Source organism: Canis lupus, chromosome 15, assembly GCF_003254725.2.
Source record: "Canis lupus dingo isolate Sandy chromosome 15, ASM325472v2, whole genome shotgun sequence".
NCBI classification, from domain to species: Eukaryota; Metazoa; Chordata; class Mammalia; order Carnivora; family Canidae; genus Canis; species Canis lupus.
The window spans coordinates 4,676,180-4,785,765 of NC_064257.1; the positions used below are offsets into that span (position 1 = coordinate 4,676,180).

A 109,586-nucleotide genomic window follows, 5' to 3' on the forward strand; every position below is an offset into this window, starting at 1 on the left:
GTGTATTCATGAAGTCAATTCATTACTTCGCTAATTCAGTAAACACATCCTGAGGGTCGCCTGTGCCAGACGCTGTGCTGGGCCATGTGGAAGAGACACAGCGCTGTCCTCAGGGAGCTTACAGCTCACAGCGACGTAGCCCGTAGGGCAAGAGATGGGTCCTGGACTCCCAGATCCCAGTGGGCCCCTCTTGTCCATCTGGACCCAACTCCTTATCTTAGATGCAGAAATGGAGGCCCCAAAGGAGAAAGTGCACATGCCTGGGTAAATCAGAGGAGGGGGCTTGAAAGCCAAGGGCCCCGCCCCCCCGCCCTCCCAGAGGAGCGAGCAGGACAGGTGCCCCCATCAGGTGCATGTCCTGTGCACACACACGTCACACACACCCGGGGAAGGCAGGAAGGGCGGCGGGTGTGTGGCAAGGGGTCAGTGCTCGGAAGCTGGAGCAGCTGAGTCCCGTTTTGCCACCCGCTAGCTGCAGGGCCTCGGCCTGGTTTTAACCTCTCCGATCCTCAGTTTCTCCACCTGGGAAACCCAGGCGGTGGTTCTTCAAGGTGCTGTTCTCCCTTAAGGTAGTCCTGTGGGGGAGGAAGGGCTCCAGGGGAGGCCAGAGTGGGCCAGCGGGGACCGGAGGAGTTGAGGATGGGATGGAGGAGAAAACGAAAATGCATTCTTTTTCCCCTTAAGGCAGACGTGGCCGTCCACCTTGGGGCGCCGGGCGGGGCGTCCTGGCCCCAGGACTGGGGAGCCGGGGTGGAGGATGGAGCAGTCCTGAAACCCTTCCCGGAACTGAGAGCCCAGGGTCGCCCAGGACCTAAGGAGTTAATGGGGGTGGGGAAGGGCCCCCCCACCCTCCACCAGCGCCCCCTGATTGGTGTGATCGGTGCGGGCATGCTGGGACTTGCAGGCTAGCTGGCCAGCCTGTGGTGCAGGGGCTGCTGGGAAATGTAGTCCCCAGCCGGCCAGGGCGAGGGTGTCCCGTACCCTACCCAGCGGTGACAGCTCAGGAGGTCGGCGGCGGCGGCAGGGGCTGCAGCAGGTGCGCAGCCGGGAAGCCAGGGTGGGGCTGGGGGGAGGGGAGAGGGCGGGCGGAGGGCTGGGAGCCTTGTCCTGCTGCTGTCAAGAGCGGGCACCCCCGGCCCGTGGCTGATGCAACGAGGCCTGCTGGGCGGCGGGGGCCAAGGAGCAATGGGGTGTTGTCTCCTGTCTCCTAGGAAAGAGGAACAGAACTGGGGTCCTTGTGTGGGATGAGACACTTCCCTCCCTGAGAACAGGATGTCTCCCCCCAGACCTGTGCAGACAGAGCACTGACACCTCCCAGAGAGGAGCCAGCAGCACTGCTACTGCTCCCCACCAAGGGAGGCAGAGCCCTATCCCAGGGAAAGCGGGACCGTGTCTGCTTCTCCAGGAGGGGGGCCCCTACATGGACGGGACCCCACTCAGAAAGCGCCCGATGCTCTTCCAAAGGGTGGTACGGTACATCGTACATCCCTCAAGGGGCAAAGGGACGGCCCCCTCCCTCCCATCTAGGGAGGAGGAAGAGGGCCGGGAGGCCTCCGCAGCCTCTCGGGGTACTAGGGCCCTGCCCCCTGCCCTCCACCCTCTCAGGCAGCTCCTGGCTAACTCATTCACCGACGCGGCTCCTCCCTGCCGTCTCCCCAGGGCGCGTCAGCTTCACCCACATGGACCAGTCGGTGGCGATCCAGGAGACCCTCGCTGAGGGGGAGTACTGCGTCCTCATATCCTTCCAGCCCTGGTGGCTGCCCGGGCCCTGGGAAGGGGAATGGATGCGTCTATGCGTCTCTCTGCTCCCCTCCCTCTCTCGGGGCCCAGTGGCAGAGAAGGAAATCCGTGTTTACTGGCAGAGAAGGAAATCCGTGTTTACGGGCTCAGTATTGGCTTCTGCCCACTGCTCTAAACACTCCACCGTCCTCCGGATCCCCTGTGAAGCTGGACACTACCATCCCCACTTCGCAGACGAGAGGGAGTCAGAGGGGAGAAGTGACCCGCCCAAGGTCACACGGCGAATGCGGGCGAGCAGCCGACGGGCAGGGAGGTGGGCTGGGCTGGCCTGGCCCCAGGTTTTGTTTTGGTTTTCCTTGACCATACGCAGCAGGCGGTACAAGGTGTGCTGTGTGAGGGAGACAGCAGGCAGAGCCGCCTCCTGGGACTCGTGCGCCACCGCCCCCGACACGGTGGCCAGGAACACGCGTGAGTGAGGGCATTGGTCCTTGCCTGTCGGGCCATGGGGTTATTCTTCACTGCACCCTCCAGCTGGGCATCAGCCGCCCCTCTAGGGCAGAGTCTAAGTCTTCTAGATTCAGCATAATAATGATACTTAATATTTTTTGTAAAAGATTGTACTGAGCAGCCCCGGTGGCTCAGTGGTTTAGCACCGCCTTTGGCCCAAGGTGTGATCCTGGAGACCCGGGATCTAGTCCCATATCAGGCTCCCTGCATGGAGCCTGCTTCTCCCTCTGCCTGTGTCTCTCATGAATAAATAAATTTAGAAAAAGATTTTATTTATTCATGAGAGATGCACACAGAGAGAGGCAGAGACCCAAGCAGAGGGAGAAGCAGGCTCCATGCAGGGAGCCCGACGTGGGACTCGATCCCAGGACCCCGGGATCTCGCCCTGGGTCCAAGGCAGACACTCAACCACTGAGCCACCCAGGGATCCCAGATACTTAATATCTTTTGAACATTATATTCTAAGCCCTTCATGTGTATTAGCTCATATAATCCTCAAAATCTGACGAAGAAGCTCCTTACACACCAATGGTTTAATGTCTTTGTTTATTTATTTTTTTAAGATTTTATTTATTCATGAGAGACACACAGAGAGAGAGAGAGAGAGGCAGAGACACAGGCAGAGGGAGAAGCAGGCTCCACGCAGGGAGCCCAATGCAGGACTCGATCCCGGGACTCCAGGATCAGGCCCTGGGCTGAAGGTGGTGGTACACTGCTGAGCCACTCGGGCTGCCCAATGTCTTTGTCTAGATCTTGAATCAGGTGGCCTGTCTGCCTGGGTTCAAATCCAGGTTTTATTACTTCTGAGCCACATGTTTTTTTTTTTTGTTTTGTTTTGTTTTTAGGGAGAGAGCATGAGAGCGAGCAAGGGGAAGGGGCAGAGGGAGAGAGAGAATCTGAAGCAGGCTCCACGGCATGGAGATCATGACCTAAGACAAAATCAAGAGTCCAATGCTTCACTGACTGAGCCACCCAGGCACCCCCTTAACCACATGATCTTGAACGAGCTGTTTTACTCCTCTGTACTTCAATTTGTCCAGATTCAAGGTTAGAGGGTGTTATTACTTGTAAACGCTGTGAAGGACATAGAAAGTACCCAGTAGGGGTGCCTGCGTGGCCCAGTTGGTTAAGTGTCTCCCTTCGGCTCAGGTCATGATCCCGGGGGCCTGGGACTGAGCCCCACATCGGGCTCCCTCATCAGTGGGGAGTCTGCTTCCCCCTCTCCCTCTGCCGGCCTCTCCCCCTGCTTGTGCTCTCTCTCTATATATATATCAAATAAATGAATAAAATCTTAAAAAAAAAAGTACCCGATAAATGTTGTTAGTAATGCCTACGTATTACACCGAAGCAGAGTGAGGATGAAAACCACTTGTCCAAGTTCTCAGAGACAGAAATTGGGCCTCATGATCTCGGAGCTGGGAGGGAGGGTCATTAGACATTTTCTAATCTACCACCCTCACTTCACAGATAGCAAAACTGTGGTCAGAGAGGGAAGGGAGTGGCTGAGGTTGTGCTGCTGCTGTCACACACAAGGGATTGATCATGCACATGTTTCAGTAGCAAAGCAGGCGCACCCCAAAATGGGACAAGTTCAGCTTCCATGACCCATCTGTAGACTTGCAGTCTCTGATGGGCACCATGGACAGAGAGGGCATGACGATTGTGCATAGCCAGGTACCACCAGAAGGACCCTAGGGGCCAAGGATGGAACATGAGCACCCAAGGCCTCCACGACGGGCCAGGGGGCCCCGTCTTCACTGCTGCTTCCTGCCCTTAGTCTCTTCCTGTACACGCACCGGAGGATGGCCATTACGGGGGACGATGTCTCTTTGGACCAGATAGTGCCTGTCTCGCGGGATTTTACGCTGGAAGAAGGTGCCACGGGGCTGGGTGGTATGAGTCCCTCTCCTCTGGGTCCCCAGGGCATGTTGCCTTTGCAGGGGCTAGGGTGCTCAATGGCTAATGGCCTTTTCATTTCCCTCCCCACAGTGTCCCCAGACGGTGAACTGTACATTCTTGGTGAGTGGTCCTTTCAGCGCCAGTCCCAGTTGGGGCAGGGGGTTAGGGACCCGCAGACAGAAGAATGGTGTGAAGTAGGAGCGCTCTCCTACTTCACACCATTTGGTGTGGCAGGAACGATGATACTACGGGACCAGGCCCGCCAACCTCTCTGGCCCCGGTTCCATCATTCTCCTTGCTGTGCTTAGAATCCTCTGGATTGCTTCCCTCACCTCAAACATGACATGTTCCCACCACCAAACCCCTGCACGTGCTGTTCCCTCTTCCTGAAAGCCCCCACACCTCTTTTCCCTGAGCCAACCCATCCTTCAGAGCTTCGGTTCACACTTTACTTCTTCCAGGAAGCTTTTGTTCAACTCCCTGCAATTGTCTGAGCCTCTCACTGATCCACGTTCCTTTTTCTCATCCTCGCCAGGTCTCTGTCACTCACGTCGATTTAATGATTTGTGGTGATCTATTTAATGCTTGTCTTCTCTGCTAGACTGTAGTAGTAGTAGTAGTAGTAGTAGTAGTAGTAGTAGTAGTAACAACAGAAATGAATATTTAATCACTGTACGAAGAGCTTTACATACATCATTGGCTGCTTTGGGCCCAGCTCGGTGAGGTGATCACTGTTCTCATCCCTATTTTATGGTCGAGGCAACTGAGGCCCAGAGAAATTAAGTTAACTTAGGAAGCAGCAGAACCAGGCTTCGAACCCAGAATCCGGTCTCTGGAACTCAGGCTCTTGATCCCTGTGCCAGATTGCCCCTACTTCACCCACCAGCTCAGCACATCTGTGGGTGTTCACTGTGAGCCTGCAGGATGCTGAGGTTGTGCTACGTGAGCAGCACCATCCACCGTGTGGCTCCCCGGGGACAGGCTGTGCCCCTTGTCTTTGCCCCATGGTATTCCGGGGCCCCAGCTCGTGCCCGGCCCCATCGGGGAGATGGATGGACAGACATCTCCTCTTGTCTGCCTCCATGTGATTTCCTTCCACTCGGGGAGAGACACTGCAGGTCAGAGAACCCCTCTTCCAGCCCATCTGTCTAGCACTCCCGTGGCGAGCCTTCCTGACTAGTAGAGCCCTGGGCCGCCTCCTCCGTGGAGCCAGGACGATGGGAATTTGGAGCTCCCGGTGCAGAGATTTCCTTACAGCCCAGGAGCTGCCTTTGGTGAAACTGCGAAAAGGCCCAGGGAGCTTTGGGATCTTGGGCTGCTGACTGTCCATTCTGGGGTTCTGGAGGCCAGGGGCTCAATTCCCACCTCCTCTGTGCAGGCTCGGATGTGACCGTCCAACTGGACACAGCGGAGCTCAGCCTCGTATTGCAGCTTCCCTTCGGTTCACACACCAGGATGTTCCTCCATGAAGTTGCCAGGGCCTGTCCAGGTGGGTGAGACCCCAGGCTCTGTGGGGTGGGGTGGGGGCGTTGGCTGGGCACTGACCTACTGCTGACTTTCCACCCTTTGGCCTCACGCTCCCGGTTTCTGTGCCCTCTCTCAGCAGCTGGCTTGAGGCCACAGTGCCCTCAGGCCACGAGCCAATCATGTATTTGCATTTGTGGGTTCCCTTTTCCAGACTGGAGTTTTAAGTCCCCGCAGAGCCCTCTTTGTCCTCCTGGTTACTGGGCCGGGCTGCACAGGGCAGGACGCTGTGTTTCTGCTGCAGAATGTTTTACAAGTGAGCAGGGTCAGCAGCTTCTAGAGGCCCACCTTCCCTCTCTCTGGCAACCACAGCTGGAACCAGGAGAAGCCTGGCACATGGGCTCTCCTGCCCTTGAACCCTGCTCTGTCTCCCACTGCAGCCGAGGAAAGAGTCTAGCTTTGGCTTAGCCATGAGAGGTTCAGGGCTTCCAGGGCAGAATTTGTTTAGATCAGGATTTCAGCCAGGCAGGTAAGCGAGAGTTTGCATAGAACAGAGGATTAGCCACAGGACATGCAAATCCGAGCCACCAGGTGCGGGGCTTTTAGGTGTTTACCCAACACTATTAGTTAAATCTTTTCCAACCAATCTCTTGTCTCCATGGGAATGGGGTGGGATGTGAGGGCGCTCCCCTTCCATCATGGTCTCACCATAGAGACTGAACGTCCAGGGGCTCTAACTTAGTTTACCCAGTGTGCCAGGAAGGAGACTGGCTTTGGGTGCAACCTGGGGAAGGAAGTAGAAACAAGATTACAGAGACTTGAATGCCTGGTTAAGGTGCACAAAGTTTACTCTACATGCAGGGGGATATTTGTCTCCAAAGCTTCAATGAATAAGGATAACTCATTTTATGATTATTAGTAGTAGATGTAGGAAGGGTAGTAAGAGTAACCAGCAAAGAGCATGGACCTTGAAGCTACATAGCTCCTTGCCTTTGAACCCTATCTTGGCCCATCCCTAGCTCTGTGTGACTTGGGCCAAACCCCTTACCTCGCTGATTCTTGGTTTGTAGGCTTGTGTATGTAAAGAATATGTTCCTAGTGGAGTTGTGAGAATTAAATGGGATAACATGTGTGAGAACGCCCAGCACACAGTAGGAGCTCAGGAACGGTTTCCTCCTTCTGTACAAGAGGGTCCATAACTCAGCTAACATTCATCCGAGTGTTCGACCCCGTTCTAGGAACTTTTCACACCTTGTCTCATTTTCCTTACCACAGCCTTACAAGCTAAGGCATTTGTAACATCTCCATTTCCCAGAACATGAGGAACCTGAGGCTCAGAGAGGGTAAGGGTCTTGCCTGAGGTCCCAGCTGGTAAACCACGGAGCCAGGATTAGACAGGGCTGGAGAGTTTCCTCCAGAGCTTGAGCTCTTGTGGGTTTTGTTTGCTTCTCTGTTTTACATTATTTATTTATTTGAGAGAGAGAGAGATGCAGAGAGAATACAAGCCAGGGGTACAGGGAGGGGAGGGCCAGAGGGAGAGGGATGAGCCGACTCCCTGATGAGCACGGAGCCTGATGACGGGGCTCGAGCCCACGACCCTGAGGTTGGGACCTGAGCCCAAGTCAGAGGCTTAACCCGCTGAGCCGCCCAGGCCCCTGGAGCTCTTGTGTTTTAGAATATTCTACAAGGGCTTCCCAAGCTCATGCCACCCTATCCCATAGAGAGGGCTCAGCAAATTAAGACTTCATGGAGGAGGTGATATGTAAGCGGAGAGCTGAAAGATGAATGAGGTTTTTTCCGGGCAGGCAACAAGGGGGAAAAGGCTGTTGGAGGGAAGAGCAGGTTGTCGGGTGGGATTGAACATGGGGTAGGAGGGTATGGAGAGAGCTGAGCCAGAGAGGCCAGCAGACAGCTCAGGAAGGGTTTTAAACAACCAACCAAGACCTTGGACTTTGCCCTACAGCTTGTGGGGAGCTGTAGGAGTTTTAAACAGAGGAATGACAAGGTAGGATTTGCATGTAGGAAAAGTTCCTCTGGCAACTGGTGCCAAAGGGGAGAGGCTAGAGGGAGGAAGTCAACGGAAGTGTATTGCAAGGGTTCAGGCCTAAAAACAGGCTTGGATGGGCGCCTGTTGGCTCAGTCAGTTAAGCGTCTGACCCTAGGTTTTGGCTCAGGTCATGGTCTCAGGGTCATAGGATCGAGCCCCAGGTCAGGCTCCATGCTCAGTTCAGAGTCTGGGTGGCTCAGGAGGTTAATTGTCAGCCTTCAGCTCAGATCATGATCTTGGGCTCCTTGATCGAGCCTTGTGTCAGGCCCCCTGCTTGGTGGAGGGTTTGCTTCTCCCTCCTCTGCCCCTCCCCCTGTTCTTGCTCTCTCTCTCTCTGATAAATAAATAAAATCTTAAAAAGAAAAGATTCCCCCTCTTTCTCTGTCCCTCCTCTCCTCTCTAAAATAAATGAATCTTTTTTTAAAGATTTTTTTACTATTATTTATTTATTCATGAAAGACACAGAGAGAGGCAGAGTAAAATAAATGAATCTTTTTTTAAAGATTTTTTTTTACTATTATTTATTTATTCATGAAAGACACACACAGAGAAAGAGAGAGAGGCAGAGACACAGGCAGAGGGAGAAGCAGGCTCCATGCAGGGAGCCCGATGTGGGACTCGACCCCGGGACTCCAGGGTCACACCTTGAACTGAAGGCAGATTCTCAACCACTGAGCCACCCAGACATCCCTAAAATAAAATAAAATAAAATAAAATAAAATAAAAACCTGAGGCTCAGGCTAGGGCCTGGTGGTGGGGATGGGGAGGAGAGAGTATACTGGAGAGATCCAACTGAAGAGAATGAAGGTGCCACAGGGGCAGCGAGCCTGGGTTGTGTCGCAACTTAACCCCAGTGGTTAGAACAGTGCCTGGCACTTAGTAGGTACTTTATGGATATGTGTTGAACGGAAGAACAGAGCTTGGTGCCTGGCTATGAGGATGGAGACAGGGGAGTCAAGGTGAATTCCCTCTTTTAGGCTTAAGTATGTGTCTATTGGTCGTCTTCCCTGCTCTGCCTTCTGGGGCCCACACTTGGGATGACCTGCAGGGACCTGCAGTGAGCAGTTGTCATGATATGGACTTTCTCAGGGAGGGGCCCGGGTAAGAGGGGACTCTCACTGCTGAAGGCTCTTGGTGTCTGTCTACCAGCCCAACCCTTGCACTTTACAGATAAAGGGTCTGGAGTCCAGGATGAGGTGAAAGGTGAAAGGAAATAGGTTTTCTCCACCCAGTCCTTGGTGGATAATGTGCAGCACAAAAGTAATAGTAGAAGTACCTTGGTCAAGAGATCCCAGTTAGAGAAAAGAAGTAGCTAACCTGAAATGAGCACATACTATATCCCAGACATTTTTCTAGACATCTAGACAGTGCACACCAACCATGTTCTCCTGTTCTGTCTTTTGAGCAATACTAAAGAGTAGATACCCTGTTTTATAGATGAGCAAACTGACATAAGGTGAGTAACTTACCCAAGGTCATTCATCAATTGACGTAATATGGAGGTTTGGAACCCCAGGTTCTTTTTTTTTTTTTTTTTTTTTTTTTTAGGATTTATTTATTCATTCATGATAGACATAGAGAGAGAGAGAGAGAGACAGAGAGAGGCAGAGAGAGAAGCAGTCCCCATGCCGGGAGCCCAATGTGGGACTCGATCCCGGGTCTCCAGGATCAGGCCCTGGGCTGAAGGCAGGCTCCAAACCGCTGAGCCACCCAGGGATCCCCCTGAACCCCAGGTTCTAACTCCTGCCCATGGGGCCCAGAGGCTTCAGTTCAGATCCCAGCTCCGCCACTTCCTAGTTGTAAATGTGAACAATATATTTTATTTCTTTAGGCCTTGGCTTTATCATTTGTACCATGGGGATATGAACCTGCCTTCCTACTCCTTCAAGAGTTTTATGAGGATCAGATGAGGCCCAGAATGGGTTAACAGTATGTTAATGCTGGAAAGAACTTAAAAGCTGTGTTCAGTGAAGCCACACCAGGGCCTGGAACCCAAATTTCTTCATTTAGGATGCCCTTGTGAATCCAGTTCAGTTCGGTCAAGATGGCATAGGAGACCAAAATCATTTGGGGCTCAGACAGACCTGGATTTGAGGGAGAGGCACAACCAATCAAGAATTTCTAGGAAGGAGGGATGCTTGGGTGGCTTAGTGGTTGAGCGTCTGCGTTCAGCTCAGGGAGTGATCCTGGAGTTCCAGGATTGAGTCCCCACATCAGGCCCCTTGCAGGGACCCTGCTTCTCCCTCTGCCTGTGTTTCTGTCTCTCTCCTGAATAAGTCAATAAATCTTAAAAAAAGAAGAAAGAATTTCTAGGAAGGAGTGGCAATCTGGTTAAGAAGTAACCAGAGGACTTGTGTTGAAGGCATATCTCATAGCAAGCACAGTGCTTTTAGAGTGTGTGTTTATTCGGAGTGGTTTACAAGTTGCTGATGGAGATTATGGGCAATGAAAGCACCCAGCGCACTCCCTAGTACGGACAGCTATCTGAGCTTGCACCCTGCTTCTCACCCTGCTGCCATAGGATGATAGTTCCCTAGCTCTTAAAATTCGTTGTGGGGGATCCCTGGGTGGCTCAGCGGTTTGGTGCCTGCCTTTGGCCCAGGGTGCGATCCTGGAGACCCGGGATCGAGTCCCACATCGGGCTCCTGGCATGGAGCCTGCTTCTCTCTCTGTCTGTCTGTCTCTCTCTGTCTATCATAAATAAAAAAAAAAAAAAAAAGGATTTAAAAAAAAAAGTTCGTTGTGAGCATTCAGGAGTCAGGCAAATATGAAGTACAGACCTTGGCACATAGTTACCACGGAGGAGTGGCGCGGGTCTGGCTCTTGTTTGCATTTTATTTTATTATTTTATTTTATATTTTATTTATTTTATTTATTTTATTTTATTTTATTTTATTTTATTTTATTTTATTTTATTTTATTTTATTTTATTATTTTTAAATATTTTATTATTTGCACATTTATTTTTGCATTTGAATGTCAAGCGCGCCCAGGGCGCAGGGCCACAGGCTTTGAGGCTCTCCCGGGAGGCTGAGCGATGTGCTCACCCGCCTGCAGACAGGCAGGGGTGGAACCGGCTCCTTACGGCGCGGCTCAGCATTCCCTCTCTGCTCGCACCGCAGGTTTCGACCCCGCGACCCCGGATCCCGAGTTCCTGTGGCTCTCTCGGTACAGGTGCACCGGGCCGGAGCCCGAGCAGCCGCAGCCACTCGGTTGGGACGCGGCCCCGGAGACCGGGCCGCGGCGCTCCGGCATTGGCGGAGGCAGGTATCCGTCTCGAAAAGGGCGGTGGCGATTGGAGGAGGCGCGGCCGCGGGGGCGGGCTCATGTCTGTTTAGGGGCGGGGCCACGGAGAGGCTCGGCCTCCGATTGGCGGAGGTGGCGCGCGGGGGCGGGGCGCCCTGGGGGCGGGGCGGGGCGATGCGGGGCGGCGCGGGCGGCGGGATGAAGAGCTCCGAGGAGCAGGCAGGGAAATGTCCGCCGCCGCCGGCTCTCGGGAGCGCGACTGTGCAGGTCTGCGGCGGGCTGTGGGCGGCTGGGCCGGGGCTCTAGGGCGGGGGCAGCGGCGGACCCAGGCCGCGGAGCGGGGGAGCGGGCGGGGGGCGCGGCTGCGGTGTGGCCGGCGATGCCCGGGGCAAAGACCGAGGACCTGGCCCTCCGGAGGCGGGCACCTGGGGCTGAAGTTCCGTGGGGATGCTCTCGGTCGGAGGGGCCGCGCGGAGGGCCCGGCGGATCCGGCGCCCGGGCCTCGTGCGTCCCTGCCCGACCGCTGTGTGCCCCGGGGCCGGTCAGTGCGCCTCTCTGAGCCTCAGTTTCCCCATCCCGCCCCTCCGTGCTTGGCTTGTGTTGGGGGCGGTGCTCGCCACGACAGAGCCTTCCTTGGGCGGGGAGTGCTGCGTGTGTTGGCGCTGCCTCGCCCTCCTGTGGGTCCTCGGCCCGCGTGCTAGAGAGGCTGCGCACAGAGCTGGAGCCTGCAAGATCCCTGTCCGCTTTGGGGCCGGAGGCCGGGGTGAGGTCACAGGTGAAAAGGACATCCCTGTCCACTTTGTTACAGGTGAAAAGGACTACTCCCCGCCCCCCCCGCCCCCTACCCCCCCCCCCCCCCCACACACACACACCGCCGAGCCCTTAATGGGTAATGTGCAGCACAAAAGGCCAATTGTTGAGCCAGGAGGTTTGTCTTTTGGAAAGCGAGAGGCCCAGGGCTGAAGTTTGCGTCAGTCTGGTGCTCTGAGAGGACCTGCAGACCTGTATTTTCTGTCCAGCTCCTGGATTTTCTGCAAGGACTCTCTGGTATGCTTTCCCCTGGGTGTGCCCATGCGGCTCCAGTTACGTGCGAGCTTTGGCATGACCGCTGGTACCCACGCGCGCCCCCTTTTCTCAGCCATCTGCGAGAGATGAAGAGTCTCAAGTAGCTGCGTAAGTGTGTGGGCCAGCCCTCCACTTGCTCTTATAAGGCTTGGAAACTATGAGGGGCTGGGGCAAGGGAGGGGGATAGCGTGTTGCACGAAGTTTGTAAAATGAGAGGAAATTGGGTGAGCGAAGGACTTCCTCGGGGCTTATGCTTTTCCTTCGTTGCAGCTGCCACAAGATGCAATTGAAGCGCCTGGCGGTGCTGATAGTTTGCATCTTTCTTGGGCTTATCTCAGCTAACTTGAAGTACTGATCTTGAGACAGCTGTTGCTTCAGTCCCCATGACGTCCTGGGCTGTGGTGCTGGGACAGGTGAGAGCCCATGACTGAGAACAGGCCCAGTGGCAATGAAAGAGGTGGGTTGTGTTTCCTGGGCCAGCAGGCCAGAGCCGGCGTGCTGGAGTGCTTCATTCCTTAAGTGGAGCGAGGGCTTCCAGAGAAGTCAGGACAGCTCTGAAGCCACTTAGTTATCTGCCCCAGGGTGATACATGCGCAGGCATCTCCGAATCTTTCCTTTTCTTTCCAAAACCAAAACCTAGTCACATGTTAGTGAGGAATTGTTGTCAAGGTTTTGGTTTTATTTTTAGTTTAAACCCATTTGGCCCCATCATATTACCTACAGTAAGTGGGGTTACGGCATTAATTGCTAAGATGCTCTTGTTAAAATTGCCAAGAGATGGCACCGAGCCCCCAGTGCTGCCTCTCACCTCTGTTTCCAAAGTTACTGTGGCCTTCGAGGAGAATCACTCTTTGGGCCTCCTTTGGGTGTGTTGGATAGTCCAGGCCCCAAGGGAAACAGGTAGTGGATTTAGTTCTTCCTATATGCTTATGATCACAATACCCACTTCCTGATAGCCTGAGGAACCAACCCAGAGGCAGAAGGCTGCTTTAAAATGCCACTCAGGAGAAACAAGGCTCCTCCCTTAAGGAGCTGACAATCTAACAGAGGGGGGGTCTGACAGTCTGCAAGTAGAGGCCAGAGAGTGTAGGGTCAGCCCAGCAGGACGGTGGTCTCGGGGGTAAGAGCACCTCAAAGGCCTAGTATTTTGGGGGCAAGGCGAATCTGGCCTTCACTCCTTGCCTTTGTCTTGGTAGAGAAAGGAAAGATCTCACTTTGTTGAGATGTCCAACAAAGCATGCCCAAATGCTTTGATTTGCCTCTGCTGAATTCAGGGCTGTCAGGCCAAGTTTGGTAGGGACTGTAGATTGGAGTCCACATGTTTGGGTCCAGCTTGGTGTCTTGGAGTTACGTTGTGATGTTGAAAAGAGACAGGCTGCTGGCGGAGTGGCAGCCTGTTTGTCTGATTCTCTTGGGTTCTCCGGCTCAGACATTGCACTGGTCTCAGACAAGTAGCTATTGCAGGTGGGCGGCTTTTCTGCTTCTTATTTGTACTTCTCTATGAAGCTTTTTCTTTCTTTGAAAAGAAATAAGGACAAATGCCTCCTTATTCCTGTCCAGCAAGTGAAGGTGATCTTATCCAGAAAGCCCCTCGGGGGATCCTGCATAGGCCTCCTTACTCACCCCTGTCCTTGTGTATAACTCACCTGCATTTCATCCTGGGCGCAGGCAAAGGCCCAGAGCTGTGTTCTGGAAGATTCTGAGGTATGCACTAGAAAGGGAAAGAACTACTCAGAAGTCCCATTGGGGCTCTTCGGGGCTGATTTAACAAAGTGGTGATAACAAACAAATTTTTGGTCTTTTGAAGTGGCTTTCTTATTTCCACGGTTGATTCAAAGTGAGGCAGCTTTGTAGTAACTCAAATTTCAAATGAGATGTGCTGTGAGTATTTTTTTTCCCCCTGGACCCAGGAAACAAAGCATTAAAGTCTGTCAGGCCTGAGAAAGGAAATGAATGCTATTTATATCTCAGGGCAGCCTAAAGGGTAACCTAGATCACCAGGGTAGAAGCCAGAGAGAATGTAGGAAAAATAGCCCCTGGGATGGTCAGTCCTTCTCTCTCTCTTTCAAGAAGTAAGATATGTGTGACCAACATAGTCTTGTAGCATGGAGAAAAAGGAATTCTAGATGGTTATCCTGCAGGTAGGAATATGGCCCATCCTCTCCCTCTCTCTACCTTTATGGGAAGCTCTGGAGGCTCTTAAGCAAATGAGTTTGAATCACTTTGTTTCTTTAAACAAAAGAGAACTGTGCTCCCTTTTCTTCCTCCTTTTGTTGTTCCCTTCTCCATTTTCCCTCTTTGTCCCATTTAACTTGTGTTTGTTTCTAGAACAGGAGAGCACCCCCCCCCCCAAGACTAGTTTGTGTTGGAATTCTACAGTAGGAGTCCAGAGCAGGAGAGGTGACCTACAAACATTCATTTAGAAGTAGAGCTCTGCACAGAAAAATCCTTAGGGACGGAAGGTTCAGGAAGAGAGGCATCAATATTTATTAGAGGGAAGACAGTGTTGGAACATAGAAGCTCACGGACTTGCATGTTTGCTTTGCTGCTTAAAATATACTGTAAAAAAATTTTAAAAAATATACTGTAACAGATTTGTAGACTTTACCACTGATGATGCCTGGGCAAGTTGACACTGATGAGTGATGAGGGTTTGCATAGTGTGTAGCTAAGTGACCTCAATGTTTTTATTTTTATTTTCCTTATTGCAGCTTGGTACAATATGAGATGTGCCTTTTTCCTCTTCTCCATGTATACAACAGGAGTGAATGTTTGCCTCCTAACAGGTCACCTCTGAATTATTTATTTGTGTGTTTATTTAAAGTTTTTTTTTTTTTTAAAGATTATTTATTTATTTATTCACGAGAGACACACGCAGAGAGAGGCAGAGACACAGGCAGAGGGAGAAGCAGGCTCCATGCAGGGAGCCCGACGTGGGACTCGATCCAGGCTGAAGCCCCGGGGTGAAGCCTTGGGCTGAAGGCTGCGCTGAACCACTGAGCCACCCGGGCTGCCCTATTTAAAGATTTTTGAGGGAGAGGAAGAAGCAGACTTCCCACTGAGCTCCATCTCCAGGACCCCGAGATCGTGACTGAGCCAAAGTCAGATGCTTAACCAACTGAGCCGCTCAGGCGCCCCTTTATTTATTTGCTTTCAAAGATTCATTTCATTTGAGGGGAGGGGCAGGGGAGGAGGGGGAGAAAGAACCTCTGAATTATTTAGAGGTGCTTTCTTTTTTTTTTTTCTTTTTTGAAGATTTTATTTATTTACTCATGAGAGACACACAAAGAGAGGCAGAGACACAGGCAGAGGGAGAAGCAGGCTTCATGCCATTCAGGGAGCCCAACGTGGGATTCGATCCTGGGTCTCTAGGATCACGCCCTGGGCCGAAGGGCAGGCGCTAAACCCCTGAGCCACTTAGGGATCCCTAGAGGTGCTTTCTTGTGGGAAATGCATTCCGGAATTGTGTATGCCCCCTCCCCAGGGCTTAGAAACTGGTCCTCCTCTTCGGGGCCTATCCCTGACCAGTTTCTTCCAGGTAACTGTTCATCATCTTCCTTCCACCCTCCCTCCAGTTTCTGTTAATACAGTCACTGAAAACCTCGCTTATCCTGGACTCTTCCCTCTCCTCTCCTAATAACCACATTCTGTACATTTTCTGCAATTTAAAAAATTTTGGACAATGAAAAAAAATTTTTTAAAGTCCCAAAGTTCATATAAGTAGCCTCTTAGCTAAGAGTGAACCCAGTGGCTTCCTTATAAGCCTTCCTAACCTTAAAGCTCCCTCTCTCTAGGCATCTCCTTAGACTCTGACTTTTATCACACCCTGCTGTTTTGTATGTGAACTTGAATGTCTACCACTCCCCGGTGTCCACAGAATTAAGTTCCCGATTCTTTTGCATGGCAGTTCAAGTGCTGCACAGCCTGGCTTCAGCCCTCTTTTATCTTTTCTAGTCTTATCTGCCCCAACTCACCTTCATTTCCTCTTACTTCACACTTGACTGCTTGTAATTTTTGGATAAAGCCCTTTGCTTTTTCATCTTTGTCGACTGCTCATTCAGCTACATTTTTACAAGCTTGAACTTGCTGCTGTTAGCATTTTTGCATCCTCTCTCCCCCCAACCCCCAAATGCCAGCCTGAATGCCTTGCACATCAGTAGGTACTGAAAACATGTCTGTGGCTTTGAGCTGTAGAGGCTCATGCAGTTCATCCCCTGAAGACCTCAGCCATGTGAACAGCTCCTGCCCCCTTCCTCTTTGAGTATGCTGTGAATTCCTCTCCCCTCCCTTCCTGGTTTGCTCTTGCACACTTCTCTTTCAGCGTTATCACCAGACCACAGACAGTTCACAGAAGGTCTAGTGAAGGGAGAGCGCGGAGGGAAGAAACCAAGTCCTCAATCCAAGAGCCTGTCACCACTACAACCTGTTGCTGTGAAGTGGTTTTAAGAAAGGAACAGAGCTGTTTGGGTGGTGGCCAAGCTGAAATAGGAAAAATTGATTCTTTCCATTGTTCATAATGCTAGGTGCCCTGTGTTTTGGGCTTCTCTCCAGAGTTGCCTGCATTGTGCTCTATTTACTTAGCTCCCCCCGCCTTTTTTTTTTTTTTTTTTTAATAGACTCCATGCCCATCATGGGGTTCAAACTCATGACCCTAAGATCAAGAGTTGCCTGCTTTTCCAAGTGACCCAGCCAGGTGCCCCTAGCCCCCCTTTATCATAGTGTAAAATCCAAACTCTTTATGGCATTCAAAGTCTTACATTTTGGCCATATTATTATCACTCTTTATGTATTACTAACAAATCCTTTTTTAAAACAATTTTGTTTATTCATGAGAGACACAGAGAGAGCCAGAAGGAGAAGCAGGCTCCCTGTGGGGAGCCTGATGCAGGACTTGATCCCAGGACCCCTGGATCACGACCTGAGCAGAAGGTAGATGCTCAACCACTGAGCCACCCAGGTGTTCTATAACAAATCCTTTATTTTTTTTATTTTTTATTTTTTAAAGATTTTATTCATTTATTCATGAGAAACACAGAAAGAGAGAGGGAGAGAGAGAGGCAGAAACACAGGCAGAGGGAGAAGCAGGCTCCATGCAGGGAGCCTGACATGGGATTCGATCCCAGGTCTCCAGGATCAGGCCCTGGACTGAAGGCAGCGCTAAACTGCTGAGCCACCCGGGCTGGCCCATAACAAATCCTTTAAAATAAATTTTTTTTAAAGATTTTATTTATTCATTCATGAGAGAGAGAGAGAGAGAGAGAGGCAGAGACACAGGCAGAGGAAGGAGTGGGCTCCATGCAGGGAGCCTGACATGGGACTCGATCCCGGGTCTCCAGGATCATGCCCTGGACTGAAGGAGGCACTAAACCACTGAGCCACCGGGGCTGCCCCTAAAATAAATTTTTTTAAATAAAAAGTGTTACTGTAAACTATTACTATTATTAGCAGTTACCATTTATTAACTATGGGTTGTGGGGCTCACACTGTGCCATAAAAGTTCTGTAAGAGGATGTCCATTTCTCAGACGGAGAGATTGAGGCTCAGAATAGGTCACATGCCTGTGATCACTCACTGGTCAGTGACAGTTGAGAATAGAACCCAAGTTGTCTGAATCTAATGCTTGAGCCCTGATCCTTTCGCATCCCCTAATGCTTCGCAAACAAAACTTTTCCTTTCTACTTGTTTATGCTACTTACTATTCCTTTTTTCTGAGGATACCGTAGTGCCATGTCTTTGCACTGAAATTGTTTCTTCTGCCAGAAATGCTTTCTGAACTTCACATTTTCCTGATAGTTAATATAGTTTGCTGGTTAAGAGCACAAACTCTGGACATAGATTCCTTGGGTTTGAGTCTTGGCTGTGCCATTTATTATCTGCGTGTTCTTGGGCAAGTTACTTAACCTCTTTGTATTTATCTTCTGGTCTGTAAAGTGCAGATAATAGCACTTACCTGATGGAGTAGTTGTGGAGATTAAGTAAATGTGGAGTGTTATAAAACCATGCCTGGCATGTAGTAAGCCTTCAGTATTTGCTATTCATATGATTCATGGTGGTAGTAGTATCACTGCCGTCATTTACACAGCCTAGGACTTGGATTCTGGGTAGTTGGATCTGAGTCTGTTTATCTCCCCGTGAATTGAGTATATACCTTGCTGGTATGTGTGTTGCCCAGTCTTGGGCTGCAAGAGCCTCTGGCGTGGCCCCCTCTGTGTGCACAGCACAGTGTCACTGAGAAGCATTGAACCAACTCACTCGCTGCTGCCAGTTTGAACCATCAGGTATTTTGCTCGCTTCGTTTTGCTGGTTCTTCCAGTGTGCTGGAAATGGAATGCAAAGGCCAGTGGCTAAGAAGGTAGAGAAAGTCCTCCTAGACCTGTCTAGTAGATGCTCAGCCAGGGCAGGACGTGCTTTCCACCCAGCAATGACAGCCACACAGCCACACACCCTGCGGACACCATGGCAGTACTTTTGCTTTGTTACCCAAACCCAGACTTATAGAGAACTTACCCACGATGAGTTGATAGCTTCATTGAAGATGTTGTGCTCCAGCTTCAGAGGAGAGAGACTGTGGAGTGGAGTCAAGCAGATTTGGGTTTTAATGTCACTTGGGCCGTGTACTGGCTGTGGCTCCATGCAGGTCTGCTCTCTGCTGCGGGCCTCAGTGTCCTTATTTAGAAAATGAAGCCAATATTCAGAAATAACACAGGCAGCACCTAGGAGAATCCCTAGTGACTGGAGGGTACTTGATAAATGGCAGATCTTTATAATCCAAGCAGTGGGGGTTCGGAGTGTGAGAGCTGAGGGAAGACGCAGTGGAGGCCGAAGAACTAACAGGTCCTTCCACATGTCCTGTGTACCAGGCATTGTGTTGGGCTCTTGACCCATTTAGATTTCATTTGGTTATTCTTTTGGCTTCTCTGTAAGTTTGGTGGTGGTATCCGCATTTTACAAATGAGGAAACAAATGAAGTAATTTGCTTGAGGTTTCATACTAGGTAAAGAATGGAGCCAGTAAAAGAGCCAGGCCTATTTTATTCCAAAGCCCAAGGCTTCTTTCCCAAAACATTCTGATTTCTCTTAAAGTGCCGCACAAGTGATAAGGACAAGAAGGCCTTCAGAAGTCAGAGAAATGACGACCGAGGACTAGTGGGGCAGTGGTAGCGGGGCTTCATGAACCAGGGCATAGGAGAAGAGCCTGGGCTTTGCAGAGGAGGAGGCCGGCGAGTAGGAGGGGCTTCCCCTGGAGGCACTAGTGAGGGTGGCACACACACATGTGTCACTGTGAAGCTGTCTGTTTTGATTGGGCTGTTTTTAGGTGGTGAAGGCGTGAACTGGGTGAGGAGGGCCAGTTTGCAAAGGGCCTCATCTGCCAGTTTGACCAGTTTGCATCTTAACCTGCAGGCAGCAGTGCAATGCTGAGAGGTTTAGGGGAAGGAGGAAATCAGAGCTCGGTCTGACCATGTCCAGAGACAGAGTTGGGGACAGAGAAGTGGGAGGATCCCATAGCCCGAGATTCTTGTGGTGACAAGTGAGGAGATGATGGCCTGTGGCTCTGGGGGCCCAGCAAGAGGGGTGAGCAGATGGCATGTTTTGCCATCTAGTCTTATCTGCCGGTGGGTGCAGGTGACAAAGGGAGAGCTCAGGGAGAGGGCCCAGAAGTCAAACCACAGCTTTACCTGGAACGGATAAACACAGAATATCTGGTGGAAATGTAGGTAGTAGGCAGTGGCAGGACTGAGCCCAGGCAGGGATGGCCAGCTCCGTTTGGAGCGGACTGTGATGACCGATGATTCTCGTAGGAGAGAGGGGGCACGGCCTAGATCTGCACTGCTCACTGTGGTAACTGCACGTGGCTGTTTACATTGAATTCAGGTAAATAAAATTCTAAAAATCCAGGTTCTGGTTCGCTCAAGAAACACTTCAAGCATTTCAGTGTGGCCAGTGACTACAGAAAGTTGTTGGACAGCACTGGTCTAGATCTTGGGGAGTACCTACAGACAACTAGGGGACCTGCAGGGAAAATGGAGCAAGAGAGGACAGAGGGAGCAACTGAATTAAGAAATAATGTTGCTGGAAAAAGGGAAAGAAAGAATGTTGCTGCCTCTCGGACAATTCTTCAAAGAAGTAGGGGACTTGGATTTGGGTTTGAATTTACTTTTTTTTTTTTTTTCCTTGTGTGAGGTCATGTTTGAGAAAAAAGCCCCAACCCCAAGTCAGTGATAGGCCTGGTTACAAGATGAGAGCCAGCCTCCTGTCTTTGTTTTGTAGATCTGGGCCTTCAGCAAGTCTCACCTTTTGGCCTTGCAGTGAGGGAGAGGCTCCAGTTCACCATAGGAAAAGAAGATAGCAACCATATAAGGCAGATACACTGTTATCTCTGGAGGAGCCCAAGCTTAGAGAAGTTAGGAAACTTGCCCAAAGTCATAGAACTAGTGAGTAGCAGAGTCAAAAATGGAACCTGGGTCTTTGATTTCGAAGCCTGTGATAGATGTATCCAAATAAAATACACATCGTAGCTAACTTTGAAAGTGCCTATAAGCAAAAAGCAAAAGAAGCCCTTCCACGGAGCAGTGACCACTGTTGACCTTTTGGTTTCTCCCCTTCCAGACTTTGCAATGAGTCTACGAGTGTGTCTATAAAATTGACGTAAGTGGGGCGCCTGGGTGGCTAAGTGGTTGAGCATCTGCCTTCGGCTCAGGGCGTGATCCCGAGGTCCTGGGATCGAGCCCCCTGTCGAGCTCCCCATGGAGAAACTGCTTCTCCCTCTGCCTGTGTGTCTCTGCCTCTTTCTCTGTGTCTCTCATGAATAAATCAATAAATAAAAATATTTTTAAAAAACGTACGTAGGTGTATTTATAAATATGCTATATATGTACCCAGACACGTGCTGTAGTCCTTTCTGATATGTTGCCGTGTCAGGCCATGCCCTTAACTGTCATCATCTTTTTTTTTTTTTTTTAAATATTTTATTTATTATTCATGAGAGACACAGAGAGAAAGAGAGGCAGAGACATAGGCAGAGGGAGAAGTAGGCTCCTCACAGGGAACCCGATGTGGGACTCGATCCTGTGGGACTCGATCCTGGGTCTCTGGGGTCACGCTCTGGGCTGAAGGCGGTGCTAAACCGCTGAGCCTCCCGGGCTGCCCAACTGTCATCTTCAATTCCTCATCAGCAATTCTGAAGTCCTAAAAGCTCTCAAGACTGAAAAAAATTTTTTTTTGTAAGTTTGGCCCAAGCTCAGTTTGGCAGTAAGACTCGCTTGAACTGACATGAGGCTATTTATAGGCTTTATTTATCCCACCACATATTACTACTCCTGTGGAAATATTAAAGTATTTGATTCCTTGGTGTCACCTCAGACTCTGCTGGGGGTGTTGTATTACAGACAGCATAGGTAAGCTTTCTGAAATCCCTCCCACCCCCCAATTCTGAATTCCAAAGTACACTTGGCCTCAAGGTTTCAGATCAGGAATTGCTGGATCTGTCTTAGGCTCTCCTGCTGCTTAGGTTAAGGAAGGAGTCTCCCGGGGCAGTGTTGTCTATTTAGCCAGGCATGAGACAGGGGTTTTGCTTCTCTAAGCTGTACAGTGCAGTGCACAGAATTTGCAAGAAGCACAAAACACTTGTGCAGTTCTAGACATCCAGACCAAGCTGTTGTATGGTTGACCAGCTTACGAGGTAGGCTCTTACAGGGACGTAGTTTCACTTGCAGGTGTGAAAGGCCATCTAGAAAGCGCCCAGCAATGACACTGAGCCTGATCTCTGCCCTGTGGTTGTTTGTTCAGTGTGTGTCTACTGGCTGTCTGATGTGTTGTGTAAATTGCGGTAAGTGGAGGGCCACAGAGAAAAAAAAGCATCAGCCCCTGCTCCCAAGAAGCTTGCAGTCTAGCTAAAGAAGAAAGACAAAAAGAGAGTTAAACACAGTTACGGTTCCCATATGATAAATGCCTTGACAGAAGCAAGCTCTGGGTGTGTGAAAAGAGGGCCCCAGGAGACCTTTTAAAGGAGGTGAATCCTGAGCGGAGTCTGCTGGGATGACGGCAGTTCACCACATGAAGGTGGGATTGAGGGGTGCTTAGGGTCAGGGTGTGTGGGGCAGTGAGGAGGCCGCGTCTAAAGAGAGAAATCGTTTTTGCTGTGACTGGGTCAGAGGGGAGGCGAGAGATGGGGCTGGGAAGGGAGTCTGGGCTAATTATCCAGGTCCTTGTGTGTGATACTCAGGTTTGGAGCAGGTTCTTTCATGGGTTGATAGAAGCTATCGTGGGATTTGAAGCTCAGGAATGACGTGCTCAGATTTGTGTTTCCTTCTAGATGGTGGCAGAAGGGCCTGGAGGGGAAGATCAGGGAGGCAGGGAGATCACGAAATGTGCTTTCCAGAAATAGAGCCTAACCTCAGGCATGGCAGTGGGGACAGGGAAGAGGGTTAGGGTGAAAGCATGTGGGAGAGAGGATTTATAGGACTTGGTGGACGAACATGGGAAGAAAGGGAAAACCCAATGTTACCTGTTAGCTTGGGTGATGAAGGAAAGTGGGTCTGAGGCTGGCAAAGGGGAGAGCGGGATCAGGGAAGCAGGAGAGGAGGAAGGACAGGAAGCTGTGGTCAGGACGAAACCATGGGGTGATGGTAAATTTGGTAAAGAGCTGTTGGCAGCCAGCTTCCGTGCTACATTCAGGGGAGAAGAGATTCCGAGAAGACTGCCCTGTGGCTGGAAATCCCCTATGTCATACCTTAAAAGTTTCCATGCCCAGAGCAAGGAATGAAGATGTTCTAGTCCCAGCTGGACTGGGTCCTGAGGCAGAGACGTGGTGATGTGGGTCTGCAGGGTGGTTTTCCCATCCACTCGAGGACAGACAGGGACAGACACCTGTCCCCAGGAGACATCCTTTTGATCTGGCTGTTAGTAGGAACTGCCCCCACCACCCCGCTCCCCACCAAACAAAATCCTTAGCACTGATGCAGGGATGGAGCTCTGGTCCTTAGTCCTTAATTTGCCTTTGCTCGTCGTAAAGCCCATGAGATATTTATACTGAAGTCTCTACTTTGAAGATGAAGAAACTAAGACCCAAAGGGAAGAAGGAGCATGTCATATAGGAGGATAATGGTGCCACTAGGCTTCAGTATAAGTGTCCTGATACTTGCACGCATTTAGCACGTCGAGTACTTGCTGTAAGCCAGGTACTGCTCCGGGTCCCTGGGAAAGAGCATGAAGACAGAGGCCCTGCCGTCCAGGGCTTACGTTTCAGTGGACATAGCCCCCGGGAGCTGAAGAATGCTTGTAAGCTATGATATCAAATGATATTAGTACTAAGATGAAAAATATAACAAGATTATGGTTCGCAGATTGTGTGCTGTGGCTCCCCGGGGCCGTGCAAGGAATTCACTCTGGGACATTTCAAAGCTTGAAATATGGAAACACTTTGCCACCTGCCGAACCCAACTTCTCGGTCGAGGTAGTTCACTGTTTCCACATTAGATGGTGCTGCATTCCTTTTGAGGACATGGTATCTTTGCGAAGATAAGTTCTGGGTTTTGGGTGGTGGTTGTGATAAAAAAACAAGTACCATGCAAAAATTAATGTGGCACCTTTTTTTTTTTAAGGTTTTATGTATTTATTTGACAGAGAGAGAGCCCATAAATAGGCAGAGCTGCAGGCAGAGGGAGAGGGAGAAGCAGGCTCCCTGCTGATGAGGGAACCCGATGCTGGGCTCAATCCCAGGACCCTCAGATGATGACCCAAACCCGAGGCAGATGTTTAACCGACTGAGCCACCCAGGTATCTGAGTGTGGCACATTTTATGTGGTGTCCTGTAGGATTCCAAGGTTTGAGGGGGTGTGCAGTACCCAACAGGCACACACATCTCATTTAGTCGGTAATGATAGTTATTTAAAATGAAATAGAAATAGTATTTTCCCCTTCTGTGTATGTGTATTCCTTTTCAAACTGCTACTTAAGTCGGTAGGACTTATTTACTTCATGATTTATTTTGGTCCTAACTAGGTGGACAGCACTGGTGGGTATTTCCATGGGCCTAGAGGCTCTTTGACAACTGTCACTGAGACAGGAAGGATGCTGTGAACAGAGGAATTTAGAAAGCTCTTTTTTTTTTTTTTAATTTATTTATTCATAGACACAGAGAGAGAGAGGCAGAGACACAGGCAGAGGGAGAAGCAGGCTCCATGCAGGGAGCCCAATATGGGACTCGATCCCGGGTCTCCAGGATCACACCCCAGGCTGCAGGCGGTGCCAAACCTGCTGCGCCACCGGGGCTGCCCTAGAAAGCTCTTGATGGAGTGAGGGGATAGACTGATGTGGGGTGATGGGGGGCTGTTTAGATAGGGTGTCAGAGCCTCTGATGTCTGAGCCGAGGCCTGAATGACGTGGAGTTGAGTAATATGGAGACCTGAAGGAAGAGCGTTCCAGGCAGAGGAGCCAGCAAGAGTGAAGTCCTTGAGTTGGGAATGAGCTTGACATGCTCCAGGAAGAGCAGAAAAGGAAGTGTGGCCAGAGCAGACCGAGGTAGAGGATTGACAGGAGCGTGTAAGTGTGGAAGTCCAGAACAGCTGGAAAGCTGGTGTTGTGATCCGGTGAGAAATTCCAGGTGTATTTCTGAAGGTAGGCCTTGGCTGAATTGCTGATGAATTAGGTGTGGGTGTAAGCGGGAGAAAGAGAAGTCACAAGTGAGTCTCAGGTTTCTATCCTGAGTGGCTGATCCAGTGGCGGTGCTATTTACTGAGTTGAAGAAGCCTAAGCGGGGGGGGGGGGGGGGGGGGGGGGGAAGCAGCATATAGGAATCTGGAGCTCAGGTGAAAGATTGGAGCATGGGGATTGGGATTAGTCAGCATGGGGTAGGTGGTTTTTAAAACTGTGAGAGCAAGTGAGATCACCTAGCTGGGAAAGAGTGTAGTGGAGAAGCGGCCTAGTGCCAGGCCTTGGCCCAGACTCATTCCTGGGGGTGGGGCATGGGGTGCATGGAGATAAAAAGGAGCCTTCAAGAACTAAGGGAAGCGTTTACAGGGGAAGAGCGTGGTGTCTATAGATCAAGTGTTGCCGAAGAGGTTGGAGTGGACTTAGCTGAAAACCGGGAACTAACTGCTGCATTTGGCAACATGAAGGTGGTCGGTATCCTTAACACACAGCAGTTGCAGTAGAATAATGGGGAGTTAGGCTCCTCATCTTTGGAAATTTGAAATTTGGAAATTGGAAATTTGTCTATTCCATTTTTTTATTCAGTTATTTATAGCAGTATGGATGGATATTTTATCTATCTATCTATCTATCTATCTATTTATTTTAAAGATTTTATTTATTTATTCATGAGAGACACAGAGAGAGCAAGAGGCAGAGACACAGGCAGAGGGAGAAGCAGGCTCCATGCAGGGAGCCCGATGCGGGACTCGATCCCAGGACCTGAGCCCAAGGCAGGCGCTAAACCACTGAGCCACCCAGGGATCCCCAAGGATATTTCTTTTATATTTTGAATTCTAATCCACTATTGCTTTATTTCTTTACTGAAATTGTTACCGCTGTGACCATTGGAGCCTTTTTGGTTGGCTCCTGTGTCCATATGATGTACCCCATCATTGTATTTTTATTTTGGGAGATTTTTTTTTTTTTTTTAGTACTTGTTTTCTGGCGCTAGAAAATACTCCATCTTCTATATTTCCCACCCCAGTCCTAAAATAACCATATCTCAAGGAGCCCTGGTTCTTTTTATTGGAGAATGGTATTGGAAACCAAGATTGGGCATTAATGAGTGGTCCTTGCTACTGGTGTGTCCTTGCTTCTAGGCCCTGTTAGCCTATGGAGCAAGGAGATGTAAGTGTGTCTACTTAAATGTGTGTATCTCTATATTTCTCTATGTAACCGTATGTATCCATATTAAGTAAACATGAACTCATGCTGATATCTCCAACTCTAATCCATTACCACATGGATCATCCTAGCCTCTTCCCCTTGTTTATCTGGAATCTCCCATTCCAACAATGAGAAACCTGGTGCCCACAATCCACTATCCATTTTCTTTAAGTGTTAAATTCCAGGATCCCTATATAGCAGCTTCAGAATTGTTAATCCACATCCCTGTGGTAAGCAGTATTATCAGCTAGAGTATAGTGCTTGCGTACAGTTCATTTTGCCTTTAATCTTGCAGATTCCATGCATTTTCAAATTTCCTTAGGTCAGCACCTTTTTCTTCTATTCCCCCTCAGTGAGGCTGTTTCATACATTTGTAATATAGTTAGATTCTTTTGTCATTTTCTGGATTTCACTGCAGGATCCCCTGACCTCCAAAATGATTTTTTTTTAATTTTTATTTATTTATTTATTTTTTAAAATTTTTATTTATTTATGATAGTTACAGAGAGAGAGGGAGGCAGAGACACAGGCAGAGGGAGAAGCAGGCTCCATGCACCGGGAGCCCGACGTGGGATTCGATCCCGGGTCTCCAGGATCGCGCCCTGGGCCAAAGGCAGGCGCCAAACCGCTGCGCCACCCAGGGATCCCTGATTTTTTTTTTAAATTTATTTGCATGCCTTGCTCTGGGCTATAAAGTTCTATGGGTTTTGAAGACTATAGATAGTGTCATGTATCCACCACTACAGCTTCTCACAGAATAGTTTCACTGCCCTAGTAAGTCCCCTGTGCTTCACTTACTTAATCCTTACCCACCCACTGGACACCTGGCAACCACTGGTCTGTTTACCACCTCTAGAGTTTTGCTTCAACCATAATGTTATATATTCAGAATCCTACAGCATGGAGCCTTTTCATAATGACTTCTTTTACTTAGCAATATGTATTGTTGCTTTCAGTTTTTAATGAGTATTAATAAAGCTGCTGTAGGGGCGCCTGGGTTAGCTGAGTCTGTTAAGCATCTGACTTTAGCTCAGGTCATGATCTCAAGTCCTGGGATCAAGCCCCACATCAGGCTCCGTGCTCAGTTGGGAACCTGCTTGTCCCTCTACCTCTCCTCCTGCTTGTGCTCTCTCTGTCTTTCTGTCTTTTTCTTTTTCTTGCAAATGAATAAATCTTTTTATAAAGAGTTATGTGCAGGTTTTTATATGGATATAAAATTTCAAATCAATAAATATCTAGGAATGTGATTGCTGGATCATATATGCTGGATCATATATGGAAGCTACTATGTTTAGCTTCGTAGGAAACTGCCAAACTGTTTGCAAAGGATCTGTACCATTTTCCATTCTTATAATCAATGAATGAGAGTTAACTTTTGCTCCACATCCTTGCCAGCAGTTGGTATTGTCGGCTTTTTGGATTTTAGCATTCTAACAGGTGTCCCAGTATGCCATTCACTAACTCAGGTATGTTGGTTCTCTAAAGCTTTAGAGTTCAGTGAGAGTAAAACAAGCAATTGGGGATTTGGTTCTTAGAAAGAATTTAGCTAACCACGGGGTTGTAGAATTCTAGAAACAACCTATTCTAGTTCTGCCTTTCTTTCTTTTTCTTTTTTCTTTTTTAAAGATTTTATTTATTTATTCACAAGAGACACAGAGAGAGGCAGAGACACAGGCAGAAGGAGAAACAGGCTCCACGCAGGGAGCCCGACGCAGGACTCGATCCTGGGACTCCAGGATCATGCCCTGGGCCAAAGGCAGGCTCTAAACCACTGAGCCACCCAGGGATCGATCGATCCCTTCCTCCCTTCCTTCCTTCCTTCCTTCCTTCCTTCCTTCCTTCCTTCCTTCTCTTTCTTTTTTAAAGATTTTATTTATTTATTCACAAGAGACACAGAGAGAGGCAGAAACACAGGCAGAAGGAGAAACAGGCTCCACGCAGGGAGCCAGACACAGGACTTGATCCTGGGACTCCAGGATCATGCCCTGGGCCAAAGGCAGGCTCTAAATCACTGAGCCACCCAGGGATCCCTCTTTCTCTTTTTCTTTCTTTCTTTCTTTCTTTCTTTCTTTCTTTCTTTCTTCTTTCTTTCTTTCTTTCTTTCTTTCTTTCTTTCTTTCTTTCTTCTTTCTTTTCTTTCTTTCTTTCTTTCTTTCTTTCTTTCTTTCTTTCTTTCTTTCTTTCTTTCTTTCTTTTCTTTCCTTCCTTTTCTCTTTCTCTTTCTCTTTCTTTTTCAAGATTTTATTTATTCATGAGAGACACACAGAGAGAGGCAGAGACACAGGCAGAGAGAGAAGCAGGCTCCATGCAGGGAGCCCGATGTGGGACTCAATCCCAAGACCTCAGGATCACGCTCTGGACTGAAGGCAGACGCTCAACCATTGAGCCACCCAGGCATTCTTAGTTCTGCCTGTCTTATTTCTGTTGTATGCTGAAGATAATGGAAAGATGACCTGCAACATTCCAAAAGAATGTTAACAGGCTTGAGCTTAGATGTTACATATTTATATATGACACATAAGGAATCAGTGTTCATTCAGTATTTTCTGTTGAATTGTTGAGTGATTGAACTGCTTATCATGTGCTGGCTGGTGTGCTGGATGTTGGGGGTGCAATGATGAATAAATCAGACATAGCCTTGCCCTCAGAAAGCTTAGAGTCTAACTGGGGGACAAGCATTACAATACACAGCAATTGAGACTATAATGAGAGACATACAGGGAGCTGTGGGAACACCAGTGGTAGGGCGTCTAACCTGCTCTGGGGGGAGTTAGAGAAGGCATTTTGGAAGAAGTGACCTCTGAGATGGTCTACAGCAGGGCTTGGCTAAGTACAGTCAGTTCATGGGCCAAATCCAGCTCACTGCCTGCTTTTTTATAGCCTGTGAGCTAAGAATAGTTTTTATGGTTTTAAATGTTTGAAAAGAATTAAAAGAGATTCATATTTTGTGACATGTAAAAATGTTGTAATCTTCAGATTTCAATGTCCATAAATAAAGTTTTACTGGAACACAGCCACACTCATGGCTCCTTTGACACTATGACAGTGGAGTCAAATCGCTGTGACGGAGACTGTATGGCCTGCACAGCCTCCGACATTATTGCTTTGGCCCTTTGCAGAAAAGTTTGCTGACCCCTGGCCTTGGGATGGGGAGGAGTTAGCCCTGTAAAGCAAAATGAAAAAGGAGGAAGTGAGTTTCTGATGGGATCACAGTATAGCTTCAGTAACTTTAATATACTTACTATGGCATTTAAGGGAGTGGGGAGACAGAGGCCTGTGGTGAGAGTTGCAGGTGGACACGTGGGGTGGACTGGAGGGAGACTTGACAGCTATACCAGGAGGTTTGGGTTTATTCAATGGGAAGCTTTCGAAAGGTTTTAAGTGATGGGATTAGCCTTCCTTTTTCAAAAAATCCTCCAGCCATAGTGTAGAAATTGGGTCAGAGATGGTGGGGTCAGAAGATTAATTCTGAAAGGAGGCCAGGTGATTAGTTCAGGTTTTCCAAGTCATTCCAAGGAGACGTTGGTAACGTAGGCTAGTAGGGTCACACTGGATGGGATATACTGACTTAAGAGGCATTCAGGGAACAAAATTGAAAGGCCTTGGGTGATTGGTTGGAGGTATCGAAATGAAATTATTTTCATGTATCAGATTAGCGTGTGTGTGTTTTCTGGTTTCTGTGAATGCATGGTTGAAAAATCCATGTTTAGTAATAATCTTCAGGGCAGAATTCTTTCGTGATGGCTCATGCCTCCAGTGCTCCCCGTAACGCGTGCGTTGAAGCAGCCCCTTTCCGTGGCCTCTCCATGCTGTTTTCCGTGGACAAGAGATTTGGCTTTTAAGCAGCAGAGACACTATTGGCAGATTAATTTTCCTTTTCAGGTTTATCTTGGTTTTACAACTGTCCCGAAGTATGTATTTATTTGAAAGTCCTTGGTCTGCTGTTTGGTTTTTGAGGCGATTTGTTGACCATGACAAGCGCTTCCCATTCTCTAGAGCACTTAGACCCTTTCCAGCGTCAGATCTCTGACCCCTGCCTCTTTCTTTCCTCCTTGAACATGAAGTGCCACTTGGAGTAAATGGGAATGAGATCCCTATCTTATATTTCATAATATGCTGTGTGGCTTCCAAAGTGCTTTACTCACATATCAACCTATTTGATCCCTGCAATAAACCTGTGAGAAGGGCAAGACAGGTCAAGTCACCAAGATGGAGAAAGGTTGGATGACTCGTCTGGCGTCAGAAGGTCAATAAATAGTAGAGCTGGTGATGGAACTTAGGTCTGCAGAATGCATAGTTTCATTCTTTTTTGCAGTGCACTCTGTCTCTAAGGAAAGGGAGTCAGATCAGCTGGGATGGTTGGGTTTTCAGAAGTAAAGACCTCTGGATGATCGCTTCTCGGCCTTTTGGCTAAGATCAAGTGTAGACCTCTGGATGAAATGCTTGTTTTTTTCTGCCCTCTCTCAGTGCTCTGGGAGCTTCACCCACACACCACCATCAGCCTTTCCTATGCTTTCAAGCACGATGTGCACAACCAGTGATTCCCAGATAACTGGAGAAGCTGTGGTCTGTATGTTAAAGTCTTTGTAAGCATGTTTTCATTCCTTTCCCCTCCCCTTAGGTGTTTCTGACTTTGATGATTCCAGATCGGATAAGAAAGGCCTGCTTGGGGACCCTGCCAGCTCTTGGGGTCAGGATACACCAGACAGTTTGCTCCCAAGGTAATGCAGCCCTCCCTTCATTTGTACTTCTTAGGGCTGAAGTTTTCTTCAGTATAGAGCTGAGACCATTACTGTGCATGATGTAAGTTGCCCCAGGGTAGGTGGTCCAAGAAATGTTGGACACTTACTGAGCATTTGCTGTGTGTTCCAGGTACCATGCTCTTACCTGGATTATCCTTTTTTTTTTTTTTTTTTTTAAGATTTTATTTTTTTATTCATGATAGACACACACAGAGAGAGGCAGAGACACAGGCAGAGAGAAACAGGCTCCACGCAGTGAGCCTGATGTGGGACTCGAGCTCGATGCGGGACTTGATCCCGGGACCCCAGGACCACACCCTGGGCTGAAGGCAGGCACTAAACCACTGAGCCATCCAGGGATCCCCCAGAATTATCTTATTTTAACCTAAGAGATGGGTACCATTATCTTCTCTGGTTTATAGCTACAGAAACAGATAAAGAAGAGACTTTATATGATTTACCCAAGATCCAGAACTAACAGGTAGCCCATTTAGGATTTGAAACTGGCAGTCTAACTCTACCTTAGAAATGTAGAAGATTAGAAACATTTTTATTTCTCCCTTCCATTCTTTTAGGAGCGTCCTAATTCTGAAGATACTTCTTTTTTCTGTTTTTATTTACTCCCACCCCCCCACGTGCTATTATATTTAGTCTGTACACCAGTGCCCCCTACTGCTCATAGCTAGAATCATCTGGTCAAGACAAAAACTTGCTTGTTTGTGTCAATATTTTAATTATGCACTTAAGCAGCAAGGAACAAGCCCTGAACTTTATAGAATTTTTTTTATTTTTATTTTTTTTTATTTATGATAGTCATCACAGAGAGAGAGAGAGAGAGGCAGAGACATAGGCAGAGGGAGAAGCAGGCTCCATGCACCGGGAGCCCAACGTGGGATTCGAGCCCGGGTCTCCAGGACCATGCCCTGGGCCAAAGGCAGGCGCTAAACCGCTGCGCCACCCAGGGATCCCAGCCCTGAACTTTAAATGTAACTAGATCTATGGCTCTCAGTTCACTTCAGCCTTCTTGGTAGACTTAGATACATGTTTACATAGTTGTAATTAGTATGTGCTTGATGATATACTATCAGATACTTATGTGGTCTTTATTCAGTGCCAGAAGTTGTTGCAAGTGCTTTATATATCTTAATTCATTAAGTAACCTTCAACAAAAGTTTCTTGCACTATTATTAAGATTCTGTTAGATAACTGTTGAAATTTTAAATTTTGTTTAAATTTAAATGTTGGCATTTAAATAATTTTTAATTTGACTATTAAAACTACACAAATAATAATGAAATACAAATTTTCATTGCTCTTCTTTTATTTCAGGTTACTCCTGTGGAATAGAGATATAGTAGAGTTGTCAATTCAAAGGATCTGGGTAGTTTATAGTCTCAATACATGAGGCAGTAGAGTCTGAAAAGAGTATTGTCAAATCTATTCTAATCCATACTCTGCCACCATCCAACTGGGTGGATCATTGATGATGTTTGGTCTCATTTTTCTTATTTGGAAAAGGAAGGGATTAGGTCAGAATGTGAGGGTCCCCTCTGATCTGAGATCTCTATCAGAAAAATCTCTGGACCAATGTGCTATACAATCAACAACACAGAAGTTTACTTAATTGCACAAAGAAATAGTGTTTTTTTAGTAAACACATTTGACTTTGGCCTCCGTTAGTCTTCCGTGACTCAGACACTTCTGTTTGGAAACTTCCAGCTTCATGCTCATGTATTTTGTCATGGGGGACTCATCAGAATATGATAAATTTGTATCTGTTTGTTTTTCTAGACAGAATAAATCCAAGTCTGAAATCACCGACATGGTTCGCTCCTCCACTATCACAGTAACAGACAAGGCACATATTTTATCCATGCAGAAGTTCGGGCTACGAGATACAATCGTGAAATCACGTCTAGTGCAGGAAGAAGAGGATTATACGTATATCCAGAACTTCAGGTAGCTAACTGGGCAGACTGTTTTCAAAGCAAAATGATTGTTCAGCTCTCTGAAATATAAGCACTCCCCCTGCATACCCTGGATTTGGAAGCAAATCCTTCTATAGAATCTCTCCTGTCATTCTCTAAATGATCCTTTCATTTCATTTCTTCATGAGCAGCCATTTATTCTGTGCGTTTGCAGGCCAGGCACAGGGGTAGGCATGATATAGTGGGAGTCATACAACTTGCAAATAGTTACAGCAACATCTGAAGAGATATATGGGACAGGAGAAGGAATGATATCCTGGAATTTGTGTATCTCTTAGTCATTCTGGGCCTCTGAAGAAAGTCATTTAAACTGAAGCTAGTGCAATGAAGTTAGTGTTTGGTAATCTTTCCAGACAAGATTACTGGAAGTTAAATGAATAGATGTTACAGGATTCTTCTAGAATCCTTTAATTTTTAAATTATTTTTAAATTATTTAATTAATTTTTTAATTAAAAAATATTTTTTAAAAATTTTTATTTATTTATGATAGTCACAGAGAGAGAGAGAGATAGAGAGGCAGAGACATAGGCAGAGGGAGAAGCAGGCTCCATGCACCGGGAGCCTGATGTGGGATTTGATCCCGGGTCTCCAGGATCGCGCCCTGGGCCAAAGGCAGGCGCCAAACCGCTGCGCCACCCAGGGATCCCTAAAAAATATTTTTTTAAGAGTTTATTTGACACAGAGAGAGTGAGAACAAGCAGGGAGAGCTGCAGGCAGAGGGAGAGAGAGAGAGAGAGAGAGAAGCAGGATCCCCGCTCCCTGGGATCCTGACCTGAGCCAAAGACAGACGCTTAACTGACTGAGCCACCCTGGGACCCCCAGCTAGGTCTTTTTAAATCAGTGACAAAAAATGACATTGCTTTCAGGTATATAAATAGTCAGTTATGGTGAACACTGCTTTTGCTTTGCTTCCAAAGATAATTACTAAGGTACTTCCTATATTTTTCTTTCATTTCCCTAGCACACACAGGGTAAGGAATCATTTTTGGGTGATGGCTCTGTAATGGCTGTCAAAGCTAAGTGGGAATGTTCACAGTAGGCATATGGTGTCTGAAGTTATCACAAAAGCAACAGATATCATGGCAGACTGCAAGTCACCCTTTGGTGCCACAGTCCTCAGTTGAGGCCAGGTGTGACATTTCTTACGTCTTAAAATTCTGCTGCAGGGAGACCGAAACTGGGCAAAGTCGGCACAGGATGCTTTCTTTCCCCTGTCATCCCTGTAGTCCTCCCAAGTGACTGATCAATTCTCTTTGTTGACAGGTTTTTTGTGGGAACATACAATGTGAACGGCCAGTCCCCCAAAGAAGGCCTCCAGCCCTGGCTAAGCCATGGCATCCAGGCCCCAGATGTGTACTGCGTGGGGTGAGTGCTTCTCTCTTCGGTTGCCTCTGCATCTCAGGAAAGTATAGCTGGCGTGGGAAGGATAGGGACATGAATGTATCACTGAGTCTTCACAGCAGGTGAAGGAAGCGAAAACTGAGCATGTGCTTAATAACAGCTGCTTCTCTGTTTGATGCTCTTCCTCATAGTAAACAAATTTCTGGCATGATTAAAGTGATGTGCCTGGCATTTAAATGCTATTATTTCATTTTTAGTGCAACCTTCTGTTAAAATCACTACACCTTGAACTGACTTTTATCACTTAGACATTCAACACTTTGTTGTGTCACAAAGCAAAAATATTTTTGCCAGGGAAGGAAGGCTAGCTTTATTTTATTTTTTTAAATTTATGTAATTGATCTTAAAAGTTATTTATTTATTTAATTTAAAACTATTTATTTTATTTTTTTTAGAGAGAGAGGGAGAGAACATGCACATGCATGAGCAAGGAGGGGCAGAGGGAGAGGGACAGAGAGGACACAAGCAGGCTCCGTGCCCAACATGGGCTTGATCTCAGGATCGCGACCTGAGCCGAAAACAAAGAGTCGTACACTTAATCGACTGAGCCACCTAGGTGCCCCAGGAAGGCTAGATTTAAAAAATAAGTGGTAGGGGCAGCCTGGGTGGCTCAGCGGTTTAGCGCCACCTTCAGCCTGGGGCCTGATCCTGGAGACCCGGGGTTGAGGTCGGGCTCCCTGCTTGGAGCCTGCTTCTCCCTCTGCCTGTGTCTCTGCCTCTCTCTCTGTCTCTCTGTGCCTCTCATGAATAAGTAAATAAAATCTTTTTAAAAAAATTAAAAATAAAGAAAAAAATAAAAAATAAGTGGCGCCTGGGTGGCTCAGTGGTTGAGCGTCTGCCTTTGGCTCAGGGGGTGATCCTGGAGTCCCAGGATCAAGTCCTGCATCAGGCTCCCTGCATGGAGCCGGCTTCTCCCTCTACCTGTGTCTCTGCCTTTCTCTCTCTCTCTGTCTCTCAGGAATAAATAAATAACATCTTTAAAAAAAACAAAACTGACCAGTGGGGCTTTTCTTATTTTTTATTTTATTTATTTTTTAAAAAGATGTTATTTATTCCTCAACCACTGAGACACCCAGGCGTTCCTGTTTTTTTTCTTCCATGCATGTTATCTTCCTACCACTGTGCTGGGCACTATGGGGAGGAGGCAGCCAAGAAGCCTGTGTGGCAAAGTGGGAAGGGCCTAGAATCTGGAATTTATATAGACCTAGGCTTGGTGCCCGGTTTGCCATTTGGTCCTTGTGTGAAGTAGCGGTCCTGGGTGTAAAATGGAGACACTTGTAACTGGTTCGCAGGCTGGTTATGGAGAGGAAGTGGGGGTGGCTCAGGAGAGCGCTGGTAGTTCCTTAGCATTTAGTCGCTCGGTTCCACGTTTTTATTTTTCTGAGTGCCCTGCAGTTTCGCTGGGAAGCTAGACTTGTACACGCACCCAACCCAACCCGAGGACATGGTCTGCACATTACTCTTCTCTACTTTCTGACTGCTTGCTGCTTATTACAGGTTCCAGGAGCTCGATCTGAGCAAAGAAGCCTTTTTCTTCCATGATACCCCCAAGGAGGAAGAGTGGTTTAAAGCTGTATCAGAAGGTCTTCATCCAGACGCCAAGTATGCAAAGGTAAGAGCGCGTTCAGTGACCCTTAATTTTATGCTGCCACACAGGGAAATTCTAAGACCCATGACCTTTATCAGAAGCCAGTTCTAATTATTTCAATTTCAAGTCCTCCAGAAGAGGTGCCTCTGGATCAGAAAGATGCAGGTCTGGGCCCTGGTGGGCTGTTGGGATTATCACGTTGCACGTGTGCGTGGTGAGCTGCACAGGTGACTACCCTGTGTCCTACTGTGGAGAAGGAAACACACTGGCATCCTCAGCCAGCTTCAAGACCACTTTTCCTCTGGGGTGTTTATTCCTGTTTTGGATTTCTATTTAATGCCGTGACCGGAACGTTATGGCTCTGTTGTCTAGGTGAAGCTTATCCGACTGGTGGGGATTATGCTGCTGTTGTATGTCAAACAGGAGCATGCAGCGCACATCTCCGAGGTGGAAGCTGAGACCGTGGGGACAGGAATCATGGGGAGGATGGTGAGTTTCTGGTCGGTATGCTTGATCCCTACAGTTTTGACCCTGCCTCTCAGGATACCGTTATTGCGTGGGTCCCAGAGTGAGGGTGCTGGTGTGACATGGTGAATGGTGCCCTCAAGCAAGGCCAGATTGAGCGGACCACTTAGAAGTCGTGTTTTAGTGAGCTGTTGGCTGACATAGCACATATCCCTGTGTCCACTCCACACCAGAGCCTCTAGTTGATCTGCCCATTTCACCCGTGAAATCAGTTGCAGAAACTGTTGGGAAACCAAGATAAAGAAAGAACGCTGACAATAATAGGTTTGTAATTTCCTCTTCTTGAGGCTCCTAAAGTCCTGCTTTTGGGTCTGACTGCAAGAGCTTAGCTTCCTGTGCAAAAGGGCAAGCATGTGGTTTGCCTGTGATTTAGGGAAAAGTGGACTCGGCTTCGCCACTGACTGGCTAGTCACTCTGCTTTGGATTTGTTTTCTTACCTGTTAAAATACAGACAGTAGGGGCGCCTGGCTGGCTCAGTCCGGTAAGCAGTTGAGTGTCCCACTCTTGATTTCGGCTCAGGTCACTGATCTCAGGGAGGTGAGATCCAGCCCTGCGTCGGGCTCCACGCTCAGTGGGGAATCTGCTAGAACTTGTCTCTCTCCCTCTCCCTCTAAAAAAAAAAAAAAATTAAAAAATAAAATAAAATACAGACAATAACACTGCCTCACTTAGCAGTCAGGATTATTTTGAAGAGAAAACATGTTGAAAGTGTGCGGATTTAAATGACTGATGCATTGAAGCGGTGAATTGGATGCTCTTGGGCTCTTTTCTGTAGGGTAACAAAGGAGGAGTGGCCATCAGGTTCCAGTTCCACAACACCAGCATCTGCGTTGTGAACTCTCACTTGGCAGCCCACACGGAGGAGTATGAGAGGAGGAACCAGGACTATAAAGACATTTGTTCTCGAATGCAGTTTTGTCAGGTTGACCCAAGCCTTCCCCCTCTCACCATCAGCAAGCACGAGTGAGTCTGGGCCTGGAGCCCGAGCAGTTGGCTGTTCTTGCCATGCAGATTGGGGCCTCTCTGCTTTGTCAGGGAGGCGACTGGAGGAGGCCTCCCGCTGCCGGAGTGGGAACTCTAGCCCACCCTCGCTTACATGCCGATAGGACGTCCTGTGGAAATGTTCCATTTCCTAACTTAACCATCGGGCAGCCCTCTAGAGTCTCTCTCACACATCATTTGCCTTCAGAAAACGTATAAGATTTATTTTTAATGTGGGCCCACCTTGATAAAACATCACAAGGAAAGCAACCAAAGAGCGAGCTTCTCAAGTCCATGCTTTAGAACTATGTTTTAGGATATTACATGTCTGTTCTTTCCAGAAACATATATCACTGAGGTCCGGACAGAGTAGTCTCCCCTCACTTAGTCTTTTGTACCCCTTTTTTTAAAATTTATTTATGATAGTCATACAGAGAGAGAGAGGCAGAGACACAGGCAGAGGGAGAAGCAGGCTCCATGCACCGGGAGCCTGACGTGGGATTCGATCCCGGGTCTCCAGGATCACGCCCTGGGCCAAAGGCAGGCGCCAAACCGCTGCGCCACCCAGGGATCCCAGTCTTTTGTACCTCTTGATTCAGCATCACAAAGCCGGAATTACAGCTTCTTGGAGCATCTTGTGCTAATCTCTGTTTTCTTTGTTTCGTTTATCTCTAAAACGTTCAGTATGTCTCAATTCAAGGCATATTAGAATTTCAAACTTCACGGTAACACTTGAAGCTTGTGCCACCTCTTTTAGAAAAAGGAAGAAGCCCCTGAGGCCATGGTGTCTGCCAGGGAGTACACAGATGCAAGCCCTCATCCCGCCTGCTGCGGTGGTGGAACTGTCTTGAGCTCGCTGGTGCTCTGGAAGCTGACAGGATGGCTTTCCTTCTCCAGGGAACTTAGCAGGGAGTGTGTCCTCCGTTCTGCTGAACCTCCAGCATCCTAGTTGGGGAGGTTGCCGCTTGCACGTCAGCTTGTCCGCTTTTAGCTTGTGGATGCATTTATGTTGGTGCGTGTGTACTGCTGTGCGGGTTCTCTAAAGACCTGGCTGCTGGCTTCAGACAGAACAGTACTGGAGTCTGTGGGCTGTGCGCTGTCATCTGGGAATGCTCAGTAGCCCTTCTCTGAAAGCAGCAGGTGTGATAAAACACCCGTCACTCTCTGCAAAAAAGAGCCAACCGATGATACAGTGGGGGTGAGGCCCAGTCCACTGTACAGGTTGAGCTTTGTTTCGGAGGAACTCAGCTCGGAAACAAAGGCTGAGAGTGTGTTCTGTGGACTGTCATGTGCATGGAGGCGACATCATGGCATCATCTGGTTTGGGGCCCCCAAGCGATTGACATTATTCCCGATACTTAATCTTTTGTGCCTCTTCCCATGAACGAGGTAAATGGTTGTCTTGCTTTTAGATCTTATTAGACTATCTTTCCAACCACACAAGAGTAAAACAGTCCAGGACAACTCAAAGCTGTTTCTGATGAACCTGGAGCAGAAGGTCACTGAGTAAGCAGCATGTTGGCCGTGACGTGCAATGGGGCGGCCTGAGAAAAGATGTCCCGAACAGCAGAGTCACTTCCCTCTCAGCTCCCGAGAAGCTGAGCCTTGGGGGGCTTCTGTCAGATGAGCGCTGGCGAGGGTGGGTGGAGTGCCTCCTGAACCTGTGACCTCTGTGCTCTCTCCTCACAGTGTGATCTTGTGGCTGGGGGACCTCAACTACAGGATAGAAGAACTGGATGTGGAGACAGTGAAAAAGCTCATCGAGGAGAAGGCCTTTCAGACCCTGTATGCATACGACCAGGTACAGATGGCCGCCTGTGCGTTTGAAGGCAGCTGTCCCCGCACTGTGAGGGCACAGGAAGGCCTGGGGTCCCAGCCTCTTCCTCCTCGGCTGGGTGGGTTTCCCCGAGGAGCGGATGGCCGCCGTTCCTCCTCTCAGCTGCCTTCCCTCGTCCACGGCTGTCCCCCCGCCACCACTGGCTCTTCCCTCGAGGTGCCTCATACCCCTGGGGGACAAGAGCGTGCGTGTTCTCTGTCTCAGTCTCTCTCTCTCTCTCTCACTCCTTATCCCAGTGCTCATTCATTCATTCATTTCATCCAAGTTGGAGCTGAAAGGGTATGAAGCTTCTCATAAAGGCACTTGGTGTGTTTAAGATGCCTTGCTCCTTGTTTTCTGAGTGAGCCTGCCTCGCCCCCTCCTGCTCTCACCTTAAAGTCCCTTTTCTTTTTACCCTGTAGCCCCCTTCTTATTGTCATCAGTCTGAATGATCCTGCTAACCTTTTTATCCCACAGTGCACATCAATCAAAGGGGGAAAAAAAATCTCCACTTTCTTATGTCTTTCCTTATGGAATAATCTCTTTTTGTGGCTCATTTTTCTCCCTAGTTCCTTCCCTTGGTAAATTACCTTTTTTTTTTTCTCTTTGATCCCCATTTCAGGATTAAGCCAGGCTGCTCTCTATCCATCTGTTTATTGCATCTGTATTCCAGAGTAAGGCGACCTAACTCCCCTTCCCTGTCATACCCACCTCCTCTTGCCTTCTTTTCTGCTCTGTCTTCAAGTAACAGTAGAGGTTTCGTGTGTTCTCTACTTCTCAGATGCTTTTAAGGTCTACGTATACCAATTTAAGAATCATCCTACAGTAACATCTACATTTTTATTATTTCTGTGGCTTTTTCCTTAATAGTCTTTTTTTTCTTTAGGAATTCATATTTTGGGGAATTTGGCAACTATTGTGCCCTGAGTGGCTGCTCCCTGTCTCCAGGGTTAGCTGACAGTTCTTCATCAGTCCACGCAGGGCAAAGCTTGGTCCCCAGGGAGGAGGCAGGAACACCTGTGGTTGTTCATCTCGCCGCAAGTGTGATCTTAAAGGAACTCCTCAAATGAATGCAGTGGGAAGAATCCTGGCTATTCTCAGAATGTGCCAGGCACCGTTCTAAGTTGACAGTTCTTCCCAGCAGTCTTGAGAGACAGATTCTGTTACAAATACAGTATTTGCCAGTGGGGGAAATCAAGGCACAGAACTTCCCATGGTTCAAATAACTTATTTGACAAACTCCTTATCTATCTATCTATCTATCTATCTATCTATCTATCTATCTATCTATCATCTATTTATTTTTGACAAACTCCTTTAGAAAAGTTGTTGAGGGATGACCGGGTGGCTCAGTGGGCAAGCATCTATCTGCCTTCGGCTCAGGTCGTGATCCCGGGGTCCTGGGATCGAGTCTCGCATCCAGCTCCTCGCAGGCAGCCTGCTTCTCCTTCTGCCTGTGTCTCTGCCTCTCATGAATGAATAAATAAAATCTTGTAAAAAAATTGTTTAATTCATACTCATTTGGGTATACTTCTAGTATTTACTTTTATATACACGGAAATTCCCCTTGGCTTTTTGGACTGTATCTTTCCAGACCTTCTTCTGTGTAGTTCTCTCTCTGTACATTGAGAACGACTGTGTTATACAGATGAAATATCTGATACTTGGAAGGGAAAAGTCTATGCCTTTCGGTTCGTGACCCTCTGAGGGACATCTCAGTAGGTTGGTACTCAGGCCCCCTGGATGTAGGTAGGCCCTCATAAAAGCCCCGAAAACTGTACAACAGGCCAAGGGATGGTCAACTTGCTCCCCTTCCTAGGATTTAGTTCTCAAGATCTTGCAGGATAGCTTTCTCATGGGCCTTTCTTTTTGGGTTAGGGTTCAGATTCCAGATTGATTTCCTTTCCTCTGCTAATTCCAGGATTGACTTTTTTATTCTGAAGTGAGTTTTTCCCCCTCTTCCATCCTTTTGTATAGCTGAAAACTCAGGTGGCTGCCAAGGCGGTGTTCGAAGGCTTCACCGAAGGCGAGCTCACGTTCCAGCCAACCTATAAGTATGATACTGGCTCCGATGACTGGGATACCAGGTAGGTAGGCGATTGCTTCAGGGAGCTGAGCAAATGGAAACCCTGACATTTAGGGAAGCACTCGTCCCCATGGGCCTAAAGAAGGAGATACGATTCCTGTGACTTCCCGTGTTTTGCACTCTGGTCAAACATTTCCCGTCAGTATCTGCTCATTGATCAGCTCTGCCTTCCTACGTGGTCTCTTTTTTTTATTGCCTTAGCCTTTGTTCTATAATAATTTACTTTTCAGCTATGCTTAGGGTGATAGGATGATTCCAACCCACTTAGCTTGTACTCGGTCATCGCGTAGGAGTTTATCACTTTCATTAATGCTTGTGGTAGGCCTCACGTTATTTCATACACTTTACTTCTGTTACCTCACTAAATCTTCTCAGCAGCCAGCTGAAGGAGGTATGATTTATTTATTTTTTTAAAATTTATTTTTGGAGGTATGATTTATTATCCTCAGTTTTTAGATCGGGGAACTAAGGCACACAAAAATTAAAGAGCCTTCCAAGGGGTACCTGGCTGGCTCAGTAGGTGGACCATGCAACTCTTGACCTTGGGGGTCGTGAGTTCCAAGCACCACATTGAGGGTATAGATTATTTAAAAATAAAAAATCTTAAAAAAAAAAATCAAATTAAAAAAATAAGATAAAGAGCCTCCCAAACAGGCTAGTATAAAACCAAGCTTATAACTGAAGCAGTAGGAATTCAGAGCCTGTTCAAGCACCATCTTTTAAGGACTGCAGAGTACTTACTCCCAGATTGCCTTTTTCGTCTCATCCCCATAGGAGGGTAAAGAGCAGAGAGTCATTCTGAATGGTGTTTGGCTTGGGGCCCATGCAGCTGTTTTGGGTGATACCCACAGAGCACATGCTATCCCCTGGTGGGCCCAAATTGCTGTGCTTTCTCAGATCCCTGGGGCTGCATAGACTTGAAGGCCCTGCCCTGTCATTCTCCAGCTGAGCCAGGGTGCTGGCCAGGCAGGGGGCTCTGCTATGCCTGTGCAGGCCCCCAGTGTGGACTTTGCATTTCAGCGAGAAGTGTCGTGCTCCTGCCTGGTGTGACCGGGTCCTCTGGAAAGGGAAGAACATCACTCAGCTGAGTTACCAGAGCCACATGGCCCTGAAGACCAGTGACCACAAGCCTGTCAGCTCAGTGTTTGACATCGGGGTAGGTGTGCAGCTGATACCCATCAGGAGCACTCTATGGAGAAAGGGTTCTCATAACCAAGACCACTCTTGTCATTCTTAGCTCCTCCTTCTGACCTGAATATGAGAAAGCTTTTAAAAATTGTTTTTTTTTTAAAGATTTTATTATTTATTCATGAAACACAGAGAGAGAGAAAGAGAGGCAGAGACACAGGCAGAGGGAGAAGCAGGCTCCATGCAGGGAGCCCGACGTGGGACTCAATCCTGGGTCTCCAGGATCAGGCCCTGGGCCCAAGGCAGCGCTAAACCGCTGAGCCATCCGGGCTGCCCTAAAAATTGTTTTTAGGGACACCTGGGTGGCTCAGCGGTTGAGTGTCTGCCTTCCACTCAGGGTGTGATCTCGGGGTCCTAGGGTCAAGTCCCACATCAGGCTCCCTGCAGGGAGCCTGCTTCTCCCTCTGCCTCTGTCTCTGCCTCTATGTCTGTCATGAATAAATAAATAAAATCTTAAAAAAAATTGTTTTTAGGTGGGGCGCCTGAGTGGCTCAGTTGGTTAAATGTCTGCTTTGGCTCAGGTCATGGTCCCAGGGTCCTGGATTGGGCCCTGCATTTGCTGTCCGCTTAGTGGGGAGCCTGCCTCTTCCACTCCTGTCTGCTGCTCCGGCTGCCTGTGCTCTCTCTCTCTTTCTGTCAAATCAGTCTTTAAAAAAAATTGTTTTTAGGGGCACTCAGCTGGCTCAGTCCGTAGAGCATGTGACCCGATCTTAAGGTTGTGAGTTCGAGCCCCACATTGGGCATGGAGGTTTCTTGATAACAAAACAAAAAAGTCGTTTTAACTTAAATTTAATTCATAATTATTTTGGTGTACTTCTATGATATATTTCTGTGTCCTTGGAAGTTCCCCTTTGCTTTTTGGACTGTAACTTTCCAAAACTTTTCCACAACTTTTTCTTTGCATTTACAAACATGTCCGTATTCTGTATACAACGTAGAAGATGTTTTCCCTTTTTGTAAAAGATCATGTTATGCATAGTGTTCTGAGAGAACATCTTTTGTTTCCCCCTACTGACTATGTCTTAGGAGATCTTTCCATGTCAGTAAAGATAGAGCTCCCTCCTCTTCCTCCTTCTACCAAATCCATATGAGCTTATTTCCCACACCCTGGCTGATGTTGGATTTTATTAGTCTTAAATTTCTGCCAACCCAATGAGCCAAAAGAAAGAGATCTTGCATTATTTTGGATAACATTTCTCTGCTTGCTAGCGAAGTTAAACATCTTTTTATTATCTCTTCCCCTGTGACTTCTGCTTCTTTATATTATCTATTCTCAAGGGTTCAGGTAGAGAGGCATATCAGAATCCGTGAAGCTGTGGGTAGCTTGACAAAAGCCTGATGTATGTTACAGAGTTTTATTACTTGAAAGTGACAAAAATTGTGTTTATAATTCACAACACATAAGGGAAAGCCTGACAAAAATCTTGGCCAGTGGAGCACAGGTTACAAAACCTCGAGAAATGCCACTTTCAATCAAACCCTAGAGAAGTTTCTCGCTGCAGGCCCGTTGACAGCAGCAAACAAAGTAGATCTCGTCACTGAGCATCATTCTGCCCTAGGTCTGCGATCTGCCACACCTGCCAGCCAGGCTTCCACTCCTGCGTCTTCTCTCTGCAGTTAACCTCATCACAAACTCTGCTTCTGGAGACCCTTCTGGGTCTGTTGTGAACTGGGTTCTTTGTTGACCAATTAAATCCATCTAGTCTTCATTTTCCGTGTTGCCATCAGCTGCTCTTGCCCCGTGCTGTGCATGTCCTCTTTCCTGAAAAGGAGGAAATGGGCAGAAGGCACTCAGGCTCTGCTATTTCCCTGCCAGGTGAAGGTGGTCAACGAAGAACGTTACCGGAAGACTCTGGAAGAGATTGTTCGCTCCCTGGACAAGATGGAAAATGCCAACATTCCTTCTGTGTCCCTTTCTAAGCGAGAGGTAGGAAGGACATGTTAAGGATATCAGCAACAGGCTCTTCTATTTGTAGAACTCAGATCTCATCTGCGAGGCCTCAGAAACCCAGGAGCCACCTGTCTGACCCCTGGACTCCAGGCTTCTTGACAGGCAGCCGCCTCTAGTTACAATGAGGCTGCTGTGTTAGCTGACAGGAGGGGGCTGGTTTGGATTCTGTTCTTCTGATCGTCTGAATCAGAAGCCTTTAACCTGTATGACTCATAGGTTTTACCCACACGTGGGCCATTCATGATTTAAATGATGGCACAGATGAGCCAAAAAGTGCTTTGTTTGATTTTAGTGTAGCTGGTATGTATTTGTCGCAGGGGTTTGTCTTCCTACGGATGTTTTGCTTTGACCAAGATTAAGTTGAGTTAGAATTTTGTGGGTACACAGGTGTTGGTGGGAGGGAAGGTGGTGTAGAAAAGGGATGGGTCACAGGTCGGGGAAGTCTAGTTAAGGCTGACTAGATTTTTTATGGAAGAGCTACAGCGTGGAGCACTTAGAACGGACAGTTCCAAGAAGTCAGAATGGAGATTTCTGGTGAGGGTATTGTTTAATGCCCTAATGTGCTCCATCTTCATGTTTGGGGCTGGAATTTGTAAAGGGTATTTTGGAAGTGGTCTTTGTGTATAGAAGACAGAAAGTTCGAACTTTGAATCCTTCAGGAAATTTATTTATATAACAATGTAAGCTTTTGGATTTCTGGGTTAAACACAGACCACTGGTCTTTAGTGGAGCTGTGGCCTCCCAGGTAAATACGTAAAGCAGAATCATGATTTGAAAGAGATGGTCCTTGATTTTCTTTCTGGAAAGGGCAAAGATTGCCCAGTTGGGGTGGCTGAGCGGGTTGCCGAGTAAGAGGGCACTGGTCTGACTGGTCCCGGGCTTGTTCCCAGTTCTGTTTTCAGAATGTGAAGTACATGCAGTTGCAAGTACAGTCCTTTACTATCCATAATGGACAAGTACCCTGTCAGTTTGAATTCATCAACAAGCCTGATGAAGCGTCTTACTGTAAGAAGTGGCTGAATGCCAACCCCAGCAGAGGTTTCCTCCTGCCAGGTGAGGCCTCTGTTTCCAGGTCCCTGGTTGCTGGTTTGGGGAACGCTCTACCCTGACTGCTTGTTTTCCTAAAAGTAAGCTTTTTTGTTTGACTGTTTGTTGTCTGATTGAAACTTCTAAAAGTCCTCTGGACCAACCGTCCGCAACTAAGATATAACAGGAAAGGGTACGAGTTCAGCTTGAAAAGCTTTCTCAGCCATGTATATGTTCCATAATTTCACAGAAAGAGAAGACGGAAGACCACTGGGAAGCAGGTGCTGCTCTTGAAGGACCCATTTTCACTGTCTGCCTCACTATAATCAGGTCCCCGCATCTGCTCTTATAGGGAAAGATAACGGGGTGGTAATCCAGAGATTATATCTGGCCCTGGAATGTACCATTGGTGTCTTTCCCCTAACTTCTCCTTTGCACTCTGCGTTGTGCTGTGTGGCAGAGGGATGAAGCCTGTTTTGTGGACAATTTATAGGCTGACACTTGCATTATATTTTCTCCTGTATCAGGTGTCTTTATCTGACCTGGCCCAGGGCAAGCTCTTTGATCCCTGCCTTCTGATTGTATTAATAATTGTAACTTGAACTGTGCTCCTTTGTACCTGATTTTCATAGCAGTTGCCTCATCACATGTTTTTGTTTGTTGTTTTCATATCTCCACGTGGACTAGAAACTTGTTCGTGTGTCCTCTGAGTGCTGAGCACATACATATGTGTTGGTTGGCTGACACCTCTGATGCCCTTCCCCAGTCCTTCGTGGCTGCTCCGCGTCCCTGCTGTCCTCTTTCCCTCTTTCCTCTTGGCCTTACAACCAGCCAATGTTAACTTTTAATGTTTTTCTTCAGACTCTGCCATTGAGATAGAATTGGAGCTATTTGTAAATAAGACCACAGCTACAAAGCTCAACTCAGGTGAAGACAAAATTGAAGACATTCTGGTTTTGCACCTGGACAGGGGAAAGGATTACTTTCTGTCTGTGTCTGGGAATTACCTGCCCAGCTGTTTCGGATCTCCCATACATACGTTGTGCTACATGAGGGAGCCGATCTTGGACCTGCCCCTGGAAACAATTAGAGAGCTGGTGAGTTACATGCCACAAGGAAGCTTCTAGAATGGTAGCAGCCGAGCCAGTGAAACAAGATATTCTCAGTCTTTCATACATAGTATATTAGAGAAACTCAGCCATGGATACTAAGATATGAAGTTGCCCTGGCCCGTGATTTTATTCCTTTTTTTTGTTTTAATCATCACGTGGGCATCTGTCATCCTGAACTAAACTTTCTGAGATGTAAAAGACTTCTATAGAGACAATTTGAATACAAGAGGACTACTTTAGAGCAGATTTATTGTAACATGCATTTCTCCCTGTTCCAATGCATTTTTTAATTTGGGGACTCAATTTCAATCCTCTCCATTACATAAGATGAAAACAGAGGCCCAGTAAGGAGTGTGATTAGTCACAGGTCACATGGTAGGTTAACAGTGGACCTGGTGCCTGCATTCAGACTTTTGAACTCCTAAGACTCCCAAGTCTCTGTCCTTACCCCACCAGGCCACACTGTCTCCCTGTTTCTGCTCTTTTCTTTTTTTAATATTTTATTTATTTATTCATCAGAGACATAGGCATATGTCTTCTCCCATAGGGAGAAGCAGGCTCCCTGTGGGGAGCCCGATGTGGGACTCGATCCCAGGGCCCTGGGATCATACCCTGAGCTGAAGGTAGATGCTCAACCGCTGAGCCAGTCTGGCATCCCTCCCTGGTTCTGCTCTTGGCAGGATATTTTTTCAAAGAAGATGATGCATATTTCATCTGATTTATTGAAACTGCTTGCCATAACCCATTCCTCATTCTCAAAAATCACCTTTTGTGCCTTGATTGTGGCACCTGATTTCATTTTTTTGCCTATGGAATGTTTGCTTAGGGGTTTGAAATGCTTCTCTTCCTCCATGGGTTTGCTGCCCCCATTATCATGTATTCTCCTGGAACTAGGCTGTTGGAAGTTCCATCGGTGGACCTTCGTGTTATGCTTTTTATTTTTTAATTTTATTTTTTAAATTAAGATTTTATTTATTTGACATAGAGGGAGAATGAACATGAGCAGAGGGAGCAGCAGGCTCAGAGCTCGATCCCAGGACCCTGAGACCATGACCTGAGCGGAAGGCAGACACTTAACCGGCTGAACCACCCAGGCGCTCCTATCCTTTTTATTGCTTTTCAGACTCTGATGCCACTACAGACGGAAGATGATGGGATCCAGTTGGAGAACCCCTTGGGAATCCCCAAAGAGCTCTGGATGATGGTTGATTACCTGTACCAGAATGCTGTCCAGCAGGTAGGTGGTGATTAAAAGCAGTCAGACCTGATTGAGGCCAGGCTGCCTTGGGAAAGAGCATCAGCCTCAAGAACTTTTGGTGTAAGAAGCTTTAACCCCAAGGAATCTATGGAAGTCTATCTCTTCCCTAAGGAGTGAGTTGGGGGTAGGTTCATAGTTTCATAGCCCCATGAGACCTTGCTGGTACATACAGCGCTTGATAGGGAAGCAGCCTTGCAGAGGATGGCCTTCGTGGCACAGCGTGTTCCCTCCCCTGTCCCCTGGGGTCCTCCCAAGTAGAAAGACATCCGGATTCCTCTCAGGATGTCAGCCTGCTATCCTTTTGAGGAGTTCTTGCCAGTTTCTGGGAATGGGAGGGGCTAACTTGTTGATAAGCCAGACTGAGGCCGGAGACCAGATGGAGCCCCCAGGGCATGAGTCAGGCGGCCTGATTTCTAGAGTGATTTGGGCAAGCTCCATGAGATCAGATTGGTCAGCTTCACTGACTCATTCATGTAGGGAGACTAATACAAACTATAGTCCACCACAGCTCTACCACTTGGGAGCAACGTACATTCTTAGGACAGTCTCTTTTTACTAACCCCCCCCGCCCCTTTACATATATTACTACAGTGGATCAAACACTATTCTAAGTGTTTAGCAGCATTGCCTCAGTTAGTTCTCACAATAGCCCTCAGATGAAGAAGAACCCGAGGTCCAGAAGGCCAAGTAACTTGGTCACGATCCCAAAGCTGATAAATGGGCAGGATGGGGATTAGAACTCAGGGAGTCTGGCTGTAGAAGTCACATTCTTGTTCAGGGGCCATGCTAATCTTCTCTGTATCGTTCTCACTTTAGTGCATGTGCTACCAAAGTGAGCACAGAGGTCACGTTCTTAGGTACCATGCCATGATCAGCCTTCTCTGTGGAGCTCCTCCCGAGTGTAATGAGCAATACACAGAATATTATTATTCAGTTATGTGGCGTTAAGTCATTTAACAAAACAAATGAATATAAAGCAGGGTAGGACCAAAGGAAATACCTTTAGTGCCGTAACCTTGTTTTCACAAAGCAAGGTGGTGCCTTTTTAACTTTCTCCATCTTATAAATGATGTATTTTCCTCATGCTTTTTTCCTGGTTAATCTCTCCATAACACTGCAGGAAACATAGCTATAAGGTTACCTTATTGTTATGAGCAGTAGGCCCTACCTGTAGCTTTATAATCAGTTTTATCACTTGAAAGACCTGTTGTGGGAGCATGCTTGGGAAGGCCTGCCAGGTGAGTTAGCTGCATCAGCCCTACATCTATCACATCGTTTACCAGGTTGATTCCAAGGCCTCACTACGCTGCTCCCTATTTGCACCTGGGTGGTGATCATATTTCTAGGTCAGGAAATCATGGCTAATTTTCTGAGAATGTAACTATTTGGTAACTTTCTTTCTTTTTGCAGGAAGATCTGTTTCAGCAGCCAGGCCTGAGGTCGGAATTTGAGCATATCAGGGACTGTTTGGATACGGGAATGATTGAAACCCTCTGTATCCTTAGACGTTTGTGCGCATGTGCACGTGTGTGTGTGTGTGTATGTGTGCACGTGCATGCATATGAATATGATTAAGAGGTGAGAGAAAAGAAAGAATATTTTAAGGCTCAAAATCAGATCTTGTGTCCTCAGCTACCATATTTTTCTTACTTAAAGTTTGCATAGAGAAGACTTTACAACTTTAAGCAGCCACTGTAGCAGGAACTCAGGAGGGCCCAGCTAAGCTGACAAACAGGTTGGCCCCTTCACCATGTCAGGCTGGCATCCTGGCTCTGAGCAGAGGGCACTTCTGGCATGTGCTCGCTCCTGGGCCTTTTCCTAACCACGGCTCGGCATCGCCAGTTCCTTAACGATGGGCCAAAAGCCGCCAGCAATCATTCCGTAGCTGAAGCCTTGCTGCTTTTCCTGGAGAGCCTGCCAGAGCCTGTCATCTGCTATAGCACCTACCATAACTGCTTGGAGTGTTCTGGCAACTACACAGCGAGTAAACAGGTGAGGGGAAGCGTTGAGCATTAATTTACACATGTTGCAGCCTCGGGCCTCGTGGGGCCTGAGGGAACAAAGTGGGCGCAGTCCCTCAAACACAGTGTCCTAGCAACTCCATAGCCTTCCTTCCCGAACCTGTTCTTCCTCTCATGTCCTCTTTTATTTAATGGCTTCATCTTTAATTCCAGTGACTGAACCCAGAAACCTGAATCATTTCTGAGTCGGCCTCTGCTTGCCTCCCACATGCCCAGTTCCCTTGATCTTTCACTCTCCTTCCACTCTCGTCCACTGACCCTGGTTCCAAGCCCCACACTCAGGCTCTCCCTCTGCTCATTTGTTTTGTATACTGCCATCATACCACGTGCCCTAAAGCTCTCGTCTGGTCACTGTTGGTCAAAAGCCACACTCGGCTCTCTATTGCCAATTAATGATTTTCTTAAACAAATATTCAAGACTTTTAACCGTCTGGTCTAGTCGTTCACACATATATAGCAGAATAATCTAGAAAACTTGCAAATAATACAGGTTCCAGAGCCTCCCCGCCCATCCACTGAGTCGGAATCTCTTTTGGAATAGATCTCGTACAAGCTTCCCAAGTGGCAATGATGATATGCAGAGAGCTGGAGTACTTGAATTCTAGCCTGATCGACCCCTCCAGGCTTAGTGCCTGTTCAAACAGTGGTGCTTCTGCTAAAATTGACTTCTCAATCTCTCCCCTTATCTCAGTTTTCCTTCTCTTGCCTTTTTTATACTTTCTTTTTGCTCTGAATACCCTAGTCCTTACTTTGGCAAGTCCAGTCTTGTCTTATATTCAAGACCTGGCTTAAAGTGTCTTCTATTCCCATAAACCTTTTGAGAGCATATGGTTAGAATATTGCCGTCTAAATTCACATAGTGCTTGATCTGTGCTTCTCTTTTGACACTCGTGCCAAGGGGTGAGTGTTCAGGGTTCCCTGTGCACAGTCTTACTCATGCCCTTGGATCATGTACTCAGTTCCTGGAATATAGCAAATGTCTGACAAATGACTGAATGAATGAAAAGACAAATCCCGATTCTCCTTCTTCCAGGTCATTTCTACCCTCCCCACTTTCCACCAAAATGTCTTCAATTACTTGATGGCGTTTTTGCGAGAACTGCTGAAAAAATCAGCAAAAAATCATTTGGATGAGAATATTCTAGGTAAGCAGTCAAGCGTCCGTGGAAAGCATCTCTGCAAACTGAGAGACTCATTATGAGAAATGTGCTTGAAGAAGGTCCCAAGACCACTGAAGTGGAACTAAAATCTGCGGTCCTGGGCCAAATTTACCCTCACATGTTTTTTTTTTTTTTTTTTTTTCAAGCAGAAAATAATGCTTTGGGGCACTCCTCCCAACTCAACACAAAAATAAGTAGTGCTGCTTTTGCTGAATCATTTGTCTTCTGTGTTTTTCTTGCAGCCAGCATATTTGGCAGCTTACTGCTTCGAAACCCAGCTGGTCACCAAAAGCTTGACATGGCAGAGAAGAAGAAGGCTCAAGAATTTATTCACCTATTCCTCTGCAACTCACCCTGAGCCATTCTATCTCCTGTCTTGTTTTACTCAAGGCAGCCAATTGCCAGCCCCACCTGTTTAAGATCAAGAACTACCATAAGACGACGTGAGGCCCCTTGGAAGCAAAAGTGGCAGCTGCCTGTTTCCTGAGCCCAGACATCCCCCGCCCCCTGACTGTGGCTGTCACATCCCTGCTACTCTGAGTTGGGAAGCCGTGGGGGAAATCTACCATAATAAAACTGACAGTCAATGTTCAACTTTAGTTATTTAACACAGATCTATTTTTTTTTTAATTTTAAAGATGCTTAAATAAATACTTCCTGTGCTTATTACTCAGCCTGCCTCCAGGGCATAGTCAGTGCCTTCCCTGTAGCCTGGGCTGAGCTCCCCATGACCAGATATTTGAACAAACTTTGGGGCCTTGAAGGGAGAATGAACTGGACAGCAAGAAGATGCAAGAAGAATCTGCTGGATAAACAGGTCACAGCCACCCTAGATGCTTCCAGTGCTCTAAGGACATATATATATGTATATACAAACCCTACCCCCCTGTCCTACTCAGAGGTGGCTCAACAACTCTGGAGCTGGCCACTCAGCCTCAGAGGGTAATACTGTGGCTTGAAAATGAAGGTACTGAGGAAAGTGGTGTTCTGGTGAAACAAGTGGGTTTTTCTGGATCAGCAAATCCTCCGAACTGTATATGATGCATCCCCTCTCTCATATGTGTAATATATTTTAATGATAAATGTATTTTTAACACTGGTTGTTTGCATGTCTTTATGTCTTAAGAGGTGGCAGCTGGACCTTTTGTGGTGTTGGGGCAGCTGGTCAGGGACCGCAGAGGTAGTTGCTTGGCAGTTTGGTGGGTAACAATCACTATTCAGTTTTCTTTTTCTTTTCTATTTTTTTTAAGGTTTTATTTATTTATTCTTGAGAGAGAGAGAGAGTCAGAGACACAAGGCAGAGGGAGAAGCAGCCTCCATGCTGGGAGCCCGACGTGGAACTCGATCCTGGATCTCCAGGATTACGCCCCAGGCTGAAGGCAGGCGCTAAACCGCTGAGCCACCTGGGCTGCCCTTCTTTTTCTTTTAAAAGATTTTATTTATTTATTCATGAGAGACAGAGACACAGGCAGAGGGAGAAGTAGGCTCCATGCAGGGAGCCCGACGTGGGACTCCATCCCCGGTCTCCAGCATCACCTCCTGGGCCAGGAAGGCAGATGCTTAATCGCTGAGCCACCCAGGCGTCCCTATTCAGAGTTTTCAAGCAAGAGATGTATAGGCATGGCCTGAAAGGCCTGACCCTGATGTAGTCTCTGGGAGTTGTCCCACTGGATAGATACTCTTAGGTAGCTTATGGTGGGGCTCATGGTGGGGCTCATGGTGGGGCTCTTGGTGGGGGGGAGGGGTGGCTCAGTCGGTTAGGCCTGTGCCTGCAACTCAGGTCATGATCCTAGGGTCCTGGGATCAAGCCCTACACCCGGCTCCCTGGTCAGTGGGGAGCCTGCCCCTCCCCCTGTTCGTGCCTCTCAAATAAATGCAATCTTTAAAAAATTTATTTATTTTTAAGATTTTATTCATCCATTTATGAAAGAGAGAGAGGCAGAGACACAGGCAGAGGGAGAAGCAGGCTCCATGCAGGGAGCCCGACGGGGGACTCGATCCCGGGTCTCCAGGGTCACGCCCTGGGCTGAAGGCAGATGCTATAAACCCCTGAGCCACCTGGGCTGCCCAATCTTTTTTTTTTTTTTTTTTTTTAACGTAGCTTATGGGAAAATCAGGCAGTAGCTGCTGGAAGGTTCTAACAGATATAACGTATTTTAAAAAGATAGGAGGGGGCGCCCGGGTGGCTCGGTTGGTTGGGCCCCGACTCTTGGTCTCGAGTCTCGGCTCAGGTCATGACCTATAGGGGCTCCCGTCGGGTCGGGTCGGCGCGGAGTCGGCTCCAGATTCTTTCCCTCTGCCCCTCCCCCCGCCGCATTCTCTCAAATCATAAAAAAAAAAAAGAGTAAGGAAAGCGCGCGCGAAGTCGCTTCTCGGGCGCTGGGGCACCGAGCCCCCCCGCGCCCCCCGCGCCCCCGGCAGCCTGGACCGGGACTCGGATGCGGGGCCGCAGGGTGACGGCGCGAACGGTCAGGGGAAGGCAAGTAGGTGGCGCCGACCGGCCGGCGGGAGCCCCGCGGGAGCCCTGCAGGGGGCCGTTGGGGCCGACGGCCCGGGCAGAAGTGCGGGCGAGCGAGCAAGCGCGGGAAGCGGCGGCCCCGGGCGCGGGGAGCGGCCCGCCCTCCGCCTCCGCCTCCGCCCCGCCCGCCGCGGCCGCAGAGCCGGGAAGGTCACAGCCCTGCAGGCTCTCCCTGCAGCGCGGGGCCCGCGCACGGCTAGCGGGCTGCTGCGGCTGCGGCTGCGGCTGCGGCTCCGGCCGCCCCCCCGCCAGTCGTTGACGGGGGGTGATGGGGAGGGGGGCTCGGCCCCGCGGCCCGCGTCGGGCGCCCCAAACCGACGCCCCGAGTCCCCGCGGGCTGCACCCGCGGCCGCCGCTCCTCCGCGCGGGACGGCCCCGCGGCCCCGCCCCGCCCCGCCCCTCCTGCTCACCGATTGGAGGCTCGAGCTCCGCCCCCTCGCCGCCTGGACCAACCAGGAGCGCCAGGGAAAGGCGGGGCCTGTATCTCCTCCTTCCTCCGGAAAGCGGAAGCGGAAGTGACGTTCGAGGAAGGTGGGGGCAATCATGGTGCCGCTGGGGAGGGGAGAAGCTGCCGCTGCCGCCGTTGCCGGGAGCCGCGGAGGTAAAAGGCGAAACTGGACGCGGCTTGGGCTGGGGGCTTTTCGCGGGGGGCGGGGCGCGGGACTTAGGCTCCCTCCTGAAGCATTTCCCAGGAGAGACCCCAGTCTGGTCACCATAGGGACCCCACCCCTCCTCCGTTTCCATGGGGATGGGTATCCAGCCCCCCTTCCCTGTTTCCATGGAGACCCGGACCCTGCCCCTCTTCGCCCGGCTTGGAGCCCCCCCCAGCCTGTCCGCAGAGGTTTCCGTGTCCCCCCGGGCTGGGCGCTCTCCCAGCGGGTTCCTTCTCCCAGCCTTCTCTCAAGGGTGCTCCGCTTGTGCTCCTCCTGTGCCACCCTCAAGCCTCCTGGTCTTGTTTGTTCCGGACAGTTGGTCTCTGCTTAGCCGCCGGTGGTGCCGGGGAAGCCCTGCGGGGCCCCCGGCGCTCTTACCGCTCCTCAGATGCAGCGAAATGTGCATCTGCCGGGTTGCGTAAGCCAGAGCCAGGGGTCGGGCCGGTTCCTCCCGGATCCCATCCCTCGGCCTGTCTCTCACCGCGGCTGCCTCTCTGGGTGGCCGCCCCACTACGTCCTAACCCAGGGGCAGAAGAGAAAGAAAAGTGCAAAAGCCAGACCGAACGCTAAAAAGTGATGTGTTGATTATTATTATTTTTTTAAGTGCTGTTCTGCCCGCCAGACCCAGATTTTTTGGAACCTGTGTGTTTTGCAGCTAGGGGAAGAAGAACTAATCCAGAACAGGAAAGCTTCAAATTTGGTGCTTTTTATTTTTATTTTGTTTTTATTTTTTTCTTCTTCCCCAAGAGAAAGTTTCTTTGGCAGAGAGTGGATCTTCCCAAGAGGGTGTATTTGCCAGTCTTTTCATTCATTTAGCTGACATCTCCTGAACTCTTGGTGTCATTGTACAGTGCTAGGGGGGCAGGAGAAACAAACCTAAGAGTCACCGTTCCCTCGCGGCAGAGAGCCCACCATACAAGCACAGATTCTTTCTTTCTTTCTTTTCTTTTCTTTTCTTTTCTTTTCTTTTCTTTTCTTTTCTTTTCTTTTCTTTTCTTTTCTTTCTTTCTTTTCTTTCTTTCTGATTTTATTTATTCATCAGAGAGAGAGAGAGGTAGAGACTCAGGCAGAGGGAGTAACAGGCTCCATGCAGGGGGCCCGACGTGGGATTCGATCCCAGGTCTCCAGGATTATGCCCTGGGCCAAACGCTCAACCTCTGAGCCGCCAGAGCTGCCCCAAGCACAGGTTCTTAGGGGGCACCACGTTGCTTTATAAGAGAAATAGATGAAATTCTCTTCATTGGACACGTCTGAGTGGGGATTAGTGCCCTACCTCCCCACTTCAAGCTGAAATATTTGTTTTAGGAAGGAGGGAATGAATTCACTCTTGTTTTCCCAATTATAATGAGACATTGTGCTTTAATGTACATTATCTCTTTTACTCTGTAACAACTTTTGAGAGAAGGAACTACCAGTCTCCCCTTACCCATAAAAAACAAGAACAAAAACAAAAACGGAGCACAGAAAAGTTACCCAACTATTTAGTGGCAAAGCTGGGATCTGTGTGTAGGTGACCCTGCCTCCAAAATTCTGCTTGCACAGTAGATTACTCTGTCCCATGGTCTAATTTGGGGGATATTTGAGTGGGGTTTTCTTACTTTTATGACTTAAAACAACTTTGATGTTTAAGTTTTAAGACTTTAAAATGACCTTGAAGGAGTTTGCCCTTTTATCCCCTTTATGTGTTGTTTGGTAATAAGGCATATTTGGAAGGTCTTAAGAACGGCTACTTATTTCTTCGGTGTCAGTTTTGTTTTTTGTTTTTAAAAGGTATTGCTTTTAAAATGACTTGATGGTTTCAAAATTAAACTTAAAAAAAAGAAATTATTCCCAGGGAAGAGGATTTTCATTAATTTTGTCCTATCCTTCAGGCGAGGGGGAAAATGAGCCCTGTGGTCGCCGAGGACGTCCCTGAGTTTGGCTCTAACTCTAGCTTTGTCCTGTTGCAGACAGGTCATTACCTTTCCATTTCTCACAATTGGGCTGAGCACGATCGAACCATGGGGGAACACAGTCCAGACAACAACATCATCTACTTTGAGGCAGAGGAAGATGAGCTGAGCCCCGATGACAAGATGCTCAGGTTTGTGGATAAAAACGGACTGGTGCCTTCCTCATCTGGAACTGTTTATGATAGGACCACTGTTCTCATTGAGCAGGACCCCGGCACTTTGGAGGATGAAGATGATGATGGACAGTGTGGAGAACACTTGCCTTTTCTAGTAGGGGGTGAAGAGGCCTTTCACCTAATAGATCATGAAGCAATGTCCCAGGGTTATGTGCAACACATTATCTCACCAGATCAGATTCACTTAACAATAAACCCTGGTTCCACACCCATGCCAAGAAATATCGAAGGTGCAACTCTCACTCTGCAGTCGGAATGTCCAGAAACAAAACGTAAAGAAGTAAGTAAAGCAATGGGTGAGGGCCCAGTTTCGCTTTGGAGAAAAATCCTTGCACAACTCGTGTTGGCAGTTGTAGCTGGGGGATGAAGGATCCCTGGAATGAGGACCTGCAGTGGCTTTGTGTGTCAACAACATGTATGCTTCACGTTTTGTTGTGACTGCTTCCTGGAGCTTTTAGTTTGTATGGCCACATTGAAATTTGGGAAAGATAAATGATAAGGTTTCAAATTTTCCTCCCCAAATCAGAAATAAAATAGAAATGTCACTGAGGTAAGTCCATGTTTCAGATGCTGAAAGAACTAGATTTGGCTTATCTCCGGGGTGTGTATAAATGATTTGTTTTGGAGATGAGTATCTGCTAGAATATGCTTTATTTTTGTGGTGAATATTTGATGAATAATAAGGCTTCGCTTTTGTAAGAAACTCAGGCAAGAGACAGTAAATGAGAGCAGGTTATCTAAAATAAGTTTTCATGCTCATATTAGCTACTGTGAGGAAGGTAATGTATGTCACGATGGTTGGAACACTGTAAAGCATTGTACAAATTGTACTTGTGATGATCGTTAGCAGAATGAAAGATATGGTTTAAAGGTAGTGATAGACATTATCTAGGAACCAATTATAGGTCAATTAGAAAAGACAGATCACTGGTAGTTGCTGTGTCAGGAACTAAACGTAAAAACGTTACCAAACAGACATAGGGTAAATCGTTTAGCAAAATATTTTTCTCTTATGCTGTAATTAAGGGCTTGGAATTGGAGACTTTTATTATTCATTCCATATGGCTTTTCCACTGCTAGCCATAGACTCTCAGAGCTGGAAGCAACCTGAGAGAAACCATCTCGTCCTACCTCTCACCTCAGGCAGGAATTTCTCTACAGCATCTCTGACATCAGTTCATGTGGTCTCTGCTTGAACACTTGCAAAATGATGAGAGCACAGGGTTTCACCGCTCAGCCTCGTGCATTTGTTGGCCCGCTCCGATTGTTAGAAAGCTTTTTACTTGTATAGAGCCAAAAACCTGCCTTCCTGCAGCTGCTGCCCATCGGCTCTAGTTCTGCTTCCCTGAGCAAGTTAAACCTTCTCACAGGATAGCCCAACAGATATTTAAAGATCACGGCTTTCTCTTTATCTTCTCTTGTATAGGCTAAACATCTTGATTTACATAAGTGTTTCTCTGTGACATTCTTCACCAGTTTCTCATCAGTCTGGCCACCTTGGATTATATGAATTCCAGTTATCCAAAGTCTTCTTAAAATTCACAGTTGAGCACAGTCTCCCAAGTGTGAGGCAGCCAGCACTGAACACTGTGCAACTCTTCTCTCTTAATCTAGACACTATACTACAATTGCCGTATAGTTTGTATTTTATTAGCAGTGACATCATACTTACTCTGAGCTTGTACTTGGAAACCTCTAGAATAGTGATTCTTAACTGGGGGCAGTTTTGTTCCCCATAAGACGGTAATGTATAGAGACATTTTTAGTTGTCACTGGGGAAGTGCTACTGGAATCCAGGGGGTAGAGGCCAGTGAACCTATTAAACATTCAGCAAGGCACAGGACAGCCCCCTGCAACAAAGAATTATCTGGCCCAAAATGTTGACTGGCCGTTTTCCAGTAAAACTTTATTTACAAAACAGGCAATGGGCTAGATTTGACCCACTGGCTGGAGTGTGCCTAGCCCTAGACTAGAACAGAGGGAGCTTAAGGAGTAGTTGAAAATAAGGATGGAAAGGCAGCAGAGATCCAGACGTGAAAGGCAGTGATAATGTGCTAAGGGGTTTGGACTATTTTCTGGAAGTAGTGGGAAACCGTTGAAAGTGTCTAAGCCAAGGAGTGATGTGGTTCGAGTAGCATTTTAGAAATACTGCTCTGGTAGCAGTGGTAGCTTGATTGCCCTTGTAGTTTAGATTTGGGGTTTCATTTGAGTCCAAAAGAAGGATAATGGCCTTGTAAATAGAATCCAGAGCTTTTGTGAAGGTATAAGAGAACTTTGTATATTGCTGGTGTCCTAAGAATGAGCCATGGATTTGGTATGTTTCAAATAATTCACCCATTTTTCCAAGTATGTCGGGTTTCTTCTCTGTCTTCGCTCAGGGGCCACACAGATGATTGATGAAGCTTCAAGACCAGGAAGCATTTTGAGTAGTTAGAGTACACTGTGATGGGTACTTTAACAGAGGCCTGTTCAGGGTGCCCTGTCAGGCTGAGGAGAAAGTGGCGGCCTGCTGTACACCCCACCATTTAGGAACGGTGAGTCCATAAGAGGAATCAGGATGAGGAGAAAGTTTGGTGGGGCAACTGGTGAGCTTGTTTGGAAAATAGTGAATGTGTAGCCCTTGAGGGAAAGTAAAGTAAACAGGTTGAGAAGCCCATTTGGAAATGTGGATCTAAATTCAGTCAAGGAAATGGTTCAGGATTCCTGAAAGGTTCAAACCATGGGCAGTTTACTCAAGGGAGGAGTCAGAGTTGGTCTGAGAATATAAACGCTAAAAAGAGAAAGAAGAACCAAAGATCACATTCAAAGAGATGGGTGGAATGTGATGTTGTGGAAGGCAAGGGAAGTGTGTCAAAAAGCGTGACTGTTCCTCTGTGACCCTGTAGACGGATTGAGGACCCTGAAGGAAGCCATTGGTTCTACTATCTGTGCCATTGATCACACTGTGAGAAGACTTTCTGTAGAGCACTGAGGGCCAAAGCCAGATTTCCAGTGGTGGAGAAGTGAGTGGGTGGTGAGGAAACCAGAGGCAGGAAGTGTCAAGTTGGTTTGTGTGTGTGTTTCTACTATGGTGTTTGGAGGAAGAAGAGTAATGATGTAGTAGCAACTCAAGGGGGTTGAATCATTTCTTTAGCACAGAAAATGTGAATATGGCTTAGAGCCTAAACTTCAGGCCATCTTCAGTTAATGATTACTATGTGAAAGTGTTTTGAAAGCAAATGTTGGGGAAACATTAAGTTGAATGGAGATAGAGGCTTATTACAGAATTTCTCAGAGCTTTTGATGTGCTGATACCTTCGAAGTAAGGAGATGCAGACTTCGCCAAATATTTTAAACTTGGGAAACCATTTTCAGGTCTCATTTCCAGGGTTGGTATTTTGTGGAACACATTTTGGGAAATGCTGATCTAGGCAGGAAAGGAGGAGATGGTAGGGAGGGAATGATTATGCAATCACTTATATGAGGTGTCACTTTGCCACTCTGTGCTCCGGATCTTCCTTGACTCATGATGCGGTTATGTCCTGATAAACCCATTAGAAGTTGAAAACATGGGAAGTACGTCAAAGATCCCTAACCTCCCGATCTCGTAGCTTAGCCTAGCCTGCCTTAAACGTACTCAGAACTCTTACATTAGCCAGTAGTTGGGCAAAATCATCTGACACAAAGCCAGTTTTATAATAAAGTGTTGACCAGCTTATGTAATTGATTGAATATTGTGCTGAAAGTGACAAACAGAATGGCTGTATTGGTACCGAATGGCTGGAAGTGTATCACTTGTTTACCTTCGTGGTGACACGGGGATGCCTGGGAGCTGTGGCTTGCTGCTACTGCCCAGCATCATGAGAAAGTACCCTACCTCATGTTGCCAGCCCAGGGAGAGATCCAAATTCAAAATTTGAAGTCTAGTCTCTCCTGGATGTGTATCACTTCTTTTCTTCACCACCATACAGTTGAACCATCGTAAGTTGGGGACTGTACTTGCAAGCCTGGTTTACTATTCATGTCTTCAGGTCTTTGAACATGTTGCTTAGTGACCAAGCATTCAGGAGACTTGCCTTCCTGAGGCACCATCTTACCTTAGCTTTTGCTTTGACAGTGATTGGGGTGGAGGGAAGCACTTTAATTGGCCTGAAGAGGCCAATGTTTATGACTGTTTGATAATACCTTTCATGATTTCTGTGTCCCCCTTTTTTCCCCTTTAAAAAAAAAAAAAGTCTTTTTCCTCCATCTCCATGTCCAGGTGTTACTCTTGAGAAATTAAATCATTTGATAACTAGTTAGTCTTCTTGGCTTCCCAAGCAGCTTATTTTCTGAGTCAGATTTTAGCCTGATTTTCCTGTTTACCCTAGATTGTTCTATTGTTTCCTATAGCGTGTAGTTGGCTTACTTATTACTTCACTTTTTTCCTTTGTGCTTGTCTTGCGTAAAAATAAACCAACCAGAACCTTGCTACAGATACTGTCTTCTCCTTCCACAGAGCGACTGGTGATTCTGACTCTAATTTCATGTATCTGATTCTCACACTTGCTGTCTTACCACCATCCAGCTGCTGGTAGCTTTGAGAAATCGCCAGTCAAAATAGGTGCCATTCTTCGCAAGATCAGCACTCTGAAGAGGGTTGCTCCTTTAATGTCCTACTCTGGGTTTCTGAGCAGCTGTGTTTCCTTTAGTCGGTTCACGTAGTCCATGGTTTCCCAAGCTTTCCTGCATCCATACCTTCCTGAGAACCTGCTGGGTCTGTCTAGTTACCTGTCTATCCACCTTTGTACGAACCACACTGGTGAACGTAATGTACCCCCTGTGACTAACTGACCCTGCCACTTCTCTGCTCAGTAGTTGGCCAGGGAGTATGAAGAAAGCCAGGAACCCCATGCCAGATGTGTTCTTCATGATGTGCCATAGTATTCTGGTGCGTGGATTGGAAAAGAATATCTTTTTTTTTTTTTCCACCCAAGAAGCACAGTTATAGAGATGCTTTGTGAATTAGGCAGCTTGCTATATTAGTGACACTCCAAGGGGAGTTTTGTGGGTACTTTTTTTTTCCCCCTTGTGTAACAAATTTGAAGTATAAGAATAAAGGGAAAAATTTGACTCTAGTGTTTTGCAGTACATCCTTTACTTTGGGAGACCTCGTTCCAATTTCGTTCCTCGTTATCAGCCCCTCAGGCAGTGGAATGATCCACTCTCGACAAACCTGGATATTGCTGAGTCTCCCAGAGGGGAACTACTTGCTTTTAGCCTTTGCATACTGTGATTACATTTCTTCCCAGGCTTCCTTCTGAACTCCCACGGAATTGCCATTCAGAACTAGGACTGTTGCTGTTTGAAATTCTAGTGTTGAGGATCCATTCACTCTTTTTCCACAAGCTTTTACTTACCGAGTATCTACTTTTGTAGCTTTCAGAAAGGACAAAGAAATGGTCTCTTCCCTGATGAGCTGGGACTCCAGCAGGGAGACTGCAAGAAGCTGTATGTGCAGGGTCTGTAGGAACCCAGGGCAGGAAGCATTTTCCATTTATCACTGGGAGAAGCCATTTATGCACTTCCCTGCCTGCCTGCATGTGTGTTAGTACCTCTCCGTAGCCGTCAGCACTTCCATCATGAAGGCCCCCTGACCTGGAAAAAGGACAGAGTGGTTTTGTGAACATATTGGTTTTACAGCATGGTACTGCAGGAATAACAGGTCTCAAATTTACATTCTGTATAAGCTGTACCTGTTGGATATTGTTAACATTTTGGTAGTGTGGGATATTGGAGAAAAAGCCCAAATTTTAATGTTTTTCTCTTATTTAAATCAAGCCTATTCTTGAAAATGTTTCTTCTGTGATGTGCAAAGGGATCATTTAAACCTAGGTTCCATCTTTGTTCCGTGTGGCCTTGGGCAAGCTGCTCTGTTTCCTCTTTTGTGAAATTGAAATAAAAAAAAAATATCCCATTGCATTTTGCGAAGATTAAATGAGATTTATTCAGACATAAATATACAACAGTATGTGCATAAAACATTTAGCAGTGTCTGGTTCATCATGGTGGTTCAGTGAATTGCTCATTTCCTTTCTGTCCCTCCTCGGCCCACATGGTTCTTGAAGGAGGTTTGGGGTAATCTGTTTAAGAAGAGGTTAAAATGGCCTTTGTTAGGAACTCTTTGGGAAGCATTTTCTCCTTAGAACACGGTTCTAAATTGTGGTTGGATTCCACGACAGCCTGCAGAAACCCCAGTAACCCCTAGGTAGCTGAGCTGTTGTATTCATATCACTATGGAATGTGAACCACCCATTGTAATCAGGACAACATGTTTGTAGTCCTGTGGAGTTCTGTGAACACCAGCCCTTGCCATGGGTTATCTGCTCCCTTTGACTTCCTTAGCACCTGGCCACTGAAAGTTACTTCCATGGGTGGGCAGCTGGAGCAGCCAGCAAAGCTGAGGGTGCGTTTAAAAAAAACCACCTCTCTTACTGAGAAATAATCAACATGTAGCGTTATATTAGTTTCAGACTTACAACATAATGATTCAGTATTTGTGTACATTGTGAAATGATCACCACAGTAAGTCTAGTTAACATCGTCAAGACACATAGTTGCAGTTTTTTTTTCTTATGATGAGATGTTTTAAGACCTACTCTCTTAGCAGTTTTCAGATATGTAGTATGACACAGTTAACTGTAGTCACCATGCTGAGGCTGCATCCCCATGACTTATTTTAAGAGCTGAGGGCCCTTAGAGCTAAAGAATGAGGACTCCAGATATGCTGAGTGGTGAGAGGGCAAGGCCACTAGCATCTGCTGAGTGCCTGCTGTGTACTTACTGGTCACTGTGTCAAGGGCTTCAATGTAGCTGTGTGTTTAATCTTCGTAACAATCCATGAAATAGGTACTCTTAGCCCTCATTTTACAGATGAAGAAAACAGGCTTAGAAACATACATACAATCAGCACGTAGTAGAAATGAGGTTTGAACCGAGGATGTTCTGGATGCCAAAGCCTATGCTGTTCTAACGTAACATGCCACCTTTGTAAAGACAGAGGGGAGACTCGGCCGGCACGGCCTGTGAGCTGTGGAGAGGGGCAGCGGGACGGCGTCAGTTCTGCGAGGGTAAAAGGCTGAGGTGTGGGTAGCACTGTGTGCCTCCAGCTCTGGTGGTGGGCAGTGGGAGGCCCGATGAAGGAATGAAGTCACGCAGAGCTCTTAAACGTCCACTTTGAGTCCTGTGGTTGCACATTGTAGACTAGAAGTGAGATCCGTGCAAGCCCAGGAACAGAGATGGGATCGGGGAGGAGGTCCCCAGTGTGTTGGGCAGGAATGGGCAGCTCCCACAGCTCTCTTGGCCTGGCCAGTGCATGACTTGTGAGAATGATCGTTCGTGTGCCGGATGCTCAGGACCAGAGACTCTCTTTCCTCACTGAGTATAGGGCCAGTGAGGAGGGTCAAATCTAGTTCTCTTGGTCTCTCATTGTCTTTTTCCTCCAGCAGAAACCCAGCCTTTTCTCTTCCCTGAAATTTTTTTTGAGCTTTTATCTCCTGCAGCCCAGTGTTTAGTTTTCCCATTTTGCTTGTCTCGTTTACCTTTCCTTCTCTGACTCTGTTGGCTTAACCAGGCAGTCATTTTTGTTAACGATTTCTCTACTCTAGAATTACACAGAACACCTTGCAAACCAATAGCAGTCCTCTGAAAGCTCATGCTTCTTGACCATTATAACATTACACTCCATCCTCAGTGAGCCTACCCTGCACCCCCTCCGTGCTCCTTACCCTGGGAATCGACTAGTGTTAGAGGCCACCTATCTGCTGCACAGGAAAGTTAAAGGAATGCGATTCTTCAGCTCTTTTAGAGAAATGCATATTTTATTATCCAGTGGAATTGGCAGTGAATTGTGTTCATATTATACATAACGTTAGTTAGTTAATTTTGAGAGGCGAATTATGTGTCACCTCTTTCGCAGGTTCTTTAGATTCAGCTTGAGCATAACCTCCTTTGAGAAGTCTTTCTCAGTGGTCCCCACATCTAAATTAGATGCTTTTTCCCTGTACTTCTATTCTCACCTCCATTATCAGCACAATTTCTCATTTTGGGTCTTTTCTGTCTCTTTGATTCTCCTCTTCACATTGAGCTTCTTGAGAGCAGGGACTATTTTTTCCCTCTGCCTATCACCTTGGACAATATAATCCCTGCGACATAATTTTTTGAAAGCATAATAAACCTTACTTGTATTTAAATGTACCACGTGTTGCAATACCTCTTCTCTGTAACAATGAAAACTTATGTGTTTTTTGCAACTTCCTGTTCGGATCCAGTTTGAGGAGGTTTAGTTTTCCCTTTTGTGAAATTTGGTGCTATTTAATTTTTTTTTTTTTTTTTTTTTTTTTTTTTTTTTATTTATTTATGATAGTCACAGAGAGAGAGAGAGAGAGGCAGAGACACAGGCAGAGGGAGAAGCAGGCTCCATGCACCGGGAGCCCGACGTGGGATTCGATCCCGGGTCTCCAGGATCGCGCCCTGGGCCAAAGGCAGGCGCTAAACCGCTGCGCCACCCAGGGATCCCTGGTGCTATTTAAAAACGATTCTGAAAGACTCAGAATGATGACTTCCATTTACTGCTTCCCTCTTGATGGGGTGAGAGATTACTCGTCTATTCAGTACATTATTGGGGGGCAGGCATTGACTCTGACAGTCAACCTGTCTCCTCCACCTTTTTAAAACATTAAAAAAAAATCTATTTATTTATTTGAGAGAGACCTCACAAGTGGAGAGGATGGGCAGAGGGAGAGGGAGAAGCCAGCTCCCTGCTGAGCAGGGAGCCTGAATCTGCTGGACCCTAGGACCCTGGAATTATGACCTAAGCTGAAGGCAGACAATCAACCAACTGAGCCATCTAGGCACCCCCACTGTCTCCCCCACCTTTATTTTGTTATTATTTTTCTCCCCCCATTTTAAACACAAATACCTTCCCCAGTTTGTATCCTCTCCTAACTTTCTCTCCTCTCTCCTCTTCTCAGCCAAGTTCCTTGAAAGAGTAGTTATATTCATGGTCTTCAGTTCCTTGCTTTTCTCCAACTTCTCAGCCTGTTACATTCTGGCTTCTGTTCTTACCCTTCCAATGAAGCTAATCTTGCTGGGAGGCTTATGATTTGATGAATCAGGCAAACCCAAGAAATGCTTCAGTAGTCATCTCTGCTACATTTGACCTAATTGACCATCCTTCCTTTGTCACTTGTCACCCTTGTCACTGTGTTCCTCAGCATTAAGTCCTGCTGGCTTGGTTTTGTTTGTACAATCATTCCTTCAGCAAATATGGATGTGGTGCCACTCTTCCATGAGGCTAGCCCCTGAGCTGTGACCAAGACAGACATGGGCCCTGTTCTCATGGAGCCTACAGTCCACCAGGAGAGCAACCATTCATTCATTTAGCTCAAGGAGTATTCATTTAGTGCTTTGTGTTTTCCGGCTACCACTGTGCCTACCAACTAAAGAGGTAATGATATAAAACAGTTCCTCAAGGAAGGAGCTTTTAAATGGAAGCTTGAGTTGGCTAAGTGAAAAACCTGGATGGGGTGGGGGTGGGGTGGGTGGGAGGTGGGGTGGGGTAGGGGTTGGTCGGGCAAGGAGACAGGAAGGGGTAGTTAATGATTGATTGTACTGTTCCTTATAAAGGTATCAACTGCTGTCTCATCTTAAGAATGAGAGTCTGCTCTTATCAGCTGCCATTGTTGAAGCCCTCTGATTGAGACATGCTGCTGCTCTATTGCAGCAGCCACAGTCCCGCTTCTCCTTCCTGGTCAGTGACTGTGTTGAAATCTCTGCCTGCCCGAACCAAAGAGGTTTTCAGTCTTGATGGGAAACCAGGATATATGCACGAGAGGATAATTAACAACATAGGCTAAGTGCCAAATGAGTGGTAGAGTTAAATATTGGAATTCAGAGAAGGGCACTGTCACTTAGATGTGTGTTGATTGTGGAGTGCCTTGGGGAGGTAATGAGGCTTGAGTGGAAGGAAGAGAGAGAGACTCAGAAAAGCAGAGAAGGAATCAGGCATTTCCAGCAGAAAGAATGGAAAGAGCAGAGGCAGGCAAGTAGGGATTCAGTGTGGCAATTAGGGAAGGAGTCCTGTTGCCTGTAGGCTTAGCAGAGCCTGCTCTTGGGCTGGTGATGGAGTAACGGGGTAGAAGGTGGAAGAGGACCTACGGGGGGATCTTGAGTATTAGGCGAAGGGATGTTCGCATCTGAGCATAGAGGTAGCATGTGGAGAACACTGTTTTATTTATTTGCTTGTTTGTTTTTAAAGATTTTATTTGTTTATTCATGAGAAAGGCAGAGACATAGGCAGAGGCGAGACTCAGTCCCAGGACCCTGGGATCACACCCTGAGCCAAAGGCAGACACTCAGCCACTGAGCCACCCAGGTTCCCCTAGAACACTGTTTTAGAACAAATCTGGCAATGATTGGCTTCAGACCTAGGCCCTGAGACATGAGAACGCCTGGACTGATGGGTAGTAATTCAGTGCAGCAGATGTTTACAGAGCACCTCCTGTGTAGCAGTGGGAAGGCTGCGGAATGAACAGTGAGAGAGCACTTGTGCAAGATTGTGCTGGGGGTTGGACAGATGAGACAAGGAGTGGGAGGGGAGATGGGAGGAGTTAGGGCTCCTCCCTTCCCCACACCCACAGGTTTTAGGGTTTGGCAAATTGGGGCCCACAGGTCAAATCCATGCAAATACCTGTATTTGTAGAATGGTTTTTCCATTTTTAAATGATTTGTTTTAAATCAGAAGAATAGTATTTCGTGATACATGAAAATGATATGACATTCAAATCCTCCTGTCCATAAATAGTTTTTCTGGAGCACAGCCTGGCTTATCCGTTTATATATTTGTTGATGGCTACTTTCAGGGTCAAGGGGTTGTAACAGTCTACATGGCCCACAAAGCCTTAAATATGCACTATTTGGCCCGTTATAGAAACCTTGTAGACCCATTCTTACCTCAGTCCCTCTCTGCTCTCATGCTGTCTGTCCCCCTTCCCACCTGAGGCTTTTCCCTCCACCAGCTTTTTAAATATCCTTTATTTTATTTTTTTAAAAGATTTTATTCACTTATTTATGAGAGACACAGAGAAAGAGAGAGAGGCAGAGACACAGGCAGAGGGAGAAGCAAGCTTCATGCAGGGAACCCGACGCGGGACTCGATCCCTGGTCCCCAGGATCAGGCCCTGGACTGCAGGCGGCGCTAAACCGCTGAGCCATCCAGGCTGCCCACCCTTTTCTTTATATTCCTCTTGGAAGGAATCTTTTTTTCTGGGTCCTTTCTCCTTACAAATATGCTCAGGCCCTACCCTACTCAAAAAAGCATCAACTCAGAAGCCCACTCTTGCGCCTGCTGTCCATCTCTCATTTCTGCCTCCACTTCACCTTTGGTTTATTCACCTTCATCCAGACTTCAGGCCCCAGCAGTTCATTCAAACCAGCTTTGCTAAGTAGTTGCCAGCTGCTGGGAATCCAGGAGTCTCCTCAGTCCTGTGTTCCTTATTTTCTTGGACATTTCATATTCTGATCATTCATTTTCCTTAAGATCCTCTTTCTGTTGGCTTCTATACCATCATTCTCTTTGGCTTCTCTTCCTGTTTCCTTAGCCCATTCCCACACTCTCTGGAATTCATCTCTCATAGTTCACTCTCACTTCCCTGTTCAGGTTCTTCTCGTGTCCCTGCTGGACTGTTGTTCCTCTTCTCTTAGTCTCTCTACCCCTTCTTCTGTTCTCTTACCTTTCCAGTCCATCCTCTAGTAGGCTACCTGAAGGATCTCTCCTCAACTGCTGATCTGATATGTTGCTCTCTTGGTTAAAACCCATTGGTGAGTCTCCATTGTCTTATTCCTCTACTCCATAGCTTGAGTAAGGAGGCTTCACCTTATTTTTCTAGATCCTTCTGCATCCAGTCTCTTACATGCTGCAGGTATGTTTGTGGTTCACTGGTTTATCTGAGGAACACATTTTCAGTTTATCCCTAAAACAACAGGCAAGTGAAAAAACGAGAGAGAGAGAGACAGAGAAAGAGACAGAGAGAACCTCAGCTTCTGAGCCTTCACTAGGAGGGTTAGATTTCCCTTTTTTATATCCCCAGGCTCCTGGGGCATGTATGTATTGTCAGGCTCAGCAAAGTTTATAATAATTTGTGCACATCCACCTCCTTAAAATTGGCATTTTTTAAAAGCAGAGATTTTTTTTTAAGGTTTTTAAAATTTATTCATGAGAGACACACAGAGAGAGAGAGGCAGAGACACAGGCAGAGGGAGAAGCAGGCTCCATGCAGGAAGCCCGACGTGGGACTCAATCCCGGGATCACGATCTGAGCCGAAGGCAGATGCTCAACCACTGAGCCACCTGGGTGCCCCCAAAGCAGAGATTTTTGTCTTGTTCACTTGTTTATCTGATACGGTATCTAGCTTGTTGCCTGGGACCTGATAGTTCAGTGACTGTGGAATGAACACTAATAGTGTAGTTGGATTTGTGGACTGAGGCTTTGGAGCAAGGTCGGGGTCAAAGGATGAAGATGTTCCATGAAAGCTGAAGTAGACAGTACTAGCGCCCTGGTGTGTACAGTATCAGATCATTTACAGTGTATTTTCATGAATGTTTGATCTCATTTTGTTCCACTCTGCAGCACTGAGACAGGCAGGGCAGGCTTTATTAATACTCCTTTGAGAAGTAAAGAACTGAGGTTCAAGAAAGCAAAATGACTTATGGAAGGTCTTGAACATAAATGCCAGAAATTCATTCTCCTCCTGCTATGTCTAAGGCTGCTTCCCCTGCACTGGGGCAGGTAGGGGAGGGGTTGAGAGATGAGAGATAAGTTCCAGAATACACCTACATATCAATTGAAGGGAAAGGAGTAGCTTGGAGAAGAAGATAAAGAGAGCCCTGTGGAATTGCTGTGTTGTAAAGGCCAAGTTTTTTTTTTTTTTTTTTTTTTGGTGGGGGTGGGGGGGTACATCACTGATGAGAGAGTTTTGCAAGTGAAGTCAAATGGAGAAGGATGGAAGGGTTGACCGCCAGGAAATGCAAGAGAATCATTTCCTGCAGTGAAACCCACTTGCCAAGTTGTTAAGGAGTATGTGGGCATCAAAGGAGATGGAGGCACACATATATGCTACCCTCTCAAGAATTTCGGCCGGTGAAAGTGAAACCGAGAGGCTGGCATTTTGGGAACTGTTATACTAGTAAATACTCCAAGAAATTCATGATACAGTATTTTTATTTCATAGACTTGAAACTATGCTAGGGATATACTGCTTGATGACCGAGCATATCAATGTCAGGATGCTTTAGACTCAGTTCAACATTGGCCAGTTCCAGTCAAGGTGGGGTGCCACAAGGCAGGGTGTTTAATCAAGTTTTAAAGCCAACGGATGTCTGGGTGATGTAGTTAGTTAAGCGTCCGACTCTGGGTTTCAGTTCAGGTGGTGATCTCAGGGTCATGAGATCGAGCCTTGCATCAGGCTCTACTCATCACAGAGTCTGCTTAAGACTCTGCGCTCCCAACCCCGCATACACTGTCTGTCTGTCTGTCTCTTTCTTAAATAAATAAGTAAATCTTTAAAAAAAGAAAGAAACCCAAAGCAAGCCAAAATGTTATTTCAGTATGAGAGGCCCACCTTTAGAGGCTAGATGTATACCAGAGTCTGAAAAACCCCTTTTTATATTAATTTAGAATATTCATCTGCGTACAAGCTTATCTCATCCCCATGACTTATTATTTGTTGTTGTGGCATGATTTGATCCATGGGAAGATTTCCCCGCTTTGGTGTTCGAGGTGGTTTTTTGTGTTTATGATACAAACCTCTGTGTGTTGTGCACATTTCCTGGGAGCCAGGCTCTGCAGGGAGTTAGGCCCTCGGCAGCTCTTTTGTCCTATTGATGAGGTGTTCTTTGTCTGCCAGGTAAAGCGGTACCAGTGCACCTTTGAGGGCTGTCCCCGCACCTACAGCACAGCAGGCAACCTGCGCACCCACCAGAAGACTCACCGAGGAGAGTACACCTTTGTCTGTAATCAGGAGGGCTGCGGCAAGGCCTTCCTCACCTCCTACAGCCTCAGGATCCATGTGCGAGTGCACACGAAGGAGAAGCCATTTGAGTGCGACGTGCAGGGCTGTGAGAAGGCGTTCAACACGCTGTACAGGTATGTACAGGCCTCTTCTCCAGCCTCTGACCCTGGCCTTGTGATTGCAGAGCCCTCCCCTTGCCCTGTGCAGATGTGTACTGCCAGGGTTTTAAACGGGACAGCAAGGGGGCGCCTGGGGGGCTCAGTTGCTTGAGCCACTGACTCTTGGTCTCAGAGCCATGAGTTCAAGCCCCCTGCTGGGTTCCACACTGGGCATGGAGCCTATCTAAAAATATAATAAAAAATAATAAAATAAATGAAGAGCACAGCAGTGCTCAACTGTTTAACATTCGCTGGAGAAACTTATTACTTAAATATTGACATAAAAGGGGTTAATTAAAAACGATAATATATTTGTGTTCAAATTTGTATCTCCCAGAGGGACATAACGGCCTGGGGATTTTATTTTATTTTATTTTATTTTATTTTATTTTATTTTATTTTATTTTATTTTATTTTATTTTATTTTTTATTTTATTTTTATTTTATTTTATTTTATTTTTTTATTTTATTTTATTTTATTTATTTATTTTTATTTATTTATTTTGTTTTATTTTATTTTTATTATTTTATTATATTTTATTTTATTTTTTAATTATTTATTTTATTTTATTTTTTATTTTATTTTATTTTATTTATTTATTTTATTTTATTTATTTTATTTTTTATTTATTTTATTTTTATTTATTATTTTATTTAATTTTAATTTTAATTTTAATTTTTATTATTTTTTTGACGGTGACCACCGCTTTTATGGGCCTGCAGATTTTAATACTTGGCCTGTTGCCTCCCCTTGGCTCAGGGCCTGTACTGAGGCTTCTGTCAACTTTTGGTCCTTTCTCACTTTGAAGATAACTTTTTTCTACCACTTGTTAGCCAGTTTCCTTTTACACCATTTGTATCAGGAAACCATGTCTTCTTCAGCTTTGGGTCCAAAGTAACAAACACAGCAATAGCTAACACTTAAGAAGCTCTCACTGTGTGTGAAGCACTGTTCATCCTCACAGCAGCTGACAAGTAAGTGGAAGCACAGAAAGGTTTTGTAACTGGCTCAGGGCCCCCCCATCCAGTAGGAAATGGGTCTGGGATTTGAGTCCCAGGCAGTCTGGCTGCAGAGTCACACTCCTACTGTAAGCTACATACTTTTCTGAATTTCTCTTCAAGTAAACAATTTTGGATGCTGCTGTATAATGGATATGGAATTCTTATGCCCTGGATCCCGAAGCACGTTAAGCTGACATGAGTGGGGAGGCTCTGTAGTACATTATGCAAATGACAAAGGGACTTTCTCTGTGGAACATCTTGCAGGCTGAAAGCACATCAGAGGCTTCACACAGGGAAAACGTTTAACTGTGAATCTGAAGGCTGCAGCAAGTACTTCACCACACTCAGTGATCTGAGGAAGCACATTCGAACCCATACAGGAGAAAAGCCATTTCGGTAAGTCTCACAATTTTCCCTTCCCTTTGTCGCTGACCAGGTTGTGGCTGGGTCTCTTCATGTGCCCTGACATTTTTCAGAGCAGAAAGAAAACTGCCCCTGTCAGTTCTTTGGCAGCGTTGGCTCTCCCCAACATAGCTACAACCAACTACTCCACACAGGAGGAGTGATGACAGATTCTAAGAGCATCCTTCTTTTGGACTGTGATGGCCTTTCTGCCGCAGGGTTTCCCCTTTTCAATGAGCATTTGTTGAAACTCAACGTGGGAGGCACTTATCAGGGCTAGAGAAATACTAAGACACGCTCTTCTCTCGGGAATATCGTCTAGTGAGAAAGAACCACAAGTAACCAGACAGTATATGAGACTGAGGTGCCCACACAGCTTTGAGCACAGCAAAAGGGAGAGCAACCTAAAAATCTAGGTGGGGAGTGGAGGAGATGAGAGGGGAAATGAGGGGATAAGAATGCAGGTATTTTGTTGCTTGTTGTTGTCTTGTAATGCGTGTGTATACACACACATATAGGAGCATCCATTTTTGTCTGTATATTTCAGTCTCTATATATGTGTGCACATATGTATATTTAATGTACCCACACATAAATGTGTAACTTTGAAGGAAGGACTTGTATGATCTACCTTCTTCTCTGCTTATAGCATGTGGCATGGTTCTGGGCATTCAGTAGGGGTTCAAAAACAAGTTTGGGATGATTATATGACATTTTCTTTTCTTTTTTAATATGACATTTATTTATTTATTTATTTATTTATTTATTTATTTATTTATTTATTTATTTATTATGACATTTTCTTAATAAGATTATGAGTTGTAAGGATTCCCCCTAAATATAATACAGATGTATTATTAAAAATTGCCCATAAACCTTGTCTCCAAATTGTGGCAGAAGAGACTGCTGTTACATACATGGCATCACATGGGCTACCTTTCCCCTCTCAAGTCTCTCATCTCCTTATCAGGATCCTTTGATGGTGTCCCTGTCTTCAGGGACAGTCCACTCTTAAATACTAATTAAATGGAACGGTGTTCTAAAATTAAAGTTTCATTCCTGAATTGTAATCCCTCTAACAGCAAGAGTATTTACTTACTTAATTAATTAGTAAGTGAGTGAGTGAGCTGTATGCCCAACATGAGGCTTGAATTCACAACCCCGGATTAAGAGTTGCATGCTCCACGGACTGAGCCAGCCAGGCACCCTAAAAGCAAGAGTGTTTAGATTCTAGTTAGTTACTCTCCAGATTCTGTGAAGCTTGGGTTACTTTTTACCCCATAAGGCTGTCGAGGGGACTCTAATTTCTATTCAGTCACATGCATTTTTGTGATGATTAAAACTGCTAATTTTTCTTGAATATTAGATGGGACTTTAGACACAATGATTATGTATTATTAAGGAGTCAAATGCTCCAGAGAAGCTTTCTACTTAAAGAAATAAAATACTTTGGCTTACAAGAAAATGCATTCATTCATATAAATAGTTATTGAAAGCCTGCTATATGCAAGAACAACAAGCCTGCTATGTGCAAGAACTACGGCAGATATAAAGGACTACTTGGACCCTGCCCTTCAGAGTTTATAATCTAGGAGAACAGATAACAAATGTATACACATAGAGATAAAATAATATTGGAAATTACAGGTGCCATAAAAGAAGAACATAGATAAATGGCTCAGGAGTTCTCAGGAGGGAAAGATTTCTTTCAGCTCTGGTTATCAAGAAAGTAAAAGAGAAAGAAGTGGGTCTTGACACTGAAGGTTATAAATAAGTCATTACAACCATTATATATTATATATCATATGGCCAATGTAGTTGGGAGTGATTTTGTTTTGGTGTTATATTTAGGCTTCCTGCCTTTGTGAGAGCCTCTCTACCCACTATTGACATTCCTAGTTTTCCACTGGCAGTAGATTTTCCGTATCAGTTCTGATTGTCAATAGAATTCTGTTAAGTAATTCATCAAAAAGCTCTTATTGTCAGAGCTCTCAACATGTGACTTACTTGTAGGAGAAGAAATATTTATCCTGGACCATCAGTTCCCTCTGTTCCCACTTTTTTCAATGACCTGTCTTCATTTTCCATCTCTAAAACCAATTTCCTCAATCAGATCTCAGTGTTCTGAACATTTGTTTTAGTTTGAGCTTGTATTTATAAGAGATGTTGAAGATAAAGGCCTGTTTACCTAATGACTGCTGTTTCTCTTTGCTTAAACAACTTACTTAGGTGTGATCATGATGGCTGTGGGAAAGCATTTGCAGCAAGCCACCACCTTAAAACTCATGTCCGTACACATACTGGTGAGTTTAAGCTGATTTTTTTTTTAACCTTCATCAAGCTATGTTTCTTTGGAGAACTGTAGAGCTTCATAGAGGGAGCAAGCCTAAATCAGCGTAGCCTTCACCTGTAATATTTGAGTTTCTTTCAGAGGTAAAAGGATGTAAAAGTTGGACTCAGGAATCCAGCCTTAAGAAATGAAGCCAGTGGGGCACCTGGGTGGCTCAGTGGTTGAGAGTCTGCTTTTGGCTTAGGTTGTGATCCTGGAGTCCCGGGATCGAGTCCTACATCAGACTCTCCTCAGGGAGCCTGCTTCTCCCTCTGCCTATGTCTCTGCCTCTCTCTGTGTGTCTCTCATGAATAAATAAATAAAATCTTAAAAAAAAAAAAAAAGAAAGAAAGAAAGAAAGAAAAAAGAAATGAAACCAGTACAGAGATTCTCAAAGAACCTGTGACGGAAAAAAAAAAAAAACTACTCTTGTCTTTAAACTTGCCAGGAGCAGGCCATTTTGCTCTACATTAAGTTTTAGGACGGAGATGGTTAACATGTAATTTTTCCAACGACTATTACCTGAACCCTCGTAGGAATATTTACTTCCCCTGTTAGGGAAGAGGAGAAGTCTGAATCCAGTGAAATAATGTTATGGAAATACTAATACTACTTGTCATTCTTGCAGGTGAAAGACCCTTCTTCTGCCCCAGTAATGGCTGTGAGAAAACATTTAGCACTCAATACAGTCTCAAAAGTCACATGAAAGGTCATGACAACAAAGGACACTCATACAATGCACTTCCAAATCACAATGGATCAGAGGTGCGCAGTGTTTTGTCTCTTGTTTTGATTTAGGCAGCACAGAACAGCAACAGTTGTTTGTATATCAAAATGAAAGGGCAAAATGTCTTCTCTATGTGTCTGTCAGTGAGAGGGAAGAAATCAGGGTCAAGATCTGTATCTTTGTGATGGGGTGGTGCAAGCAGAAATTTCAGCCCGTGCCCTGTGCTTCAGCTTTTGATTCAGCTCTGCCTCTTTCCCATCAGGTATGCCTTGAAACCAGTAAGTGGTTTCAGAGGTCTCACATGTTTCCAGAGGGTCAACCAGATGCTCTAAATGGGTCTCATTTTCTCATTTGTGTTTATGAAATGTACATCTGTGGTTGCATTTGGAACACAGATTAATGTTTTGTCTCACATGTCTGTTTAATCTGTCATTGGAGAACCAGGTAGAGTCTGGAAGGTTTCTTGCCCTTTTGAATTGTCCATAGGCCAGAAGGTTTGAGAGGCACTGGTGGGAAGTGCTGAACCACAGAACATGCCTCTGCAGAGTTTTGGACAGTTTGTTCTTTGCCAAGTCCCTCCACCATATCTCCCTCTCCTCTGCAGCTCTGTTCTGGAGAGATCCTGGGAGAAATTTACTGGTTTTACTTCTGTTGTGGTGGTGGGCACTTATGTATGTCTCTTAAACGTAGGAAGTGAGTATTATTATCTTCCTATTTCAAAGATAAAGAAACTGAAGCTCACTGTCCCCCTTTTGAATCATTAGGTAATACTGATTTCGATTTTGGGAGAGACAGCATATTTAAATTCTGTGGTTTCCAATTTTTAAACAGCAGAAGATCCCTTCCAACAGATTTCTGCCCATATCTTATTAGTAATAATAACTAACACTTACTGAGTGTTTACCTTGTGCCAAATTCGATGTTAAGTGCTTTTATATGGACTGTCTCACTCAGAAGAGCTATGTAAGGTCAGTGCTATTATTAGCCTCATATTACCAATAAAGAAACTTTTGAGATAGGGAGAAATTAAATTACCTGCCTGAGTATCCAGAGTTTGTAATTAGTCTAATTTAGGCAGGCAGTCTGATTCCAGAGCCTGGTTCTTGACCCCTATGTTGTGAGAGGCAAAATAACATGAGCTGTGAAGGCTGTGGCCTCTGGAGCTCCGCTGCCGATCAGATGGATGCCTTTAGGCAAATGGCTTTTTTGCGCCTTGGTTTCTTCTTCTGGAAAGCCAGATAAAAATACTAAGATCTGAGAGTCTTTGCTTACTAAGCTGCATGTATTAAGTCGTGATCAGTCTTCTTATTCATGTGACAAGCCAAGGACACTTTAATTGGTGACAGCCCCTTAAGCACTGGGATGCCCAGTGCATGGTGCTCAGGTCTTGTCTTCTCTGGCTCACAACTCAGTCCCCGGTGGTGGGAAGCTTCTCCTGTCTCAGGCTTTCAGTGCCATCTAGATTGCCTCTGAGTCCTAAATAAAGATCTCCAGCCTGGATCTCTTCCTGAACTCTACACTGTACAGACAATCCCCACTTAGAATGATTTGATTTTATGGGTGCGAAAATGATATGCATTCACTAGAAACCATACTTTGAATTTTGATTTGAATCTTTTCCCGGTCTAACAGCAGGTGGTATGATCCTCTCTTCATTTGATCTTAGCCAAAAGGCTGAGATGTGATATGTATGATTCTCTCTTGTGATGCTGGGCAGTGGGAACGAGTCACAACCCCCCCGTCAGCCCTGCAATAACAAGGGTAAACAACTGATACACAACAGACCCATTCAACCGGTCTGTTTTTTCCCCTTTCAGTACAGCGTTCAATCAATTGCACGAGCTAGTCAGCATTTTGTTATAAAATCATCTTTGTGTTAAATCATTTTGCCCAACTATAGGCTAATGTAAGTGTTCTAAGCGCATTTCAGGTAGGTTGGGCTGAGCTGTGAAGTTTGGCTAAGTACGTGTTCGATGTATTTTTTGACTTAGGATGGGTTTATCAGGACATAGCTGCACTGTAAGTTGAGGAAGATAATATATATTCAACCTCCTTTTTCAACCCAGAAATCCTCAGTCTTTTCAAATGTGATATGTCCAAACCTCCTTGGCCTCTGGGTCCCTATCTTAGTAAATGGCACCTCTGTGTCTTCAGTGGCACAGGCCAAAAATCTTGGAGTCATTTTTGATACGTCTTTTTCCCCCCTCATACCCTACGTCTGTCAACAAAGTCTCAGCTCTACCATGAGAATAGATGTGGAATCTGATCACTTCTGATACTTTGTTCAGGCTGGTATCAGCTTTTGTCTGGATTACTGCAGTAACCACTAGGTGGTCTTCCTCGAACCTCCCCCTTCTCCTCACTCCCACCCTGCCCTGACACAGACTGGTCTACATATTTCACCCAGAGCAATCTTTCTAAACCATAAGGCAAATAACTTCTGTCCTCTGTTCATAACTCTCCAGTAGCTTCTTCCGTCACTTACAGCAAAAGTCAGAATCTGTACAGTGGCCCAAAAGGCCCTATAGACTCTAGTCTCTGGCCTCATTTACTTCCTCTCACTTTAGCTGTACTGTCTTCTTTGTGGTGCCTGGAACAAGGGAAGCCAATCCCTGCCCCCGGGCCTTTGTATTTGCTGTGCCCTCTGCTTGGAACATTTTTCCCAGATATGTGCATGACCCATGCCCTCTTCTCTTCAGTATCTGCCCAAATGCCAGCTTATCTAAGAAGCCTTCCCTGGTCTAATAAAAGGGCATCTCCTGCCCCAGCCGTCTCTATTTCCTTTACCCTTCATAGCACTTAGCATCATCTTGTGTTCTTCAGGGATTTTGTCACCCTCTCTCCATCCCCCCCTCACCCCTCCCATGTAAGCTCTGTGGTGGCAGGGACCTTGTTTTGTTCATTATTGTATCCTTGGGCCTAGAACAGTGCCTAATACATAGTAGACGTTCAGCGAATATTTGTTGAACGCATGTATGAATGGGAACATCTGATCCATGAGGTAAGCAGAGTTACCACTTAAAGTGTGTGGTAAATTGCAGCTGGCATCCTAGGAATCCAAAGTCAGAGTTAGTCTGACTAGAGTTAGTTAGTTAGTGGGAAAGTATAAAGCCTCAGTTCTGCTCTGAGTAAGGATCCCTGAGGTGCTGGGGACACAGTGATGCAATGGAAGATGGACTTCTCATCAGAAGCACTGGGTTTGTGTTCTGCTAATTAGCTGTGTGATTTTGGACAGTTTGCTACCAGTCTTAGCATTAACTTTTTCATATTTAAAATGGGAATATAAAATAATACTTCAGGTTTATATGAATAGCAGATGAGATCATGTGAAATTGCTTTGTAAATGGTAAGACTGATTATACAAATATTATTAATTTGCTATTGTTACAGCTTTTGTTACTCTGGAGCCTGAGTCATGAGATAATTCTTAAACTCTTTATTAATCATCTTTAAGAAATATGACATTCTTTAAAAAAAATAAGACATTCTTTTAAGAATATCAGGATTTTAAAAATTAAAATAATTCACAGAGCCCTTGCTTTGGATGGTTTTTACCTCTCCAAGTAATAAATCTAGACATTTGGAACTGTAGGGACATTGTGATCAACTGTTTTATTACATGCTATGCTATTATAAATCCTGATTTTTTTTTGTTACTCAATTAGAATTTTTTCTCCTTCACAGGATACAAATCATTCACTTTGTCTGAGTGACTTGAGCCTTCTGTCGACAGATTCTGAACTTCGAGAAAATTCTACAGTAAGTGTACCTCTGATACGGGTGTGAGAAAAATAAGTTCAAGAATTGAGCACTCCCTTTGGTGGGAAAATTGAGGGAGGCCAACCTTTGCAGTCTTCCAGACTTGGTTGTGTCCAGTTACTGACCCGTTAGGGCTATTTTGGTTTTGGTTTTACTTCCTCATAGAGCCTCCATGGGAGAGCTTGTTCTCTCTAACGCCTGATGCCTTTACTCACCTGATAACCTCTGGCCCCAGAAGTTTCATTCTTTTGTTCACCTAGCAAATATTTATTGAGTGCCTAGTCCATTGGGCAGTGTGTTGGTACTGAGCTTGTAGTGTTAAAAAAGTAGGTGTGGTCTGTCCTTGAGCTTAAAATTAGTCTACTATAAGGGGGAGCCAGAATTCACCCAGAATTCCAGTTTGCAGACTTTCTCAAGCCCTGCCAATCTGACTAGAGTTTGTCTTGGAGCTCACTGCATTGGCATCCCAAAGGGAACCTTCTCTATAAGCCTTCTTCTAAAGGACAATCCTACTGTCTCTTGATTGGATGGCTTCAGTTCACTGTCTTTGGAATTTCCCTGCCACTCCTGTGGCTCTATGATGTGCCTTGCAGGCCACTGCATGAAGCCTGAGGTTATACTCCTTCCTGAGGATCCGTGCTTTACTGTGTCACCAACGCTGGTTGTTGTAAATTGTTTGTAGTTTTTCTGTAGTAAATAAATGTAGCTTGAGTTAGATTTTCTATGAGTATGTGCACAAGTAGAAAGGAATCAACGTGGTAGGAAGTATTTGAGCAGAGATGGAAAGACTCAGAAATGCCATGAAATGTGTGCTGTTTCTCAAAGTGTGATCAGTGGAGTCATCTGCAGCACTTCTGGCGACGTAGCTGCTTGGGCCTCATCACAAGCCTGCTTCATCAGTATCCCCTGGGAATGGCTTCTGACACTGTCTTTTTACATAAACACCCCAAGGCTTAGGTTCTTCAGTAATGGCAGAGTTACTGGTATCAGACCAACCCTCCCATAGAAAACAACTACCTATGCTAGGCAAATGATCAAGAACAACTACTTGAAGGCACCAAAGAGCAACCCCCAAACAGGCAGAAGTAAAGCTCAGAAGAATGAGCCATGTGGACAATGTCAAAGGCACTAGATAGGCTTTCAAGTATTACAGCTTGTCAGCCTCGGGGCAAGCCCCAGTTGACACCAAATAAGATGGCTAAAACTCAGTAAACTTTCAGGCACACCGGCTTGAATAACCAGAGGACAGAGTTCAGAGCTACCACAGCAACACCTGGAAAGTGAAGAGCCACATAGTGGGAGCCCCAAGCTCTGTGTATAACTGTTCTCATCTCTAGTTGGCCCTAGAACTGTATGTGTGTGAGACAGGCCCTTAGCAGCCCAGCTGAGGCTGAAGAACTGGACAAAGAGGCAGCTGTTGTCCCCCACAGGGAAGACCGAATTTGCTTGGGGTACAGCCAGACCAACAGACTATTCAAGCAGACAAACGGACACTGTCTCTTCCAGGAAGTATAACAGAATCCAGAGTCTCAACAGCATATCATTTACAATGTCCAGGATGATCCAAAGTTAGTAAACATAAGAAGAAAGAGGAAAACATTAATCCTACTCAAGAGCAATGGTAATCTGTGGAGATGAATCCCAATATGAGTGAGATGTTAGAATTAGCAGACAAGGATTTTTGTTTTTAAGTTTTTTTTTTTTTTTTTAAGTTTTTTTTTTTTTTAAGGAATCTTTATACCTGGGGCACTTGGGTGGCTCAGTGGTTGAGCATCTGCCTTCAGCTCAGGTCATGATCCCAGGGTCCTGAGATCAAGTTCTGCATTGGGCTCCCCGCAGGGAGCCTGCTTCTCGCTCTGCCTATGTCTCTGCCTCTCTCTGTGTCTCTCATGGATAAATACATAAAATTAAAAAAAAAGCCCCCAACATGGGGCTTAAGCTCATGATCCTGAGATTAAGAACCACTGACTGAGCCAGCCAGGCACTGCAGTAAACAAGGAGTAGCTCTTTTATGCTCAAGGACCTAAAGGAATATGCTTGTAATTGAATAAATATGAAATCTCATCAGAGAAATAGAAACTATAAAAAGTGTACCACATGGAAATTCTGGAACTAAAACTGTATCTGAAGTAAAAAATGTACCGGATGGGTTTAACAGCAGATTGGAAAGGACAGACAAGAGAACCAGTTAAATTGAAGATGGAGGGTAGCCCGGGTGGCTCAGCGGTTTAGCACCACCTTCGGCCCAGGGTGTGATCCTGGAGACTGGGGATCGAGTCCCGCATCTGGCTCCCTGCATGGAGCCTGCTTCTCCCTCTGCCTGTGTCTCTGCCTCTCTCTCTCTCTGTGTCTCTCATTAATAAATAAATAAACTCTTTAAAAAAAAAAATTGAAGATGGAGAACTAGAAATGTACCAAATGAACAAACATTAAATAAGCACCTCATATGATTTTTTATGCCTATTCACGTTTTAGAGCTCATAGTTTAAAGTGAAATTTCTATACTGGATGGCCTCAATGCCCTCTGAGTTATGGAACCTAAGATTTCTGAGTGTAATATCTCTTTAATCTCAGAGGTGTATTAAATGGTTCAAGAGTCCACTCCTGGCCAGGGCCATGACCTAGGACTAAAGAGCTTTCTGGAGCACTCAGGTCATCAGATGAGGAATCCTGGTTTGGAGGGACATTAAGTACTTAAAAAAAAAAAAGAAGAAGAAGAAGGAAAGCCTTTTTTTAAAAAAACAAAACCACAATTTACATCAGCAAGAGAGAGGCTCTGTCCCTTGGGGTCAAATTACATAGTGTACCCTCACCACCCAACAGTTACTCCAGAATTGGCAATACTCTCGTTTTTAGTCTTTCATTCTTAAGGCCACAATTCCTTGAAGTAATAGAATTAATTTTGCTTTGTTCTACTTAAAAAAAAAAAGATGAATTGTTAATATCAAATACATTTTGAGGACATCATCTTTTTCTAGGTTTCTGGGCAGCTGCATATGTATGTGTGTCCTGGAAGTGAGCCTCAGTTTGTTCAGATCTTTCGTTAACAGAGGGTTGGAGCAGCTAGGAACGGGCCTCTGGGCCTCATGGCTCCTGAGCTTCAGGATCCATCCTGGTCCTAGACAACTCCCAGGGTTCTTGGTCTCTCTGCTCCAGGCCCTAGAGGCTCAGCCTGTTCTCGTCTTCTTTACTGTGTGTGGGGAGCCGCTCGAACTTGTTCTGCCTCTAGGTTTGTGCCCTGAAGCCTGGCAGTGACTGAGTCCTAGTCTCCTCAGTATATATATATATATATTTTTTAAAGTTTTGCAGTCCTGTACCTCTTTTTTTTTAATTATTTTATTTTTTTCATTTTTATTTTATTTATGATAGTCACAGAGAGAGAGAGAGAGGCAGAGACACAGGCAGAGGGAGAAGCAGGCTCCATGCACTGGGAGCCCGATGTGGGATTCGATCCCGGGTCTCCGGGATCGCGCCCTGGGCCAAAGGCAGGCGCCAAACCGCTGCGCCACCCAGGGATCCCTATTTTTTTTAGTGTGTAAAATACTTTTTATTGAAGTATAATATACATACAGAAAAGTACACCTATCACAAATATACAGCTTAATGAATGATCACAATTCATCACATCCATGTAACCAGCACCCAAATCAAGAAATAGAACATTCCCAGTATCCCAGAAGCCCTCCACCCTTCATGCCCACTAACAACTATTACCTCTCCTTAGGGATAACCACTATCCCAACTTCTAGCAACGTAAGATGGATTTGCCTGTTCTTGTGCTTTGTGCAATTGGAATCGTGCCAGTTGTACTGGTTTGTGCTGGCTTCTTTCTTGCAACGTCATGTTTAAGAAATTAATCCATTTGGCAGCCCGGGTGGCTCAGGGGTTTAGCGCCACCTTCAGCCCAGGGTGTGATCCTGGAGTCCTGGGATCGAGTCCCACATCGGGCTCCCTGCATGGAGCCTGCTTCTCCCTCTGCCTGTGTCTCTGCCTCTCTCTCTCTCTCTCTCTCTCTCTCTCTCTCTCTCTACCTCTCATGAATAAATAAATAAAGTCTTAAAAAAATGAATCCATATTGTTGCATAGCTGTAGATCATTGGTTCTCCTTGGTGAGTAGTAGTACATTAAGTGAATGTTCCACAATTTGTTCTCTCTACTTCCCTTGGGTATGTGGATAGTTTCTAGTGTGGAGCTCTTAGGATAATGCTGCTGGGAACATTCTCATGGTGATCTCTTGGAGTCACACAGGCTTATTCCTTTTTAACAGTGTTATTGCTGATAATTTGTAAACCGGTAAAACAAAAATAACCACCATGAGGAAGTTGTTGAGCTGACAGTGTAGTGGGGTCGTTAGCTCACTACTTTTCAAACTGAATTATAAAGTAGGGGGTAAGGTTTACATTTTAAGGACATCAGCACAATAGAGAGTATCAGAAGACCTGGCGTGTAGTAAGGAGAAGCCTCGTTTCATAGACTTTTGTTATATAGTACGGATAGTTATGTAATGTGAGGGATGTATGTGTGCACATATAAATTGTTTGTGGATATATGAAAAATGTAATTCTTACTTTGCATCGTGATGAAAAGTTTGAAGTCTGCTATCTTGGCCTGTGATTTTTTTTTATAATATTTTATTTATTCATGAGAGACAGAAAGAGAGGCAGTGACATAGGCAGATGGAGAAGCAGACTCCCTGCAGGGAGCCCGATGCAGGACTCGATCCCAGGACCCTGGGATCACAACCTGAGCCAAAGGCAGACTCTCAACCACTGAGCCACCCAGGCTCTCCTTGCCCTGTGATTCTTAACTCCCTCTGCACTGGAAGCAGAAGTCCTGGTGTAGATTTGTGTCTTCAGCATGTGTCATGCTGGCAATCAGATTCACTCATCTTCCAGTCAGTGGAATCATGCTTAGAATAATTAGCCTCTTTTGATTCAAAGGGGCAGTTTCATTTCAGACCTCTAGGTTGCTGGACAGTTGCACTCACCACACTTGCCCAGGCCCAGAGTGATTCTTTCCCCTCCCAGCAGCAGAGTTGTTGGAAAATGACCTGTAAACACAAGTTGGCACTGATGCAGAATACGGCCTGAAGATGGGTTTTGGTTGGTCTATACAGTGCTTTGTTTTCAGTTACTTGCTTTTAATTACAAATCAGTAGATTTCACATAAAAATCCAAATTTCAGACCATTCTTGAGCTCTGAAGTCCCCACTGTGCATATGACAGGGCTATACTCCTCAGAAGCACTGTAGGTGACTAGAGCTCAGGCCCTCCAGCTTGCCACAGCCTGGGTCCCTGCACCCTTGCTTTACTTCTGTTAGCTGCCTGTATTCCTCGAGGCATGCTCGCCTCTGTCACTCCTGCCCTATGAAATGTGGGGGGAAGGCAGACTGGAGGTAAAAAAAATTGCTGTCCCCTCCCCTTAACCAAAGACAAGCCCATGGTGCCTGGGTGGCTCAGTGGTGAGCATGTGTCTTTGGCTCGGGTCGTTATCCTGGGGTCCTGCGATCGGATCCTGCATCAGGCTTCCCACAGGGAGCGTGCTTCTCCCTCTGCCTGTGTCTCTGCCTCTCTCTGTGTGTCTCTCACGAATAAATAAGTAAAATCTTAAAACAAAAAACAAACAAACAAAAAACAAAGACAAGCCTGGAGATGGCCATTTTATTTGGTGCCTGTCAGGAGTCAGACCCTCAGGCATTGTATTTTTGAGGGTCCCCCCCATTTTATCTTATTTAAAATGCCTCTGATGTTTTTTTTAATTCTTAATAACAAAGAAACTTGCAGTGACAAACAATAGTGAGTATAAGGCAATAACTGTTGCCTCTCATGAAAAGTTTCTTTATATTGTTTGATTTACTACCATGCATCTATGTTAGACTATTGTAGATGCTATGTAATGACATATATATTCACAATATATTATTATTACAGGAGAAAAGCAGGTTTCACAATATATTATTCACAATATATTATTGTGAAGGGTATTCACAATATGTTATTATTACAGGAGAAAAGCAGGTTTCAGGTAATGAATATAATATAATCCCATTTTTAGGAAGGATTTGGTCTTCTTTTAGGTCAGGGGTCAGGAAGCTGGTTTTTGTTTGTTTGTTTGTTTGTTTGTTTGTTTTTTGGAAAGGGCCAGATAGTAAATATTTTTGGCTTCGCGGACCGTAGAGTCTCTGACACAACTCAGCTCTGCCGTCAGAGCATAAAAGCAGCATAGACAGTAAATGAATGAGCATGCATCTGTTCCAGTAGAACTTTACTTCCAAAAGCAGGCAGGTTGTCTACAAGTCATAGTTTGCAGGCTCCTGTTTTAGAGTATCTGAGGACCCAAATCTAAAGTGTCCAAGGTTTAGGAAATAGATGTCCCCTTGGAAAGGGAGAGATTAGAAACAAGCATTTTTACATTTATGTGTGAATGTCACCCACTGTGCTATCATTTCAAAATGATCAAAGAAGATCATTTTAGTTCTGCTGCTTTGTGTTCTCTCCCAGTGAAGCATTGCTTCAGGATGACAAGTCTCACGTCTTTGTCTCTGTCAATCACAGGGCCAGGACCTCAGCACAATTTCACCAGCAATCATCTTTGAATCAATGTTCCAGAATGCCGATGATACGGCAATTCCGGAAGATCCTCAACAGACAGGTTTGTGCCACAGACTCTCTTCCTGCTCACATCTCCGCACTGGGCAAGGGCGCTCCCTTTGTTGACACACTGATGCAGACACGGTGAAGTAGCATTTCAGTTCCTTTGAAAGAAGTATGCGTGGTGAGGGGTCCGGCAAGTGCGGGCCTCTTGTTCGATTCTATTTTTTCCTCTCCTTCCCTCAGCGAGAGTCTGTTTGAGGGCCTGTTTTTCCTAGCCCTTCAAAAGAAGAGGGTCTCCTTGAAAAGCATTTGTTGGCTTTCAAAAATGAGAGGAGCTGTGAGCTCTCTCTTCTTCTAATGCGATACCGTGCTTGTGAGTGGGCAGGATCTGCGAACGGCGTTGGATGCATAGATCCTTCTGTGTTTGAATGAAAATCTGTCCCTGAAGCTTCACAGCAGTCAGAAAGTATGTTCACTGGTCATGCCAAAAAAGGATGTCTAGTCTCTTTTCCAGAAAGGCCTTAGAATACCTTTTTTTAAATGGTGAAACCTATGGTAGCTCTTCACGTTTGTAAGGTGGGGTCACTTATGAAGCCTGGTGCTTCAACCAGAGTGGTCGTTAGATGGAAAGCAGAGAGCCAGCCTTCTGGGATGAAGGTATTGGCTCTAACGGTCTTCAGCTGTCTTTGCTATAGCCATGATGACTGTGTTTTGTGGCTCATGTAAGGCTTGGGATATGTATATATATTTCTATTTCTTTTTCTTGCCAGCTGCCTTGATTGAAAGTTTTAATGGTGATGCAGAGTCAGTCAGTGATGTTCCGCCATCCACAGGAAATTCAGCATCTTTATCTCTTCCACTTGTACTGCAGCCTGGCATCTCCGAGCCACCCCAGCCTCTACTACCAGCCTCAGCACCGTCTGCTCCTCCGCCTGCTCCCTCCCTAGGACCTGGTTCCCAGCAAGCTGCATTTGGCAACCCCTCTGCTCTCTTACAACCTCCAGAAGTGCCTGTTCCCCACAGCACACAGTTTGCTGCTAATCATCAAGAGTTTCTTCCGCACCCCCAGGCCCCGCAGCCCATCGTACCAGGACTTTCTGTCGTCACTGGGGCTTCGGCGGCGGCCCCAGCCGCAGCAGCAGCGCCCCAATCACAAAGTACTACTGAGCCCCTGCCAGCCATGGTCCAGACTCTGCCCCTGGGCGCCAACTCTGTCCTGACTCATAATCCCACCATCACCATCACCCCGACGCCCAGCACGGCCATCCTGCAATCCAGCCTAGTCATGGGAGAACAGAACCTACAGTGGATATTAAATGGTGCCACCAGTTCACCACAAAACCAAGAACAAATTGTAAGTATTCTGTCTAAATGGATCCACCAGGGTGAAGTATAATTACGTAGGTGACACGTCCCGAGCTTTGTTTCGTAAAGGAAAATGTTTACCGTATCTGCCCTGAAACCTGTGATTTGGCCTCTTGTCATTGTCCCTGTGATTGAGTGCTAGAAATCCAGGGAATGGTGTGCTGCATACCTATATAAGGAAGCAGTAAAGCAGCCCAGCACCAGCTAGGACAGCAGAGCAGTCCACTAGACTGCGGAGGTTTAAGAACAGTTTAAGAGAGAGGGTTCTTCTCCAAGGCTAGACCATTGTGAGGGCATGGTGGAACCCGACACAGCAGTGGCCACGACAGAGAGAGAGAATCATTGCCCCCAGGGCCACCTCTAGAGTAAGTTTCTATGCAAGTGTTTGGTCTCGATGATGAAGGAAGTGACTTGGTCATTTAATTAAATATATTTTGAGGGTCTGGTGTTCACCAGATGCCATGCATGATATACTCTTGGGGATACAAAAAAGTGGAAACAATGATATCTTTTTCATAAAAACTTACATTCTAGTTAAAGACACTAAAATGCCTCAAAGAAAGTTAACATTACCAGTAGGGAAAGTGCCAAATAACAAAAATGGTAATAAAAAAAAAAATAACAGCAGTGATTTATTGAACCCTTAGTATGTGTAAGGGCTCACTGTGCTGATTAAGCACTTTTTGAACATCATTACCTTTCATACATTATTTTTAGATTACCTTTTTTTTTTTTTTTAGATTTTTTTTTTTTTTTTGAAGGGGTAGTGCAGAGAATTCCATACACTTCCTGGCCACTGCCCCGCCCACCCCACCCCCAGCCAGTTTGCCCTATTAGTAACATCTTGCATTAGTCTGGCAAATTTGTTACAACTGATGAATCAGTATTGATATATTATTACTAACTAAATCCCATAGTTTACATTAGGGCTTACTCTTTGTGTGCACCATTCTGTGGGTTTTGACAAATGAATGATGTCATGTGTCTCCCATTACAGTATTCAGAGTAGATTCACCAACCTAAAAATCCCTATTCTTCACTTATTCATCCTTTCCTCCCTCCCCCTTGCCCTTAGCAACCAGTGATATTTTTACTTTTACATTTATGTGTGAATATCACCCACTGTGCTAACTAAGCACTTTTAAGTGCATTGTTTATTTAATCACAAGAATCCTAGGAGGTGGGTGTGATTTTACCAGTGGAGAGGTGAGGCCCAGAGAAGTTAAGTGACTAGATCAAGGTCACACAGCTCATAGGTGGCAGAGCTGGGATTTGAGCATAGACAGATTGATTGGTCCCAGAGCCTAGGCTGCTGACTGCTACCTCGTATTGCCAGATGAGAGGTGCAGAGTCGAGGCTTGTTGGGTGGCCATACAGGTCAGGTGAGCCTTGAGGTATGAGGATGATATAGGTGGAGAAAAGAACATATTAAGTAGGAGAATGTCTGGGTGAGTGTATGACGCTGTCAAACTGGAAAGTAGTTTAGGGCTAAATAAAGCATTTAGGTTCCATAGATCAGGTGCCAGCCACCTCTGGAGGCCACCTGGTTTCATGTTTAGATAGAGTCACTGGAAAGGCCTTTTTGGTGTTCTAATCCAATCTGCTCTGTGTCATTTTAATAATTGTTTCTTGGACCTGCCCTGGGGAGCTGCATGGAGCAGGTGTCTTTCCTTTTCCATATAATTCATTTTGTGTATTTAAATAGGGGTCTCATTTCTCCACCATTATTTTGTCATGTCAGCTCCTGTAACTTAGCCAGAAGCTTTCATATTCTTTCTACACTCAGCCTAGAGATGACTTTTCTCCCTCTTAAAGGGATAAAAGACAAAGCCTTTTTAAGAAAATACTTGAAGAAAGCAGAAATTCTGTAGCCAGTGTAACAGGAGGTGTTACCACAGTGAAAAAGGATGATCTCTGGGCCTGACGCTACGGTCCACCTCATAATAACATAAATAGGGCAAGAGGCTCACCGCATGCCGCAGGTTCTACAGGCATCCTCTCATCCACCCTCACAGGGGCCCTCTAGGAGGTCCTTTGGTTATCATCCCCGTTTTACCAATGAGGACACTAAAACTCTGAAGAAGTCAAATCATTTGCCTGGCCTTTACAACTAAGAGGTGGCAGGGTGTGGACTTGAGTCCAGGGCCCACCCTAGAGCTACTACCCTGTGTGGCTTAAAGCACACCGCTTGGGGCCTTCACGGGACTCTTGTGCCAGTGAGAGGAAGTCTTAGCCAGTCCTTAGTGTGCCACTGGATCCTTGAAGAGACCGAAAAACTTTCCAGCCTTGTGGAAGTATTGGGGTGTGGCAGCACTGGAGGGCTTTTAGGGAAGCTAGCCCTGGGGATCCCTGGGAGAAGACCACAGCTTGAGCAAGGCAACCTTGGTGGAGCCTTTGAGCAGTCAGAACCTACCGGAATGGGCAGCTGGGAGACAGCCAAGTAGTAGGAGACAAAACTGGCTGCATCGTCAGCACTGAATGTCAAACAGTGCAGTGACCTCATGTCAGAGCACAAACAAAACATCACTCAGTGCAAAAATCCTTGAACACTGAGGGTTTTCTGTCCTCTTGACTAGTACAATCGGGCAGGCTTCAGGTCTTTGGAGATCTGCCATACTTGAGTGGCTATAAATTGTGATTCCTCTTTTTTTCCCCCAGCAGCAAGCATCTAAAGTTGAGAAGGTGTTCTTTACCACTGCAGTACCAGTAGCCAGTAGCACAGGTATGTAATTGTGTGTTAGCCTTCAAAGAAAGTGAACTCTCTGGGCCCCTTAGGGCACAGTTAATGGTTGCTTTGCCCCAGATTTAAAAAACTCTAATTTGTCAGATTGTAATGTTTATTTATTAGAGTATTTCACATCTTCACAACTATTGGAAGTTAGCGTATCTACGGCATAAATGCTATATTTAACATTCCTTAAGGAGCAATGGTTCTTTTCTTCTCAGATATAGCTTTTAAATGTAACCAGAAGAAAGTTTGACTCGCAGTTAATGCCAAAGAGAGCAGCTGTTAATTCTTTGGACTCTTTTCTAACTACAGTAATGAAGAAATAGCATGTGGGTCAGAGACTCATAGAGTGAAATGTGCCTTTTTTTTTTTTTTTCAAACTATTTTATAGATTAAGAAATGGGGCCCTGAAGACTTAAATGACTCGTCCAAAATTGTCAGTGAGTTTGTGGCAGAGACAAAGCACTAGTTCTCAGGTCTCCTGATTCCCACTCTGTTCTTCTGTTCTCCTGTTCTCTGGTCTCTAACTTTTTTTTGAGACACACAAAGCCTGTCTGATTTCACAGTGGGACTATGCAGAGCACACACACACGCACAGAAGAGCAGGAGAATGTGCATGAGCGCAAGGCTGACCGTGTACAGGGGGATTCCCCCCACCAACCATGTGTCTGAGCCTGGGGATGGGAGCATGAGGCTCTGGAGGAGCTTGGTCTCAGGCAGGCGAGACACAAGCCCCAAGTCCTACCCTGTGTGGAGAGAGGTGCGAAGGGAGGCAGTAGCTCCATGCATATGGTTGGGAAGCTCATGGGCCCATGGGCAGCTCTAGGTGTTAGCCTGCTGGAAGCAGCATCAGGAGAGGAGGGGATGAGCTGGGTCTTCAGAGAAAAGAAGAGGAAGTTCTCCGGAGAAACAGCCCTGTCTGGGGAGTTTAGGCAGAAGCAAGAGCTCATAGGCCCAGAGGTATGAAGAACACATGTCAGGGAAAGGGACACATATGCTGTGGCTGGCATGGAGGGGACAGGGCAGAAAGGCTGGAAACGAAGCTGGAAATACAGGGTCATCTAGATGGTGTGCCTGGCTCTCTAAGGACAAGGGACTTTGGCGTGGAGGGGATGGGGAGTGTCAGGCAACACAAAGCCTGGAGCATGGCATCCTTCCTTGTCACCATTCCTGCCTCCGAGGCACTCGGCACTCCCCTAGTCTGTACCCCCATCCCTCACGCCCCTGCCTGCGGCTACTTGAGGAGCAGTGTCTCTTGCCTCTCTCGCAGGGAGCTCTGTACAGCAGATTGGCCTCAGTGTTCCTGTGATCATCATCAAACAAGAGGAGGCGTGTCAGTGTCAGTGCGCGTGCCGGGACTCTGCCAAGGAGCGGGCAGCAGGCAGGAGGAAGGGCTGTTCTTCCCCACCCCCTGCAGAGCCGGGCCCCCAGCCTCCTGATGGGTCCAGCCTGAAGCTACCACCGCAGACTTTTTCCTCGCCCCCTGGCCCCCTGTCGTCCTCCTCTGCTGTACCCTCTTCCTGTGAGCAAAGCAGACGAGCAGAGACTCCTTCAGACCCTCAGACAGAAACGTTAAGTGCCATGGATGTGTCAGAGTTTTTGTCCCTCCAGAGCCTGGACACCCCGTCCAATCTGATTCCCATTGAAGCACTACTGCAGGGGGAGGAGGAGATGGGCCTGACCAGCTTCTCTAAGTGAAAGGGGGCCGCCTGCGCTCACCTCCAGCAGAGGAGGCCGAGCGGGAAGCAGAAAGTGTGGTGCCTGCCATCAAGGGGGGTCAGCAATTCGAAGGATGAAGAAATCTACTGTTTGAAATCCTCACCTTTCAGACGTATTTTCTTTAGTCATATCCCAGGAGCATCCATTTTAAGGAACTGATCTTTGGAGAAAAAAAAAAAAACCAACAAAAAAAAAAAACAAAAAAAGCTAAGTTATAAATGAACTGTTTGGCTGCACTGTATGTCACTTTTGCTTATTGTCATGTGAACTTGGAAATTAAGGTTACTCGTATGCATAAACATTCGAAAAGAAAGGGTGTGGATTCCATCAGTCTGATGCTGCCCATCACTTGCACTGGGGTCTTCGTGGTTTGGGCAGCAGAGCTCAGTGGGTCGGCTGTCCCTCTGCCCTGTGCGACTTTTGAGTCTAAGGCTGAGGCGGAAGCGGGCACGGGAGGCCAGACCCTCACTCCACCAGAGGGGGCTGTGGCAAAGGCAGGCCAGACAGCTGTGAGCTGGACAGGGATTGGGTGAGGTGGTTTTGTTGTTTGCTCTTGCTGTCGGTGGAGCTCAGGGGGACTCTGGGACTCTGGCAGGTGTCATCCTGCAGCCAGCTGCAGCACAGTGGGTAGCTGAAAGCCTGGCCTGAGGCTGTGTGGACGATCAGGTTCTGGGGGGGGCGTGGGGGGCCCTAGGCGAGCTGTTGACTGCTGTTGATCCACGCGTGTGCAGAGCAGGCTCTAGCAACATTATCACAGTCTTTGCCTTCCTAAGTTCTTCCTGTCTCTTTCGGTTGGTGGCCAGGGCCGGCAGATTGCAGTGAATTTTTTGGGGGAATGTCCCTGTGTTGTCCTAGAGTGGACATGTGGCTTATGGCCAGTTGCTGGGTGGTGGTCTGCCTGCCTTTAATGGTATTTTCTTCTTCAGAGCAGAAGAGCTGCATTTTGCTTATCAGGAGAAGGTGCAGCTTTAAGGGAGTTTTTTGTTTGTTTGTTTTTCGGGTTTTTTTGTTGTTGTTTTCTTTCTAAGGCGGCATGTAATTGGCAGGCCAGGTGTCCAGGTTCCAGGTTCTAGCCAGGCTTTTGGTTGCCCCTCCCATCCCTGCCTCCCACCCCTCTGGATTTTGCATACAGTCTAGTACAGTGCAAAGAAGGATGTGACTTGCTCAGCTCAGCTTAGTCATGTGATTTCTAAACAAAAACAAAAACAAAAACAAAAAAAAAAACACAAAAAACAAAAACCATAAAAACGATGATCTTCTACTCAGGGTAAAACAAAACAAAACAAAAAAAATCCCCCTTCCACCAAAAAGCCTGAAATGTTGCAATAAGTTATCTCATTTGGAATGTTTCATTAAGTTGTGTTATAGGAAATTTTTTTTTTTTAATTTGTGTGTAGAATGATATCCATCTGTCTGCCTTTGGCTCCAAGTCATTGCCTCTTTAAAATAAAACCTAAAATACAGTTCACACTAAAATGAAAAGTTTCTCTCAACCGGCTATATTAACATAGTCATGAGTGCTCAGCAGGCTCACGGAGCCCAGAAATGAGGCCTGAGGCCTGGCCCAGGGTGTAGACTAGGCCTCTGCCTCCAAGAACCCCTTCCTTCCCTGCCTTGAGCGAGGAACAGGGGTCCACAGACAGGACTGCTCTTCTGAGTCAGCAGGGTCAGGCAGAAAGCAGCCATAATTTTGCCTTCTTTTTCCATTCCCTAATGTAGAGAGATCTGCATGTGTCACTCTTCTGTTCTCTGAGCTATCACTCAGGGTCAGCCAAGACCATATCCAGAGCTGATCATTTATCTGGGAGCCAGAGGCCCTGCCTTGGACAGAATTTCAGGGACAGAGTTGGACCAGAGGGCAGAGGTAGTAAACGTTGTGCCTGCCACGAGGAGAAAAGGGTTTTCCCCGCAGGCAGCTGGTGGGAGCTTCTCCTTCTGGGAGTCTAGTCAGGAGAGTCCCTTTCTTTTTAGACCTCCTGCACTCCCCTCCCCGAAAGGCTGGTGGCTTTTGGTGCCCACCTGACCACAGCAGAAGTCGATAAGGCGGGAGGAAACTTCTGTTACCCCGGTGGCTTAGTCTTCCTGCACAACCAGTTGCTGAGCGTGGGCTGTCCTTGGCTGTCTCTGGGTCTTGCACCCATGGGAAGCTCTGAGGCAGGAACCTCGCTTAATTTCTAAATTAATTTGAAAGGGCAGAGCAACACGCTGGAGTCCCAGAGGTAGCTCGTAGCGGAGGGTGTGAATGACCTCCCCACATACCCATCCTAGGGGTACCTGGGACTCAGTTTCCTGGGAGCCAAGGTGGGAACAGAAGCCCAGGGCCATTGGACGTGGCGGTGGTTTCATTATCGCTTCTTTCCGGTTAGCCAGGGCTGTGCTCCTGCTGGGCCTTGCTAGGTCAGTGGCTTTTGTGCTCTCCAAAGATTGGCGGTGATGAAGAAGCCTCTTAAAACAGTATTTAGGCTGACAGGTTTTTCTAGTTGAAGTATCTGCCTCTTGAGGGTGACTCAAAATTATAAGGGGGACTATCAGGGCCAATTAGCTTTTGAAAAATCAGGAATGTGCTTAAAATGCTAGCGAGTGGTTGTGAAGAGCAGGTTTTTTTCCACAGGGCAGGCAGTCTTTCCTTCCTCTTCCGGTGCTCTTTCCCTCCCATCAGCTCCTGCAAAGCCTGGCCACTGGTGCCAGGGACGTTAGGGAAGAGCGGGCCACTGGCTAAAGTGGAATGAGCCGTCCCAGAGAGCGCTTTCCCAAGCCCAGGAACGAACCTGTGGTGAGGTTAGGGAAGGGCTGCAGACTTCGGGCAAGGTGAAACCAAGCCTTTTTTCTTCCCATGGTAACCTTAGCCATTTCCACCCGGTAGATGTCTACTTCCAGCTCCCACTGGCATCTCCAGTTCCACACCGCCCCTCTACATGGTGTAGTCAGCACCAGGGACTGGAGTTCACAGACTCAGGAGGGGTAGGGCACGGGCTGGCACCCTCCAACTGCCTTAGCGATTTGGGCCCTTCCCAGCAGGCAGGTGAGACATGGAGGTAGGATGGCCCTGCCTCTCCTGGGGGTGGGGGGGTCTGGCCAGCCTCGTGGGGGCATCACCAGTTTGGTGACAGGTGTTGGTGTCCTTTATTAAATTCCACCCCTTTCCCCTTAGAAGGAGATCATGGTACAAAGCCCAGGAGGGGCCTTAAGGTGTGAAGACCTTTCTGGGTAGAAGCCAGGGACTTCTCTCCACCACCTCTGGGAAAGTCAGTTGATTGGAGTTTTACCTTCAGGGTCAAGGCAGTGAGTGGACTGATGGGGGATCATGGAGGGTGGGTGGGTTTTCCTGAGAGACTTTGTATAACGCTGAATGTGTCCAGAGGGATGAGTTTGCAGAACCTCATATTGGTATATTAAAGAAATAATAAAATAAAAAAGCACTTTAGGTTATTTTATCTTTAACCCAATTGCTGCAATTTCTTTTGTGTGTGTGTATATATATATATATATATATATATATATATATACATATATATACATATATATACTTTCCACAAAGTTTTATTTTTGCTCAGAATAAAAAGTTAAATTGAGGTGTGAAAAGAAAAGCACTTACCTTGGTGCAATATGTGTAGCTTGATGGTCGTTGTCCCATGTGGCCCTGGCCTGGCCGCGTTTTTTTCTGCTCAATCAGAGCCCCGTGCTGTGAGGCTGTCTATAGGGAAACACTATTATGCATTCTCAGCAACTGCTCAATCTATGCAAGCCTTCCCTGTGTGCCCGAGGGCGCCCCTCAGGCTCTCTGAAGAACTGCTGCGGGTCCTGTTTTCTTCTGCGGACTGTTGAGGCCCTTTCCCATCACTTCATGGTCCCTTGCCATCTTGCCCCGCCCTCACCATTACAAAGTGATGCCTGGAAGGAAGGGACAGGTTGTTCCTAGGTAGAAACCTGGCACCTTCTAGACTTTTGTATTTGTAATCACGTTCTTTGTCCTTAACATTAGAGACTTCCCCAGAGTCACCCAAACCATTGATTTGTGGAACTGCAACAGTATTGCCAGAGTTTACATTTTCCTCCACCACCAGTCAGAAATGTTTGGGAGACGGTGGTGGTAGGAGGGGAGCGGGCAGCATGAGCCATTTCCCTACTGCTCCCTTCACCACCCGTGTTGGCTCTTTAAGCAAAAAGGTCTCCAGCCTTCATTAAATCCAGTAAACAAAGCTGTTAGTAATCTGCTTTATCAACTTTCTTCCTTCCCCCATACTCCTCTTTTGTCTGGGGTGGGGGGCCCCCTCTCCCCATTCTATCTTCAATTCTCAGGCTACTATAGAATAGAGAAGTTTTGAAATAACACTTCAGCCAAAGCAGAAAAGATTTCCACAGATCAATATGCAAACGGTCCTCCTGCTGTGACATCGATGGGAAATTGTCCATTCCCTAATATTGGGGGTGGGGGTGGGGGGAGGCGACAAAACTGAATTTTGCCTAGCTCTGGTTGGTAGTCAGTTTAGCCTGTTTCCTCTTGCATGTTTTTGGGGGACAGGGAGAGGGTCCCGTGTCTCCTTTCACGCCCTTGGGGTAAGCTGATGATCACTGTTGGGGCATTTCTCACTGTTACCCTGTTCCGGAGGGCTTCTCAGTCTGCACTGAAAAATGCAAATTAAACTGGATCTCATGTCAATGTGTACATAGTACAAGCTTTTTTTACTGGAAGCAAAGTTTAAAACCACACACTGCCCTTTTGGTGGTGTTCCTGCTGGGCCAAAAATTGGGTGATAATGTAGTGTCACTTTCTCAGCTCAATGCAGTTTCTACTCTTTTTCTTATGGGAAAATTTTTCATAAAACTTTTTTTCACCAAAACCCAGGGGTGTTTTTTGCAATATCCTTGTTATCCTCGTAGTGGTGCCAAGTCAGAGGCCTCTCTTGCCCTTCTCCCACGTCCTTAGGCCTCCCCAGGGCGCCTTTGATTCAACAGTCTACTGTTGTGTTTTGGAGAATGTGAGGGTGGAGGGGGGGGTCAGAGTTCAAGGTGGCTGTTACCTTTCCCTGTCAACTCCTCCTAGACCCTTTTGGGGGAAGGTGGCTGGAAACAGGTTTTTGCTGAATTTCTGGCTCACATCTGGCCAGGAAAGGCAAGACCCACAGACAGCCTTCTTTTTTTTTTTTTTTTTTTTTTTTTGACACACACTAGTAGTCATTGGCCGGAGGTCTTGGTGACAGTGTTTTAAAATCTCAAATTGTTTTATTTGGATTATGTAAAAGCCTATCAAGTTTATTTAAGTGTGAAACATGGGAACAACGGACTTCCACTGAGCGATATGAAAACGTTACAGGTTCAGTACTTCCAAAGGAAGAAACCTCCAAACCCAAAAAAAGAGTAAATATGAATTTGTATTTTTGAAGAATGTGAAATAATGGTGTTTGCTTAATTGCTCATTTTGTATAAACTTAATATTGTACTTTAAAATATCTGCTAAGAAGTGAAAAATTTAACTTTCTGGAATTGAAAAAGCAATATTAAATACTAATGAAATCCTAATTAAATGCTTATTTAAATCTGGTAGTATCTGTGGCATTTCTTCCCAAACCCTCCCATGGTTGACAATTTCAACCCACACCCACCCCCGCACCCTCCCCCCCTCCCCCCAGGTGAGTCTTAGGAGACAGAAAGGAAAGGTCCATGACCAGGAGAGTCTGCAGGTTTCCTTTTAATCAAGGCTCTGCTAAAAGTGTTTTGTGGGGCCGGGAGCCCCCAAAGCATGAAATGGACATGTAACACCACTTGGATCCCCCAAAGCAGGCCAGGCCGCTCTGGAGAGCGCTGCTGGTCTGCCCAAACCCGGGTAACCAGCCTGGGTGTTCGCTGGCGACATTCCAAAGCTCAGCACTGCCTTCAGCCAGGATGAAGTGGGAGTGAACCCAGCCGCCAGCAGAGCTGCCACCCCAGGCCGAGAGCCAAGTACCAGCCGCTGCCAGTGAAGACTGGCCCCTTTATTGGAGGGGGTTGTCCGGAGTCCAGCGGCCAGCCCCGGGAGGGAGAGAGAGAGGTCAGGACGCCCGTCAGGGATGGTCAGGGCTCCGCAGCTCCGTCGCCTGCATCCTTTGGAAAGCCACCGCGGGCGGAGACGGCCGGCTGCGGAGGCGCTCCGGGCTTGGCTGACACGCTCTGGTGGGAACAGAAAGGAAAAGTGAGGCTGGGAGGCAAGGCCTCGGCTTAGGCCCCGCCAGGACGCAGGCCACGGGGCCCGGGACGGCACTGAACTTTTTCGCAGGCCGTCGCGCAGATGAAGGGAGGTGGGGGGGGGGGGGGAGAGCAGCGGCGGGGGCAGCGGGGGGGGCAGCGGGGGGCGCCCTTCCACCACCCGCCCCCGGGCAGCCCAGCCCCGCGGGGCCCCCGCCTCCCAGGCCCGGCCCGGGTGGGCGCCGACCCCGCCGCCAGCCGGCTCCGGGCGCCGCCGGCCCAGCTGCCGCAGCATCTCCTCGCAGGCGGCGATGGTGTCCAGGAGCTGCCGCTGCCGCTGCTCCACGGCGTCCAGCAGCTGCTGCGCGCGCTCATCCCGGGGCGGCGGCGGGGGCGGCCTCCCGCCGAGCCCCAGCCCCGCCTTCGCGCGGTCCACGCCGGCAGCCTCCCTGCCCGGGAGAGAGCGACACACGCACGGTCAGCGCCGCGCTCGCGCTCGCGCTCGGCCCGGGCCCCGTCCCCCCGCCCCGACGGGCCCGCTCTCACCCCCGCGACCAGTCTGAGCCCGCGCCCCATTCCATCTCCGCCTGCGCGGCCCGACCACCGCCCCCCTCTCGGCCGCCCCCCTCCCCAGCGCCGCGCTCGGGCTCCGCACAGCCGCGCCCCGCCCCGTCCCCACCGGTCTCCTTCAAGCCTCCTGGGGGTCGCGGTCCCTTTAAGCGGCCCGGCGCGGGGGTGGGGCCGGGCCGCCGCGGCCGGAAGCTGGCTGGGCGCGTCACTTCCTCCCGGAAGCGGGCCCGGGCGGATGTCTCCGGCGCGCCGGTGCGGGGCGCTGAGGGCCGCGGTGGCTGCCGGCGCGGGGCTGAGCGAGGGGCCGGCGGGCTCCGCGCGGAGGGGCCGCCTCCTGCGCGCGCCGAGCCGGCTGCTGCGGCTCCCTGGGGGCGGGGCCGTGCGGGCCGCAAGCCCGGAGCGCGCCGGCTGGACCGAGGCGCTGCGGGCCGCCGTGGCCGAGCTGCGCGCCGGCGCCGTGGTGGCCGTGCCCACCGACACGCTGTACGGCCTGGCCTGCGCGGCGAGCTGCTCGGCGGCGCTGGACGCCGTGTACCGCCTCAAGGGCCGCAGCCACGCCAAGCCGCTGGCCGTCTGCCTGGGCCGCGTGGCCGACGTCTACAGGTGAGGCCGCCGCGACCCGGCCCCGCTGGGGGCGGCCCCGCGGGAGGGGCTTCCGGTGACAGGCCCGGGAGACCGAGGCGCGGGGAGCGGGAGGGGCTCGGCCGGGCTCCCCCCGGGGGGGGGCGGGGGGGCGGGACCCGGTACCGGAGATGCGCGCCCTCCAGCTCCTCCAGCCCCTCCCGGGGCGCTTCTGCGACCGCGCGCGCGGCGGGGCGGGGCGGGGCGGGGCGGGCTCCCACGGCCTGAGACACGCGCACGCGCACGCACACGCGCACGCACGGCGGAGGATGCAGAGCACGCCCCGGGACTCGGCGGCGCCGCGCAGGACCCCCGCAGCGTGCGACCCGGCCGCCGTGGGAGCCCGCTGACCCCTGGAGCCCCGCCGTGTCAAACCCCCCGGGGAGCTGGAGAGCGGAGACGGGTCCCGCACGGCCCTGGACAAGGACCGGCACTGACCCTTCATCCCCCGATCTGTGTTTTCCAGGTACTGCCGCGTGAGCGTCCCCGAGGGACTCCTGAGAGACCTGCTGCCGGGCCCCGTGACCCTGGTGTTGGAGCGCTCGCAGGAGCTCAATCGGGACCTGAACCCCTGCACTCCTGTGAGTCGCATCTTGAGCTCTTGCATCCCGCCCCCCACGGCTGCCATCGTCCACACGCGACCACATGCATCCACACGCGCCTGCCAGAGCCGTTTCCCCACCCCTTCCCGCCTCTCCTGACCCTCCTGACCCTCTGCGCCGCTCTTGTGTCCCAGCTTGTCGGCGTCCGCATCCCGGACCACGCCTTCATCCAGGATCTGGCCCAGGTGTTCGGGGAACCACTCGCTCTCACCAGCGCCAACCTCAGCTCCCAGGCCAGTTCTCTGACCGTCGAGGTGAGTCACCCGGTCCTCCCCGCCTCCGCCAAAGCATCACCAGGCCACACACACACACACACACACACACACACAGTTTTCTCTGAACCAGCCGGGTTGATGGTTCACTGGGGTGCCTCGCAGGAGGCTCTACCCATTTGGTCCGACGGTGGGAAGTCTGTACGGTTGGCACAGGGTGGGGGAATCCAAATTGAACTTGGAAAGGTTTCGTTAAAGTGTTTGAGAGGTGACAGGGAGAATTTTTTTTTTCCTACTGCCTTTTTTTTTTAAAAAGATTTTATTTATTTATTCATGAGAGACACAGAGAGAGAGACAGAGACACAGGCAGAGGGAGAAGCAGGCTCCATGCAGGGAGCCCCATGCGGGACTCGATCCCGGGACTCCAGGATCACGCCCTGGGCGGAAGGCAGCACTAAATCGCTGAACCACCCAGGCTGCCCCCTACTGTCTTTTTAATAATTAAAAAAAAAAAAAAAAACTATCATGTTAAGTGTAATTTTTTCCACCCACCCCCCCTTTTGTGGTGGTAGCTGTTTGAAAAAATAGTTAGGCAAGAAGTCTTGACAACAGTGCTGTAAAGAAAGTTCCGGCTCTGAAACGTTAAATCCTTGACCCAGGGACTCCCAACCCCATTGTCTTCCCTGGCTACCAGTCTAGTCAGAGAAAGGATCATCCTAATTCAGTCTTGAACGCATAGCTTGGGGGGGAAAAAAAAAAAAAAAAACGAGAACACAAAGAAATGTCACCCACCACACATTTTTCTTCTTCCTGAACTTGAATGTAAAATATAGCACAGTGATGGGGTTTTCCATGTCCGGACCTAGAGAGCAGCTTCAGGGGCCTTAGAAAGTGAGAGCCCAGCATCCTATCCTGTCCTGGGCCCGCAGGCTTTACCTGGGCCCCATGGTTATGCCCGAGGCAGTGGGGTTGGGGTGGGGGTGGGGCTGTTCTTGGCTTGTCAGCAAACAGTTGACCTGTCCAACGCAGGAACTGGTGGTTATGATCTTTCATCCCAAATGCCCAGGCCCAGCCACCGCTTCAGGGTTTCCATGAGTGGTGGTGCTGGGGAGAGTGGGCGATGCTCTCACACAATTAACAATTCAGTCCACGGTTTTTGGGGAGGGTATCCTTCCTGTAGCCCAAAGATTGAGTGCTGGTGCCATGCACGTGGTAGAGTCCGTCCTCCGTGTCTTCCTCTCCCTATCCTTATCCAGGGTTCTCGTGAGATCTAGGATCACAGTGTCCTGGATGAAGTAACTTGCATGCAGTGACACAGAAATTTGGGTGAAAGTTCAGGGTAGAGCCTACATCTTTGGACACCCGCCCAGGACTCCGGTCACTGTACTTCTACATCTCCAACAGGAGCCCCATGTGGTTTCCTCTTGGCAGAAGAGAATTTTTGTTAAACTCTAGATAGGTGTTACTTGAGGTAGTAACCTGGGAGGGCTCCAAACCTCATAGGATGCCATGTCCTCGGTGCTCAGGCTGTGTCCTTGGCACAGCTGACCTTAACTGAATGAGGTTCCTTCCCCTGCTTAGAGGGAGATGCCTCCTGATTTAGAAGTGTGCGGCCTCCGTCTTCCTACGAACACCGTGTGTCGTATGACATCACTACGGACACCAGGGGTAGTGTCCATGCTCTTCCTCTTCCTCTTCTCAGGAGTTCCAGGACCTCTGGCCTCAGTTATCCCTGGTCATTGACGGGGGACCCATTGGCGATGGTCAGAGCCCTGAGTATCGTCTGGGCTCAACTGTGGTTGACTTGTCTGTACCTGGAAAGTTTGGCATCATTCGTCCAGGCTGGTAAGTCTCTGCTGTGGCATGGGGATAGAATTTCAGGAAGGTTGGGGCGTGGGGGGTGGAGTGGGGAGGAAAACTTAACAAAATAAAGGTTGGCACTCCTGCCTTGTCTGGAGCGGGGTGGGCAGGTTTGGAGAAGTGGTGGATGGAGGGGACTAAGTTTGCTGGTGTTTGCTGGCTTTTTGAGGATTCAAAGGATTCATCAAGGGTTTGGGGAAGAGAGCATAGTCAAGACCAGAGAATTTAGAGGTCGCTGATCGCCAGACTCTGGTGGGCTCAGGGCTTTGAAAAGTCAGATTTTAACTGCCCTTGGTTTCTTCCTCAGTGCCTTAGAAAGTACTACAGCCATCCTCCGACAGAAGTACGGGCTGCTCCCCTCACACGGATCCGGATCCTGCTCGTGACCTCAGGAAGAGGGAGGGCCGGAGGACTGGTGCTGGACACTATGTGTCTGTCCACTGGGGACTGGCAGGGTCTCATTGACAGAGGCCACTGGGGCTATAATGTTACTAGTCTGACTCTTAAAAGCAACTTCTCTTTCTGAACACTGTAGACCAGGCTCTCACGCCTGGTGGGGGAGGTCATATTTATTATCTTTATCTGTAATTTCCTGTATCAGCCAAAAGCTAACTAGAGACTATATTTGAGAACATTCCTAGGATGGCCTTGTTGTAATAAGTTTCTTTTTTTTGGAAACTTTTTGAAAGATAATTTGAGGCACAGATTCAAAGTCCAGTCAGAGCACCCCCTGGGGGGTGGTGGTGGCTTTTAAGGTCCAAATCCGCCAGAGCACCAGCTGGTGCTGGTAAGAGCCTCCAGTGACCAAAGGCATATGTTTGGGTACCTGAAGCTGGAACCAGAGTAGGATAAAGACTGTTGAGCCGCAGGCCCGACACGATTTCCTCTGAACTGGAGAGGCGGCGGTAAGGCCTGGCGGAAAGAGTCATCGCTTCAGACTACGGGTGGGAAGTGAGCTCAGTTATAACGGTGTGGGGGTGGGGAAGTCCAAATCAAAGAATGCTGGAAAACAAATCTCTACTATTCTTTCCAGCCAGTGGCTTTTTTTCTTATTTATTCATAAAATAAATTAATGAGTTATGCCTGCAACACCTTTATTTGAATCTGGTATGTATTCAGAAGCCTGTATCTCCATTCACATGTGTACCAAGTGTTAAACAGAATGATTCTTGGCTATTTGAGCCTTATTTCTCCTTGATAGAAAATGTTCTGTAAATAGTTTATTTTTCTTCTTTTGAATTATTTCCCTAGAGCAGGATTACAGGGTCAAAGTGTAAGAATGTCTCTATGGCTCTTGCTACAGATTAGCCTTGGAAAGAACTGATCAAGCTGCAGTGAATGAGAATTGCTGTTCCTGGCTCTGAACTTGCCATAAGTTTAGTATTTTTCCAAACCATGTATGTGTGAAATGAAGCCCCAGTGTTTCTCCGTCCTGGAAGGTTCTGCAGGCCACGGTCCAGTGCTGTGCTCCTGCCCCGATCTGCCCTGTCATCGGTGGCATTCAGTGCCTATTACCTAACTAGAGCTGGGGGTCCCGTGGTAATCCGTAGGCCCCGCTTCCTCCCCTCCTGCCTGGCACCCTGGTCCCACAACTAGGATTCAGGCTGGAGCCCTTAAAGTAATGCACATATTTCAAGTAGCTCCTTTTTTTTTTTTTTTTTTCCAAGTAGCTCCTAAATCTTGCCAAGAAGGTATCCCAGGGCCTGTTTCGAGGGCCCCTGCGAGTATATTAGTGTATTTGTAAATAAGCACTGGTTTGTTAAGCCTCCCCTCTAAAAGTCTTGCTTACGCTTCTCATTTCTTAAGCAAACTCACTCTTTGTGTGCTGCCCCTGGCCAGCTCATCTCACGTGTCAGTTTGTCACAGCATTTGAGGGAGAGGAAGGCTTGAAGAGAACAAAAGGAATGCTTACTTGAGAATACCACGTCATATTTAATTAATACAAATCACAGTAGCACTGAAAATGGCTCTACTGAGTGGGCCTCATTCAGTTTAGGCAGCTAAAGGGAGGGAGGATGTCCTAGTCCTCTCCCTGGAGCTAAATGGTCATCTGGGGAAATGTGGGCTCTGGGGCACAGAGGTATTTTCTCAGAGGAACAAGAACTGAACTCCCAGCACTGGGCAAAACTGCGAAGAGGAAAGACTGTGCTCAGGTACTAGCTACAAGGCCACGCCAAATAAGGAAAGCTGGATCCTGTAAGCTTCTGGAAGAAAGGAACCTTCCCAGGTCAAGTTTCTCCCTAGTGCCTAGCACATAGTAAGGTGCTCCGTTAGTATGTGTTTAATGAATGTACGAACGCTCAGGATTATTTCCTGATCATTGTGTTCAGGAGGCTACTGGGAAGGGCTCAGTTTCCCTCTTGGAAGTCTCAGATAACGGTTCCGTCACTTGGAGAAGACGGACGCCAGGGGAAGAAGGCTGACGGAGCAGGGCGCGCGCGAGCCCAGAGCCCTGACCTCCCGAGAGCAGTGACCTGGTGACGGCTACCCAGCGCCCACCTGCTGAGGTCCAAGCTCCAAGGGATTATCTTAAAGTGTTAAGGACAGGATGTGGAGCGGCCCTGGGCTGAGGCCAGTCACCTGCCAGCCTCTGGGACCCCACCTCATTTCCCGTCACTGCAGAGCATCCCAGCGCCCGCTTGCCGAGAAACCAGCTCCGTTCCACACGGGCCCGGGCCTGATGGCCCACCCAGAGGTGCCCTGTCGCTGACCTGGAGACGGTCGAGTGCCTACAGCCTCGGCCGAGCCCCACGCGGTGACCCCTTCCGGCGAGGCCAGGACGTTGGCTCCTCACATCAGCCATTGCTCTTTCTCCTTGATGAAGTGCTCTGCCCAGCGGCGGGTCAGCTCCAGGTACAGGCTGGGCTGGTGAGGCAGGTAGTCCAGATACAGACGTGTCGGCGTCTTCTTGGGAACGGCCTTCTCGATCTGGGTGCCCTCGTGCCATTCGTTGAACGAGGTGATGGAGACGATCTCGGGCCTCACCATCAGGGCCGCCTGCAGGGCCGTCTCATAGTACTTGCCGTTGACCCTGTTCCGAGTATTGTGGTTGTTCCAAGGCCGGATGCTGGTGTCAATGTAGCCAGGCCCCACGCTGGGAATGAACAGGAGGTTGTTGGCATCACAGAAGTTCTTCACGGCTTTCCAGTTCTGGTGGGAGGAGCCGAAGGAGAAACCGTTGGAGGCGAAGTAGGTGTACATGCCGTCAAACCCAGCAGCCAGGATGTCGTGAGTGTGGCCCTCCTCCACCAGCAGCGCGATGAAGACCCCGTCATAGGGGGTGTTGCGGATGGAGTGGGGCCCGTTGGGTGTCAGGAGGTGGGCCCAGGCCTCCGGGGATGTCAGGTATGAGTCGTAGATATAAAAGAGTGGGAGGCTCTTACCCATGCTGTTCTTATAGCGGTAAAACGCACCGTGGGAGCCATACCTGAGGAGCGGGAGGGAGGAGAACATGAGCCGAGGCCTGGTGGGGGTGGGGGCAGCGGGGGCAGTGGGCACAGCTGCCGGACGAGCCCCCAATCAGATCCTTCCCGATGCCCAAGGTGATCCTGGATCCAGCCAGTCCCCGCGTTGGACGACTCCTGCCTCTGAGCTAGAAGCTAGCGCCCACCCTCCTCCCAGCTGCCTTCACTCGAGCGAGCCGCAGCACGCCACCTCCCCCTTCCACTGGGACGCAGCAGCCACCGAATCGGTCTCCAGGCTCCCGTTTCTGGCTCCCTATAATCCACTCTTTCTAAGGCGTGAACCGGGTCCTGAACCGGGTCCGAAGGCTCCCTACCGAGGCCTGCAAGGCCCCTCCTACTTGGTCTGGCCCAGCCCACCCCCATCCCTCCTAGCTCCCCGTCTCCCCACACCAGCTACACTCGCCTTTTGTTCTGCTGCCAAACCTGCCCCATCATGGGCCTTTGGATCGACAGCCCTCGGTCTGGAATTTTCTGCCTGCCCCAGATCAGGCAGAGCTGAGCCTTCCTTCAGGTGTTAGCTCACAGGTCATCTCAGAGATGTCTAGCCCCCATTCTCAGGCGTGCTCTAACAATACCCTGCTCTACTCTTTATTATTACTTTCTCACAGTGTGGGCCAACTATTTGATTTTTCACGTGGAACGACTGCTTCACTGCATCCACACCCTAGAACGCAAACTTGCTAGCCCTCCCCAATCCTGAACGACTGGGGCTTAGGACGGTGCCCGGGCACCTGAGAGCTCTCAGATATTTTTTTTTTTTCAGATATTTTTTGAATGAACGGATGAGAGCTGAGAGCACTGTCCCAGCCCCTTTCACATATATTAACCCGTGGAACTCTCACAAGACTCAGGTTAACAGGCTGGCATCACGTGACAGGTTGGAGACAGCAGACCTGGCATTCACACCCAGGTTGCCGCCTCCAAGCCTCACGCTCTGTTACTATGAAGCAGCTGCTGGGGACACAGGCATTCTGCCCGGGTGTCTCTTGACCTACGCCTCGAAATCTATCCCCGCCCCCTTTTTGATCCCTATCAAAATCCAGGTCCCACAGCAGCCTTACGTGTCAATGATGTACTTGATGTTGTCATGCAGCGTGATGTCATCCCGGCCCTTGTAGGGTTGGATATGGAAGGCCACCTGCCACAAACAGAGGAGGGACTGGTCAGGTGAGTCTCTGCCCAGGGGCCACAACCTATTAAGGCTCATGCTCCACTAGGGTTTTGGGGAGAAGGCCTGGCAATGGTGGGCATAACAGAGATAAAAGCAGCCACTGCCCTCAGGGCCAAAAAAAAATGGGCAAGAAGCCTGGCCACTTCCCACAGGAGGGCATCTGGGAGTCCTTCTGGGATGTCCCTGGGTGGTGAATATGTTTAAGCTTAGGTGCCGGTCCCACATGATTGGCATTAGCTGTCTGAAATGATGGGAAGAGGTGTGCTGAAGCTGTGTTGATGGGCAAAGGTGCCCTGATCTGTTAAACGTGTCGGTGATGGGCTCAGGAACACCAGTGGGGCTCCCCTCTGCTGTTTCTCATCTCCACAGGAGAGGGGAATGAATTATTTGGTTCATTTGGGGAAATTAACTGGACTTGCTTAGCTCAGCTCCATCATTCCTCTTGAATGTGGCCTGTACTCTACTCCTGGAGGCCCAGCGCGGCCTCCCACTGGGGATCCGAGGCTGGAGTTCAGTTTCTGGGCCCATTTGGCCCTTGCCTGCCCTCTAATCTGGACTCAGGGTCTCCAACCTAACCTCTATCACAGTGGTATTTATTCAGTCTCCCATTTCTCCTCTATTTAGTTTCCCCAATTCTCCCCCCCCTCCCCAGAATTCAAGAAAAGAAGAGTGACAGGTGCGACTGGTTAGAACCCCACCCCCAACACCACACCTGCTGCGTATTTGCATACCTGGGCTAAGGTGGAGAGCCAACCTTGTGGGCAGAGGAGGAGAAATCTCCAGAACGGGCCAAAGAGCACGTATGCTGTTGGGGACTCACCTGGATGTTGTACTGATGGGCGGTGTCGAGGATGGCGGGTACCAGGTCGTCTGAGGGCTCCCCGTTATCATCAGCCATGCCAGGCGGGTACCAGGACAGGACCAGGACGCCTGAGACACAACAAAGAGGCTACTTCAGAGACGCACAGTACCCTGTGCGTACCCTGCAACAGAGCTGTGTTTCCTCACAAACCATCTGCACCTGCAAAATGGTTTCTGAGTGAAACCTTGGGCGAGGCTCCTGCCGGGTCCCCCGCCCGCCCTCCCCCCCGCAGGTCGGATCGGAGCCCCGCGTCCCGGAGCTGTCCACGCCTGCGGTGCTGAAGCGCCCCGGGCCGGCAGGGAGCCCGAGGGGGGCCGGCAGGATGGGCCTTCCGCTTGCCTCCGCAAGAAGTAGAACAAAAGGAAAGGAGTGGATGATGCCACACCCATCTGGTCGCCACAGTCCTAGCTCTAGAGAAGAGGGGCCCCGCTGAGGTCCCGCAGGGAGAAGAGCGCCAAGCACAGGTCATGTTTTGCTTCCATTCGGAAATAACCTTCGTCTCAACCATCTGCCTCTTTGGACTGTAAAGGCGGGAGGGACAGATAGCCTCTGTGCTATTCATCTGTGAACACCTCCCACCATTGTCCCTGCCATTCGCCGCCCCCCCCCCCCCTTCAGTAGCCAACTCTAGATACCTGGAAATGTGTTCTAACACCCAGCGGAATCCAGGGGCACAGTCGGAAAGGAGTGAGCCTCCCCCCTCCCCTCCGCGGAGCCTGCCTGCACACAGAGGCTCCCAGGGACTTCTTTTCCAGCAGAGAACTTGAAGAAAAGCTCCTGCCCCCCCCCCCGCCCCCCATGCCAGCAGCCCGGCCCCGTGCAGGTCCGCCGGGCAGCGGGGGCCAACTTTCCTTTCTGCAGCCAGCAAAGGCAGCAAGGGCTGGGCCCTGCCCCGGGCCTGGAGCGGGGCTGCTCTGGCCCCGCGGCTGCAGGACCAGGGCGCCCAGTCCTCACCGGCCGGGCCCGAAGGCCGAGAGACCATGAAGACTTGCTCTTGCTCCTCCCCCTGCTGTCCCCACTCGGGACAGCTCGGGACAAACGCCTTCTCCCCCGGGCCTCGCGGAGGCCGGGCCCCCGGGGCGGGGGCGGGGGCGGGGCGGGGCGGCGCCGCGTGGGAAGCTGGAAGCCGAGGAGGGGAGCGAGCAGGGCGCCAGGCGCAGGGCTGGGCGGGGGGCGGGGGGCTGGGGCCAGGACCCCGGGCCGGGCCGGCCGGGGCGGGAGGGACTCACCGATGGCGGCTTCCCGGAGCTGGGTCATGTGCTCCCGCAGCACGTCGGGGTCCCGGGAGCTGTAGGGCCCCAGCTCCGGGTAGAAGCTGGAGCCCAAGTCGTCGGGGGGGCTGTGGCGGCCGCGGGGGTAGCTGGCCGAGATCTTGGGGTCCCAGTGCGGCACCATGACGTGGTCCCAGTGCACGTAGCGGCCCTCGCGCCGCGGGCTCCCGTACCACGAGTAGTAGAAGGCGTGCAGGTCCGAGTAGACGCGCGGGCCCGGCCCGGGGGCGGGCGCGGCCTCCGCGGGGGCCGGGCCGGGGGCGCTGGCGGGGCCGGCCGTGCGGGGCGGCGGCGGCGGCGGCGGGGGCGCGGCGGGGGCCCCCTCCGGGCGCCGCTCGAAGGGCGCCAGCTCCAGGCCGGGGCCCAGCGCCGGGAGCCCGTCCGGGGCCTTGAGCGTGCGCAGGCCCATGAGGGTGCCGAAGGCGAACAGCAGCACCAGGAACAGCGCGATGCAGGCGCGGCGCCGCCGCCGGGCCATGGCGGCCCCTGCGCTCCCCCGCCGGCCCTAGCGCCCCGCGCGCCGCGCCATGGCCGCCCGCCCGGCCCCGCGCGCCGCCCCGCCCGCCCGCGTCCCAGGGAGACGGCGGCGCCGAGCGCGCCGAGCGCGGCGTGGGCGGCTCCCGGCCTCTCCCCCGCAGTGCGGGCGGGCTCGGCACACGGGGTGCGGGCGGCGCAGGCCGCGCGGCGCGGGGGGGGGGGGGGGGAGCGGGGCGCGCGTTCCCGGGCCCGCGGCGCGGGGGCCTGGGGCGGCCGCAGGGCTCGCCGCGCACTGGCCGCCTCCGGGCCCGGGGCCGGGGCGTAGAGGCTCCGGGGGGGCGGGGGGGAGGGGAGGGAATGCCCCCCTTCCGGAGCCCAGGGGGAGTGGGGGGGCCGCAGGGGGCAGGGTGGGGACGAGCGCCAAGGTGTCCAAGGATCCCCTTACCTCCCCCCCTCCGCTGACTTCAGTGTCACCCTCCTACTGATCCCAGGGCCCCCCTTCTTTGCACTTCTTTGCACCCTCCTACTGATCTCGGGGACCCCCTTCTTTGCACCCTCCTACTGACCTCGGGGCCCCCCTTTGCACCCTCCGTACTGCTCCTGGGGTCCCCCTTCTTTGCACTTCTTTGCACCCTCTGTACTGATCTCAGGGGGCCCCCCACCCGGGTCCCTGGGCCCCCTCCCACTCCACATGCCAGGCAGCCTGGGAAAACCCTGGGAATCCGCCACTACGGACGCGGCCTAGAGCGAAGGAGGAGGGAGACCGTGACTTGCACAAAGTCACACGGACCTGGCCCAAACCACAGGGTCAGGACCTGCTCCACAGAGGCCCCTGTCACTGGCCAGACCGCTGGGTCTTGGGCCTGTTGTCCAGAGCTGTTTGTCCTCGGACAAACTCCCAGAATCACTGCGGACTGGATGAGATAGTTAACAAAAGGCACTTGATACAGGGCCTAACAAAGTTAGCACTCAGTCCACGTGCACATTCTTTCTGGACTCCGCTCCAGAGGGCAGGCCCTGGGTCCTGGTCACCCTTCTAGATTCCCAGGTGGGCTGCGACAGCCCCTCCGACACCCCGTTCCAGGGCTGTCTGCCACATGAATGCCAGCCTCTGGTCTCTGGTCTGATATTCTATAGGCAATGCTAGATTTTTTTACTCAACACTGACCAAGTTCCTACTCTGCATATGTATTATTTCATTTATTCAGAAAATAGTTTTATCGTCTGCCTCCTTCAATGGTCCCCGAGAACAGCAGTCTCGTGTCATTAACTGCTTGAACTGCGGTGTCTAAGACAGAGCTTGGCATCATTGTCGGCACTTGACTCTTCTTTCTTAAGTGAAAGAATTGTAGGAAACCCAGGAAGAGGAGGAGCAAAGTTGACAAATGTGGGTAGGTCTGGAGCCCAGGAAAGTGAGTTTGAGAGAATTCATAGTAGTAAGTGTGAATTAAGTAGGATGCCTTCGGCTCGAAGTAGCAGACACCTGATTCAGACTGGCTTATGCAATATGGAAATGTATCATCCCACAATGCAGGAA

At 48.1% G+C, this 109,586-nt stretch overlaps 5 protein-coding genes and 1 non-coding gene across 11 annotated transcripts; 3 read left to right on the top strand and 3 right to left on the bottom strand.

Annotated features, from left to right (window-relative positions):
- Positions 1-887: 887 nt before the first annotated feature.
- On the top strand, positions 888-51,767 carry INPP5B (inositol polyphosphate-5-phosphatase B). Its single transcript, XM_049094524.1, is given in 26 exon segments — positions 888-1,036; positions 1,660-1,736; positions 2,114-2,208; positions 4,025-4,122; positions 4,237-4,266; positions 5,525-5,635; positions 10,780-10,968; positions 10,971-11,068; positions 11,071-11,170; positions 30,446-30,545; positions 32,358-32,525; positions 33,819-33,920; positions 35,454-35,568; positions 35,917-36,033; positions 36,845-37,032; positions 38,740-38,851; positions 40,844-40,953; positions 41,973-42,108; positions 43,957-44,067; positions 44,982-45,144; positions 45,979-46,214; positions 47,353-47,466; positions 48,898-48,982; positions 49,352-49,479; positions 50,542-50,653; positions 50,911-51,767. Coding segments are annotated over 25 exon segments (2,991 nt in total). The 5' UTR covers positions 888-1,036; positions 1,660-1,679; the 3' UTR covers positions 51,027-51,767.
- Positions 48,220-48,327, bottom strand: LOC112642675 (U6 spliceosomal RNA). Its single transcript, XR_003125377.1, has one exon. It is a non-coding gene; the product is annotated as a U6 spliceosomal RNA (small nuclear RNA).
- A 1,240-nt stretch (positions 51,768-53,007) lies between the features above and the next one.
- On the top strand, positions 53,008-96,314 carry MTF1 (metal regulatory transcription factor 1). 4 transcript variants are annotated; one of them, XM_049094526.1, is made up of 11 exons: positions 53,008-53,151; positions 55,793-56,247; positions 69,891-70,129; positions 71,420-71,551; positions 73,787-73,860; positions 74,515-74,651; positions 78,298-78,372; positions 84,927-85,023; positions 85,736-86,319; positions 88,989-89,052; positions 90,329-96,314. In XM_049094526.1, exons 2-11 carry the CDS (start codon positions 55,840-55,842, stop codon positions 90,754-90,756), a joined length of 2,238 nt encoding a protein of 745 aa, XP_048950483.1. In that variant the 5' UTR covers positions 53,008-53,151; positions 55,793-55,839; the 3' UTR covers positions 90,757-96,314. The 4 variants fall into 4 exon arrangements, with proteins under 4 accessions (XP_048950483.1, XP_025275645.1, XP_048950482.1 ...); XM_025419860.3 differs by having other exon boundaries at positions 53,032-53,151; positions 55,789-56,247; XM_049094525.1 differs by lacking the exon at positions 53,008-53,151 and adding an exon at positions 53,620-53,787 and having other exon boundaries at positions 55,789-56,247; positions 88,992-89,052.
- Positions 96,315-96,448: 134 nt separating this feature from the next.
- On the bottom strand, positions 96,449-97,755 carry C15H1orf122 (chromosome 15 C1orf122 homolog). Of its 2 annotated transcripts, none has more exons than XM_049094528.1 (3): positions 97,619-97,755; positions 97,187-97,388; positions 96,449-96,924 (listed from the first exon to the last, which is right to left on the bottom strand). In XM_049094528.1, the coding sequence occupies exons 2-3, from the start codon at positions 97,232-97,234 to the stop codon at positions 96,829-96,831; spliced, it is 144 nt and encodes a 47-aa protein (XP_048950485.1). In that variant the 5' UTR covers positions 97,235-97,388; positions 97,619-97,755; the 3' UTR covers positions 96,449-96,828. The 2 variants fall into 2 exon arrangements, with proteins under 2 accessions (XP_048950485.1, XP_025275652.1); XM_025419867.3 differs by lacking the exon at positions 97,619-97,755 and adding an exon at positions 97,486-97,601.
- YRDC (yrdC N6-threonylcarbamoyltransferase domain containing) lies at positions 97,745-101,893 on the top strand. Its single transcript, XM_025419866.3, has 5 exons — positions 97,745-98,112; positions 98,597-98,711; positions 98,867-98,986; positions 100,647-100,789; positions 101,112-101,893. Exons 1-5 carry the CDS (start codon positions 97,745-97,747, stop codon positions 101,188-101,190), a joined length of 825 nt encoding a protein of 274 aa, XP_025275651.1. The 3' UTR covers positions 101,191-101,893.
- An 823-nt stretch (positions 101,894-102,716) lies between these two features.
- On the bottom strand, positions 102,717-108,091 carry MANEAL (mannosidase endo-alpha like). 2 transcript variants are annotated; one of them, XM_025419864.3, is made up of 4 exons: positions 107,531-108,091; positions 106,260-106,369; positions 105,330-105,406; positions 102,717-104,231 (listed from the first exon to the last, which is right to left on the bottom strand). In XM_025419864.3, the coding sequence occupies exons 1-4, from the start codon at positions 108,048-108,050 to the stop codon at positions 103,595-103,597; spliced, it is 1,344 nt and encodes a 447-aa protein (XP_025275649.1). In that variant the 5' UTR covers positions 108,051-108,091; the 3' UTR covers positions 102,717-103,594. The 2 variants fall into 2 exon arrangements, with proteins under 2 accessions (XP_025275649.1, XP_025275650.1); XM_025419865.3 differs by lacking the exons at positions 105,330-105,406; positions 107,531-108,091 and having other exon boundaries at positions 106,260-106,330.
- Positions 108,092-109,586: the final 1,495 nt, after the last annotated feature.

Coding starts and splice junctions, on each gene's coding strand:
- YRDC (XM_025419866.3), top strand. CDS start 97,745: ATGTCTCCGGCGCGCCGGTGCGGGGCGCTGAGGGCCGCGGTGGCTGCC. Junction 98,113..98,596: donor CGCGTGGCCGACGTCTACAG/GTGAGGCCGCCG, acceptor TGTGTTTTCCAG/GTACTGCCGCGTGAGCGTCC. Junction 98,712..98,866: donor ACCTGAACCCCTGCACTCCT/GTGAGTCGCATC, acceptor CTTGTGTCCCAG/CTTGTCGGCGTCCGCATCCC.
- MTF1 (XM_025419860.3), top strand. CDS start 53,107: ATGCGGGGCCGCAGGGTGACGGCGCGAACGGTCAGGGGAAGGCAA. Junction 70,130..71,419: donor GCGTTCAACACGCTGTACAG/GTATGTACAGGC, acceptor AACATCTTGCAG/GCTGAAAGCACATCAGAGGC. Junction 85,024..85,735: donor GGAAGATCCTCAACAGACAG/GTTTGTGCCACA, acceptor TTTTCTTGCCAG/CTGCCTTGATTGAAAGTTTT.
- C15H1orf122 (XM_025419867.3), bottom strand. CDS start 97,520: ATGGAATGGGGCGCGGGCTCAGACTGGTCGCGGGG. Junction 97,389..97,485: donor GGCTCAGACTGGTCGCGGGG/GTGAGAGCGGGC, acceptor TCTCCCGGGCAG/GGAGGCTGCCGGCGTGGACC. Junction 96,925..97,186: donor CGGAGCCGGCTGGCGGCGGG/GTCGGCGCCCAC, acceptor TGTTCCCACCAG/AGCGTGTCAGCCAAGCCCGG.
- MANEAL (XM_025419864.3), bottom strand. CDS start 108,050: ATGGCCCGGCGGCGGCGCCGCGCCTGCATCGCGCTGTTCCTGGTGCTG. Junction 106,370..107,530: donor GCTCCGGGAAGCCGCCATCG/GTGAGTCCCTCC, acceptor GTTGTGTCTCAG/GCGTCCTGGTCCTGTCCTGG. Junction 105,407..106,259: donor CCCATCAGTACAACATCCAG/GTGAGTCCCCAA, acceptor TGTTTGTGGCAG/GTGGCCTTCCATATCCAACC.